Source organism: Lactuca virosa, chromosome 4, assembly GCF_052849685.1.
Source record: "Lactuca virosa cultivar CGN04683 chromosome 4, Lactuca_virosa_CGN04683_v6, whole genome shotgun sequence".
NCBI lineage: Eukaryota > Viridiplantae > Streptophyta > Magnoliopsida > Asterales > Asteraceae > Lactuca > Lactuca virosa.
The window spans coordinates 10,613,197-10,757,375 of NC_136429.1; the positions used below are offsets into that span (position 1 = coordinate 10,613,197).

At 37.3% G+C, this 144,179-nt stretch overlaps 2 protein-coding genes and 1 long non-coding RNA gene across 4 annotated transcripts; 2 read left to right on the forward strand and 1 right to left on the reverse strand.

Annotated features, from left to right (window-relative positions):
• The first annotated feature begins 8,689 nt into the window (after positions 1-8,689).
• On the forward strand, positions 8,690-10,440 carry LOC145168530 (uncharacterized). Of its 2 annotated transcripts, none has more exons than XR_013741915.1 (5): positions 8,690-8,809; positions 9,183-9,258; positions 9,516-9,687; positions 9,966-10,184; positions 10,371-10,440. It is a non-coding gene; the product is annotated as an uncharacterized LOC145168530 (long non-coding RNA). The 2 variants fall into 2 exon arrangements; XR_013741914.1 differs by having other exon boundaries at positions 10,270-10,416.
• Positions 10,441-22,387: 11,947 nt separating this feature from the next.
• Positions 22,388-23,080, forward strand: LOC145104104 (uncharacterized). The gene has a single exon (XM_079041388.1). It carries the CDS (start codon positions 22,388-22,390, stop codon positions 23,078-23,080), a length of 693 nt encoding a protein of 230 aa, XP_078897514.1.
• Positions 23,081-42,764: 19,684 nt separating this feature from the next.
• LOC145169316 (homeobox protein knotted-1-like 6) lies at positions 42,765-49,900 on the reverse strand. Its single transcript, XM_079087895.1, has 5 exons — positions 49,285-49,900; positions 48,851-48,973; positions 48,579-48,690; positions 43,307-43,542; positions 42,765-43,081 (listed from the first exon to the last, which is right to left on the reverse strand). Exons 1-5 carry the CDS (start codon positions 49,648-49,650, stop codon positions 42,923-42,925), a joined length of 996 nt encoding a protein of 331 aa, XP_078944021.1. The 5' UTR covers positions 49,651-49,900; the 3' UTR covers positions 42,765-42,922.
• Between the last annotated feature and the right edge of the window lie 94,279 nt (positions 49,901-144,179).

The following is a 144,179-nucleotide window of genomic DNA, read 5'->3' on the forward strand; positions in this document are numbered from 1 at the left end:
GGTTAGGCACGGAGTGCCAATTTCAGTAGTCTCTGACCGGGATGTCCGATTTACATCTAGATTCTAGAAGAAGTTCCATGAGGAACTGGGCACTCAGTTACATTTCAGTACGACGTACCACCCCCAGACAGATGGCCAGAGTGAGAGCACGATCCATACACTTGAGTATATGCTTCGGGCATGTGTGTTGGATTTTGGAGGGAGTTGGGATACATACCTCCCACCAGCAGAGTTTTCATATAACAATAGTTATCATGCTAGTATCGACCAACCACCGTTCGAGATGTTGTATGGTCGGAGGTGTAGGACCCCGGTTTGTTGGGGCGAGGTTGGACACTGAGTCATGGGGAGCACCGAAGTGGTGCTCAAGACTACCGGGTTGATTCAGCAGGTGCGCGACTGGCTACGATTCGTACAGAGCCGTCAAAAAAGCTATGCTGACCGGCGGCGATCGGATCTTGAGTTCCAGGTGGGGACTTTGTGTTACTAAAAGTGTCGCCATGGAAGGGAGTCATCAGGTTTTGGAAGAGAGGCAAGTTGGGGCCACGATATATTGGCCCGTTCAGGATTACTGCCCGGGTAGGCAAGGTGGCCTATCGCTTGGATCTACTGGACGAGCTTACTCAGGTACACAACACCTTCTATGTGTCTCAGCTTCGGAAGTGTGTCACGGACGAGGCCGCTGTGGTTTCTCTGGACGATATTCAGGTAGACGAGAGCCTGAACTACATTGAGAGGCCGGTTGCAATTCTGGATAGGAAGACCAAGGTTCTTCGAAACAAGGAGGTGAAGTTAGTAAAGGTGCAATGGCAGCACCGAAGGGGCTCCGAATGGACATGGGAGCCGGAGAATGAGATGCGGGATCACTACCCGGACTTATTTGCGTCAGTAGACTTCGAGGACGAAGTCTAGTTCAAGTGGGGGAGATTTGTAACACCTGTTCCAGATATTATTTAATTTCCTAAGTTTTAGGGTTTTGTGCTACGACTCGACGAGTTGGGGAGCTCTAACTCGTTAAGTAGAGATCATTTATGAGGACCCGGGATCTAAGACCTACTCGACGAGTTGGATGGCCCAACTCGACGAGTAGGTGCTGTAAAGGAAAAACTAACAACGTCTATGTTAAACCCTAATTCCCATTTTCTCTCATATTGTGAGCTAGAGTGACTTGTGGAGCTTAAGAAGAAGAAGATAGTGAGAAGAAGGAGAAGATCCAGCAAACAAAGCCCTCACTCTTGAGCTTGATCATCTTGTGGACTGTTGTAAGTCTTCAAGATTCGATTTTTATCTTAGAATATGGCTAGATCTTGAGTTTACTCTTCATTTCCTATCATTCTTGTTGATTGCATGCATGGGGTTCATAAAGTTTGCAACTTTATGAATCTTCAGGGAAAAATGGTCCCAAGGTGGGCTAGATCTAGCTTTTGGTCAAGCAAGGATGCCATGCAAGGGTTTTTAGAGTATATTTACCCTTTTTGGCAATTTTGACTTCAAGACATGCATTGGACATGTATGTCCATAAAGTCTCCATCTTTGGAACATTTTGAGGACTAGAAACTCTTCTGGAAAGGAGGGATTCCAGATCCTTAGGGTCTTGGACCACATGGCTAAGCTTTTGAGCTTTCCAACCTTTGTTAAGGGCCTTAGAGCATTCAGAGTGGTTCTAGAGGATAAAGTTGGAAACTATATCCTTCTAGACACCTTTAGGTTTCAGATCTAAGCCCTAGAGCCCCTGCATTCAATGTATCATCAGAATAAGCAACACAAGGGGGGGACTCGACGAGTTGCTCTGGAAACTCGACGAGTTAGATCGGGTTTCCCCATATGACTGGACATTGAGTGAACTCGTCGAGTCGATGAGACAACTCGGCAAGTTGGCTAGGGTTTGTCTCGGCTTTCTGGACTCTGAAGGAACTTGACGAGTTGCTAGATGCACTCAAAGAGTTGGGGTCAACATGGACTATTGACCTTGACTTTGACCAGAGTTGACTTTGAGGGTATTTATGGTATTTTGGGATTGTGACAAGTTAATCACATGATGCTTATAGGTAGTTGAGTTGGATCTGTGCGTTGGGACTTATTGGATCTTATTTTTTCAGTTCAGCATTCAGGAGAGGTGAGTCTCCTCACCATACCAATGGGTCTAAGGCACTAAGGCCGGCCCATTTTGTGATATGTGGTACACTAGTTGATGTAGAGATATGTGGTATGATAGTTAGCTATATGCTAAGTGGTATGCTAGTCATTTATGAGATACTTGCAGGGAAGACCATGGGGGGAGCCCATGAAACTTGGATGTAAGACCATGTGGGGGAGCCCATGGCTTGTGAGCTAAAGACCATGGGGGAGCCCATGACACTTGGATGAAAGACCATGTGGAGGAGCCCATGACTTGTCAGCTAAAGACCATGGGGGACCCCATGTCACTTCGGTGTAAGACCATGTGGGGGAGCCCATGACATCCTTGTATGTTTGTATGCATGGCTTATGTGGTTATGTAGCTTTTATAGCTAATATGATTATGTGATTATGTGGATTGTGTGGGGTATGCTATGGGGAACTCACTAAGCATTAGCTTACAGTTTGTGGATTTGTTTCAGGTACATCTGATCCCAAGGGCAAGGGCAAGGCTTGATGACGCGGCATGCACTCTGTCTCAGGCATTTTTATGGGTCATTCTGATGATCGGAATAATATTGTTATTGTTATGAACTTGAAAACAATTGTATTTGAGATTTTATGGTTTATGGAAAATGTTTTTGACTATTTAAAAATGAAAATTTTCTTTTGAAAATTGGGTTGTTATAATTAGTACGAGTTAATTATAATTTTTATGTTGTTTTTATTGATTAAATAAGAATAATGTATAAATTAAATAACTTTGGCGTGTAAATAATATTTAAGTTCATATTATGAGAATATAAATAAAGTTATTAAATAATATGAATTTTATTATGGAAATTTAAAATATTTATAAAACGTCAGTATCGGGTTATAAAAACAAAAGTGAATATATATATATATATATATATATATATATATATATATATATATATATATATAACATATTAGCCAAAGTATTGTAAATAAAAGTTGTAATGGACGTAAATACGAGACTGCAAATATAAAGAACGTTGAAAACGAAACTTGTATGAAAAAGTTATGATTTTTCTAAGATATAAATAAAATATAAAGTAAAAATATATTATGATTTAGCTGTTGGGATCTAAAGTAAAGTTGTAGTAGATGAAAATACATAATCGTGGCTATAAAGAATGTCGAAAACGAATTTCGTATGAAAAAAGTTACGGTTATCCGAAGAAAACGAGAAAATAACAGGCAGCTGGCAACACTTGGTTGTCATGCCGCCACGTGGCAGCATAGAGACCACCCAACATACATACTAAGGGACACGTGGCACAATCTGAGAGCGACACATGGACATGAATAATGTTGTGAATAGTGTTAGATTTCACCCATATAAATAGCATTCGACCCCTCCCTTATTCGTTGCTAATTCCTTTTTTTTCAACCCTCAAGATTTCAGTCCCTTGTGATTTGATTTCTTTGTTCTTAAGAATCTCTAGTAAAGTGCCAGAGCGTTGGAATTCATTTTAGAAGAAGTCTAAATGTCGTAGTTACGCTCATTGTTTTTCAAGTTTTTGGGATATAGTGTATACTCATTGTCGTTATTATGAATATTAATTATCAATTCCACTTATATTATTAATTGATCTACTTACAGGAGCGATGTCTAGGATAGACATGTTGGTTTGGTTGTTGGATTTCAGAAAAGTTATATGCTGAAATGATCATGCCTCCCGACTGTCTTGACCGGTTAATCCTCATTTGATAGTCATGAAGTATTATATTGAAATTAATAATAAATTAAACTAAAAGTATTAGGATTATATATAGGAATATATAATTCATCGTAATGATTTTACACATTATAAATACAAATAAATAGTTTAAGCGAGAACTAAACTTAGCACTATATGTATTTAGATCACTTGAAAGGAAAGCAGAAGTGTTAAGACGTAAGACAATGTGCACGAATAAACATCCGCCTTTTTACAGGTTAGCGCATAGTTATTTTCATGACACACATTTATATAAAAAGTATTTTATATCATTTGAATTCTTATATGTGTATTGAATGTCATTACCTAGAATAAGTGTTAAGCGTATTTTTGATAATATTACATGACATGTACTATGCATACCAGATATGGTTATAGATTGTCTAGTTAACATGTTATATTTATTATTCTTATTATCATGCTTAGATTTCATTTAAGCTGGATAATGAGTAGTCTCATACTGAGGGTGTGTATGAGACAGGAAAAGAGAAGAGAGCTCTGTTATGTGGCACTATTACGTGTCGGGGTATTGGTTATGTACCAGAGTATAGAACGTACTAAGTCATTTAACGAAGTAAGTTAACGACCACTAAGTATTCTAGACAGTATTGTGGAACATTATCGGGTATTCATCCCGTAGGTGTTTTTGTATTATATCCCCCATGGTTAACTTTATTAACTTACACCTGCCAAAAAATCCCCAAAGCAGTATAGTTTACTCGTTGCTTACAGTGATCCATCAGGTTAGATCCCATGGGATCATTGTTATAGGATCAGTATGTGAAAATCCTCGGGTTGGGTAACTAATAGTGCATTATCATAGAGATATATCATATATGTATTGTTTGATAATGACTCTTTTTGTAGGATAAATATAATAATATTGTAGGTTGAAAACCCTATGTGTCTCATTAGGTTCACAAATCTGACCCACTCAAACTTTATGTATCATAGGTAGCAGTACTAAGGATGCTGAAATGTAATAAGAGCGTGTTGAATGAATAAGAGACTTGTTATTTTATTATAGCTGGTAATAAGTTATGTTTTGTATTTAGCTTGTAAACTATTATGCTTGTAACATATGTTTGGTATAATGATTATAATATCATTAGAGTTGTATTTTTAAACTTAATTTGATATCTAAAAAATATTTTAGTCTATCTGGGATTTTCCGCAATAGAGTTCTATAAAATACTCTATTATTTTCAAAGCATTAAAGAAAACTTTTTTCAAGCCTAAAATTATGAGATGTCATATATATATATATATATATATATATATATATATATATATATATATATATATATATATATATATATATTGTCAGGATCTTTTACGAACAAATATTTTCCCGCGAATCACTATGAAAATACGAACTTTTTTATGTGATTTGTTTTTCAAAAAAAGTGACATAAAGCACCAAATCAGTCCTATAGAAGCATATTCGCAAAAAAAATAGCATATACGACAGATGTATATGTGCATTTTTTATGAACTTTGTGAATTTCCGACACTTGTGCACACATATACCTGTCATATATGCACATTTTTTGAGATCTTTTTGCGAATATACTTCTATAGGAACAATTTAGTGCTTTATGTCACTGTTTTGAAAAAATATCACACAAAAAAATTCGCATTTTAAGAGTGGTTCGTGGGAAAATATGGGTTCGCAAAAGATTATCGATATATATATATATATATATATATATATATATATATATATATATATATATATATATATATATATATATATATATATATATATATAGGGCTAATTACTAATCTAGCCAAAATAAGGGGGTAATTATCAATTTTTAGCCAAAAATTAGCAAATGACCAAAAATAGCCCACGAAACGAAACCGTAGGTTTCGAGATTCGCCTACTATTTCGCCATTTCATCTATTGTTTCGCGTTTTGTATAATTTTTTTTTCATTTTTGACATTCAAAACCGTAGGTTTTTTAAAACCTACAGTTTCCTCTCGAAACCTACGGTTTCCCAAACCGTAGTCTACGGTTTTCGCAAAAAAAAGCTACGGTTTTTTATTTATTTATTTTTTATTTTTTTTGGGGGGTTTTCGCAAAAACCTATGATTTTTTTTTTCCAAAAAAAAATCATAAGATACATACAAGGGAATACAAATGTTTATTGGCTATTAATTTTTTTTTAATAAAAAAAAACCGGTTTTTTTGTGAAACCTACGGTGTACAAGTGTTTAATGCACAAACTGTGCAGTAAATACTTGTACAGCGTATAAAAAACCTACGGTTTCCCTTTTTGTTTTGTTTTTTTTTTTAAATTTATATCACAACAAAATACATCCAATTCCTATTTTATTGATACCATTTTTTTTAAAAAAAAAAACGAAAAAAAAACGTCCGTACGGTTTCATATGAAACCTACGGTGTACAAGTCGACACTGCACAAACAGTGCATTGGGCACTTGTACACCGTAGGTTTCATATGAAATCTACGGTTTTATATTTTTTTTTTCAATTTTTTTCAAAAAAAAAATTATCCCCATAAACAAAACCTACTCCTAATCAAAAACACGGTAAAATTTTTAAGAAAGTAGACAGACCTGGTTGTTCTTCATGTGTTCCATTGAGAGAAAAACGTAGCCAAACAAAAAAAACAATAGGAAAATGACCTAATCTAAAAAAAAATTAATTATATACTTTGGGCTAATGGGCCACGAAAAAGTAAACGACCCCTTGAAACAGTAGCCCATTAGGGGAAAAGAGTAGTCAACGGGCGTTGACCGTAGTCATCCTCTGTTGACCGTAGTCAAACAAAAGTTGACTACTCTTTTGTGGGTTATTTTTGGCTAAGTGGGTTTTTTTGGCTATTTTTTGATAAGTAATTAGGAAAAATGGCTAGTTTTGTATTTTTTCCCATATATATATATATATATATATATATATATATATATATATATATATATATATATATATATATAGAGAGAGAGAGAGAGAGAGAGAGAGTAAACTTTAAATTTGGTCCCTATGGTTTGCTGATTTATGTGGTTACGGTCTATTGACTTTCATTTTTGTGGTTATGGTCCTTCCGAGCATCTTTCGTAGTTGTTTTGGTCCCTCCCAAAACTGAAATGACTAACTTGCCCTTATACAATTTCTTTTCTCATTTTCTTTCTATTACACATTTAAAAATATACACCCTAACCCTTACTCTTCCCCATACCCGCCCACCAACTCTCTTTCTATCATACTTTGGCTTTTAAGAAAAAAACTTAACCCAATAATGATTTGGCTTTGAAGCAATGTTGACCACAAAGCCACAAATTGTTCCGAAAAATTGCAAATCACCGGAGGTTAAAACTCGTTCATCACTACCCTCAGATTGAACAAACAACAATTTTCCTTGATTTTAACATTTTCATATCAAACACTCTTATTAACCCCACAACATCACAATCTTCCTCCATTCATTGGAGGTGAACTGAAAGCATCATCAAATCATCATCTCTTTCATTCGAATCGTAATCAGTGTCGATTCATTGTTACACTCCTTCCGAATCAATATATTGCCATCAAAGATCTTGCATTGATTCATCATCTCTAATTAATTGTGATTTGATGTCATTGGTTGTTATATTATACAGATTAGTTCACACTTTTAGTACAAACACCTCCGTCAGCAAAAAAAAATAGACGGAGTGTCAATTTCTCTAAAGTTGAAAGATCTGTAAGGTCAGTAAAGAACAAATCAACTGAAAAACTAGGAGAATGTGGTTTTGTTTTTTTCAAAGATGGTTAGTTTAGTGATGTAATTACTTGAACAAACAATCATTAGACTAGGATTTGAAGCCAAAAAATAGAAATTTGTCTAGTTTCCCCATTCTTGATGAACTTGTGGGTACTCGAGTTTTTGTTGAACCTTAAAAAGGGTTCTTGAATCTATGGTGTTCGATCTTGGTAATAGAGGGATGGGATGGAGAGGAGGGAGAGACACATTTATGATTTGGGTATGAACCAGAGTAGTCAGCATGAGAAAAAAAACGAAAGGAGTCGGTGTTTATTGGCGGCAATCGTTGGTCATAAGAGAGGGAGAAATAAAGATAAGGGAAGGTAAAAGGTGAGGAAGATGCGTTCTCAGAGAGAGAGAGAGAGAGAGAGAGAGAGAGAGAGAGAGAGAGAGAGAGAGAGAGAGAGAGAGAGAGAGAGAGAGAGAGAGAGAGAGAGAGAGAGAGAGAGAGAACTATATTTAAATTAATACAACTTTAATTTTAGTAGAATAAATTCTAAAAAAAATATTAAGAAGGGCAAATTTGTATTTTTAGTTTGAAAAGGAACCAAATCTACAATAAAACCTATTGATAAGGACGTTCTATGCAATGTTTATAGTTCAGGGACCCTGTCCACAGAAAATCATAAACTAAAGGGACCAAATTTGTAGTTTACTTATATATATATATATATATATATATATATATATATATATATATATATATATATATATATATATATATATATATATATATATATATATATATATATATATATATATATATATACTACCTTATAAAAGAAATCTCATTATTTCTATAAATAGATTCATTATAATAATATTATTTTTTTAAGACGTTCAAATCTCTATGCATAATGTACAACTAATTGAGAATAAAATAATATTATAAATTCAAACGTTCAAATGATAAAACCCCAAGTACAATTCAATGAATCCGTCAAATACCAAATCCCCTTTAACTTCGGCTAATTAAATTGGTAAAGACCAATGGAATCGGTGAACAAGATTCAAAATTGAAATCAGATTCAAAAGAACTTTGACTTTTGAAAACCTTATAAAACATAACCTCTCATTTCTCTCAAAACATTCTTCCGACTTTTGAAGATCCAAAGTTGACGATGATATAAGAGAAATCGGAGTTAGAGCTTTACTTTTCTGCATTTCTCCCTTGACAGGTTTAGTGTTTTTTTCCAAATCTTTCTTTCTCTATCTCTTTCTCTCGATCTTCATTTTCGTATTAATGGAGATATGCATGAGACAATGGAAGGAGATGTGTTTACTTTGATGTTGTAATTTTAACTTTATACGCTGGTTCTAACCCTAATCAGTCAAAATCCTCCCCCCAAGGTAGCAAATGTTCTTGATGTATGTGATGCATGTTGTGCTCTTTAATCCCTATGCACACACATATCTGCGTTTTTGGTGGTCATAGGTCTCCAACCAAACAATAAATTTACATTCTCTGAAAATGCAGTTTTTAGTTAATTATTTTAAAGGGTTCTTTTCGGTCGATTATCACATAATCACATTCTTCCTGACGGATTGCAGGTGGATTCTACTAATCGCCTTTTCTGTTGCCTGAAGTTTTCTCACTCTTGTTTTTCACTCTCTCCATGCTTTAAAGGTTCAATTTTTACTCTCACTTTCTGGTGTCTCCACTCCATTTCAGGTTCTGATGTTTGTCTACATTTCTCGTATTCATCTGTATATTAGGTTTTAATTCGTTTGTTTATACCACTTTTTTATTTGCCTGTTTCAATTCCGTTTGTCATAGTGATGACGAAAACCCTAATCGATATGTGTTTTTGTTGCATTTGTTGGAGAATTTGTTTCATCTTAAAACCTAAAATTTCTATTTTGGTTTCATAAATATGTGTTTAGGGCCAGCCTGCAAGCCAAATCATTGAAGTTGAAGAAGACGAGGAGTCTGAATTGAAGTTAAAGCCGAAGAAGACGAGGCGTCTGATGCCCTGGGTTGTTCTGAAGAAAACGATTCAAACAAGTATTCGTTGATTGCAAATCTTAATTAAACATACGGTTCTCTCACTTTCAGGTTAAGAAAGTTCTTGATCCTCCTAATTTTCGTCTTTCTGAAATTCAGAACTGCTGAAGTGAAGTTTTCCATCAGTGGTGCCATTACTATTTCGTGTGTTTGTGTTAGGTTTCGACTGATACCAAAAAATTGAAAGATAAGAGATTTTTGTGCCATTTGGTTTGGCGATTTAAGGAATGACTATAGGAATTGAAACTTGCTTTGAGCTTCAATATTTGAATTGGACATCTTATTAGCTTTAGGTGAGCTTAATTTTTGGATTCATTGATGCGACATAGGAAGAAGAATGGTGATGTTTTGGTGTCGGACTAAACAATCACAGCTCAGAGCTTTATCAAATCAGTTCATAGTTCAAACGATGCTACTTTCATATTCATGGGTCCTCTTCAATCATCAGGGGAACTGCAGTTGGTGTTCTCAAGAGTCCAAATTCAGCCTTTAACAGGACTGGATCCGAGTTTGGCAACTGTGTGCGATTCTTTGCTGCACTTGTTCAGGTATTCAATAATAGTGATTTAATCTTTTGACTCAAATAAAAGTCCAAATCAATTGACAACTTTATCAAAACTAACCACAACTTAGACTTTTCTGTTTGTTTATCTATATCATGTGGTGCATGTGGTTGTTTGTTGATTGGGAAATTTGTATTGAAATGGTTTATTATGTCAAACCGAAATATGAAGATAAGGACAAGGGGCGTCCACAAATGAATGAACAAATATCTGCTCAGTATGTTAGAATTGTAACAGATGAAGGTATGTCTACTACTAATTCATGTACTTCATACAACTTTCAGAATGTAAAAAGATTGTATGAAAGTGGACATGTATCTCAATAAGAACGATATTTACAGTTTACTTGAAGATGTTGTGTTCTGTTTAACAATAATTGCTTATGTTAGAATTCATTTTGAAGGTCACACCACTTTACTTTTTTATAGCATTATTATTTATTTTATAATCTTTAATTTGCAGGACATGGTTGTTCACATCCATTATAATATTTTCTGAATTCTACTTTTTATTTTTTATATCTTTGCACAACCTACATATTCTTGAAGGGTTAAATGCAAGAAGTAGCAATTCACTTTTCATATAAGTTTTGGGTTTACAACAAAAGATAGGATTGCATTTTCATTTTATTGTTTATTATAACATCTTATTTTCTTTTATTCGTATGTAGCGTTGTACTTTGAAAAATCTATTCGATTACATTATGATGGTTTTTTTACAACAGATATTGTAGAGTTATCAAGAAAGTACAAGCTCGAGGTTAAGTTCTTCAAATTCACGAGGAGACGTTGACTGAGTAAAGAAAAAAAAAACAAAAGCAAAATAGAAACAAGGACCAGCCTATAATATACTATAATATACTGCAGATTTTTTTAATTGTTTTAAAAATAAGAAGTTTAAAATGCCAAAATAAAAAAAGTTGTAAAAATAATAAGTGAATTGTAAAAAGTTATTCTTTAGCTGTAGAGAACTGAGCTTATGGGGAGGTAGTAGCCACAACTTATGTGTGACTACATAAAATATTCAACACACATACTTGAACTAAAAAAATTACCATGTTTTCATTTGTATATGTTGAATATATAGTTAAGTTAATATGTTAAGTAGATAATATATAACATCAAATAGAATTTCGAACAATAATTAAGTTAAAATGATAAGTAAATAATATATAACATAAAAGTAGAAAGTAAAGGAAGTATCTCGACTTCTATTAAAATAAAAAATGGATTGAACGCAAATTTTGTTATATATTATACAATAAAAGTAACATTTGATATATTTTTAATACTAGAACTTGTACTTTCTATAATGTTTAGGTTTATACGTAAATTAAATAATAACATTGCCCATATATAATCTGTTTGAGTACAATTTAAAAGTTTAAGTTTATAATATAAACTAAGAGGTGACATTTAAAAGATCAAACAATATCACCTCTTCAAATTAAAAATATTATGTTTTTTATATCTTGAAAATTGCTAGGTTGATTTATTAATCTAATCTCTTTCACTGCTAGAAGCGGTGAAGTTCCTATTAAAATACGGATGTAAATTTTCGGTCCAAAAAAACACTTATGGATCAACGACGGAAAACTACAACCTAATTTAGTGACCAGATTGTGATTTATTAGGTATATTTTTTAGATTTTTTTTTTCTTTTGCACTGTGTTCAATCTTTAACGCACCTATCAATTGTATGGAAGAAATCCAAATAACCAATTTGGCCGACTGACTACACTATCCTCATATATCCCAAAAAAACAAAAAAAAAAAAAAAAAAAGATAACATTTTTTTTATTGGTACTAATCATTTCGTAATAACAAATTTTTCATGAATGCATTATTCTTTAGTTTACCATATAATGTGAAGATTTACATGCCTCCTTATTTTTAATATCTTGGACGTATCATCATCCGCCTAACCTGAAAAATACTAGACTAACAACGTTTTAAAGCTAATTTTATCAAAGTTAAGTTCTTCGTCATACATCATGGAGAATGTTGTCTACAAGTCGTATAGAAGATTGCTTATAAATGAATCCATATAAAATAAAAATGATGATTTTTATATAATAAAAATAACCGATTAACGATATATACTTTTTAGATTTACTAAAAGCTAACCTTTAATCATATGCATTTCCTGATTGTAATAATTATACGAGAGAAACCAATGTCTCATTCCATTAAAATTATACCAACTTAATTTATCGGCAGACACCATACTGTCTTAAAGTTTTTCTATAAAAGGTGATGGAGTTGCAACGTGGTGTATAAAAAAGTGTTGCACAATTAATAAAGTATAATCAGTCCTGTGTTATTACATATTTTCATATTTCGTGTATTCTTATATAATTCTATTATTTTTGTTTGAATGGCTTACACATTTTATATTTTGTGCCGTCTTGAACCGTTTATTTGATGCATCATGTAACAAATAACGTCAAAGTTGGATTATGTTGTCTTAGACATATATTTTTTTGGAACATAACATTTTTGTAAAAAAAATATCATTAAAAAAAAACTATTCACCGCCGCCGCTTTGCGCGGGTACACCACTAGTGTATATATATATATATATATATATATATATATATATATATATATATATATATATATATATATATATTCTACTAATAAAAGAGTCTAAATTTTACGGCTTATCTTTTTTTGTAGAGAATCACCAAATTGTTTTCCCGCCCATCGTTTTAGCTCCATTCAGATAAACATCAACTCTTAAAATCAGCAACACATCATCAATTAATATCAACTAAATCTCAAGAAATATGGAGCAAATCAATGAATATCAACCAAATCTATTAAGATCAATCACACCAGACATTTGATTCATGTACTCTGCCACGACATTGAATATGAACCCACTACACCTATGTTATCTCTCACCTTTCTTTTCTGTCTCTTTTATCGATCGAGGGATACCAAGAGGTAGCACTTGATCATCCTATGCCATGGGTAAATCCCCAAACATCTGTTTATTTATGTTTCATCCGAGACAACCATTATCTCTCCTTATTCTTCATCTGATGTTGTTTGCCACTTTTTTGTGAAGGCTTTAAGAATAGGGGTTGGTTTCCAGAGCTTTGGCGAAGTCAACGACAAAGATTTCTAGGGTTCCGATGAGGATCAACCATGATTATGGCAAACAAGGTGCTTGACCTTCTCACTCTCTTCCTCACATTCAAAGAAGAAACAAACCAATTTCTATCTTCCTCACATTCAAAGAAGAAACAAACCCATATCCATATAATCATATATTTCTTTGTTTAATTTTGTAAAATTAAGTTTTTGCAAAATCTGACCGGTCAGGTAGTGATTGTAGCCAATTCATTTCTTACTCGTCAGGTAGTGATTGTAGCCCGTTAATTTTGTATTACAAATTGTTTGTTGTTATTTTTGCTTAAAAACTTTTCATATTTTTCAGGGGCTGAAGCACATGTTTCTCACCATAAGGGTGTTTAAAATGGAAAAGATTGGTAGACAATTAATGTTGAGAGGTTTATTCATCCTATTTTGGTTGATTCTTTTTACATAATTTTTTATTATCTAACGATATCAATGAGTGGTTTTCCTATATTAAGATCAACATAGAGAATTTAAAGAGGCTAACCATCATTCTTCTTATTATTTATGCAACTTTCTCTGAACAATTTTGGGAAATCAGGATGATTAGGATTTCAAGAAATAAGAAGGTTACATCCTGCCCTTTCTTTTTGAAGATTTTAGTTTTTTGGAGTTGTTTTGAAACAAAATTAAAAAGGGAAATTGTTGTTTTTTTGCGGGACCCATGATATATTTTATTTACATGATGCATGTAGCAGTTAGGGATTATTGCTTTGAATAATTTCTCAGTAATTGTATATATTCCCTGAGCCTTAGTGATTGTGATTATAAATTTAGAGAAAGAAAATTTATAAAATAAAAATATTAACAATTCACCAAAGTTATTCCCAAAAGTGATTATTAGACGTCTAAAACCTTTGTTGTTATCAGGCTATTATTTCAATACTAAGGTATTTCCTATCTTGATTAAACCATTAAGCTAATTCTAATCTTTTTAAAAAGGGAAGTGATTCATACACTACATTTTTTATCCGTACACAACATTTTATGCTTAATAGAGTTGTGTAATACAACATTTTAAAGCACAAATTGTTGTGTATGGATAAATGTTGTTGTGTATGAATCAACTCCCTTTTAAAAAGAGTCATTTCATGTCATGATGAGCTGAAACTTGATTATGTAGACAACTCTAGCAGAAGTGTTATCAATTCATATAATCCAATGTTTCCAAATGGTGTTTTACTTTTACAAAATTCTCTCTATTGGGTATTACATTCTAATGTCTTGACCTTTTGATAACAAATTGTTGTTGTTGGTTTCATATTTAAAGTTTTTAAATGATTTAAGAGGTGATTGTTTCATGATATTTTTTTTTATAAATAATCACTATTAGGTATTACGTTTTATTAAGTTTCAATCATTTTTTAGTTTGTCAACCGTGTAATACACGGGTTATAACCGAGTGTGTGTGTATGTATGTATACATATATATATATATATATATATATATATATATATATATGTATGTATGTATGTATGTATATATGGAAAAGTGAATATACCCCACAAAGTATATAAGCTTATATACCCAAACTCACCGTACTACGTTGTTTTTATATCTTATATGCATTATAATCGTTAAAAGTTTTTCAAATTCAACTCCTAACTTGATTTACTTTCAAAATTTTTAGAAATTTCACATTATCTTCCTCTTACGTAATTTTCATTTGCAACTGTAATATATATATATATATATATATATATATATATGTGTGTGTGTGTGTGTGGAGGGTTCATATGAGATGGAGGTGATTTTGCAAGACAACTTTTTCACTTCATTTTCAAATGGATTTATTCTTTTTTGCTGACTCATCATTTTTATCTTCGATACAAATTAGGAAAAAACTTCCACTTATTTTTTGTGATAGAGTCTGGCATTTTACTAGTATAACCCAGGTACTATATTATGGAAACCAAATACAAACATTACTAGTTTAGCTTGTGTTTTCCAAACTTTTTGTATATTCAATCAATAATTGGGTAATATTTTTTATGTTTTCCCATACCACAATCAATTCTCAAATTTACTTTTTTTTTAAAACCCACAAATTTATTTAAGAAGCTAGCTAGAGCCTAGCTAAAACAAAATTAATAATGGATCGGAGTGTTGAATAAGTCCATCCAATTAATCCTATCCTTAGATTTATAAAAAGTAAACTAATGAAAAGAATGTTCAATAATATTATCAAAACCGGATTGTTTCCTATAAACAGACGACCGAAATAAAACAAAATTTCGATACGTCCAAATGACCTATAAAACAAACATAAAAATCAACTCCACAATCGATCGCTCAATTCTACCCATCGGATGAGCATCAACCCAATCTAGAAAATTTGTCACCCCAACAAAGTCTGGAATCTACAATTCTAGCCATATCACTATTCGAATCCATATTTGAAGGGCCAAAGAACACTGAAAGAACATGTGCATATTATTCTCTGGAGTAAGTTGACAACCATGATACATAACCGAATCCAACTCCACTCCCCTGTCCACCAAATTACAAGAAATAGGAAGTCTATTTAACAGAATCTCCATACAAAAATATTAGTCTTTATCGAGGAAAATATATTCCATCTAGTGGTCCTTCCTTCCTCCGAAAAACGATACTCATCAATGATCAATTTATCTCCTATCGGACTTGACTGTAAAAACCCTAGTTGGATCCAAATCTCAACCCCAATTATCTAGGTTGGAATTCAAAACCACTAAACTCAGCAATCGCAACATATTCTCGAGCAGTATAGATTTTGCACCAATCCTAATTTGTCGTCGCCAAAGAAACACCACCCGCTATCCATCCAAAAATCACCAAACATAGCATTCTTCAAAGTAGACAAAGAAAAGAGCCTATTAATGTCTCCCTTTAGAATTAACCCTCGGATGGGTTTAGAGCATAACAACATTTGTATGTGATCATGCAACCCTAATTGCTTTGGATCTAAGTTTTTCTCTAGTTATACATACAAATAGAAATTCCTAAGCAACAACCCTAATACTAGCATACAATTCGAAATATATATGAAAACTAGGGTTAGAAGATTACCTTGCTTGCTATCTAGTAATAACACAAAATCCTTGGTTGATCTTGACTTCTGAAATCTTAGTGCCCCAAGTGTTGCACCTCTAATGGAGTCACAGACACCAATAGCAAAGGATGAATGAGAAGAGAAGGAATAGGGCATAAATTCGGCTAGGGTTTCTCTAAGAAAGCATGGGGCCGAAAATGCTTAGCCAGGGGGTCTTTAAATAGCTGTGGTTGCTAGGGTTTTCGGGTGGAAACCCTAATTTCCTCCTTATTCCCTAAGCAACCCATGGACACTCCTTCTAAAAGGCCTTGGACGAATTCTATAGGGCCTCCTATAGATTTCGTCCACTCCCTTCTAAAGGAATCCATCAGCCCAAATTGTAACTATCAATGATTGCAATACCAGTCCCCGTTCTTTTAATCAGTTCCTTTAATCCCAAAATTAATATCAAATTAATTTCTTATTAAATACTAATTAAATCTTATGATTTCCAATTAATATATTATTCTTATAATATATTAATAAATTATTAATTAACCACTTTCTCCAAAAGTCATCATGTCAAGTTGCTATGGTGAAGGCAACCCAAAAGGACCATGCTACCATCAAATCAAGTACATACCAATTATAGTTATGGGCTTAGACATATAATCCAACAGTCTCCCACTTGGATAAGTGATAGCTTATTTTATTTCCTTATTTTTATTAGTTTATCTTAGATTTTTAGCTCTTTTTATTAGTATTGCATTGTATATTCTTTATTTTCTTTATCATGGATCGTATCGGGGGCTTGTTATGTTGCATGATGAATTTTGCAGGGTTTTGGAGCTTTTTGTGATTGTGGATTAGAGTGAAGACGGCTTAGTGGGCTCCCGAAGCATTATTGGGCTTGGCGGAATCAAAGAAGAAGAATTGGGCTTTGAAAGTTATTGGCTTGGATTATTTGGGCTTGTGAAGATGGATCATAAATTTCTAATTTTGGGCTTGGAGCATCCATTTAGTGGCTAAATGATGATTGGTGGATTCAAATTACATGGACAAGGGGGGGGGGGGGGTGAGGTATTCTTATATTTTTATTTGCATTTAGGTTGTATATAGTTGCATTTAGAGTAACTCATTTAGGTCATTCATAAAAAATTGCATAAAAAATTCCAAAAATATTGCATATTTTATTTCTTTCTTTTCTAATTTTCATGCTTTTTAGATGCATTCTAGTTTAAGTTCATGCATTTTTGTTCTTTCTTGTCTTCTCATCCCTACAGGTACCAGAGCACCGAGTCATGAGTATTGAATCATAGATTGGTCCCGGGTCTTGATATGGAATTCCTTGTGTTTGATAAGTGGGACACGTTTTGAGCCTCACAGACCATTTTAAGACCGCTTGTGTGGGGGTCAGATGCAGGTAGCTTGATTGGGTCTAGGTGCGGAGGGATGTGGTTGGTCATGCCAATGTGTGCGAGCAAAGATTAGCCCGGTAAGGTACATTGAAGATATTGAAGACTCGCATCTTGGTTTTGGGGGGAATACCCCTTAGTACTCCCGAGTCTCGTCCGAGCCTTGCTTAGTTAGATTCTCACCACCTTTTTAAGATAGGTTATTTTTTTTAAAGAGTCTAGAGTAGATAGTTAGATAGATTTTGTTTATCACACCTTGCATTGAGGTGCTTGATGAACTTTGAAGTGGGTCCCCCAATTCACATTTTTTGGGACCAAGTCTTTTCGGTAACACCCATTTTTGAGTCATTCCCCACCCTTTTTAGTTGATCTTGGCACATTGTCAATGATCATTAGGTGTTCATGTTAGCCTCCATCCTATGCTACATGGTGAAATTCCTTAGACCTTCAAAGATGAAAAGAAAAAAAAATGAAGAAGATTAAAGAAAAGCAACAAAATCAAAGAAGAAAAAAAATGAAGAAAAAGAGCAACACAAAAAGAAGAACATGAATCCAAGTTCAAGGCTTTAGATTTATTAAAAAAAAAAGTGGCTGAATATCAAGCAACAAAGAAGCTGAAGACCAAATAACAAAAGTTCAAGATCGAAGACTTAGGTTGTTAGGTTTAGATTTAGGTTAAGTAGAATTTTTATTATTTTATTTTATTTTTGATTTTTGGTGAGAAAAGGCCCCGACGATGAGACGGTAGACTGTAAAGGATAGTACAAGGGAGAAGCCTCTGAAACCGGATGTTTACCTGGAGGCCGCGCTGTAAAACCCTATTTCGTACTATACACTTTAGCCTGACAAATGTAGGAATCATAGTGTATGAAGAGGTGCCTTTCCTTCGTGCACTATGGTCTACATTGGTGATTTAAAGTGTCCCCACTGGGGGCATCTCTGTTTCCTTTGTCTTGCACACCGCAACTACATCCAGCCGTGATCTATTCGCCCATCAAGTGGTTGAGAATGTGGTTTATGGCTCTAAAGCGGGGAACATTTTGAAGATGCGTAGGGTTCATTGAAGGACTAATTCTGACCATGTTGACTGATGTTGACCAAGTTCTATGGTATCTTTCTTTTGCTCTTTTTAGTTTAGCTCATTCCGAGCTCATTTTAGTCTTGTTCTAACTTGAGGACAAGTTAGGTTTAAGCTTGGGGTGATTTGATAGCTTATTTTATTTCCTTATTTTTATTAGTTTATCTTAGATTTTTAGCTCTTTTTATTAGTATTGCATTGTATATTCTTTATTTTCTTTATCATGGATCGTATCGGGGGCTTGTTATGTTGCATGATGAATTTTGCAGGGTTTTGGAGCTTTTTGTGATTGTGGATTAGAGTGAAGACGGCTTAGTGGGCTCCCGAAGCATTATTGGGCTTGGCGGAATCAAAGAAGAAGAATTGGGCTTTGAAAGTTATTGGCTTGGATTATTTGGGCTTGTGAAGATGGATCATAAATTTCTAATTTTGGGCTTGGAGCATCCATTTAGTGGCTAAATGATGATTGGTGGATTCAAATTACATGGACAAGGGGGGGACCAAACGAATCTTTGGTAGTGGAAGGGTGGAGTAGTGGAATGGTGGACCAATGACATTCCAGCAGCATTTGCGCGGGTGGAATTTTGGCTGCGCGGGTACCCGCGCAACTGCCCAGTTTGGGTATTTTGGTCATTTGGCTCACAATAACTCAAGGGGATCAGATCTAGAGGCTCATTCACGAATTTTCCACCATTGGAGACCTGCAAGTGACGATTTGGAGAGCAAAATACTCAATTTCTTTCATCTTTTCAAGTCTTAGGTAGATTCTTGATGCAAATTAATTATTGTTCTTGTTACTTTGTTGCCATGAGTGGCTAATACTCTTATTTGGTTGACTTTGGCTGAAAACCAATGAATGTTTGTGGGTTTTGAAGGATTTATGTTGATTATCAATTTATTCCATGTTTATGATTCTAGTTTACAATTCTTATGCTTATTTGATGCTTTGATCATGAGCTTAGTATTTGATTGAGCAATGGTTGATTTGTTTCATTGATTTTGCATTGGATCATTGAATTTATCTAGAACAAAGGCTTTATGATGGTAGAAATCATCTCTAGCTTATGAATCATAGCTCCTTTATGGATGTGTAAGCATTTGACATCCTCTAGGAATTGGGGATTCCTTCATTCTTAAGGCTAATTGATTTCTTGGGATTAATTGCTTCAATTGACCCTTGATCTTAATTAAGAAGGTGTGTTGTGGGCTTCCCCAACCTCCATACTACCTATGAGGAATCTTGGCATATCATGCTTCATGATTGCTATAACCAATTTGGGATGAAGGATAAGCTTTGTATTAGATCCTAATGATAAACACACAAATGTTCATTGTGTTGAATTGCCTTAGTTAACCAATTATTCCCAACCTTTGAGCATCTCATCAACTTGCTTAATTGCAAGGTTTTTAGTTATTCGAGTATTTTAGTTTTCAAGTAATCAAACAACCCCCCTTTTTAGTTTAATTGTAGTTAGTTAGTTTAATTTCACTAGTTCTATTGAATTGCATTGGTGATTGAATACAACCATTTCCCCGAGGATCGATACCCCTTTTTATCATTATATTACGTTTATTTAGAAATCAAAGGGTGTAATTTGCTTGGTGGACTTGACATTCCCATCAAGTTTTGGCGCCGTTGCCGGGGAAATTGGTTATTGTTATTTGATTGTTTATGCCTAGGTCTACAAGAACCGGTGAACTACTCTACAATCCGGAAATTGAAAAAGAAGCAAAAAGGTTGAAAAAGTTAGCAAAACAAGCAAAGCAACAACAACTCGTTCAAGCTTCTTCCTCTTCTCCACTAATCAACATAGAAGATCAGGTTCATACTTCAAGTGATACCGACACCGAGCCGAATTCTCCAATTGTTGGTCAATCCTTTGAAGACATTCTGTTTGAAAACCACATAGCCATGAATCACACTCCACCTCACAATCCTAACCCAAACCCAAACAATCAAGATGCTAATATCCCACCCCATCAACCAAGACAACAACAACAAGAACCTCTCATTGATATGCCACCTTGGAATCAAGCCCCTCCTCAAAACCAACCCAATTATCAACCACAAAACCAAAACTTCCACCAAAACAACCAACCTCAAAACAATGCTTTTCAAGTTCAACAACAAGTACATTACCCAAATCAACCCAATTACCAACACCCTCCAATATACCAAAACCCAATGTACCCTCAACAACAACCTCCCTACAACCAATACCCTAACTACCAACCTTATCCACCACCAATCTACAATCATCAACCATACCCATATCCACCTTACCAACAACCACCCAATTACTTGCAACAATATCCCAATAACCCCAATCCACCCAATCCCCCTCAAGAGTTGACACTTCAGCAAATGATGGAGACAGATGTTACTCATACACCTCTTGCCATTGTTTATCCCGCAAACCGCCGAGGGATTGAATTGAAGTCAAGTTTCATCCATCAACTAACCAAGTTCCATGGTTTGGATAGAGAAGATCCTCAAAAGCATTTGAAGTCCTTTCATATGATATGTGTTAGCATGTTGCCCGACAATGTGACATTGGATGATTTCAAGTTAACCGCATTCCCGCTCACCTTGGAAGACAAAGCTAGAGAGTGGTTATTCAACTTACCACCGGGATAAATTCACACATGGGAAGAGTTACTCAAGGCCTTCAATAGCAAATTCTATCCCACCTCCCGCATTTCAAGTCAAATAAGTGACATTTTGGGGATTCGTCAAGGGGAAAATGAAACATTTCATGATTTTTGGGAGCGCTTCAACAATTTGTGTACAAGTTATCCTCAACACAATATACCCGAACAACTACTTCTTCAACAATTTTATGAGGGTATGAATGAAAAAGATCGGAGGATGACTGATGCTTCAAGTGGTGGTGACATCTTCAACAAAACCCCTCACGAGATCCGATTACTTTTTGGTACCATTTCTCAAAATCAAAGGAATTTTGGGACTCGAAATGACATGAAGAGAAATTCTACACAAGTGGTTGGTGAAGTTAGCAACACTCAACACTTGGAATCAAAGCTCTTGGATTTGACTAATGTGTTAAGTCAAATGGTGGTGGGAAGTGGTCAACAATTGATGGTATGTGGTATTTGTGCAATGACGGGCCATTATACGGATAAGTGTCCCACACTTGGAAGTGAACCGGAAGATGTGAATGCAATGGGCGGATATCAAAGTCAACCAAGACCCATGGGATTTCAAAACAATTTCAACCCAAATTTGAGGAATAACCAAAACAACCCTTATCCACCAAAGCAAAATCCACCAAATCTTTTGATGAGACCCCAACATCCACAATACCAATCCCAAAAACCTCCATATCCACAAAATTCTTATAACCCTCCAAATTACCAACAACCTCCACAATAAGGCCAATCAAGTGGTAACCATCAAATGAGCCTTCAAGAACTCGTTACTTCTCTTGCTCAAAGCCAAAGCCAATTTCAACAAGAGACCAAGAATACTTTCTCCAACATTCAAGCACAAATTCGAGACTTGACAACCGCTCTCAACAAGATGGAACAAAGGGGTAAACTTCCATCACAAACCGAGAAGAACCCCAATGTGAGTGCCATCACCTTGCGAAGTGGGAAAACACTTGGAGAAAGTCAACCTAAAAGAGTTTCAAGAGAAGACGAAGATGAAGTGATCATTGTGGAACCTCCAAAAGTTGTAGTTCCTCCAAAGGAACCGGTTGTGCCAAATGTTGATCAACCCGATCCTTCCAACAAACCCATCAAACCATTGGTCATACCACCGCCTTTTCCATCCCGGTTGGCTTCCTCAAAGAAACAAGAAGAAGAGAAAGAGTTTCTTGAGACTTTCCGCAAGGTTCAACTCAACATTTCACTATTGGATGCCATTAAGCAAATCCCACGTTACGCCAAATTTCATAAGGATTTGTGCACCAACAAGAGAAAATTCAAGACAAATGAGAAGATTCAAGTCAATGCAAATGTATCCGCGGTCATCCAAAAGAAGCTTCCACCCAAATGCAAAGACCCGGGAATGTTTGCTATACCTTGTACCATTGGTGATTTACATGTTGAAAGTGTCATGCTAGATCTTGGAGCCTCAATCAATATCATGTCATACTCGGTTTTTCAATCTCTCAATGTTGGACCTTTGGAAGAAACCGGAGTCATCATTCAATTAATGGACAAGTCAAGTGTATTTCTAAGAGGCGTGTTAGAGGATGTACTAGTTTAAGTCAATCAACTAGTATTTCCCGCAGATTTCTATGTCATTGACCTTGAAGAAAAGACTCCTTCCAAGTCATCTATGATTCTCCTTGGAAGACCCTTCATGAATACCGCTCACACGATTATTGATGTCCACAATGGGAAGATCACCATGGAGTTTGATGGAGAGACCATTCACTTCAACATCTTTGAAGCAATGAGATATCCTAGCAACATATCTCCATTGTATCGAATTGATGTGATTGAGCCAATCACCCAACAATTATTCGAGTTATCAAGTGGGGATCTTTTGAAGATGGTGCTTAACATGAGTCTTGAAGGTGAAAGTTTGAAGAATACCTTGGATTTGTATACATTGGATTCCAAAGTTGAAGATATTGTGAAGGCTCTCGAAATTACTAATTCCACAAAGAAGGATGTTTTTCAAGTTGCCTTATCTCATTCTCCAATCAAGATGCCACCTTCCATAATCCAACCACCCACACTTGAATTGAAAGTCTTACCTAGCCATTTGAAATATGCTTATCTAGGTCAAGATGAGACTCTGCCGGTGATTATCTCTTCTCAATTGAAAGACTTTGAAGAAAACCAATTGATTGAAGTCTTGAAAGAGCATAAAGAGGCCATGGGGTGGACCATAGCGGACATCAAGGGGATAAGTCCTAATGTATGCACTCACAAGATACTCATGGAAGATGATTGCAAGCCTAGGAGGGAAGCCCAAAGACGATTAAACCCTCCCATGATGGAAGTTGTCAAGAAGGAGATAATCAAGTTACTTGATGCGGATATGATTTACCCAATTTCCGACTCCAAATGGGTTAGTCCGGTGCAAGTGGTTCCCAAGAAAACGGGAATCACGGTTGTTGAGAATAACAAAGGCGTAATGGTACCCACTCGAGTTCAAAATGGATGGAGGGTGTACATTGATTATAGAAAGTTGAATTCAAGCGCACGGAAAGATCACTTCCCTCTTCCTTTCATTGATCAAATGCTCGAGCGATTGGCGGGCAAATCGCATTATTGTTGCCTTGATGGATACTCGGGTTTTCACCAAATACCCTTTGCCCCCGAAGATCAAGACAAAACGACTTTTACATGCCCCTTTGGCACATTTGCCTACAAGCGGATGCCATTTGGATTATGCAATGCCCCCGCCACATTCCAAAGATGCATGGTGAGTATCTTCTCCGAGTATGTTGAAAATATAATCGAAGTGTTCATGGATGATTTCACCGTGTATGGCAATTCGTTTGATGAATGCTTGGGTAACCTTAAGAAGATTTTGAAAAGGTGCATTGAGAAAAAGTTGGTGTTAAACTTTGAGAAATGTCACTTCATGGTCAATCAAGGAATCATTTTGGGACACATCGTCTCCAAAAAGGGCATCGAAGTTGATAAAGCCAAAATTGATGTCATCCAAACCCTTCCTTACCCAACATGTGTTAGAGAAGTGAGATCTTTCTTGGGCCATGCGGGATTCTATAGAAGATTCATCAAAGATTTCTCAAAGATCACGCGACCAATGTGCCTCCTTCTTCAAAAAGATGTCGATTTTGACTTCAATACTGCATGCCAAGAAGCCTTTGACAAACTTAAAGACTTGCTCACCTCCGCCCCAATAATCCAACCTCCAAATTGGGAGCTTCCATTTGAAATAATGTGTGATGCAAGCAATTTTGCTATTGGTGCGGTCTTAGGTCAAAAAGAGGGCAAAGCATCCCATGTCATCTACTATGCCTCCAAAACCTTGGATAATGCTCAAGCCAATTACTCCACCACCGAGAAGGAACTTCTAGCCATTGTATTCGCCTTGGAGAAATTCCGACAATACCTTCTTGGGACAAAAGTAATTGTGTATTCCGACCATGCCGCATTGAAGTATCTCATGACCAAGAAAGATGCCAAGCCACGGTTGATTCGTTGGATTCTTCTTTTACAAGAATTCGATCTTGAGATAAAGGATAAAAGTGGTGCCGAAAACCTAGTTGCGGATCACTTAATTCGGTTGAATATTGGTGATTCTTCTTCTCCTATCCTTGATGAATTCCCGGATGAACACCTCTTATATATGTCAAATTCCATTCCATGGTACGCGGATATTGTGAATTACTTGGCTACTGAAGAAATTCCTCATGCATTTACCAAGTACCAAAAGGCCAAGTTGAAGAGTGATTCCAAATACTACGTGTGGGATGACCCTTATCTTTGGAAACATTGTCCGGATCAACTCATACGGAGGTGTGTTCATCAAAATGAGGTTGAGTCAATTTTGAAGTTTTGCCATGAGTATGCATGCGGAGGACATTTTGGTCAAAACAAAACCATGCGAAAGGTGCTCGAATGCGGACTCTATTGGCCAACAATGTCAAGAGATACCTATCTATTTTGCAAGAGTTGTGATAGATGTCAAAGAACGAGAACCGTATCCATGAGGCATGAGATGATTCAAAGCCCTATCCTTATTTGTGAAATCTTTGATGTGTGGGGAATCGACTTCATGGGCCCCTTCCCCGTTTCTTTTGGTTATACTTATATACTCTTGGCGGTTGATTACGTCTCAAAGTGGGTGGAAGCAAAGGCAACAAGGCATGATGATGCTAAAACGGTAATTGACTTCTTGAAGTCCAACATTTTCGCAAGATATGGTGTACCAAGAGCTTTGGTGAGTGATACGGGCACTCATTTTTGCAATAAAATGATGGAAGCAATGACAAAGAGATATGGTGTCACACACCGGATATCAACCGCTTACCATCCACAAACAAATGGCCAAGCCGAAGTGTCAAATAGAGAAGTCAAACAAATTCTTGAAAAGACCGTCAACACTACCCGAAAAGATTGGAGCTTGAAGTTAGAAGATGCTTTATGGGCGTATCGGACCGCCTACAAAACTCCAATTGGTATGTCTCCATTCCGCCTTGTCTATGGAAAGTCTTGTCATTTACCGGTGGAATTGGAACACAAGGCATACTGGGCGGTTAAAAAGTGCAATTTCAATCTTGAAGAAAGTGGAAATCACCGAAAAATGCAACTTCAAGAAATCGAGGAATTGAGAAACGAGTCTTATGAAAATGCAAGCATCTACAAAGATAAAACAAAAGCGTTTCATGACAAACATATCACTCGTAAGCATTTTATCCCAGGCCAAAAAGTTCTTCTTTATCATTCACGCTTAAAGCTATTTCCGGGAAAATTGCGATCTCGATGGCACGGACCTTTTATTGTTATAAAAGTGTTTGATCACGGTGCGGTTGAAATTAAGAGTTTGGAAACAAATCAAATATTCAAAGTGAATGGGCACCGTTTGAAACCATTTTATGAAGGCTTTGACATGGGAGAATTCGACAACATAACATTGGAAAATCCGAATTACGAAGGTTGACGGAGGCGGAGCTATGTCTTGGCAAAGACGTTAAATAAATGCATTGTAAATAAATAATTTCCACTTGAAGTTTTGGGTGTTTCTAAGCTTGAAGTTGGTCTAAAAATAAGCATATGGAAGTCTTGCAATGATCTTGGTGAAGTTTGAAAAATGCTAAAATTTGAAATTTGCGCGGGTGCCCGCGCAGACTTTGCGCGACCGGCCTCCAGCCGTGCAGATTCCGAGTTCCAAATTACCCCCACATGGGATGCATTCTGATGTATGCGCGCGGCCGGTTCCTCACCCGCGCAAAGTTTGCGAGGGTACCCGCGCAAATATGTCATTTCATAAGAAAATTTCGAGCCATTTCATATGTGTCCTTTGTGCGACCAAGCTTTCATCCATGTGTATTTAGGCGGCCAAGAACTCCATCCAAGCATCATTATGCGACCCATGTGTTGCTTCCATACCGTCCTCGCGGGCCTCCTCCACCTTGATCCCGGTATGATCCTTCCTTACTCTCATCCTAAGCATTGAGGACAATGCTTAATTTTAAGCTTGGGGTGAGGTATTCTTATATTTTTATTTGCATTTAGGTTGTATATAGTTGCATTTAGAGTAACTCATTTAGGTCATTCATAAAAAATTGCATAAAAAATTCCAAAAATATTGCATATTTTATTTCTTTCTTTTCTAATTTTCATGCTTTTTAGATGCATTCTAGTTTAAGTTCATGCATTTTTGTTCTTTCTTGTCTTCTCATCCCTACAGGTACCAGAGCACCGAGTCATGAGTATTGAATCATAGATTGGTCCCGGGTCTTGATATGGAATTCCTTGTGTTTGATAAGTGGGACACGTTTTGAGCCTCACAGACCATTTTAAGACCGCTTGTGTGGGGGTCAGATGCAGGTAGCTTGATTGGGTCTAGGTGCGGAGGGATGTGGTTGGTCATGCCAATGTGTGCGAGCAAAGATTAGCCCGGTAAGGTACATTGAAGATATTGAAGACTCGCATCTTGGTTTTGGGGGGAATACCCCTTAGTACTCCCGAGTCTCGTCCGAGCCTTGCTTAGTTAGATTCTCACCACCTTTTTAAGATAGGTTATTTTTTTTAAAGAGTCTAGAGTAGATAGTTAGATAGATTTTGTTTATCACACCTTGCATTGAGGTGCTTGATGAACTTTGAAGTGGGTCCCCCAATTCACATTTTTTGGGACCAAGTCTTTTCGGTAACACCCATTTTTGAGTCATTCCCCACCCTTTTTAGTTGATCTTGGCACATTGTCAATGATCATTAGGTGTTCATGTTAGCCTCCATCCTATGCTACATGGTGAAATTCCTTAGACCTTCAAAGATGAAAAGAAAAAAAAATGAAGAAGATTAAAGAAAAGCAACAAAATCAAAGAAGAAAAAAAATGAAGAAAAAGAGCAACACAAAAAGAAGAACATGAATCCAAGTTCAAGGCTTTAGATTTATTAAAAAAAAAAGTGGCTGAATATCAAGCAACAAAGAAGCTGAAGACCAAATAACAAAAGTTCAAGATCGAAGACTTAGGTTGTTAGGTTTAGATTTAGGTTAAGTAGAATTTTTATTATTTTATTTTATTTTTGATTTTTGGTGAGAAAAGGCCCCGACGATGAGACGGTAGACTGTAAAGGATAGTACAAGGGAGAAGCCTCTGAAACCGGATGTTTACCTGGAGGCCGCGCTGTAAAACCCTATTTCGTACTATACACTTTAGCCTGACAAATGTAGGAATCATAGTGTATGAAGAGGTGCCTTTCCTTCGTGCACTATGGTCTACATTGGTGATTTAAAGTGTCCCCACTGGTGGCATCTCTGTTTCCTTTGTCTTGCACACCGCAACTACATCCAGCCGTGATCTATTCGCCCATCAAGTGGTTGAGAATGTGGTTTATGGCTCTAAAGCGGGGAACATTTTGAAGATGCGTAGGGTTCATTGAAGGACTAATTCTGACCATGTTGACTGATGTTGACCAAGTTCTATGGTATCTTTCTTTTGCTCTTTTTAGTTTAGCTCATTCCGAGCTCATTTTAGTCTTGTTCTAACTTGAGGACAAGTTAGGTTTAAGCTTGGGGTGATTTGATAGCTTATTTTATTTCCTTATTTTTATTAGTTTATCTTAGATTTTTAGCTCTTTTTATTAGTATTGCATTGTATATTCTTTATTTTCTTTATCATGGATCGTATCGGGGGCTTGTTATGTTGCATGATGAATTTTGCAGGGTTTTGGAGCTTTTTGTGATTGTGGATTAGAGTGAAGACGGCTTAGTGGGCTCCCGAAGCATTATTGGGCTTGGCGGAATCAAAGAAGAAGAATTGGGCTTTGAAAGTTATTGGCTTGGATTATTTGGGCTTGTGAAGATGGATCATAAATTTCTAATTTTGGGCTTGGAGCATCCATTTAGTGGCTAAATGATGATTGGTGGATTCAAATTACATGGACAAGGGGGGGACCAAACGAATCTTTGGTAGTGGAAGGGTGGAGTAGTGGAATGGTGGACCAATGACATTCCAGCAGCATTTGCGCGGGTGGAATTTTGGCTGCGCGGGTACCCGCGCAACTGCCCAGTTTGGGTATTTTGGTCATTTGGCTCACAATAACTCAAGGGGATCAGATCTAGAGGCTCATTCACGAATTTTCCACCATTGGAGACCTGCAAGTGACGATTTGGAGAGCAAAATACTCAATTTCTTTCATCTTTTCAAGTCTTAGGTAGATTCTTGATGCAAATTAATTATTGTTCTTGTTACTTTGTTGCCATGAGTGGCTAATACTCTTATTTGGTTGACTTTGGCTGAAAACCAATGAATGTTTGTGGGTTTTGAAGGATTTATGTTGATTATCAATTTATTCCATGTTTATGATTCTAGTTTACAATTCTTATGCTTATTTGATGCTTTGATCATGAGCTTAGTATTTGATTGAGCAATGGTTGATTTGTTTCATTGATTTTGCATTGGATCATTGAATTTATCTAGAACAAAGGCTTTATGATGGTAGAAATCATCTCTAGCTTATGAATCATAGCTCCTTTATGGATGTGTAAGCATTTGACATCCTCTAGGAATTGGGGATTCCTTCATTCTTAAGGCTAATTGATTTCTTGGGATTAATTGCTTCAATTGACCCTTGATCTTAATTAAGAAGGTGTGTTGTGGGCTTCCCCAACCTCCATACTACCTATGAGGAATCTTGGCATATCATGCTTCATGATTGCTATAACCAATTTGGGATGAAGGATAAGCTTTGTATTAGATCCTAATGATAAACACACAAATGTTCATTGTGTTGAATTGCCTTAGTTAACCAATTATTCCCAACCTTTGAGCATCTCATCAACTTGCTTAATTGCAAGGTTTTTAGTTATTCGAGTATTTTAGTTTTCAAGTAATCAAACAACCCCCCTTTTTAGTTTAATTGTAGTTAGTTAGTTTAATTTCACTAGTTCTATTGAATTGCATTGGTGATTGAATACAACCATTTCCCCGAGGATCGATACCCCTTTTTATCATTATATTACGTTTATTTAGAAATCAAAGGGTGTAATTTGCTTGGTGGACTTGACATTCTCATCAATAAGTCTAATAACTATAACTGCAAGTATGACTTCAGAATCTGATTAGCAATCGTAGCTCTCAAAAGCCGTTGTCGAACTCTGACCTAGTCAATGACGCGTCCTTTAGATAAGGGATCATATAATCCTCCGTTCTGCAAGATATCGTGTGGACAAAGACATGGAACATAATCATTCTTAATGTCCAACATTTTGTTTCCTGGTCTCAGATTTGTTTGACAACGAACTTAATTGAACACATCAATTCAGTCCTGACCGGGCCTGGCACATAAGTCAACACAAGATCATCGAGGGGCCCAAGATATCGCTTTTACCCCTTGAGATAAAAGGAACATATAAACTTTGACTTATATGCTTGTTCAATTTACTCATCAAATCGTACACAACAATACGTTTTATAACATCAAGTTACTGATGCGTTTACGCATTATCAAGGCACAACCAACTCGTAAACAACAACTCATATATCTTGGTTTAAAGATTATACGATATTATCGTCTCATAATTACTCGTGATAAATTCCATGAAATAATTAAAGTGAGTGTGGGTTTAATCCAATACTCAAATCCTATTTCAGGAGTACTCATGAACGTTGCAATAAACCTTTGCAATGTCTAAGCACTTAGACAATCTACAAGCCAATTCATGACAGTCTTCATTCATTATTTACTTCCAAAGTATGATTGATTGTGGATAGTTTGAACAATCCTATTATTCAGGATGTAAAACATGCAAAATGAAACACAAAATAAACAATTGACAAAAGATAGTAAACTTTACCCATAGATAAATCTTCCATTACTTAATCATCAAAGGTCAATTACATTTATATTGTTACAAGTTTCTAACTATCTATCTAATCACTAAAGCTAATGTTGTCCTTCATACCAATGCTCCTTGTATGTTGAATATGCTTAATCCTACTCAGACCCTTTGTGAGGGGATCTGCAGGATTCTCTTCTGACGATACCCTCTTGACGAAGAGGAGTCCTTCTTCTACCCGATGTCTGATGAAGTGGTATTTCCTATCGATTTGTTTGGATCTACCATGATCCCTTGGTTCCTTGGTTAAGGCAACCGCTCCTTCATTATCGCAGAAAATCTCAATGGGCTCCTTTATGGCTGGTACAACTCCAAGGTCTCCAATGAAGTTCTTCAAGCATATAGCCTCCTTTGACGCTTCGCTCGCTGTTATGTACTCTGATTCACACGTTGAATTAGCCACGATCTCATGCTTGTAACTTTTCTAAGTCACCGCTCCTCCATTTAGGGTAAACACCCAGCCCGACTGAGAGCAGAAGTTATCTCTGTCGGTCTGAAAGCTGGCGTCACTATACCCTGTGACTCTTAAGTCATCACTGTCATCAAGTACAAGGACCCAGTCCTTAGTTCTTTGCAGATACTTAAGAATATTCTTAACTGCTGTCCAGTGGGCTTTACCCGGGTTCCCTTGATATCAACTTACCATGCTCAACGCAAAAGCCACACCAGGGCGAGTGATCATAGTGTACATGATCGAGCCAACGGTGGAAGCATATGGTACTCGACTCATTTCCGCTATCTCTGCATCGGTACTCGGACTCTGAGTCTTACTCCATGCTAAAACATTTTAACACTTTGTCCAAGTAAGTACTTTGACTAAGTCCTATTAGTCTATTACTCCTGTTTCTCAAGATCCTTATTCCCAGAATATAGGCAGCATCCCCTAGATCCTTCATAGCGAAACACTTCCCAAGCCAGGACTTAACATTCTGCAAGGTTGGAATGTCGTTTCCTATGAGCAGTATGTCATCGACATACAATACTAGAAAGCTAACTATACTCCCACTAGCTTTTACATATACACAGGACTCATCCTCAATCCTAGAGAAACCAAACTCTTTGACTTTCTCATCGAATCAAATATTCTATCTGCGACACGCTTGCTTTAAACCATAGATGGATTTATCAAGCTTGCACACTCTATTCGGGTATTTAGAATCCACAAAACCCTCTGGCTGGCACATGTAAACATCTTCAGCCATCTTCCCATTAAGGAAAACGGTTTTGACATCTATCTTCCAGATTTCATAATCATGAAACGCAGCAATAGCTAACATAACCCTAATAGACTTGATCTTGGCTACCGGTGAGAAGGTCTCATCATAGTCAACCCCTGGGGTTTGAGTAAAGCCCTCCGCAACCAATCGTGCCTTGAACGTGTGTACCTTACCGTCCATGTCGGTCTTCTTCTTGAAGATCCACTTGCACCTAACTGTCTTACGACCTGGTACATTGTTAACCAAGTTCCAAACTTGATTGTCTTACAGGGACTGGATCTTGCTGTCCATTGCCTCTTTCCATTTGGCAGATTCAAGGTCTGCCATGGCTTCCTTGTAGCTATTAGGTTCATCCAAATTTATCAATGACTATCACTGATAAACATTCCTATGTGATCATGCGACCCTAATTGCTTTGGATCTAAGTTTTTCTCTAATTATACATACAAATAGAAATTCCAAAGCAGCAACCCTAACACTTGCATACAAATCGAAATATATATGAAAACTAGGGTTAGAAGATTACCTTGCTTGCTATCTAGTAATAACAAAGAAGTCCTTGGTTGATCTTGACTTCTGGAAGCTTAGTGCCCCAAGTGTTGCACCTCTAATGGAGTCACAAACACCAATAGCAAAGGATGGGGCCGAAAATGCTTACCCAGGGGGTCCTTAAATAGTTGTGGATGCTAGGGTTTTCAGGTGGAAACCCTAATTACCTCCTTAGGCCATAAGCAACCCATGGACACTCTTTCTAGAAGGCCTTGCACGAATTCTATAGGGCCTCCTATAGATTTCGTCCACTCCCTTCTAAAGGAGTCCATCAGCCCAACATTGCAACTATCAATGATTTGCAATACCAGTCCCCGTTCTTTTAATCAGCTCCTTTAATCCCAAAATTAATAACAAACAAATTTCTGATTAAATACTAATTAAAAAATACGATTTCCAATTAATATATTATTCTTATAATATATTTATAAATCATTAATTAACCTCTTTCTCCAAAAGTCATCCTGTCAAGTTGCTATGGTGAAGGCAACCCAAAAGAACCATGCTACCATCAAATCAAGTACATACCAATTATAGTTATGGGCTTAGACACCTAATCCAACACCCTCTACACCAAAATATGTCCAGAATTTAGTCATAAAACCATTCCCAAGAGCTATAGCAATGAAATTACTAGAAATAACATTAGCTTCATGTAATTGATTAATAGAGCCAGTAATTTTCTTCCAAACCCCCTCCCACTAACTAAAAACTACCCTTCAAACCGCCATCGACCCCATAAAAACATTTAGTAAGTCTAACCCAAAGAGAATTTCCTTTTGAAACTCCATTTATACAGAAGAGCCAAGTTAAAAGCATCCAAATTATCAATATTCAAGCCTCCGCTCTCTTCAGAGTTTAAAGCAACATAACATTTGACCTAATGAATACGTTGTTGATCTTCCTCCATGCACCAAAAAATCAAGATCTACAGGACTCTAGTAAATGACAAACAATGGCAAAAAGTGTAACATCCCAAAAATTCAAATAAAATTTTCACTTTTAAATTCATTTTAGTCAAACGGTAATCATACAAAAACAGTCGGGAGTATATCATAATAACATATCATTACAAAATCCCAAAATCACATGATGCGGAAAATCATAAGTGGATGTGGTGCGATCAGACCGGACCCTTCCCTTTTGAGCTCGAAGTACCTGAAACATAAACTGAAAACCGTAAACACAAAGCTTAGTGAGTTCCCCCAAAATACCCCATATCATACATACATAACAGTCAAGCATATATGGGTGCCCACAACCCCTTCGGTATCTTTCAACCGATATTGGGTATATTTCAAACCATTCGGTCTCTTTAAACCGGTACTGAGTATTTCTCAACCCATTCGGTCTCTTTCAACTGGTAATGGGTATATTTTAACTCCTTCAGTCTCTTTCAACCGGTATCGGGTCTATTTCACCCCCTACCACTACCACATAATATCATAACAAAAGAGTCACAGAGACATCAAGCAAATACAGGCATAAAGGAAAATTGTCACGAAAACAATCAACATACTACAAGCATAAACGAGTGGGCCGACATTGGTGCCTTCCACCCACGAATACAGTGAATGAAACTCACCTCAGACTGAAGATATCAAATTACACTTGGGCTGCTGACTCACGAAATGCACTCACTTGATCACAAGTACAAAATCCTAATTAGAATTTAGGTCGATAATCTATCCCGAGAGTCCAAACCCTAAATCCTAGCTTTAAGGAAAATGGTACTTAATCCTTGCCCTATTGGGCCTAACCCACCAAGGCCCACATACAGTTAGGCCTAAGGCCCAAAAGATGCCAACTCAAAAAAATAGGTCCAAGTCTAAAAGCCCATCACAAAAAAACTCATGGCCCAACAAGGGCCCAAAGTCCTTAAATCCCAAAATGGCCCGAAATAAGCCCAAGCTCCCCCTCTGGTGAGTACCCTCGGCGTACTTCCAGTACACCCAACGTACTCACGGCCTTCGCACCCACGAGACTTCATGAGCGTACGCGTAGCGTACCTCTAGGTACGCCCGGAGTACGCTACAGTTGGCCAAAGTCCATCTTCAAGGTATTAATCAGTTAAGACCTAACGTTAAATTTTAGATCTAAGCTTATTAGAGTGTCTTAAGCCATATAGTTGCAAACTTTATGCTTTTGCATGTCTTAAATGGGTCAAATTTTGAACTAACTTCATGAACCCAACTTCAACCCTTGCATGGTTGAACTTAATCCATCAAGACAACATTTTTATGCTCAAGGGACATCAAATACATTCGGATCTAACATTATTTTCTTCTAGAGTAGTTTATACACTCAAGAACCACCTTAAGGACCATAATATTAAGAATATATCCCTAAACTAAAACTAACACATGGAGTCATCAAGGTAGGAGCTTTTAACCTTTAATAAGCTAGAAATGGTGAGAAACCTCTGGATATACAAGCTCTTGCTGGTCCAATGCTTCTTCACAAATCTCCCTCTTCTTCACTAAGCACCCAAACACACAAAACACCCACACAAACTCAAACTTTAAGGAGAATGAATTAGGGTTTCGATATATGGCTCAAGAGGCAAAGGAGGTTGTTAAGGTAAAGAAGGTGAAGGGCTTAATGTGTTTAAATAAGGTGCAAACCCTAAAAATTAGGGTTTGCCTCTGGATCGCGTACGCCCAACGTACGCAGGGGACACCCCCGATCCGCGCATGCATTGAGTATGTCGTGCGTAACCTGTGTATGCCAACGTACTCTGGTCTAGTCCACGGGTAAAAGAAGTTTAATGCAACAATTTTACTTGGCGAATCCGAACGTTACAAAAAGTCTGAACATGGAGCACAAATAAATACCAAGACTCCCCAAAATGGATTTGGTAAGAGTCAAATGACCACCAATATGCAATAATGTCTCTTTCCAAGATGATAATCTTATCTTGAAACAATCAATAATCACATCCTACCCTTTAACACGCACCATAGACTCACCAACAGGAATTCCAAGATAATAAAAAAGGGAATGAAGTCACAACACAACTAGTGATAGAAGCCAAGGAAGTAACTTCATCATCATGCACCCCAACACCTAAAAGACTAAATTTAAAGAGATTAATCCTTAAAAAAGAGAGCAAATAAAAACACCAAAGAATATGAATGAGATTAACAACATTTCTCTCACTCCACTCACCCATAAAAAGAGCATTATCATCCGTAGAGAAAATGTGAGATATAACTAAGTCTCTTGCACCCAAAGAAACACCACGAACGACAACCTCTACTGCTACATCCTCCATATCCACATGAAGCCCTTCTATGACAATAATAAACATGAAAGGAGAAATCGGGTCACCCTGCCTTATCCCTCAGAATAGTTAGAAGTGATCAATAGGGCTATCATTCAAGAGAACCAAAGATCTAGCATTTTTAAACATACCTCTAACCCTTTCTCTCCAACCATCACCAAAACCCCCAAAAGTCATAATTTGGTCTAAGTTATCCTAACTGATAGAATCATATACCTTTTCAAAGTCAACTTTAAAAATCATCATATTTTGTTTTTTAAAACCGCGATACTAACTTGTTTGCCATTAACAGACCATCTCAGATTTGGTGACCCTTCATAAAAGTTGTCTGCTCAACCCCAATGACATCATGAAACACCAAAGCAAGTCTTTTCGCTAACAATTTAGCAATAACTTTAAATTGTAAATCAATAAGACTAATTGGTCTATAATCCTTTACGAGAATCGAACTATCAACCTTAGGAATGAATGTAATAAAAGGTGAAGTGCATCCGAAAGGAATAACCAGTTTATGGTGAAATTCCTGGACAAAAACTATAACATCCGGACCTAAAATGTTCCAAAAATGCTTGAAAAACCTGAAAGAAAAAACCATCAAGCCTAGACGCCCGATCACCGCCAGAATCCCAAACCGCAGACTTGATTTCGTCATTTGTAAACTCTGCTTCAAGCATATTTATAGCTTTCGCAGTGACTGAAGAATACCTATCACTTTAAGACGCCAACTTAATACCATTGAACGACTGAAATTTAGAAGCATATAGATCAAAGAACTGTTTTTTACCACCATTGGATCTGTAACCTACTCCCGTCTACCGATATACCACGAACCATCAATTGGCTCCTTTTTTTATCAGATAACCATGGGAAAAACTGGAGTTCTCATCACCCTCAACCAACTACACACACAAACATATATATATATATATATATATATATATATATATATATATATATATATATATATATGTGTGTGTGTGTGTGTGTGTGTGTGAGAGAGAGAGAGAAAGAAAGAAAGAAAGAAAGACTGTTTGTGTATGTGTATGTGTGTAGAGGGTTCATTTGAGACAAGCATTTTTTTTTTGCAAAACAACCTTTTAAATTCAATTCCAAATGAAATTATTCTTTTTTCTAACTCTTCGTTTTTATCTTGGATACACATTTGAATAAAGAAAACCACTTATTTTATTTACTAAAGCATGGCATTTTACTAGTAGAACCTAAGTACTATACTATAGAAACCGAATACAAACACTATTAGTTTAGCTTCGTTCTTCCTAAACTTTTTGATGTATTCAATCGTGCTTAGGCTACGTTTTATGATATATTTTATGTACCACGATCCATTCCAAAGTTTACTTTAACCACACACACACACACATATATATATATATATATATATATATATATATATATATATATATATATATATATCTAACAATTTCTCACTATAGAAATATACTTTGTCCCTTCCACCAAATATAATAACCTACTTTGCTTTTTTATATATATATATTCATGTCTGAGTAGTAAATGTTTTGCACCATTTCCCAATACATTTAATAAAATAATATAACACATAGGACATGTTTGACACCATTTCATATATTGTCTCATTTTGCCTAATATTTCAAGATTCTTGTTTGTGTATGTGCTTGAAATGAATTTTGCCTAAACATGGGCCCTTGATCATCAATATACCCAGAATAAGTAAAATTTACTCATCGGATCATTATTTTTCCAAGATTAAATAAAATTTACTCACCGGATTCATGCAATATTTTTCTCAACTTTGAACATTAATAACTTTCTTATATAAACTCGTATTATGATATGATTATTTTGCTAAGTGTTCTTCATTGTTATAGTTACATCTCAAAACCTAGAAGATATTGTTTTGTTTCACTTAAGCCCAAGTTCTATAACCCTAGAGTTAAGTTGTTGGTCATTCAAACCATAAACAACTTGTAACATACATTTTCAAAATGGCATAACTCCTTCATTGAACTCAAAATGGTTTGTTTCGTTTTGACTTGTCTTATTACAGTGTCATATGTACATTGGAACTTTTATATCACAATTATCATGTATTTGTGCCAGGTTTCTAAGGTTCCAATGTGGGGAACTTACCATTTTGTGAAAATTATATACTTAACTTATTTTCTAACATTTACTCTAACATTGCACAACATGCACTCTAAACTTGTTGCTTTTCATTAGTTAGTGTACATACAAAATAATCAAACATATATTTCATTGTAATGACCATTGGAAATCATTTTTGGGATTCTTGACTAAGTTGCTATTTTCATACCATTTAATAAAATCTAACTTCACATAACTAATTTATCAAGTTCAAATATATTTAATTTAATTATTTTAATATGCCAAATATTTTAATTCTAGGATGTTACAAGTAATTTCATAACTAATTACTTATGAAATAAAAAAATTGTTTTAAAAGAGCTTTTCTCACATAAAGATGATGAAACTAGTAAACTGATCATGGAATGTGAACTTTTAGTTTTGCTATTGTAAATACTTATATTTCTTTTAATCTACTTGCTTGTATGATTAAATGATGAAATGGAAGTTAAAAGACCATTGAAAATTCAATGTGTTGATAATGATTTAAGTATTGAACATGCTTGTGATGTAAATTTGTATGAGTAAAGAACCAAATCAAAAAAGAATAAATCTTTCGCTAAGCTTTCAATCAATGTCAATTATCACTATAATCTCCCAATTGTATGTTATCTTGGTGTGGTGCATCTAACATTCTCGAGAATGTGGGAGAATGTGTTGACAATGAATCAGGGAATATACCTTAATGTTGTTGACTTTATTAATCTAAAATCATAGATGAAGTATTTATCTGTAGATCAACCTATATGATGTTATCGGAAATATGAATTGACGTTGACTTAGTAAATATAAAAGCATAGATAAAATCTATCGCATCATTTTTTTGAAAATAATATTGGGTTAATATTATTTAAAACCTTATATGTTGTGCTTTTTTGTTTTTTGTTTTTTCATTTTTTAATAATGAGGGATCATTTATGTTGCAACCTCCCTCAACCATGGATGTTCTCTCTAACCTTATCTCCACCACCGAGATATCTCATTTTCTTTGGCGGTACCCGTTAACCCAAATGTCGTAGTTGATGCCAATTTCTCCTCTCACCACCCTTTATCCCTTGCTCCACTTCTACACCACCACCACAATCTCTTTCCCCTCTTCTACCAAATATCTTTCTAGATGAAACCACCGTCGCTGCCTCACATATCCGAAGAGTCGACACTGCCATCCTTACTGTCATAGCTTGGAAACATATGCCTTTCACCACCAACAACATGTCATCCCTTCACCACCGTTCACGACGTCTAGAGCCCCGACCCTTACTTCCTGACATCTCATGCCTTCACCTTGCTAGAAGAGGTCGCCAACAAAAAGAGACACATACCAATGGCACATTTACTATGCCAATTCAAGACAGACTAACGTCGTCGCCTTCTCCTCCCACCCTACACTCTTCTACTTCTTCTTCTTTGTTGGTGAGTGATTTAGGGTTAGGGTTTTTTTTAAAAGAAATCGTGATTAAGTGTTTGTGGTGATGGTTATTGTGGTGGGATTGGTAGTAGTTGATGATAATGGTGATGGTGATTGGTATTGGTTATAGTGTGGTTGTTAGGCCATCCGGTATCCTTACAATACATATACACGTAAAAAAAAATAGCATCATCGTCATGCACTTTCACAACATACCCACTATACATTTGGGGATGGTGTTCACTAATGAAGAATTAGTGAAGGAGAGAGAGAGAGAGAGAGAGAGAGAGAGAGAGAGAGAGAGAGAGGGAGACAAAGACTTGCATAAACATATGTGATCACCACCACTCCACAACACACCTACTATGCTTTGAGGTGGTGTTCACTAGTGAACCTCCCCTCCACATAGGATTCAAATATGATAGTTACGCGTGAAAAGCCTCCATACTGTATGACCTTAGTGCGTCTGGTGGCAATAATGGTGTGGTTGTGATCAGAGATGTTTGGTGGTCATTGGTTATTTTGATTGGTGGTGGGTCTGAGGTGGTGATGGATTCAATGGCGAAAATCATGGTGGGTGGAGTTAATGGTGGATTCATGGTAGGTGGGTGATGTTATGGTTCTTTTACAGAAATGGTCTTTGTATTATTAAAATATTTCAATAAAATAGAGAAAATAAAAATAAAGACAACTTCGTCATTTAACATCCATTTAATGGAGGATTATCTAAGGACCACTAATACAACAATCGCAAACTACATTCTAGTTTTTTTTCTAGTTGTTTGGTGTCTTTCAAGTCTGTTATGGTTGATTAATAATATTTTTCAATTTTTTTTGCATCACTAAAAAACAAAGCAATTAAATAACTTACAGGTTGCAAAACAAGCTGTAAAGTACACATGAATGTCAACATCAATTCAAATCCATTTGCAGGCCCGACCATGACATGTCGGAGGCATTGTGCGAAAATCAAAATGAGGCCCCATAAATTTTTTTGTAAAGTATTATTAAGTAAAAAAAATTTATCACCAAAATTCAAAACTCAAAGTTACTATCAAACATCTCGTAAATTCATGACCATAACATCATGTATCCACTCAATAAATGTTCTAGTTTCTAGGATCATACATGTTCATTGAAGTATCTTCTTTGTAGTTCAAATTCTTATTCTCTAGGTTTTTCCACAACATCATGAACTTCTTCTTTAGGTTTTTCCACAACTTCATGAACTTCATCCATGTTTTCTAGCACATGTAATTCAACTTTTTCTTCTCTATGTTCTTACGTAACTAATTCCTTATTACGATGGTGTTTCGTCATTTGTTTAACGATGAATCGTTTGATACATCCTCTTTAACTATGAATACATTATTTTTCTTTTTATGTTTAGAACAACCCGACTCAAATTTTCTAGTTAGAGGCAAAAAAATTTAACAAAAAAAATCAATGTTAATAACTTAACAATATATATTTGTAATATATATCAAAAGTTATTGTTTAAAATAGTTAGAGCAACAAACAAAATTCTTGTTTTCTAACATTCTAAGTATTAGACTATATTATATTAATATTAAAAGTCAAAAAATGGAAAGCCCATCGAGGCCCTCTCCCACCCCATCCTAAAATTTGTTAATGATCTATTATAACCCCTCTATACCAAACATTGAAAAGCTAAAGTTATAAAACTAAGTGATAGTGTGATAAATATAATTCACAAGACACTATACTATATGTAATGAAAAACAAGAACATTGTTTTTTACTTTCTCTACTTTATTATTCTTTAACTTCATTATGAATTCATAAATAAATCATTCAAAAAATGAGCATTTAGCCTGGGAGAGAAAAAAGCTAAGCTCCGGTGGGATTTGGAAAATTTAAAGAGAGGCGAGCAACACCGACAATCTATTTGAACTTATACTATAAACATATATGTATTTTTTATATAGATATTTTCCTTAAATTTTTTATAAATATAAAATTTATGATAAATTTTTGATTTTTTAATTTTCTTTCATTTTTTTACAATTAAAATTACTTTAAGATTGCAACCAAATGTTACATTGTGTCTATAGTTAGCTGCTAATTTTCTTTAATAAAAACACATAAAATGTATTTTATGAAAATACCAACACCATTACTATATATTTTCTCTAAATTTGGAGGCCCCTTAAAATCGGAGACCCCATGCAACACACCACTCGCACACCCTCAGGGCCACCACTCTCCATTTGTTTTGAAATATGTACTAAATTTTGTATATTTTTCATAAACTTTATAAACTGTTTAAAAGTATTCTAAAGAGTTTTATTTAAAAAAGTTGTCATGTACTTTCATAGGATATCTAAATAATGATAATTGTGAAGTACACATGAATTTCAAAATCATTTTTAAAATCTTTATTTAAAATATAAACGACAATTTCAATGTTATGCGGGAGAAGGTTCGTTATTAGCTATAATGCTCATCAACCTCTATGGAGCCGTGTCGCAAACCTTTCTCACAACCACACCTAAATGGAGCTACAAAGATTATAACTTGGGTTCAGATCTTCCATAAGCCTTGTCAAAGAAGCCATCTTGATGATTAACCTCTATTTCAACTATGTACCAAATTTAGAACGTTTTTGATCAACCTACATGTGTTTGACGTACAAAACCTTGATAATTTTTCGAGAATATTGTAATTAAACGTTTGGTAACACTACTAAAATAGCTTATAAACTAGTTGTCTTAGATTAAACTTAATTATTTATAGAGGGTTGGCGTGATGACCACACCCCCATCAACCTAAGGCCGTACATAGCATGGGTATTTTGTAATTCGGCATGTTAAACAGTTGCAAAATAGGCGGTCATAAATAAAGATATAAGCCCGATCATTTTGTTAAAGTACATTTTTAAGTGTAGTCATTTTTGTTATAGTTAGATTTTGTAGGATTGTAATAACTATCAATAACTGGATAAACCAGATTATTGTAATTATTCTTAGTTGTATTATTATTACTTTGTCCAGGCTCGAGAAGACAACGTTAATAGATACAAAGCACATTAATTAGGGTATATATGAGACAAAAGTGTGGTGTTTGGCATGTAGGTAAAAGACACATAAAAGGATCACACAGAGGAAAAGACATGCGTAGACAAGATAGAACACAGGCCCAAAAGACCTCACATACAAAAGCATAGATAATTTCTACCAAATTTAGCCCTCCCTATGCCAAGGACCTTAAGGCCACACACTTTTATGACAAGGGTAAAAAAGGCAAGAAAATAAGACAATACAAAGTATTCATGTATATGTGCATTCAAATATATGTACTTATTTCCACAAAATGACATGATTGGTTGGTTGATTACTTGACCCCAATTGTAACCATTGAATTATTATATATTATTGTTAAGTAAATATACACGAGCCCATTTCCATTTCCATTTCCATTTCCATTACCCTTAATAATTTAATCGTCATAATAATCCTGACCAGAAAAACTACCCATCATTGCTAAGTGCATATTTTCAGATGGTTTCCAATGGCGTTTCCTTTGATTTATAAACCAGTTGTTGATTTGTTTCTGATCTAGTCCCGTTGATTCAGCCAACCATATTTTATCAGCCTCCTACATCATCATCGATCAATATTAGTTATTATTATTATTTTTTTTTTTTTATCAAATACGTACCCCTGTAATTACCCTTTATATATATATATATATATATATATATATATATATATATATATATATATATATATATATATATATATATATATATATATATTTTATCTTTCTAAAAGGTGATATATAGAGAAGGGTAATAATTAATAAAAAGTTGTTGATTGTTACCGTGGGGTAAGGCCATTTGTAATGTGAATCCCACCATTCAAGCAAAGTTTGTCTTGCTTCATTTGGGAGCTTTCCTTTCTTTTTCTTTTTGGAGAATTCATGTTTAAGGGAACTTATATGACCTCCGAATTTTCTCAATAACGTATCTTTCAGTTCCTGATCTTCTCGGCTCACTTGTTGTGTGTTTTCTGTCTCCCCTCCACTAAATTCTTCTTCCGACGATACTGCTCCATCATCTGTAAAAATCATCAATATAATCATCCATTTACATCATAAAGCTGCTTATAACAGATTTAACAATAGTTGGTTTTATACAGTTTTTTTGTTTTGCTTATAAATAAATAATTGCTTAGAGTTGATAAATATTTAATGAAAGGAGTATAATGCACGAAGGACAAATTAAAGTCGTTTATGAATAGTGTGGTGTATAGGACAAGTGCTCGTTAGGTCGTTTCAGTGTCAGTAACAACTAAAACTGACTGATTGACGGGGGAGTAGAGTAGAGTAGAGTAGGTGGATACCCCACCATCAAATCAAAGTGTCAGCAAAACACACTCCCCAAAACCAGCAATATCTTTCATGTTGATTTTTTCCTGTTTCCTACGTCGCCACAGACAAAATTTGCAAACTTTACCCACGCAACCCCCGCACGTCTCTCTCTCTCTCTCTCTCTCTCTCTCTCTCTCTCTCTCTCTCTCTCTCTCTCTCTCTCACACACACACACACAGAGAGAGTCGGCCACTAGCCTTACAGCCTTCCATCCCTTATTTCCATCGATTTGTAATTGCCATGAGAATTAAGAAAGCAAAGCATCCCTTATTTCCATCGATTTGTAATTGCCATGAGAATTAAGAAAGCAAAGCATCGTAAGCTGGAAAATATGGAAATGTTCAGGAGTTCATGAGTATATAAATACGTAAAACCCTACAACTACAAGCCAAAAGACTTTAAATCCATAAACAGTACCAGAGTGCAGCAAAAAACCACTAAGCGCATTCAATGTTCGATCCAGAAGAATTTATGATTTTGTTACGTTTAGTCGGGTTTTTTTTTTTTTTTTTTTTTTAATATCTATCAAACATTTACTGTGTATTCTTCAAAAGAAAAAAAAATGATAGTTTTTTTAACAATTAAATAATTACACCTTGTTTATCCGAACTGTTCTATAAAGTTTCTTGTCGCTTTATAAACACGCAATTAAATAAATAAAAATAATACATTTCACATATAACGCCATAAACAAAGATAGCATTATTTCAGAGACTATTAATCAAATTATAATGAAGATTTAAAGGGTTATAATGAGTAATGATTAATGAGTATTATCTGGTTTTAATTGGTAGATCAATTTGTTTAAATGACTAACCTCTAAACAGCTAAACTATACACTTCCTCTCAAACAAGATATGAAGCTTGAACTTGTGGCTGAAAACAAATATCTAATAACCCTTCGTCCTCCCTACCAATCTTTCACTTTCTCTTCATTAATGAAAGTAAAAGATTCCATATATCATTATTTTATATGAATAGGAACAAAATATAAGAAGATATTAATTTTTGTAGATTAATTGTTATCATCAAACTATGCAAGCCATCACGGCCAAGATCTCATAAAACATTGAAAATTATATTATTTTGATTTAAACCTTTTGTTAAACAAATGACACGTCCTCCAGATCGAAGGTCCCACAAAATGACACGTCGGCCAAAGGGCCATATAGACCGTGAGCGAGTTGACAGGTCAACAGATTACCACCACCACCACCCCCCACTAGACAGTGCTTGTGTGAGACTACGAATACGAAGTTTTTCTTTTTAGTGAAAGCTGCAAAAAGCAGGCAGCGAAAACCACGGGAGTCCATGTGATGACTTTTCAACCACACAACCCCATCACATCACATCCCAACCCCCATGCATAAATAATAGTAATAATGTATGTACCCATGCCCATATGCGTTTGCACCCCATCCAATCATTTCTCAACTCAAAAATCAAAACCAAAACAAATTTTTCAATGACAAAATCACCATGGAAAAAGAAACACCTAAACATCATTCTCTACTCGTATCTTTTTCTTTGCCAAAAGAGAATTTTATTTAAGCATTTATGGCGTTGAGGTTGATGTCAGTGTGGATTCCTATCCTCTCAAATTTCTACATCGATGGAATTTTGGAATTTTTACTGTTCCAAACAGAATTGACGACGAAAATTCATCCAAAGACAAAGACAAAGACAAACGAAATTTAAATCACTTCGAGACATTAATTCCACCACTTCTTTATATATGTAGTGCTGACACGGGACACATTGTGGGCAAACGGATTGGGCTAACTCAACTTGACACCAATGCAATTCTTTATATTTTTCATTTCATAAACAATACATATACTTATCAAATTTCATTATTATATGGTGAAATCATTTTTTACAATAATAAAACCTCTAAAAGACCAACTATTTTTACCACATCAAATTTCTAGTAAAGCTAAACAAAACTTTATCATTACAAACATAAGAGTTCCTTTAATTAAAATAAACTAATTTATCCTAATATGTGTTTTAGATATTTTATAGAACCCCTTAAATCCTAATCTTAATTGTCTTTTTCTGTGACCACCTATATATATATATATATATATATATATATATATATATATATATATATATATATATATATATATATAGACTTTTGGCATAATTAGTATCTTTTTAATGAATAATGATATTTTTTTCTACAAAAGAAAAAGTATTCAATAGTAAGAAGATAAGAAATTAAATTGTCTCCTACTTTTTATGCCTACAAATATTCCTACCCACTAATATTATGACACGTGTCACTATTCTATATTTACTTAACTATCAAATTCAGAGTATATTAGGAATATATTAAATAAAATTAAATTGAATGGTGGAATGATGACACGTGTCATAATGTTAGTGATATGAATATTTGTAGTTATAAAAGGTAGGAGGCAATTTAATTTCTCTAAGAAGATTGACAAACATAATTTGATATGTACATATGATTGAGAGGTGTAGTAAAAGTCTAAAACTAATGCTATTAAATATAACATAAAATAACGTAAAAATACATTTAATAAGTAATTCAATTCAAATGCTACTTACTACTAGCACTCCATAAACATAAAGTGATATGACCTACCTCCAGCGTACATGTATGGGTACTGGGGAATGAAATGCAACTATTTCTTTCTCAAGGGAAATTCATTCTTTTGACTAAAAAGGTCCACTAGACTAAGATATTTCAACAATGCAAAAAGATGTCACCTTTCTGAAATCGAACACATAATCACGAATGAACAATTACTGAATGCTAAACAGATAAAAAACCATGTGATAAAAATAAAATTTGCGTCAAGTACCAAAATAGTTTCCATTTACATGCAGGACAATAAGAACATGAGAACAATCTATGCACGTGGTTATATGCCTTGAAAGCAGAAAATATGATTAAAAGGCAACTGAAATGCAATAAAAGAAAGCAAAACACATGAAGCCAGTGAAAAGTTAACTTGTACTTTAGAGTATATATAATAATAGTTACTAAACCATAGAAATCTGAGTGTCCAAAACAAGATCTTTTGTCATAAATATGAATTACTTTCATTAAAATAATGGGTTTAAGCATCAAAGGCTGCTAAAAAGGTTAAGACTTGCATGATCTCCACCACTCCATTTGGAGATGGAGACAAAGAGCCGAATATTTCTGACCAAAACGCATGGCTTGAAGTTAATAAAAATATGGATAGAATGAAGCTATTAAAGAATTCAAAAAGGAAAGTTAAGATCAAAACAACCAGTGTACTTGGTTTAATTAACTATTAACTAACTATATATCTCAGATCAATAGAGAATCCATATGAACAGAAAAGGGGGAAAAGAACAGAAACAACAACTAGAGCATCAAACCTTAACATGGCCTTCTTTTGGAAAATTTTCTCATGATTCAGATAGAGGAGGACCACATGGAGCAAGTATCAACTTAGAAAATAGTATCATTAGAATAGATTATTAATCTATACTTCATATATTAATCTCCATGCATTAATTAACTCTTTATTTAATTATTCATGTTATTTTCACAAATTATCCAATAACTCTGATCGAAATTAAGAAAGCATGAAGTTTCACATTTTTGTAGCATATTGACATCTACACATATTATCAGTTTGTGCATACAAATACTATTAGTATATAACAAAAGACTAACACACCGTTAGATTGCAAATATATAAACCTATTAAAAAAGGCTAACAAAAGACATATTATCATTTTGTCCATATATCCTACTTTTATAGATCCTGCAACTTGTTTGGAAGGTCTTATCTAAAGCATAATTATCACACTTATCAGATTTCAAAAGAATATACATAGTAATATGAGAATTCACAAAGGAAGCTCTTCCTACACAAAGATCTTAGTTGCTTACCAAAAGAAGATGCAAAACAACCAGGTTTTTCTGCCATTCGATCAATTACTATGAAACTATTTAACTAACTCCTGATTTAGTATTTTTATGAAACTATCTGACCAACTCCTGACACAATATTTGTATTTATAATGTCTACTTGAAGTCTTGAACTGTAAAGGAAAACCAAAAGCAAAGAAAAACCTCATGCGTGACAGAAAAACACCGAAAATAAATGCTGTTCCAAGGTCCATGATTGCATGTCTCTCGTAGTTTTAATTTTTATTTTTCTATCAAGAATCAATATATAAGTAGTCGCGTACCAAAACACGCACATATACATTCCTAAGACTTCAGTGTGTGCGCACAGCTGATATAGTAAAATTCGAAACACATCTAGTGAGAAAAAGAGTAACATCCAGACTTTTGATGTAGTTGTACAGGTGTGTGTATATATATATATATATATATATATATATATATATATATATATATATATATATTCCACAATTAAATATTTCCTTTTTTAAAACTTTCATCATGCTTAAGCTTAATCACTTCATCTCGTCTAAACACAAAAACATGGAAAGAATCGTGAACAAGAAATGACAATCTAGCCGATAAAGGGATCTCCTGTTTGTGTCCGTAGTCAGGAGTTGAAGTCTAGACTAGAGAGAGAAAGAGAGCAACTAGGACTCTGAAAGGGGAAGAAGAACAGCGAGGGCAGTAGAAGGCTAATATGAACCAGCTCCTGATGCTAACATACGCCGACTACAACCCTCGCCATACATAAATTTGCTTTTGATTAAAAAAACTGATATCAGAGAGGATATATGAACGAACCTTTACAGAGATTTCCCAGTTGCGTTTCTATGTTGTTGAGGAAAACAGTAGCTTCGTCAAAAGGCCTTGCGAGATCGGACTTGTATTTCCCTAACACTTGGCAGTAAGTTTCCTAAACAACCATATACAGCCACAGGATCAGAAAATGTTTTCATCTGTTCATGTTCATGGTGTTTGATAACAAATACTACATGATTATGGAGATAAAAAAATAAAAAATAATAAAAAGAACTAAGGAGATCAATAGGATGCAAAAGAAGGTCGATACGAACCATGAACTCGTTGAGCTCAGGATCTGCTCCTAAGCACGTAGAGGCGGCAGCGTTCCGCATACAAACGTCATTTTCTCGACGGATTTCGTCTAACAAACATACCATTTCAGGAGGAGCACCTAACTGTAAAATGAAATACGAACCAATTTATTCACATAGTTGGAGTATATAAATACAAAAGGAAAGATACACTTCAAAACTTTGAACCAAAAATTTGCTGGAAAGCGCAAAGGATTTAGTTTCACTTGATGTCTACAGCGCATGTTACGTGTTGATCCTCGTGAAAATAAGCCGATTGTTCAAAACAATATGAAATTCAACAGATCATTACTGGTTTAATGCGACAGTAAGCTCGCGACGATAAACGAACAAACAGCGGAAGAGATGAGTGCGTAAAATTAATACTTATCAGAATTAGGTTTTATTTCAATAACCTTTTGACAATCGATAAAAGCATCAAGCAACTTCGGATACAAAGGATGAGAAGCGATTCTTGCTTTGATGATATCATCACAGGCATCAACATGATGATCATCACTAACGTTCCCGTTTCTATTCTCATCACGTTGTCGACAGCTTCGACGTCTCGGAAGAAGAGTCTGATCAGGCGTTGCTGCGATGGAAACAGCTTCGGTTATGATAGAAGCAGTCGCTGATAATAGATCACCAGATCCGTAAAACGTCCGGTAATGATCAACGGAAGTTGAGTGATCGCCGTGGTAGTCTGACGGCGAAATCAGGTTAGTTTCCGGTGGAATAGTGTAATCGGACATGGAATGGAAACCGTACATCTCTTCCATGATGAATTTAACTGATTTCCAGACTAAATACTAACTAAATAATTGTTCTACCGAAGATGAAAGATTAATCGAGTATGAGTTAAATGATGGTAGTTCCGTCTTCTTGTGTAAGTTGCCAGAAGAACAGTTAGGGTTCTGCTTTGGAGGATGCTTTTGGATTTGGTGGATAGTGTAGTAGAGAGAGAGAGAGAGAGAGAGAGAGGGTTTAAAGGTATAGCTGAAGGAAAGCTTGTTGAGTGTCGTGTACAATTTAAACCATGATGGACGAATACCTTTTTACTTATTCCAAAATAAAACATGGAATCACACCGTTCTCATAATTGGAATAGAGTTTTGCATTTAGTTTTTATGAGAAAAAGTTTTAAAAAGTTAACAGCAATCTTTAATTTTTACGGTTTATAGGTGGGGTTTTTCGGTTTAAACTTCACAAAAAAAAATAAATAAATAAATAAATATTTAAAAGTATTTACGTATCTATAAGAAATGGTTATAAGAAATGGTTCAAATGAAAACACAAAATATTAAAATTCTTAAAAAATCTCGTTTAATAGTTATATATATATATATATATATATATATATATATATATATATATATATATATATATATATATATTTTAAACGAGATTTTTTAGGAATTTTAATATTTTGTGGTTTTCAATTGAATCATTCCCTATATATATATATATATATATATATATATATATATATATATATATATATATATATATATATATATATTATCACCTATATTAAAATCCTAATTTTTGTCTTATGGTAATAAAATGGCAAAATCGTGATTTTTTTAGTCTAATATTTTAATTAATGCGTTCATTCATATTTTAACACAAAACTTATATAAAACACAATTTTATACAGTCCATTTACAGTTTAATACACAAAATTCACAATTTAATACAACCACTTTTACACTAATTCTTAAATTAGAAAAGTCAAATTCAAACTCTATCACCCCCACAACCACCACACTACGCCACTAGGGATGACATCCCCTAATTTCTCGGTCAGAAAAGACCGATTTAATTTATGCTTTTTAAAATAAAATCAGAGAAATCTTTTTAAAAGATGTTGCGGAATTGGTCCCCAAAACAAAATATGATAAAAGTTTGTCAAAACCTTTCTTTAAGAAATATACAATTTCATTTCATATCAATACCTCGGGATGTCATATTCCGATACAGTCAAAAGCATAAACAAGACATTATAAGTCTTTCAACAGTTATTTACAACTACTGGCCTATAATCCAAAATCTCTCATCGTCCTCCGACTATGCTCGGGGTCCACTACCAGTAACATAAAAAGCTGAGTGGGTCAGGCTTGGGAGCCTGGTGAGCACATAGGGTTTTCAACCCACAGTAATAATAAACTTATTAAATTCACCAATCAACAATAACCTTGATTACCCGTTCCCGTTATCCTCACTTTACGTCCCTAAACACTTATCACAAGGGACCTAGCCTAAAAATATCATCGGGATGGACACTACTGCTAAGAGCTTTCCTCAGCCATACATGTCCTAAAGGCAACCATGAGGGGGATGGAGTACAGCGAATGAACACTCTAGTTCATTACACCTACAGGTTGCGGGCCTGCCAGTGTTGCACTGGACTGTCTAGAAAGTCCGTGGTCGTCATCCAAACTCCGCTAGATGAATGGATCTCAAATCACATCGAGGTCTCTCATCACTTTTATTTCATCACACATCACTATCTACCCATGTTTTACCCAACATATTTGTAGATAAAAATACATATACAGTTTAAAACTTGTATAAAATATCAATTCAACAGTCACCTCAATTAAACAATTAATATAATTACACGTAGCACGTATTTTATATAAAATACTTCATATCTAGGTGTAAGATGAAGGTGACTATACACTCACATGATTTGATGATAATCGGGCAGCAATTCGTTTCCTAAAACGTTCGTTTCTAATAAAACCGGGAGTTTTATTCAGAAACCGGGCTCTGCGAGGGTCGGGCTTCGAAACCGAAAAGATAAATTTTTCGGGCTTCTCGGGCTCTTCGTGGCGTATTCCGGGGGTTATAATCGATATCGGGGCTTTGGGGGATGTTAAGATGAAGAAAATATGGAAAAATGGGCTAAATATGCCCTCTTATTTATAGGGTCCGAAGTCGGCTTAAGGAGGAGAGGAGTCAGCATGCGAGGACACGCGGCAGCAGGGCGAAGGCGCGCAGCACATGGCTCGCACGTGCGAGGGTGTCGGTAGCAGCCTCTGATTGGATCGAGGTCTAGTCTGAGGCTTCGGACGTGGCACCCCCCTGCGAGACTCGGACACGAGGAATGGGACACGCGTCGAACTTCTAGTGGACCCCTTCGGATGACTCAGCAGCTCGGATGACTCAGCCATTTTTCGGACACGTGGCATGCTCTAAGCGAAGGTGACGTGACCGAAGCTACCTATGCGAAATTTCTCGGTTTTCGCACCAAAACTTCTAAAATCCATAACTTTCGCATACGAGCTCCGTTTTTGACGTTCTTTATATGAACGCGTAGGTAAATTTACGCTCTACAACTTTCGTTTAGACTTCGTCGGCTAGTTTTGACTTTAATTTTTAAATTATTATTTTTAACAGACCGGGACAGGAAATCCATTAAAAATTCATAACTTCTTCATCCGACGTCCGTTTTCGTCTGTCTTTTTACCGTTGTGCTACTATTGACGAGACCTTCGATTCTCGTTTAGGTCGTGTTGGCTAAAAATTACTCGATCTAAAATTCGAGTTTTTAGCTGTCTACTGCTAAGCTGAAACTTCGAAAAATCATAACTTCCTCATACGAAGTCAGATTTAGGCGTTCTTTTTATACCTACTCTCGGTTTAACGAACACTACGAGTTTCGTTTAGATCACTAAGGCCAAAAAGTAGTTTATCAAAAACTCACTTTTTACGACATTCGGCCCCGTGCCGTTTTGTCGCGAAACTTCGACAGGTCATAACTTCTTCGTTATAACTCGGATTTCGGCATTCTTTATATATCTGTAATCCTTGTCACGCCCACTACAAGTTTCTTAATAGATATCGGCTTTATCTAATATTTAATTTTGACGTTCATTTTTATTCTTAATTAATTAAACCCTAATAATTAAGCATAAAACACATAATTCACATAATATTCACATAATTCCTTTTCATTTCTTCAAAATGAGCTACAAAGGTTAACCTAGACTATAATGTCAATATTAATGCCTAGCCTAGAAACACGAGCATTACAATTCTCTCCCCCTTAGGATGATTCCATCCCCGGAATCACACATCATCAAACAAATGCGGATAGCGACTCATCATGTCACTCTCCGTTTCCCAGGTGATATTTGGCCCATTCGTATGTTTCCAACGCACCAGCACTAAATCGACCATCTTGCATCTCAGCTTCTTAGTCTTACGGTCACCGATTGCCTCAGGTTCTTCAATCAACCTCTTGTTTTCATCCAACCTTAATTAATAAATGGGAATTATGTCGGGCACATCTCCCTTGAACTTTCTTAAATAACACACATGAAATGTGTTATGAATACCCTCCAGTTCTTCCGGTAATTCTAGCTTGTAAGCTTGATTCCCGATCCTCTGAAGAACTTTAAATGGTCCAATAAACCTTGGACTCAACTTTCCTCTTTTACCAAATCTTATAAGTACCTTCCACGGCGAGACTTTAAGTAAAACCGAATCTCCAACTTCGAAGGATATCGGTTGTCTTTTCTTGTCAGCATAACTCTTTTGTCGATCTTGAGCAGCTAACATCCTTTCCCTTATCACTTTCAACTTTTCAGCAGTTTGATGGACTATTTCAGGTCCCATAAACTGCTTCTCCCCAGTTTCCAGCCAACATGACGGCGTTCGACACTTTTCTCCATACAAAGCGTGATAAGGTGCCATCTTGATGCTTGAGTGGAAACTATTATTATAGGAAAATTCTATTAGAGGTAAGTGTTCATCCCAGTTACCTTGGAATTCTAGGGTACATGCTCTCAGCATATCCTCCAATGTTTGAATCGTTCGTTCGCTCTGACCATCAGTTTGCGGATGGTAAGTTGTACTCAAACACAAATTGGTACCCAATTCCTCTTGTAGACTCCTCCAAAACCTTGAGGTAAAACGGCTGTCACGATCGGATACAATCGTTAACGGAACACCGTGTAGCCTCACAATTTCCTTCATATAAGAATTCGCAAGTTTATCCATAGACCATTTCTCGTTAGCGGCTATGAAATGCGCACTCTTAGTGAAGCGATCAACGACCACCCAAATCATGTCGTGACCGTTCCTTGTTCTGGGCAGTTTAGTCACAAAATCCATGGTAATGTCCTCCCATTTACCCATGGGTACAGGTAAAGGTTCTAAACTCCCATATGGTTTCTGATGTTGTGCCTTAACCCTAGCACAAGTTACACACTCGGCCACATACTTAGCAACATCGAGCTTCATCGTCGGCCACCAGTAATAGGGTTTTAGATCCCTATACATTTTCGTACTGCCGGGATGAATCGGGTACATGGTTTTGTGAGCTTCTTCCATCAGAATATCTCTTACTCCTCCCGTCTTAGGTACCCAAATCCTATCTTTGAATACCTTCAATCCCTGACCGTTTATATCAAACACCAACGTTTTACTCAAACGTTCCTCCTTCCGGTCATTTTTCTCTAAAGCTTCCTTCTGAGTTTTCTTTATACTTTCCATAATTGTCGAGACAACTTCAATTCTCAACGCTCTTGGCCTTTTCTTTTCAATATTTACCTTCCGACTGAGAGCATCAGCAACAACATTTGCTTTACCAGGGTGGTAAAGTATCTCACAGTCGTAGTCCTTGAGTAACTCTAGCCAGCGTCGTTGCCTCATGTTCAATTCCTTCTAATTAAAGAGATATTGAAGACTCTTATGATCAGTGAAAAGTTTGCATTTAGTACCATAAAGATAGTGCCTCCATATCTTTAAGGCGAATACTACCGCTGCCAACTCCAGATCATGAGTGGGGTAGTTCTTTTCATGCTCTTTCAATTGCCTCGATGCATATGCTATCACCTTATCCCTTTGGGTCAGAACACATCCTAACCCAACTCCAGAGGCATCACTATAAACTGTGAAGTCATCAACTCCTTCAGGTAACGAAAGAATCGGTGCTTCACACAACTTCTTATTTAACTTCTCAAAGCTTCCTATGCTTCTCATTCCAAGTATAGACAGATCCTTTGTGGGTCAAAGTTGTCAATGGTGTCGCGATCGAAGAAAAGCCTTGGATAAATCAGTGATAATATCCAACTAATCCTAAAAAGCTTCAGATTTCCATAGGACTTTCAATCGTAACCTTCGAGTTACAAAATAAATCCTTATTGAGGACTCCTTCTTTTTCTTGGAATAAGTACTTTCCTTCATTTATTGTAACAGACCGATGGGTCATGTTCTAATGATCTCTCATTGTATACTGCACTACTTAGACTCAGATCTCCTAGGGACAAATTTCAGAACAAACTACACCTTCCTTCATGTTCTAATGTGATACAATCACAGTTCAACATGTATCATTCCTAACTACCAAATTCTTTAACAATGAGTGCGATACTTCTATTGATCGCTTTGATCATCTTTCACTTCAATCTTCTGGCTTAAGTCAAATGCTACATCGAACTTGGTTCTCTGAACCACGTAACATACTCATCTTAGTCGGACTCGATTCGATATGACCTCTAAGGTCGGAATAACAATCATCTTCTTAGTCATTATCGAAACGATGGTAACGACAGACTAGAACAAGACGGAATCAAATAATAGCTCCTTGGTAACCTTGTGACTTTCCCTGATCCAAGTACGAGTCCTGTGCTTCCGGTAGTATAGGCCTCTACTACCATTCGCACCTACTCATACTCGTCCCAAGTATTGTCTCGTAGTTCTCCAAATCGCCATACAAGAATTTCACATAGTCATTCAATTCATCAGATGACAAAACCAGGGTTTATATTATTTCCTTGAAACGATTACACAAAGGTTCAAGTTTACCCTATACTATGCCTCTAATAGGCTAAACCACTTGTTACTATTCACATTACTACTTTATAATTTGATCTTCGGGTATCAAGTCTTTACTTCTACTTCCTAGCGTTGTTATTTGCTTCGTCAAGGATATTCTGAAATTCCCTTGGCGTTGGCGATGTACTTGGCCTTGTTACTTTATTTTTCTTCGGATGACCCTTAGAAATATGGCCTTCTTCCTTACATACGTAACACACCCTCTTGGGAATCGTACACTTATTAGCGTAATGCCCAATTTCTCCACACCTATAGCACTTCACCTTCCTGTCACAATTCCCAGAGTGTTTATTTTTGCACTTCCCACACCATTTTCCTTTACCTCCTCTTTTTCCAGACTTTGAGAATATGTTGCTCTTGTCGGGCCTTGAAGACCCCTCAAATTTCCTCTTTTTATCAACTTCAACCTTGTTGGTGGTCCTGTCATTGATCATTTCTTCAATAGACTTAACAACCCTGATAGTTGCCTCAAGAACAGATGCCTGACGTACTGGCACAGTAAGTTCATCCTTACTTTGTTGAAGTAAACGTTTTGTTTCTTCCATCTGTTGATCCAACATCGTACGCACCATTGCCTGCACCCCAGTCATCGTGATTGGCTCAGGCTGCGGGTTATCGTTTCCGAATTCACTTTGCGTACTCGCCATTTCGATCTATACACCGATCGTAGGTGATCTTAGATCTTTATTTTTGATAGACGTTAAGTCTTCGTTATTACTCCGAAACGTTTATATGTTAGTTCTAATATCGTAGTCATACGTTTAGAATCCTACACACATAAGGTTTCCAGATCCGGTCGGCAACAGACCATAGATCCGAACAATTAATGGCATATATGGCAAACATATAGCATTTATCATATAAAAGCATTTTAGGCATCTTTCCTAAAATAAACTAGTGCTCGTGTCTAAAATATGGTAGACACTCATCTCACAATCATCACTTAGCATTCTAAGTTTAAGTCTAGAAATCCTACAATTTCTAGTTCGCTTAAACTAATGCTCTGATACCAACTGTGACATCCCCTAATTTCTCGGCTAGAAAAGACCGATTTAATTTATGCTTTTTAAAATAAAATCAGAGAAATCTTTTTAAAAGATGTTGCGGAATTGGTCCCCAAAACAAAATATGATAAAAGTTTGTCAAAACCTTTCTTTAAGAAATATATAATTTCATTTCATATCAAAACCTCGGGATGTCATGTTCCGATACAGATCAAAAGCATAAACAAAACATTATAAGTCTTTCAACAGTTATTTACAACTACTGGCCTATAATCCAAAATCTCTCATCGTCCTCCGACTATGCTCGGGGTCCACTACCTGTAACATAAAAAGTTGAGTGGGTCAGGCTTGGGAGCATGGTGAGCATATAGGGTTTTCAACCCACAATAATAATGAACTTATTAAGTTCACCAATCAACAATAACCCTGATTACCCGTTCCCGTTATCCTCACTTTACGTCCCTAAACACTTATCACAACGGACCTAGCCTAAATAATATCATCGGGATGGACACTACTGCTAAGGGTTTTCCTCAGCCATACATGTCCTAAAGGCAACCATGAGGGGGATGGAGTACAGCGAATGAACACTCTAGTTCATTACACCTACAGGTTGCGGGCCTACCAGTGTTCCACTGGACTGTCTAGAAAGTCCGTGGTCGTCATCCAAACTCCGCTAGATGACTGGATCTCAAATCACATCGAGGCCTCTCATCACTTTTATTTCATCACACATCACTATCTACCCATGTTTTACCCAACATATTTGTAGATAAAAATACATATACAGTTTAAAACTTGTATAAAACATCAATTCAACAGTCACCTCAAGTAAATAATTAATATAATTACACGTAGCACGTATTTTATATAAAATACTTCATATCTAGGTGTAAGATGAAGGTGACTATACACTCACATGATTTGATGATAATCGGGCAGCAACTCGTTTCCTAAAACGTTCGTTTCTAATAAAACCGAGAGTTTTATTCAAAAACCGGGCTCTGCGAGGGTCGGGCTTCGAAACCGAAAAGATAAATTTTTCGGGCTTCTCGGGCTCTTCATGGCGTATTCCGGGGGTTATAATCGATATCGGGGCTTTGGGGGATGTTAAGATGAAGAAAATATGGAAAAAGGGGCTAAATATGGCAAAATTCCAAAAGTAACCGAGAAGGCTCGCATGCCCTCTTATTTATAGGGTCCGAAGTCGGATTAAGGAGGAGAGGAGTCAGCATGCGAGGACACGCGGAAGCAGGGCGAAGGTGCGCAGCACATGGCTCGCACGTGCGAGGGTCTCGGTGGCAGCCTTTGATTGGACCGAGGTCTAGTCCGAGGCTTCGGACGTGGCACCCCCCTGCGAGACTCGGACATGAGGAATGGGACACACGTCGAACTTCTAGTGGACCCCTTCGAATGACTCAACAGCTCGGATGACTCAGCCATTTTTCGGACACGTGGCATGCTCTAAGCAAAGGTGACGTGGCCGAAGCCACCTATGCGAAATTTCTCGGTTTTCGCGCCAAAACATCTAAAATCCATAACTTTCGCATACGAGCTCCGTTTTTGACGTTCTTTATATGCACGTGTAGGTAAAATTACGCTCTACAACTTTCGTTTAGACTTCGTCGGCTAATTTTGACTTTAATTTTTAAATTATTATTTTTAACAGACCGGGACAGGAAATCCGTTAAAAATTCATAACTTCTTCATCCGACGTCCGTTTTCGTCTGTCTTTTTACCGTTGTGCTACTATTGATGAGACCTTCGATTCTCGTTTAGGTCGTGTTGGCTAAAAATCATTCGATCTAAAATTCAAGTTTTTAGCTGTCTACTGCTAAGCTGAAACTTCGAAAAATCATAACTTCCTCATACGAAGTCAGATTTGGGCGTTCTTTTTATACCTACTCTCGGTTTAACGAACACTATGAGTTTCGTTTAGATCACTAAGGCCAAAAAGTAGTTTATCGAAAACTCACTTTTTACCACATTCGGCCCCGTGCCGGTTTTGTCGCGAAACTTCGACAGGTCATGACTTCTTCGTTATAACTCGGATTTCGGCATTCTTTATATATCCGTAATCCTTGTCACGCCCACTACAAGTTTCTTAATAGATATCGGCTTTATCTAATATTTAATTTTGACGCTCATTTTTATTCTTAATTAATTAAACCCTAATAATTAAGCATAAAACACATAATTCACATAATATTCACATAATTCCTTTTCATTTCTTCAAAATGAGTTACAAAGGTTAACCTACACTATAATGTTAGTATTAATGTCTAGCCTAGAAACACGGGCATTACATTTATTAAGGACTATCTTTATATCTAATCTAAACTTGTCTTTCTTCTTTTCAGATGTCTTCCAACAATGCTGCTTCTGACTCAAACCCTACCGGTTCCTTCTTTCTCATGAACCTTTGTGGGAGAGTCATCTTTGATGGATCCAACTTTATGGATTGGATCAGGAACATCAGAATGGTCACTCGGTATGAGGACAAGGAATATGTCCTCGACAAGGAGCTTAAATAACTCGAGCCGATTGCTACTCTTGAGGAGGTCGCTGAATATCAGGCCCATGAAAGAGATGCTACCAAAGTGGCATGCATCATGTTGGCCACTATGACAGCCGAGCTCCAAAAGTCCTATGAGGACTACTATCCTTTTGAGATGCACCAGGATTTGATGGACCGTTACCATCAGAGTGCTCGTCAAGAGCGATATGAGATCATCTCCTCCATGATAACAACCAGGATGAAGGATGGTGAACCCATCACGGGACACATGCAGAAAATGCAAAGGTATGTGGACCGTTTGCTGAAACTGAATGTGAACTTCCCAGAGGAGTTAGCAATAGATATCATTTTGCACTCCTTACCTTCGTGTTATGATCAATTCCGCATGACATACCACATAAACAAGGAGGAAGTTACACTCAGAAAACTTCAAGGACTTTTGAAGACAGCGGAAAGTGGTCTTAAAGGTAAGTCGGTTGTTACTCCTAATCCTACCGCGACCCCTGTCTTGGCAATCGGGCAAGGCAAAGGAAAGAAGAGGAAGAGCCCTTCGAAGGGTACCAAGGGAAAGTCTCTTGATGGCTCCTCTTCAAGTGGAATCAAAAAAGGTTTCGTCACTCCTTCTGCTAACCCTAAAGAGGTTGAATGCTTCTATTGTCATGAAAAGTTGCACTGGAAGCGAAACTGCCCAAAGTACCAACAAGATGTTAAGGATGGGAAAGTAAAACCCAATCATGCAGGTATTTACACTATATTGTCTAATAACTCACCCTATTCTAATTCTTGGGTCCTTGATACAGGTTGTGGTATTCACATATGTTGTGATTTGTAGGGACTAAGAAGAAGTGAGAATGTGGAGCATAGGAAGATAAACTTGATCATGGGAAATAAGAAAGTTACACCTGTCACCAAGATTGGAGTTTATTCTTTGTTGCTAAGTAGTGGGTTAACATTAGATTTGAATAAATGTTGTTACTCGCCTGAAATGGCAAGAAATATTATTTCCTTTCATGCTTTGTACAAACAAGGTTTTACCTTTTCATTTGATAATGATAGTGGTGGTATTTATATTTTCTTTAATAATGTTCTTTATTTTAAAGCATTACCTTGTGATGGTGTGTATGAAGTTGTGTCGGTTGTAGACAATCTAAGAAATAATGTGTTGTGTATTGATTCTTCTAATAATAACTTGGATAAAGCGTCATTATGGCATTGTCGTCTTGGACATGTAAGCAAGAAACGCATAGGCCAACTCCAAAAGGATGGAGTCTTGGAGTCATTTGACCTAAAATCAGATGATAGTTGTGAATCTTGTTTTCTTGGGAAAATGACAAAGTCACCCTTTACTGATACATGTGCTAGGGGTGAAGGTTTGTTGGATCTTGTTGTTGGATTAATGTCTAAGTCCATAACTATAATTGGTATATACTTGACCCGACCCGGCATGGTCCATTTGGGTTGCATGGCATCGGAACATTTGGGTAGACCTTTTAATGAGAAGAAGATATTTGTGACATATTAATATATTATAAGTTCTAATATATTAATATGAAATCATATTATTTAATTATTATTGATCAAGAATTAATTTGGAATTAATTTAGTGATCAAAAAGAGACTAATTAAATATATGGGGATTGATTGTGTAAATCATTGATTCTTATATATGTGGGCTTATGATCCATGATTCCTTATGTTGGGTTTAACCCATGTGGTGGCCCATGGATACTCTATGGAGGTTAAAACCCATGGAGCATAAGGAATGTGTAAAGTCATGGGTTACATGGTGTAACCCTAATGTGTACACTATATAAAGACCCCATTGGTTGGTGAAATTAGCACTAGTGCATAATAATGAGAGGGCAAGCTAATTTCTATGAACTCATATCTTCTCTTATGGTTATTCCAAATGTTCATGGTGTTGTGTGAACCATTTGAGGTGTCACATTTGGGGCACTAGGCTCTTGAGCTCCATGGAATCAAGCACCAACAAAGAGGTATGTAATTCTACTAGATTTTATATTACATGTACTTTATATTATGCTAGTTAGAACAATACCTTGGAAAATTGATATTTGCATGTATAATAGAGAAAACATAGATCCAAGGTATTTAGGGTTGCATGTACACCATAAGTGTGTTAGAATGCTCAAAACCCAACAGTGGTATCAGAGCCATGGGTTGTTTTCTATTATATTTGATGCAAATGTATTTTTTTCAAGTTGAAGAAAAAAAAAATATGAAGTTTGTCATATTTTAAGATAATTACTTGATTTTATGAAAAACTAATTATTTTTAAAATTTGAGTCACTTTACTATATGAGTTGAATTAGGTCAAATTTAGTAAAAGATAAAATGATATGATTATTTTATTAGTTTTAAAAGTTTGATCTAAAGAGTTTTTTGAAACCTCCATAAGTTATGGATATGAAAAGGTTTTTAAAAAAATTGATTCAAAGTTTTTTATGGAGTTACAAAACTTGGTCTTAATGTTTTAAAATTCCATAACTTGTTCTTAAGTTATGAAACATGAAAAGTTTTTTTGTGTTACCTTGTTTTATGAGTTAATTTAGATTGATGAAAAATATTATTTGTTAAGTTGCTTTCAATCCATATTAATCTAAAAGAAGTTCATAAAAGGTGTTTTTGTAACTTTTCTTCAAGTCACATAAAAGGTCACATTTATGAATCTTAAAACTCATAAAAGTGTCATAGGTTACACAAAAATGAAGAGTTTTTTTTTCATTAAACTATTTTATGACTCCATAACTTGTCCTCAAGTTATGGATGTTTAAGAGTCACTTCTTTAAAAGTGTTATTAAAGAATAAGAGGTTACATAAAAATGAAGAGTCTTCATTTTAATGAACCATTAAACTCATAAGTTATGAAATGAAAGGTTTTGAATAGTTTCAAAACTTGCCCTCAAGTTTTGGAATTTGTAAAGTCCCACACACATTAATGCTTTAATTCCAAACTCTACAATTTTAAAAGTTAAAATTCAAACTTTATGGACTTCATTAAATTAGTTAAAGTGTTTAATTAAAAGAGTTAATAATTCCATAAAGACATGGTTTAAGTTTAATTAAATTAAGAGTATAGTTTAATTAATAGATTAAACCACCAAGTATTTTAAATGTTTAAAATACACCCTTATACTATTATTATGATTTTAATTATATAGATATGTATAAGATAAAGTCAATCTTACCGTTAGTAGGCCTCATTCACGAAGCCGGTCTATAAGGGGGGGTATAAGGTTACTGCCTATAAAATGGCAGTTTAATGGGTGTCCACTCTCACCCACCGCTTCCTTGACTGGTGGAGGGTCGTTAGCCGAACGGGTAGGAAAGGACTATAATTCTCCCTTCATTAAAAGTATAATGATAAATACTAAGTAACTAAACACTTATACATTCCCAATCTTAGTTACTTAGGAAAATGTGAAAAGGTGCTAACCCATGAAATTACACTTTGTACCTTACCAAGTCATTAGTGGAGCGTGTGTGGTTAACCGGCACACTAATAAGGACTAGTAAGAGTGGCAAAGGGTAACTTGACTTTATTATAGATCGGTGGAGCGTGTGTGGTTAACCGGCACATCGATTAGGTGATAAAGTTAAGGGTACCAAGTCAATTTGCATGGTTATTCACACCTTCTTTGTGATCCTCGACATCCCAGTCACAAACTTGAGAGGGCACAATCGAGATTCAAACATGCCATTGAAAGTTCAATGTATCTCAAAAGATCTAGGAGTTTCAAATCCAATTAAAACTTAATTATATTTCGTTTTTCATGGTGGAAATTGGTAAATCGTCATTTACCTACCTTCAACTATTTTATAACTTGGATTACGACATCCCTCTTCCAGTTATAAATAGGTTGTTGGGTCCTAGCCTTAATATTTCATATTGGGTGTTATATTAAGGACTTTAAATCAACTAACTTGAATTTCTCCCTTATATATGTCTCCTTCAGACAACTATGGTCTTCCCAAATCTTTAGGAACAAGCTATCCTAATGAAGATGATATCCCAAATGGCAATCAAGGTGAAAGATGAATCCTTTTGTTGTGCATTAGTGGGACTGGAAATCATACTTCACTTCGTCCACCTCCTCCAATAAATCTCCCTATCCCACAAGTTTCAAGACTTGATAAGTTCTAAGTCACTCAATCCCTATTGGCAAACAAAGTCTATATGTGCTTAGGTATTGGAGATTAAGTCACATATTGACAAGCTGGGAGAGTCGAGTGTTGAAGTCTCGAGGTAGCTGGCTGTTGACTTGGTTCTTCAGTCACTCCCTGATGACAGATCACGACATGACCCTTTAATGATCTTATCTATTTGCTTGGTGCTGCTGAATCAACAATGATTTGGAACACTGGTAAAACAAATTTGATTAGAAGATCGACTTCCCAAAACTTCATGGACATTGACAATGGTGACACTGGAAATCCAGAAAAACTTTCTCTTCCCAATGGAAAGGGATCGGCCATAGTCAACTCGGTTGGCCAAATGGTAAAGAGAAAGGCTAAGTCTGAGATAGTCTCATGTACCATTCCCAAAGAGTCCATATGTGCCTATTGCCAAAGGAAAGGGGCATTGGTTGCGAAGCTGTCGAATTTACCTGAAACCTCATAAGGATGGTAAAGTCAAAAGTTTGACTCTACTTCAGGTAAAGTCCGTTATCTAACTCTATTAAGTCTATTTTGGAGATTCTTAATACATGATGTAATGTAATTACATTTTGATGTTTTTTGAATAATCAAAGGAAGCTTAAAGAAAAAGTGTGCTGATTCTGATCGCATGGTTCAATGACCAGAATTTTGAGCCACTGCATAAGAGTTATGAGATATTGCTTAGGAATAGATAACAACAAAGTTTTCATATGAATTTGCATTGTAAGGATAAGTTTTTCCGCAAGTTTTAAAATAAAAGAAAAGTTTTGATTTTATTTATTTTAAGTATCCTTACAAAGGCATTTGTGAAAAATTATTGTTTATATGTTTCCATCGATAAGCAATATTGGAAAATGAATTTGATTCTTTCGTTTGTGGTAGTGTCATAATTTATCAAATAAGGAAAGATTCTCATCACCCAAGTTTCAGTTGGATAGAAACTTGGAATCATGCAACTTGTATTGTGTGATGAATGAGATTTTTCATCTTTGGTAAATTAAGACTAATTCCTTGTTCACATTCGCATGTGAGTCAAGCGAAGGACTAAAGGATCGGGTACATTAGGTTGTGCACTAGTCAGGTCCACCACAAAGGTTGATAATATTATTCGTTATGATTTACTAAAGTTTAGTAAATATGGTTATGCTTACAAGTTTAAGTGTACTGCTGAAACATTGGAAAAGTTCCAATATATGGCAGAATGAATAAGAAGAATCAAATAAGGCAGAAAGATAAAAGTTTGTCCAATCTGAAGAGATGGGAGAGTACTTGTGTATCTTGTTTTATGATTATCTTAGTGATTATGGAATCATATCACAATTGATCCTCTAAGGACACGTTAGTGCATTTGTTTGCCTAAGGAGAGGAATCGTGAATTGTTGAAATGGTTAAATCAAAAGATAAATCATACTTCGTTCCAACAACAAATCCTGGAGTTATACTCCAAGATTGTAACTTGAGTGACATAGTCTTTAGAAAGTTTTTAACACTTGTCAAATGTAGAAGTAAGATGTTTCCTGTTCTTGTACATTTGAGATTGGTAAGTTGTGATGTTTTGGATAAGACAAAGACCAACTAAGACCAACTGTGTGAAGTGTTTGTAAAAGAATCCGCACTATCTCCTGAATATTGGGCAAGAGAGTCTTATATGTCAAGAGGACAGTGGGAGTTTAAAAGATCCTGAAATAGTTTCAAGAACTAATCAAGAGTTTTGTTAATCACTAGCCCACGACTTGAGGTTTGTAACCTATCGTGTTGACATATTCTTATTTCTGTGTCTATTCCAGTTAAAAGTTGACTATGCTTGTGAGTTCTATGAGTTCTCAAATGTTTGCATAACAACCTGGAAGCAATGGTAGGCCCTTGTGCTGCCGGGTGGCAAGAAATTAAGATTGAACAAGTTCAGTCCATATGTGTTTGGATTTGCCACTAACCTTGTCTTGTGATTATGGTTATGACAAATTCACATGGATAGGAACACTTACACCATAAAAATCTAAGTGTCATAAGGTTTCTCTTCGATTCATGAAAATGATGGTGAGGAAACGCTTTCACTAAATGGATTTTAAGTAGATAGCAGTTGTGATATTTGCATTCTCATGTCGTTAGTGGAGCGTGTGTGGTTAACCGGCACACTAACTAGTGAGAATGGCAAAAGGTCTAGACAAACATGTGAGCTATCTAAGGAAAGGTGTATGATTTTGATAAAGTCTTATCAAAGCATCTCGTATCAGGAATCTGAACTTTGGTAAGAAAGTTAATAAAGTATTGTTTTTCTAGAAGTCCAGCTGATTTCTGAGTACATGTCAAAGCTAGTGGGAGCATAAGTGTTATGCTAGTAAGATAATAATCATTATGCTAGTGGGAGCATGATGATTATGTTGCAAGTTAGCAATGTTAATTATAGAAAACAATAGTTTCAATTCACTTTGAAAAGTTGTTTTCCTATAATTAAGGGAGAGGATTTTATACTTCATTCCAATTCTACAAGCTTAGATTGAGATTTTAATCAACTTTAGTCAAGGATATATATGAATGTTATGTTGGAATGGTTCAACATAAGGAAATTCTGTATATGTTGCATTCTCAAAATTTTGATTATGATTACGGCATACCTCTTCATAGTTCGAATTGTGAGAACATGGCAAATAAAAATTTTTATAGCATGAATCGTGTCCCATATGCTTAAGATATAGGATCGATTGCATGTGCTATAATATTCATCCATTCTAAATTTTCCTAATGCTTAGGGCATTAAGAGGGGAGAAGGGATTAGAACTGGATATGACTAAAATGATTAAGCAATTGTCGAGGACAATTTGAGGTTTACCAAATATTGGTTACTCATGGACAATTGGAAGTATAGAGTAAGGACCATATTGACATATTTTGAAAAGTGGCAACTCTTGTTCAAAAGTGATGGTCAAAATGGGAATGTGGAATTGTTTCCATAGGTGGAAGTTATTCTTTGAATTTGTGTAAGATTAAAGAACTTAATGCAAAGAAGGATGTTCAAAGGAATGTACTTTGAATTTGAGATCATTTCCATGGGATTGCTTTCCATTGGAATACTCTGTAATGTATGTTGCCAAGTCTTTGTGACTTGTGTGCATATTCATTACAAGAGGATCATTGCATATAAGTTTAGAATCTAACAAGATTACGGTAAATGACAAGAATTTGGTGTTCTTACATTTATTGTAAAGGATTTGGGATTGTGAAATGAGCATCATTGAAATATTGTCAATCGATATGTTTCACAAAGAGAGGACCACATGTAAACATAGTATGCATACTTGGAGTATAGCATAGCTATTGTTTGGACGAACATAGTGTGCATGCTTGGAGCATGGCATGACTATTGTTTCAATTCAAGTATTAAGTTGATTAATCGAAACATGAATAACGAGTAATCAATATGGTGCTTAGATAAAAGGGTTTTTATTTACACTCAAAGTGTTGGGGCCATACATGATTAGTATTATTTTTGTGTTTCACTTTGCATGTTTTGACTTCCAGAATAACTAGGTCATTCTTCCCGAATGACTAAGTTATTCAAACCATCCACAGTCGGTCATATGTTGGAAGTAGATGTGAATCAAGACTGTCATGAATTTGGCTTGTATGATTTGTCTAATGTGGATTAGACATAGCAATAGTTGCTACAACATTCATGAGTGCTCATAAGTTCTGAGTATTGGATTCAACCCACGCTTATTTGAATCACTTCATGGATTTTATCACGAGTGAATCATGAGACGATAATATCTTATATTCTTCAAACCTAGAGATATGAGTTGTTGACTATGAGTTGGTTATACATTGATTGCACGAAAACGCATTGGTAACTAAATGTTATAAAACGTGCCTTTGTGTATGATTCAACAAGTAGTCAGTACAAGCATATGAGTCGAAGTTTATCCATTCCTTTTACCCTCAAAGGGATAAAAGCGATATCTGTGGGCCCCTCGATGATTTAGTGATGACAAAACGTAAGTGCTCGGCCGGGCCTGGACTGATTTGATTTGTTCAATTAGTCAGTCGTCATAAATCAGAAATCGGGAAACAACAAATGGACAGAGAGAATGATTATAATCCATGTCTCAGTCCATATGATATCTAGAATGGAGGAATATATGATCACTTATCTAATGGACGCGTCATTGATTTGTTCAGAGTTTGGCAGCAGCTTTTAAGAGCTACGATTGCTGGTCAGGTTGTGAAGGCGTACTTGCAATAATAGTTATTAGACTTATCCAAGTGGGTGACTGTTGGATTAGTGTCTAAGTCCATAACTATAATTGGTATATACTTGACCCGACCCGGCATGGTGCATTTGGGTTGCATGGCATCGGAACATTTGGGTAGACCTTTTAACGAGAAGAAGATATTTGTGACATATTAATATATTATAAGTTCTAATATATTAATATGAAATCATATTATTTAATTAGTATTGATCAAGAATTAATTTGGAATTAATTTAGTGATCAAAAAGAGACTAATTAAATATATGGGGATTGATTGTGTAAATCATTGATTCTTATATATATGGGCTTATGATCCATGATTCCTTATGTTGGGTTTAACCCATGTGGTGGCCCATGGATACTCCATGGAGCTTAAAACCCATGGAGCATAAGGAATGGGTAAAGTCATGGGTTACATGGTGTAACCCTAATGTGCACACTTTATAAAGACCCCATTGGTTGGTGAAATTGGCACTAGTGCATAATAATGAGAGGGCAAGCTAATTTCTATGAACTCATATCTTCTCTTATGGTTATTCCAAATGTTCATGGTGTTGTGTGAACCATTTGAGGTGTCACATTTGGGGCACTAGGCTCTTGAGCTCCATGGAATCAAGCACCAACAAAGAGGTATGTAATTCTACTAGATTTTATATTACATGTACTTTATATTATGCTAGTTAGAACAATACCTTGGAAAATTGATATTTGCATGTATAATAGAGAAAACATAGATCCAAGGTATTTAGGGTTGCATGTACACCATAGGTGTGTTAGAATGCTCAAAACCCAACACTTGTACACACTGATGTGTGTGGACCCTTTAAAACTGCCACAAGGGATGCTAATCGTTATTATGTTACTTTTACTGATGATTATAGTAGATATGGTTATGTCTACTTAATCAAGCATAAGTCAGAGTCTTTTGAAAGGTTTAAAGAGTTTAAACAGGAAGTAGAGAATCAATTGGGTAGGAACATTAAGATGCTTCGATCCGATCGAGGTGGTGAGTATCTTAGTACAAAGTTCCTTGACTATCTTAAGGAATGTGGGATTATCTCACAGATGACACCTCCCAGGAAACCGCAGTTGAATGGTGTGGCTGAGAGGCGCAATCGAACCTTGTTGGATATGGTTCGTTCCATGATGAGTCGAGCTTCGCTACCAATCTCATTCTGGGGGTATGACTTAGAGACTGCCGCCCATATCCTTAATCTAGTCCCTACAAAGAAGGTTGCCAAAATACCCCATGAGATGTGGACCGGAAAAGTTCCCAATCTGTACCACATCAAGATTTTGGGTTGCGAGGCTTTTGTGAGGCGTGAGTCTCACGATAAGCTCGAACCTCGAAGTGAGAGGTGTATTTTCATCGGCTACCCACAGAGATCGTTCGGTTACCTCTTCTACAGACCCAGTGATAATGTGGTTTTTATAGCAAGGAGAGGAGTCTTTCGAGAGAGAGAATTTATAAGCCAAGGAAACAGTGAGAGGCAAATTGACCTTGAAGAAATTCAAGAGTCAAGTGGTGAAGGAACCTCAAACCCTAGCAATCAACCTGAGGAGGAAACTCTTGTTGATCCGACAGAAGAGTCTGTACCTCTGAGGCGTTCCATGAGAGTTAGGAATGCACCTGAGCATTACTATAGTTTCCATATTACTGCGGAAGGTGATACACTTATCCGTGATAGCACACTGGTGAGTCTGGATGAACCTAACAGCTACACGGAAGCCACGACAGGCCCTGAGGCTGCTAAATGGAAAGAGGCTATGGATAGCGAGATACAATCCATGTATGACAATCAAGTTTGGAACTTGGTTGACAATGTACCAGGTCGCAAGACAGCCGGGTGCAAATGGATCTTCAAGAAGAAGACCGACATGGATGGTAATGTACACACTTATAAGGCGCGACTGGTTGCAAAGGGCTTTTCTCAAACTCCGGGAGTTGATTATGATGAGACCTTTTCACCAGTAGCCAAGATTAAATCTATTAGGGTTATGCTAGCCATTGCTGCATTTCATGACTATGAAATATGGCAAATGGATGTCAAAACCGCTTTCCTTAATGGAAAGTTGGTTGAGGATGTTTACATGAGTCAGCCAGAGGATTTTGTCAGTGCAGAGTACCCTAATAGAGTGTGTTAGCTTGAGAAATCCATCTATGGGTTGAAACAAGCACCTCGCAGATGGAATCTTTGCTTCAATGAGAAAGTCAAAGAGTTTGGATTTTTGAGGAGTGAAGATGAATCTTGTGTATATGTCAAGGCTAGTGGGAGTATAGTCAGTTTTTTGGTACTGTATGTGGATGACATACTACTCATAGGAAATGACATCCCAACTCTGCAGGAAGTAAAGTCCTGGCTTGGGAAGTGTTTCGCTATAAAGGACCTAGGTGAAGCTGCCTATATCCTAGGGATAAGGATTTTGAGAGACATGAGTAAAAGAATAATTGGACTTAGTCAGAGTACCTACTTGGATAAAGTGCTGAATATATTCAGCATGCAGAATTCCAAGAAAGGAGTGTTACCGATCCAGAGTAACGCCAGACTGAGTAAGACTCAGAGCCCGAGTATAGAGGCTGAGATAGCTGAGATGATTCGAGTACCTTATGCTTCCGCTGTAGGCTCGATCATGTATGCTATGACTTGTACTCGTCCTGATGTGGCCTTTGCACTGAGCATGGTCAGAAGATATCAGGGGAACCCTTGCAAGGCTCACTGGACTGCAGTAAAGAACATTCTCAAGTACCTGCGGAGGACTAAGGACTAGGTCCTTACCCTCGGTGGGAGTGATGACTTGAGAGTATTAGGGTATAGTGATGCTAGCTTTCAGACTGATAGGGATAATTTCTGCTCTCATTCAGGCTGGGTCTTTACCTTAAACGGAGGATCAATTTCTTGGAAAAGTTCCAAACAGGAGACAGTGGATGATTCAACTTGCGAATCAGAGTATATAGCGGCAAGCGAGGCAGAAAAGGAGGCTATATGGCTAAAGAACTTCATTGGAGACCTTGGGGTTGTACCAGCTATAAAGGAGCCTATAGAGATTTTTTGTGATAGTGAAAGTGCAGTTGCCTTAGCCAAGGAACCAAGGGATCACGGGAGATCCATACACATCGACAGAAAATATCATTTCATCAGACATCGAATAGAAGAATGACTCCTCGTGGCAAAGAGGGTATAATCGGATGAGAACCCGGAAGATCCCCTCATGAAGGGACTGGGCAGGGCTAAGCATCTCCAACATGCAAGGCGCATAGGGCTGAAGGATGATATTAGTTTTAGTGGTTTGATAGCTTTGAAATGTGTAAAGTGTAATTGACATTTGATGATGAATAAAAGTTGTATTTATTTATGAGTAAAGTGTTGCTATCTTTTGTCAATCGTTTACTATCGTTTCATTTTACATGTTTTGACTTCCAGAATAATTATGTTTGGTATATCATATTATTCGAATTCTCCACAATCGGTCATATGTTGGAAGTAGGTATGAATCAAGACTGTCATGAGTTGGTTGTAGAGGTCTAAGATGTTGGACATGGCTACAACACTCATGAGTGCTCATAAGTTCTGAGTATTGGATTCAACCCACGCTCGCTGGTATCACTTCATGGAATTTATCTCGAGTGATCGTGAGACGGTAATATCATATAAGTCTTCAAGCCTAAAGATATGACTTGTTGCCTATGAGTTGGTTATGCATTGATTGTACGAAAACGCATTGGTAACTCGATGTTATAAAACGTGCCTTTGTGTATGATTCAACAAGTAGTAGAACAAGCATATGAGTCGAAGTTTATCTATTCCATCTTGGAGTAGAAGCGATATCTGGGCCCCTCGATGATTTTGTGTTGACCCATGTACCGGCCCCGGTCAGAACTAAGTTGATGTGTTCAATTAAGTTCTATGTCAAACAAATCGGAAATCGGGAAACAAACTGTTGGACAATAAGTAAGACATTGTTCCATGTATTTGTCCGGATGATATCTAGAACAGAGGATTATATGATCACTTATCTTAAATGGCGTGTCATCATCATCTCAGTTCCGAGAGACCTTGAAAGAGCTACGATTGCTGATCGGTTCCTGAAGTCATTCTTGCAGTTATAGTTATTAGACTTATCCAAGTGGGAGACTGTTGGATTAGTTGTCTAAGTTCATAACTATTTCTGGAATGTACTTGACCCGATTAGCATGGTCAATTTGGGTTGCATGGCATCATGCATTTGGATAGACTAAAATGAGAGAAATAACACTTAAGGTTTATTAATATATTATAAGTTCTAATATATTAATAATGTTATTTAATTAGTATTGATCAAGAATTAATTTGGAATTAATTAAGTGATCAAAAGAAGACTAATTAAATATATGGGTTGATTGTGTAAATCACTCATACTTGTATAGTGGACTAATGCTCCATGGATTATCAAGTTGGGCTAAAACCCATAGGATGCTCCATGGTGTTTATTGAACCCATGGGTCATGGAAATGAAAGGTCATGACAATTAGGGTTTACATGGTGTAACCCTAATTGTAACACACTATATAAGGATCCATATGTTCACCAAAATCGACACTTAAGCAAGAAAGAAGAGGGCTAGCCGATTTGAAGTAGTGTGACATTTCTCTCAAGTTTACCCCAAGTGCATTTGGTGTTGTGTGAGACATTTGAGGCATCACACTTGAGGTGCTAGGCTCACAAGGTTTCAAGGAATCCAAACTACTACAAGGTATGTATTTCCTACTAACTTTTATGTTCAAAAGTTCCCCATGTATGCTAGATAGGATTATGAACCTTGGAAAAATCATTTTGCATGTATCTTAGTCAAACATAGATCCAAGGTTTCTAGGGTTGCATGTACACCTTAGGAGTGTTAGAATGCTCAAAACCCTTCAGTGGTATCAAAGTCTAGGCTTGTTTGTTTGATACACCTTTAGGGTTGCATGTACACCTTTAGGGTTTCATTCTGAGCCTAGTATGCCCAACGTACTAGGTGGCCTCCACGATCAAGCTAAGTGCATGAGTACGCTGCACGTACAAGAAGATATTAGGGTTTCAACATTTTAAAGTTTCTGTTGCTGTTTTTAGCGTTTTTAGAAACTGATTTTTCAATAAAACCCAACAGTCTAGAGGGTTGCCTATGCTGCAGAACATTGATGAAACTTGTTTGCTCAGCTCATCAACTAAGTTGATGGAACCGGAGGCTCTAACAAACAAATTGATTGGAAGCTTTAAGTATCATAAGAAACAATGATATTGTTTTTGTGAACTAGGACACGACACGACATGATACGACAAAGTTTTATGTAACACGAACACGACACAATATGATGTCATGTTTTTTTAAGTAACATGAAAAAAAACCAATTGAAAATCGACAAACACATTATGACACGACAAAGAAAACATACATAACAATAAAACACAACAAACAAAGCTAAATCATGTCAATATTGTGACGAAATTTAAACACGGACACGACACGACATCAAGTTTTTTAAGCCTAATAGGGACACGACACGAAAACAAATTCAAATTTTAGTTTCATCTCAATTTTATTTCGTGTCATGTATTTTTGTTGTGTTGTGTCATCAATTGGCATCCATATTTGTAATAAGCCTTTGCTATTCATTGATTAATATCTGTTATTATTACCGGTTTCTAAAATAATGTAGTCATATCATTTCTCTCTCTCTCTCTCTCTCTCTCTCTCTCTCTCTCTCTATATATATATATATATATATATATATATATATATATATATAACAATGAATTGTAAAACAAAAATACACATTCAATTGTTTTTTGTTTTTTGTTGTGGCATTAGATCACATCCACAAAATGGGGAGGGATATAATGTAAAGAGATACCCTAAATGGGGAGTCGATAACACTTTTAAACATGGCATTTGACTTTTGACGCACAAACCATGACTCAATTTAAGCCACGTTTAAGTGGAAAGTAAAAGAAAATCAAATCTTATCGTCAACTAAGTAGAGAAATATATAAATTCGAAAAGCTGGAATAAAATGTGGTTAATTATTTGATCAATATCTTTTCTTAAATTTTACTTTATTTATCAACTATATAATTACTATTGAAATAGAACGATAGTTTGGGTCTTATTATTCAATGGAAATGACAAACAATTTATAAAAGGGATAATGACTTGAGAGGGTAACGTACTTGATCTTTTTATCATATTTGGTCACTAAACTTTTGAGAGGGTAACGTACTTGATCTTTTTATCATATTTGGTCACTAAACTTTTTTTCGTGATGTATTAACCATTGAACTTGTTGAAACGTTTAAATGTTACCGTTATGATCGCTTTTAGCCGGTTACAACCGGTCGTAAGGGTAAAATGTGAACAATTTCAAATAATTCAGGGGTAAATCAAGCACGAAAAAAAGTTCAGTGACTGAATATGAACAAAGTTGAAAATTCATTACCTTATCAAGTCATTATCCCTTTTTGCAAACATCCGTTAGTTTATTTTACCAGTTGGTAGCAACTACGATTAAGAATTTTGATTTCAGTCACTACAAATTGTTTTGTGTTGTGGTTATACAGAGTATTACAAAATAGAATATGTATCACATAACCATGTTGTAGTTCATGACTTTAATTCTAGTCCATGAGATAAACTTTTAACTAGAGTTTCTTTATTCATCTATAAGTGAAACATCAACCCACAAAGAATAAATTATTAAAAGAGTTTCATAAAGGGAAAAAGAGACATATACGAGCAATTAAACAAAAAATAAGATAAAAAATCAAAAGGAGCATGGCGAGAAGGAACATATAGATCTAACAAACAAATAGAAAAGTTAGATGCAAGTAATAACTAGCAAGAAAAGTATCAAAAACACAAGTTAAAAGTAAAAACAATCAAAATTGGGAAAATGCACAAACAATGTAAAGGAAGTTAGCACCTAGACTACTCATGTACTGCTCCACAACATTGAGTTTATTCATCCACACTCTCTAATTAAAGTTCATGTCCTTGTAAAGAGAATAACCGCATTCAAATCTAACATCGTATTATCTTCACAACGACCGTCTCCATCTTCTGAAGTGAAAACCGTCGCCTATGTCCTAAGTACATGTTATTTATTCCAAGCATGATCTACAATGACCGTCTCCACCTTCTGGAGTGAAAACCGTCGCCTATGTCCTAAGTATATGTCCGAAACCACCATATTTTTTCCCTTCAGTTTCTATGATTGAAGCCTCTCATACTGCATTTATAAGTGTCGTCTCTGGTACCTTATACTATAAAGGTATATCTCACGATTACAACATCTTCACTTTTGTGACCTCCATATTCTGCTTGTGCTAATCCTTAATAACATTTAGAACCATTTATGGGATAATGACTTGAAATGGTAACAAACTTTCAATTTTGTTCACATTTAGTCATTGAACTTTTTTCGTGCTTGATTTATCCTTGAATTATTTAAAATTATTCACATTTTACCCTTATGACCTGTTGTAACCGGCTAAAAGCAGTCATAAGGGTAACATTTACACGTTTCAACAAGTTCAAGAGTTAATACATCACGAAAAAAAGTTTAGTGACAAAATGTGATCAAAAGATAAAGTACGTTACCCTCTCAAGTCATTATCCCTTTATAAAATTACGTGTATTCAAATGTTTGTACAACTTTACATTTCAGCATTATAATACATGATAAATGAACTTTATTTTGATACAAAGAATAATCACATTTTATAGTTTATAACAATATAAAAAACAACTGATTTTGAGACCGAAAATATGTCATGCCTAATATATGTCGGACCAAGACAGATTTATATCGGTAATATATTTATGACCGAGACAAATTTTTATTAAATATAGATGATAAAAGAGTAAAACTTTTGCATCTAACCAATTTTACGTAATCGGTTCCTGTTGAACTAACAACATCCAAATTATCAAACGTTACTCAAACAGATGAAATCAAGAAAAATGCTTCTGCCCTCTTCTTTGTCAAAAGAACTGAGTGAAGATTCCCTTGGTCATCTGATGGCTAAATCAGTGTTTAATTTTATTCATAAAGTATTCTAATGGCCATAAATGGAAGTATGAGGAATGGAAGAGTGCCATTAGTCCTTAATATAATCATTCAAATGGGAACATAGTTCTCTCCATCAACTTTCTTTTTGACTTTGACCCAATATCTAGGTGTAAATTCGAATAAAAGTTAAATACCATGATAAGATATTATAGTTTAAGAAATAGTGGACTTTAATAAATATGAATTGGTCATTTGACTTGTATTTGGTAAGTCTAAGGCTAGACGGTGTGGGTTCGGCAATGTGTTCGGCTGGTTCGGCGCACACCGGGCCGAGTACTCGGCATGCCGAGCTCGGCTCGGCAAGTCGACCACCAAATGCGGATGAGAGAGAAAAGAAAATCAATTGGAAAGTTACATTAAAGGTCCCTATAAATTCTCCTTTGTTTCATTTTCTATCCTAAACTCAACCCGAAAATACTATAATAACTCTTCGAATTTATAAAAATTGTCATTTTAATTTATTCCCTTTCATATTTAATAATCTTTATTATTTCAAGTAAACTAATTCTATATAAGTTAATTGTTATTAATATTTTTTGTGTCCGCATTTTAAATTGTATGATGTTTTTACTTGATGTAATTTTATTATTATTTTTTTATTTTTATTTATTTATTTATTTATTTATTTTGGGTGTGTTTGTTGTATTTTTCATTAAATTTTAATGAAATTTTAGTTTTACATTAAGTTGGTTAAATTGATTATTTTTAATATAAATTAATTAAAAAAAAAGAATGGCAAATGTGGCAACCCACGCCATGAAAATGTGGCAAACACTATGACAAATATGATGTGGCGTTGATGTAGACCGTGGCAAATGTGACACCACACCCACCAACCTAATTGGTCATTTGACTTGTATTTGGTAACTCTAATTTATACAAGAGAAAATTACTCAAATGGTCGTTGTGGTTTGGAGTAACTTGTGTGTTTGGTTTTTAAGTTTTTGTTTTTTAATTCGGAAGGTCCTTATTGTTTTTTTTACACGTTTGGTCTTTGTCCGACCTAAAAAAACTATTATGTCATTGTTATTTTCTTTTTTAATTAATTTTATTATTTATGTATTTCATTTTTAATTTATTATGATAAATTTTCTAATCATTCTAGTAAGTTACATAATACCCTTGATCCTTATTGTTTTCCATCCAAGTTACTCTCTTGCCTTGCGTGGGTAAATTACCACGGGAGTAAAATATCACCGTTGTGACATCCTCAATTTTCACGACCAAATAAAACTTTTTCTTTGTGCGTATTTAAAAAATGTATTTTTTAAAGAATACCTTAGTGCAAAATTGTCTCAAAACACTTTTCTTTTAAGATGAAATAAGTACCAAAACATTTCTAATGAAACGTTTTGTTTTCATTAATATTAAAAACTTCTAGATATCATAATCAATACACAAAACATAAACATAAAGGAGATTTTACATGCCTTACAACTGCTTATTATACTATCAACCATAATCTTCTTAATTCTCCCAACAGGTTACAATCACTATCTCAATGTCGTCGTACCGCTACCTGTGATACTAACAAACTGAGTGGGCCATGCTTGAGAGTCTGGTGAGTACATAGGATTTTCATCCCAGACTAATATATATATATATATATATATATATATATATATATATATATATATATATATATATATATATATATATATCACACCAAATAATTAACCCGCTTACTCAATCCCGTTATTCCCACATACTGATCCTAAAATAACGATCTCAATGGACATGTCCTAATGGATCATTGTAAGCAACAAGTAGACAATACTGCTTTGGTGATTCCATAACAATATAAGTCAATAAAGACAACCATGAGAGGGATATAGTACACGAATAAACACACAATTCATTAACACGTACAGATTGTGAGTCTGGTAGCGTTGCATAAGACTGTCTATAATAGTCAATGGTCGTCATCTGTACTTTGTTATATGACTAGTCGCAATAGTATAATAGGTACAATGTTGGTCATGACCTCATACCGCTATTTTATCTTTCACACCCTTTCACCACCCAATATAAATTAAGTATGAAAATACAATAGAGAATTGTTCCAACCTTTTAATTTAACATAATCCTCACATGCTACTTTATCAAATCACAAATATCATAAGCACATATAATATACACATATAACATTTACGCATTTAAATACTTTTGTATCTATGTGTAAGATGAAAATAACTATGCATTCGCCTTGTTAAAGGTGGATGATTTATGGGAAAGTTAGTCCTTCGCCTATTACTGTAGCTTTCCCTTTTACACGGCCTACATACAATTATTACTAAGACTTAGTATTTGTTTATATTATCCGAGACTATAACTACAATATCTCAGATTCCTCTGTAATTCCAAAGAATACCAAGTTATATCAAATAATTTGGTGACGAGGTAGGTATAAATATATTGTTTGGAAAATCTACTTGAAACACCTCACTAAGATCTTGACTAGACATCACTACCTTAAGTAGATCGACCAATATTACAATTGGAATTACTGATAAATCTTATTTATAAGTTCATAATAATGACTATGAACATAAATATAAGTTACACTTAAAAGCATAGTAAGTAAAACTCACCTTACAAGTTTTCCTAGAAAAAGTTCGGAAAGTTGCAGGAAGAACTTCGACGCTGAATACTTCTTTTCGTCAGGCTTTCCAACGTCGCAATGCCTCGCTAAGATGCTCGAAAAATCAGAATGTTGAGTCTCGGGGTTGTGGGAAAACGTTCAAGAGAGAAATGTGTGAAAATAATGAAGAAGTGAAGCACTATATATAGGGTCTGAGAAGGCGCGCCACCCCCATGCGTCGCTTTTCTGGTGGTCCACTTTGATGCTCGGTTGGTATGAGATATGGGCCAGCTTTTACCACCCGTTTCAGGTACGATTCTATTCATTTAAATTTCATAAATTTATTTTTGGTCTGCCACGGCGTGGTGGAGCGTCACCACGACGTGACATTATTTTCTTGACCGCGGGTTTAATTGACTCGCCACGACGTGGCAGCCGATTTTTGAGAAACCCTAATCCCTGGGCTTTGGGCCCTATATAAAGGACTTTATGGCTAGGGTTTCAGCCTCCATCACCCTCTCAAAACTTGAAATCGTAACCCTAGCCTCCCTTGTGTGATATTAAGCTTTTTATGGTGTTTGGTTGCATTTTGAAGGAAGGGAAAGAAGGTGCTAGCACAAATATCAACCAACAACTCCTCACCATCCTTGGAATCGCTCTCTGGACCATTTGTAAGTCCTGAATGATCCATTTTGATGATTCTTTGGTTGCAGATCTAGATTTATTAACTTATTTTGGTTCATAAGTGATGTTTGGTTAATTTGATGTGATAAAGGTTGCAACTTTATGACTTTCCTGGGTACCATGAGCAATATATATTGTGGATCTATATTTTGGTTGAGATATTTAGCCTTGCATGCGTTTTGGTCACCTTTTTGCTCATTTTGACCTAAAATGGAATCTAGACATGCATTAGACATGCATGTCTATAAAGCACCCAACTTTATGCTAGATCTAGTATTTGAAACCCTTATGGAGTTGGTTTGGCTTTGCACTTTGAGGAAAAGTGCTTAATGGTTAACCATGTCATGAGTTTTGCCGTTATTAGACCTTGGTTTGGAGATATTGTCTTTATGAAGTGTATTAATGGATAAAGTTGGAATCTTTATCCATTAAGGCATTGAGAAGCAGTAGATCTAGATTTTTGAGCCTTTGATTTTGAGTTAAAATTTGCTTAACTTGATAAAGCTAATCAGATTGTTCACCACGTCCTGGGTACTAGTCCGCCATGACGTGGCGAGTAAGGACCAGTCGATTGTATTGTCATCTTATGCCCACGCCATGGCCAATGAATACTACGATGTGGATAATTTGTTAATGGCTCGTTGACTCTTTGAATTGGGTATGGATCGAGTTTAGACCCGTGGACCATGGCGTGGCCAAGGTTAGCCACGACATGGAGGACAACCGTGTTTGACTTCAACTTTGATTTGGGTTGACTTTTGGGCAACCCCTTGGCTTTGGAAGGTGGACTAAGACTTACCTTGTATGACTATCTAGGTGTGGTGTAGCACTTGTCTTGACTAGCAGTGAGAGCAGCAACAATTGATTATCATCTGAGAGGTGAGTTCCTTCACTATACTCGTGGGTCGAAGGCACCAATATCTGTCCATTGGATTCTGTTTGTAGGATGATAGGTGTCTTTGTGACACTTACTGCTATGTCTGTAAGTGCTTGTTGTCTTTGTGATTCTTCCATGTGTATGTATGTTATATATATATATATATATATATATATATATATATATATATATATATATATATATATATATACCCACATACACACATGTATATATATACACACACACACACACATATATATATATATATATATATATATATAAAATTATGGGCGGGGCCCGTTATTCTGTGGGTGGGGCTCGTATACAGTTGGGCGGGGCCCATTTATATTGATGTGGTATGTGCTATTTTGGGGAAACTCACTAAGCTTTGTGTTTATAGCTTTATGTTTATGATTTCAGGTACTTCCAGTTCGAAAGGGAAGGGCCCGACATGATCGCACCGCATCCACCAACATTCCACATTTTATGACATGATTTGTATTCTGATAACTATTTTATACATTATCGCATTCTGATGGGTTTGAAATGAATGAATGATGTTTCTTTTGACTTTTAAAATTAAATTTTCACTTAGTAATTTTTGGGACGTTAGAAGTTGGTATCAGAGCCTTGGTTTGAGGGATTCAAGCACATTCTCGGGCAAACTGAGGAATTTGTAATCTTTAAAAAAGAAAACGGATTTTTAATAAATAGATTTTATAAAGAAAATGGTCCGATGCGTGCAATCAGTCAAGCTTAACTAAGTATTTCCCGAAATACCCATACATGTTTGTAGTTTTCGTATATGCATATGTATATAGCATGCTAGATTAGGGATAAGGATCTGCTCGTAATTGCATAGTAGGATGTTTCTGTATGCCGATTGTATGAACCCTTAGCAATGCATGCTAGTATGGATTTCAAATGATTAGATAGAGTGGCCTGGTTAGGTAGTTCTATGGATTAGAACTCAATACTCGAATGTTGCTTGCTTTGTGCTTTTAGGGACTGCACTAATGTTGGCTAATTATTAGGCGACTACTTTAAACTACATGTTATGGGGATTTGATAATTCTCGAATGTTAGGTTCAACTTTATATCTGAGTCCAACCGTTGTAGAGTGGGACCTAACAGTCGAAAATTATCTAGTGCTAGTAACATATAGTTTTATTCATGAGATAGTGGGAGACACTGTATGGGAGTCTTTTCTGCAGATGATGGCAGAGATTCTTGGGAAAGGAACCCTAAGGAAGATTAAGAATTGTCTTAGCACGTAAGGCGCTCTTTATTACGAGTGAGGTAATTGATAGTAGGGACGCGACTTGGAGGATTTGAGACCGTCCTTGAGGAAGGTATAGATAGCTTTGGAAAGTAGTATTGGGCCCGTACTACTGAAAGCACATGATCTATACCCGAGATGATTTCGAGAGACTTCAGGAGTGTGAACCTCTTCGTGCGTATACTGATTGTTTATGTATTATGTTTCAGCATGGTGATGACACGTGGCGGAACCGGAGGTCCAGGATCTGGATCTGGTTCTGGCTTAGGCACCGAACCAATTGACGAGGGATTGTGCTAGTTCATCGCGTCTGAGGTCACGAGAGGCATCCTTGATGCAACCACAGTGATGTTCGCGTCGACCAAGGAGGGTATCATCAAGTTGATAGGATGTGGGGTGCCAGAGTTCTTTGGGGAGAAGGCCCCCATTGCCGCCAGATGATGGATAACAAACACGGATTGTGCTCAGATGACTAGCTTCTGCTATGAGGGGTCGAAGGTGAGTTTTGCTGTTGGCTGTCTGAGGCAGCGAGCCCGGGATTGGTAGGAGGAGGTTGGATATGCTCTGGGAGTCCCAGGAATTGAGGCCATGACCTGGGAAGATTTTGTGACCCGGTTCCGAGTGGAGTTTGCACCAGTTGTTGAGGTGCAACAGCTGGCGAGGGAGTTCATGGATATGCGGCAGACGACTGAGACCGTGGCGGAGATCACACCCATGTTCCGAGAGAGAGCTTTATTGGTACCCTAGTATGCTGCAGACGAGGAAATGAGGAAGACTCGGTACCATGACATGTTGAGATAAGATATCAGAGAGTTTGTTAGTTTTTCAGTCTGTTCGACATTGGAGGACATGATATCTACGACCCGGGAGCGGGAAATTGATTTAGAGCACATCGAGAAGAGGAAAGAAGAGCATGTGCAGACGATTGAGGTTTCAACAAAGAAACCCAAGGTTTCCGAGTCTAGATTGAGGTGTGTCACACCCCCAAACCAGAAAGGAGGAAAGGTTCGGGGGTGGACGACGTCATGTTTTGAAGGGTCCAGTTAATGGTTTGGTCTAGGCTTTCATTGTAATAGTTTATTATGGGTCTTTAGTGCATTTTTGGTGTTGTTTAGCAGTTTACGGTCCAAGGGTGAGTTTACGGCCGTAAACCTGTTTACGGCCGTAAACCCAGTTTGCGGCCCAAGTCAGATATAAATAGAGGAGTTGTAGGTCTTTGTCTAGTTGTTGATGCCAGAGTGTTTACGGTTTACTGAATCGAGTTGTACCAGACGTTTTACTGCAATAAACGTGTGCAAGCTTGATTAATCTTCTTCTTCTATTCTTATTTTGATTGTTTGATTGCTTGATCATTGGTAAAGATCCGTTTCAGGACCTTACAATTGGTATCAGAGCAAAACCGGTGTCAAAGTTTCATTCAATCGAGTTTTGGGCTGCTTAAACTAACATTATTTATTGTTCGAGATTGGTTTTAGTGTTTTCGTGGTTAAAGGGATTGAATCTACTCCAAAAACGCGTTTTTTAAGAACTTCTGGGAGTTTACTGCCGACCGTAAACTCAGTTTACGGCTGTAAACTCAAGAACCTTAATCAACCGTAAACTGTGAATCTTCATTAACCGTAAACTAAGCTTCAATAACTGTAAACACTTAAACCGTAAACATCCAAACCGTAAACGCAGTTTACGGTCGTAAACACTTCAATCGTAAACGTAGTTTACGGTCGTAAACTCATTAATCGTAAACGCTGTTTACGGTCGTATTCACATCAACCGTAAACTACTTTCTGACATTAATTTGCTTTAATTTCTGATGGAATCTCAAAGTCAAACTCATTTTCACGAACTTGATACTGTCATGGGCACTACTACGCGTATTCCAAGATTAATGTCTGCAGATGGTTTTCCTGAGTGGAAATACAAGATTGAAAAATATATTAAAATGAAGGACTTTAAAGTCTGGAGAAGCATTCTTAGAGGCCCTGTTAGAATCACTATGACAGTTGGAGGTCAAGTGATTGACAAAGCTGTTGAAAACTACACAGATGAAGAGTTTGAGAAGGTGGAAGAACAGGAAAGGGCTTTAGCCACTCTAACCATGGCATTATCTCCTGATATTGCTCAAGGTTTCCGAGAGTATACTTCAGCTAAAGATTTGTGGGAAGCCCTAGTTGAGGTATATGAAGGCAATGAAGATATGAAGGAGAGTCGCATGGACATGTTGCGACAAAAGTTCAATATGTTCAACTACATTCCTGGAGAGACACTTGAGGCACAGCTGCAGCGGTTCACAACTCTCACCACTGATATGAATATATCTGGGATTTTCTTGACCAAGTCATAGATTAACAAGAAGCTTCTGAATGCTCTTCCTATATCATGGGACATGAATGTTGCTGTGATTAAGAAGACCAAGGATCTAAATCACCTCACTCTTGCTGAAATCATGGCGATCATCAAAGCTTGTGATATTGATAACAAACAGAGAGAAATTAACCATGTGAATTCGTACTCTACTACAAATCTTGGAATCTCATCCAACAATGCTCTCTCATCAATCATGTCCTCCTCAGGTCAAGTATTTGCTGCTCAACCATTTCAGATTCAGACCTTCGCTGCTGCATCATCCATTCCTCATTCTCAAAGCCAGCCATTTGTCACTCCACAAGTTGTTCCCCCTCCAAATGTGCCAGTTATAGTCTCTTCCTCAAACACGAAAGACTCTAATGAAAATCTGGCCCTGGCCACTGGGCTTGTTAACTGCTACAATGCTTTTGTAGCTGGAGAGCTTCCACCTCAACTGTCATTTGCTGACCTGGATCAGATTCATCCAGAAGACGTGGAAGAGATGGACATTACATGGCAGATTGTTATGGCTGTTTTCAGGGTCAAGCAGTTTGCTAAAAAAACAGGGAAGAATAACTGGGGCATGAATGCTGACAAGAAGGTGGGATTCAACAAGGGCATGATGCGATGTTTCAACTGCCACGAGTCGGGTCACTTTGCTCGTGAGTGTCCAAAACCAGATCGTAGGACGAACAACAACAGGACAATGGTTGTAGTGGGAAACAATCGTGCAGGTGCTGCGGTTAATGGTGAAACTGCTATGGTCGCTCAGTCCTTTCACTGGGAGGATCAGATTCAGGCGCTGAATTTTTCAAGGCCAGAAAACGCTCACCTAGCTCAAATTGATGATGCTCCTCTGAAGAATGATGTAGCTGATCCTGAAGCAGAAATGATGGAGATGCAGTTTGCTATGATGGTGTCTTCTACTTCCGAGCCCAGGAAAAATGAGGTAAATCTACCTTCTTGTTCTCAGGCATGTAATGAATATGTTAAACTTCTTCATGATGAAATTCAATTATTACGTAGAGAAGTAGAGGACCTTAGATATGAGGGCTATCAACTCAAGAAAGGATAAAAACCCCTTAAGGCCCAGTTAGAGACAAAAATAAAATATTTTAAAAGAATTCAGACAGAATATAGTGAAAAATGTGAACTTTATGATTATATTAAGAGACAAAATGACGAGTTAATTACTGAGCTTGATACATTAAAAAGACAATTTGAAATTGCAAATTTTGATTTTAGAAAATTTGATGGATCAAGCTATTGGGTTTTGAGCATTCTAACACTTCCTAAGTGTACATGCAACCCTAATAAACCTTGGATCTATGTTTGTCTAAAATACATGCAAAATTTATTTTCCAAGGTTTATAACTTATCTAGCATGGCATGGGGAACTTTTAAACATAAAAGAACTAGATGAATTACATACCTTTGATTGTGAATTGATTCCTTAGGAGTTTGAGAGCCAAGCACCAATAGTGTGAATGCCTCAAATGGAAATCACAAATCACCACAAACTTGGAAAACTTATGAGAGAGTATATCTATGCTCTAGAAATCGGCCACCTTTTTTCACACACACTAGGGTGTCATTTCATGCATCACAAGCTTGTTTATATAGTGCACATGATTAGGGTAAACCCTAATAACCCATGTCTTTTCCTTTCCAAGGATCCATGGGTTAAGAGCTCCATGGATCATCCATGGACTCCCATATAAGCTTAGCCCATTACCATAATGAGTGTTAGCCCACACTATATAAATATAATAGCCCATGTTTAATTAGTCACCATTTGATCACTAAATTAATTCATAATTAATTTAAGACGAATACTAATTAAATAATACAATTTCATATTAAGATATTATAACTTATAATATATTAATAAGCCTCAAATATACTCTTCTCATAATGTTATCCATATAAATAGTTCGGGTGAAGTGCAACCCAAATGGACCATGCCGGGTCGGGTCAAGTATATACCAAATAAGTTATGGACTTAGACACCTTATCCAACAGTCTCCCACTTGGATAAGTCTAATAACTATATTTGCCTATATGATTTCAGGAACCAACCGACAATCGTAGCTCTCGAAAACTCTGTTGAACTATGAAGCGCCATTTTAGATAAGTGATCACATAATCCTCTGCTCTCATGATATCAGCCGGACAAATACATGGAACAATGTCTTACTTATTGTCCAGCAGTTTGTTTCCCGATTTCCGATTTTTTTGACAAAGAACTTAATCGAACACATCAATTTAGTTCTGACCGGGCCCGGTACATAGGTCAAAACAAAATCATCGAGGGGCCCAGATATCGCTTCTAATCCTCCAAGGACTAGAAGGAACAGATAAACTTTGACTCATATACTTGTTCCTACTACTTGTTGAATTATACACAAAGGCACGTTTTATAACATCAAGTTACTGATGCGTTTTCGTGCAATCAATGTACAACCAACTCATAGGTAACAACTCATATCTCTAGGTTTGAAGACTTATATGATATTACCGTCTCACGATCACTCGAGATGAATTCCATGAAGTGATGCAAGTGAGCGTGGGTTGAATCCAATACTCATAAATTATGAGCACTCATGAGTGTTGTAGCCATGTCCAACATCTTAGACCTCTACAACCAACTCATGACAGTCTTGATTCATATCTACTTCCAACATATGACCGACTGTGGATGGTTTGAATAACTTAATCATTCGGAAAGAATAACCTAGTTATTATAGAAGTCAAAACATGCAAAGTGAAACACAAGAATAATTGAATCCAATATGGTCTCAGCCCTTATGAATATAAATAAAACACCTTTTATTCATCACCATATTGATTCCACATTATTCTGTTTCGATTTATCAACTTAACACTTGAATTAAAACAATAGTTGTCCAATGCTCCAAGCATGTACACTATGTTTTCTAAACAATAGTCATGCTATACACCAAGTATGCACACTATGTTTGTCTATGATCTTTACTTTGTGAAGTAGATCGATTGAACATGATTCCAATGATGCTCATTTCACAGTCCCAAATCCTTACCGTAAATGAAAGAATACCAAATTCTTTTCATTTACTGTAATCTGTTAGATTCCAAACTTATATGCATTGATCCTCTTGCAATGACTATGCACAAAAGTTACAAAACAAGTCACACCATCTGAGCCACCCTCACTTATCTCACAACCTATTTCTCATGCATGTTCTTCTGAGAAGAGTAAGAGTCTCTGTAAAGAAAATAAATCTGAGAAATGCAGTACAAGTTCAAATAATAAACAGATTTGTTTTAATTGTGGTGTTGGTGGTCATATAGCTAGGAATTGTCAAAATAGGATCTTTGTGAACTATATGTCACCAAGAGGAGAGAACGAATCTCGAGGAAGGTCTTTAATTAGAAAATCCTCAAGAACTCGTTCTCGAAATGACGATTGGAAAGATGATCGAAGCAGAAAAAGGGCTGTTTTTCAAAATAATAAAAAGGTTTTTCATAACAGAGCTCCAAATAGTTTGCCAAAACCGAACAAGGCTCCGCCAAGATCGGTTTCGTCAAAAAGCAGTTCTGGATCTTCAACCACTTCTAGTAGAACATCCAGAGGCTCAGTGCAAACTAATAAGAAACCTATTTCAAAACCACCTGAGAATGTTATAAAACCTAAATATCATTGGATGCCCAAATCAGTTTCTAATCCATCATCATCATCCTCTGAAGTGATTAGAAATGAGGATCTTAAATTGAAAACATTAAAAGATAAATCAGAGAAAGCGAAAAGAAAACCCAGGACAGTGATGACCTGGGTTCCCAAATCTAAATGATCCCGCTCATTTTGCAGGGACAGTTGCGGAGGAATGTCGTCCGTCCTTGGTACGTCGACAGCGGCTGCTCCCGGCATATGACAGGAGACATCTCCCAATTGAGTGACATTCAATCTTTTAATAGGGGGTATGTTTCCTTCGCGGGCGGAGATGGTAGCAAGATCACTCAGAGAGGAACAGTTACAAATGGAGTGCTAAGCTTTGAAAATGTCAACTTTGCTCCCGAGTTAAAGCATAGCTTGTTGAGTGTTTCCCAAATTTGCGACAAAGGCTATTCTACCCATTTTACCGATAAAGAATGCATGATTCTCAAGCCAGGCATTGTCATCCCGGAAGAGTGGATTCTTGTCAAATCTAAGCGGGATGGGAATTCTTACATTATTGACATGAACAGTAACATACCTGAACAAGTCACTTGCCTATTTTCAAAAGTGTCCGAACAAAACGCAATGTTGTGGCACCGACGACTCGGTCATGCTAACGCAAAAAACCTAAATCGCCTTGCTAAGAATGAGATGGTCCGAGGCTTACCTGTCAGAGACTTTATTACATTTGAGAAGTGTGTGTCCTGTGCCCAAGGAAAACATCACAGAAAACCACACTTGCCAAAGCAAGTCAACTCAATCAGTCAAGTGCTCCAATTATTGCATATGGACTTATTTGGTCCGGTCAACGTCCTGAGCATCAATAGAAGTTCGTACTGTCTAGTTGTGATTGATGATTTCTCTCGTTTTACGTGGGTCTTCTTCTTATCCAACAAAGCTGGGGTTGCTGATCTGATAAAGAAGTTCATTGTGATGATTGAGAATCAAACCAACAACCAGGTAAAGGCGCTTCGTACTGACAATAGAACTGAGTTCAAGAATGCGGTTCTTGACCATTTTTGCGCAGAAAATGGGATCGTGCGTCAATAAAGCTCTGCTCACACGCCTCAACAAAACGGTGTTGCTGAAAGGAGAAATAGAACTTTAAAAGACGCTGCAAGGACAATGCTTTGTGATTCTAAATTACCTGTTTTCTTTTGGGCCGAAGCGATTAACACTGCTTGCTACGTGCAGAATCGTGTTCTAATCAACAAAGCTCAGATGAAGACACCGTACGAGATTCTCTATGGACACAAGCCTCCAGTCAGCCATTTCCGTGTATTTGGCTGCCCTTGCACCCTTCTTCACTTGGAATCCAACCCTAAATTCAATGCCAAAGCCGATGATTGTTACATTGTAGGGTATGCTTGTCACACCCCCAGCCATCGGCGGAAACACCGGGTAGTGTAACGTTATTCTTCGTATCACAGTTATATAACATACATTGAACAGTACTAAAGAAAATACATACCTTTATTGATAACTAAAAGTTACATAACTGTTTTTCTAGAACCTATTACATATTATCCGACTATGGCATACTTCTTAATGAACAGAAAGGTAATAGTAAAACTTCTTCTGTTCGAATACATACCAGCTTTTCAAGTTCCTCAAAACACATGCATTTTAAAATACGTCAACATAAAGTTGGCGAGTCCACAGGTTTTGACTCCATAAAATAATACATTTTCCACATTCAAAAGTATAGTTTTTGAAAGTATCATTTTGACTCTCCATCATTTAGTATGTATATTAGGTATAATAGTTTACTTATCAATTAAGTGTTATACCTAAACATTCCTTAATCCTAAGGTATAAGTAGGGGAAACTTATACTTAACATTACTACTTGTATACGACAAAGTATAATGTTTCTAACAATTTGCTACCATGAGCCTGTAACCGCTGCTATGACATAATACCTCTGATAGAACACACTCATGATTTACCATGAGAAACAAACACACTCATGATTTACCATGAGAAACAACACCGTACGCTTCGTCGACGCCGGAACAATAACAAATAAAAGGATAGTTCATCACTTGCTTTTGGTTTACTGTAGCTAACAGTCACAAGTGGGGTGGTCAACCCGTATACTAATTATACACGACTTCCTCGCTCACACGGGATTAACGGTTACAGTTCAGAGGATTTCCACTAAGATCCCCAATCTTAGTTGATGAATACAATTACTCATGTAGACTTTGACGGCTTCCTATAGCTCTAACAACAAAAGCATCTTTATGTCTAAAACCCTAAGTTACTAGACTATGCTTTTAAACATTACTCCTAACTTCATAATATTTAGGCAGTATAACAGCTATATCTTGAAGTAAAACCAGGTTTTATCTTGACCTAAAACCAATAATAACAACATATAATGTTCCTAGTTTTATCTTGACATAAAACTATCAATAACAATACCAAGTTTTATCTTAACATAAAACTAACAATAACAACGTATAACATATCCAATTTTATCTTGCCATAAAACTATTAATAGCAACATACTTTATAACTTAACATATAAATCTTCCGAATATAACTTCGGAACTATATCGCACACAACATATATATAGAATCTTAAATATAACTCAAGATCTACATTAGTAAATTAACATACTGATAAGTTGATAATAGTTGTATATATTCAAAATATTATATTTAGAACAACTATACCCCGGCTATTATAACTATATACTATCATATAGACATAATAATAACATATATATAATATCTAGCATGCGTTTTCCCCCGAAATATTAGAAAGTGGGGCCGTGAAACTCACTCTAGTAGCGTGATTTTATGTTATCTAAGCAAAAACGGTCAGCGTACGAGGTCGTCGGGACTCGGGATGCAAAATGGCCTCCAAAAACGAGATAGAGAGAAGAGTTTAGGTGTGAGAAGTGTTAAGGTCGAATTTGCTATTTATAGGCTGATTTTTGGCCATTCACGACGTGAACCAAGCATGCTCACGTCGTGAGCTCGATCCTGCTCACTTCGTAGACCCGCCATTTGGTCCCTAGCTTCGGATGGTGTCCCTTTGACTCCTCACGTCGTGAAAAACTCCTTGTTCACGTCGTGAGTTTGGATCTTATCCCCTCGCAGCCTCGTCACACCTTCTAGATCCGAAATGTGGCGGTTTGAGTCCTCACATCGTGAGTTTTTATGCTCACGTCGTGAGTTCAGTCAAATTAGGGTTTCTGACAGCGATATCTTCGGAAGGCCATAACTTTTGCATACGAACTACGTTTTTGACGTTCTTTATATCCACGCGTAGGTATTTACGAGTACTACAACTCTATTTTAGACTTAAATAGCTAATTCTAAGTCTATTTTAAATTCCACTTATTATAGAGATTTATAGTGTTCGGTTTATCATAACTTCTTCATGCGAAGTCAGATTCAAACATTCTCTATATTTTTGGGATCGTATGGACGTATACTTTGAGTTGTATTATAAAGAATATTCATATTTGTATTAGAATTTATCATGAACTACATAACACTCTTACCACATTACTAGGTTAACATAATCACATTACATGATTGGCATAATCACATGTGATTGTCTATTGACCTATTTTGACTAGTGTTACATTCTCCCCCCGTTAGAATAATTTCGTCCCGAAATTTATATTATGGATGGGGTTTCGTTAAACAGTTGGGGTTATTTTTCTTTCATCTGATCTTCACGTTCCCAAGTAAATTCAGGTCCTCGCAAAGAGTTCCATCGAACTTTCACTATGGGAATACGACTTTGCTTTAATCGTTTGACTTCTCGATCCATAATATCAACAGGTTCTTCTACAAAGTTGAGTTTCATATTGACTTGTATCTCTTCGAGAGGTATAACAAGAGTGTCATCGGAAAGACATCTTTTGAGATTTGATACGTGAAAAACATCGTGCACATTACTTAGCTCTTGAGGCAACTTAAGTTGGTATGCGACGAAACCAATTCTTGCCAGAATTTCAAAAGGTCCTATATATCGTGGGTTTAGTTTGCCTCGTTTCCCGAATCGAATTACACCTTTCCAAGGAGAGACTTTCAACATTACTTTATCTCCAACTTGGAATTCTAAAGGCTTACGTCTTACGTGAGCATAACTCTTTTGACGATCACGTGCAACCTTTAATCGATCCTTAATTTGCACGATCTTTTCAGTTGTCTCGTTGATTATTTCTGGTCCAGTACGTAAGGTATCGCCTGTACGTTCTCTGGCCATCTGCGTATCTCCAACTTCTGCCCAACACACTGGGGAACGACATTTTCGTCCATAAAGAGCCTCAAATGGTGCAGCCTTGATGCTGGTGTGATGACTATTGTTGTAGGAAAACTCAATTAACGGTAAATGAGTATCCCACGCATTTCCAAAGTCTATTACACAGGCTCGGAGCATATCTTCTAAAGTCTGAATGGTTCTCTCACTCTGACCATCAGTCTGTGGATGGTAAGCGGTACTCATGTCTAGACGTGTTCCTAAGGATTTTTGTAGAGATTGCCAAAATCGTGAAGTGAATCTACTATCTCGGTCAGAAATAATAGAATTTGGAACTCCATGCAATCTGATAATTTCCTTAAGATAAACTCTAGTCAGCTTCTCCATCTTGTCGTTCTCCTTAATTGGTAAGAAATTGGCGGACTTAGTCAACCTATCGACTATCACCCAAATAGTGTCGGAACCACTAGGAGTTTTAGGTAACTTAGTGATGAAGTCCATTGATATCTGCTCCCATTTCCATTCAGGTATTTCCGGTTGTTGAAGTAAACCTGAAGGCTTTTGATGTTCTGCCTTTACTCTAGAACAAGTCAAACATTTGCTCACATAAGTAGTAATTTCAGCCTTCATGTTTGGCCACCAATAATGTACTTTTAAATCTAAGTACATTTTGTCAAAACCTGGATGCACGGAATATCTGGACTCGTGGGCTTCTTCTAAGACCAAGTCCCTGACTCCACCGAACCTAGGCGTCCAAACTCGGTTCATAAAGTATTGTATTCCGTCATCTTTTCATATAAGTTGCTTTTCCATTCCTTGCAAAGCTTCGTTCTTAATGTTTTCTTCTTTTAGAGCCTCAAGCTGAGCTTCTCTAATTTGTGCGGTAAAGTTAGAATGGATAGTTATAGTTAATGCTCGTACTCGTTGGGGTTTAATATATTCTTTCCGGCTCAAGGCATCTGCTACCACGTTTGCCTTTCCGGGATGATAACGAATCTCACATTCGTAATCATTCAACAATTCAACCCATCTTCTTTGTCTCATATTAAGATGTTTTTGGTCGAAGATGTGTTGGAGACTCTTGTGGTCGGTAAAAATAGTACACTCAGTACCGTATAAGTAATGTCTCCAAATTTTTAGTGCAAAAATTACAGCTCCCAATTCAAGATCATGGGTAGTGTAATTATTCTCATGCATCTTAAGTTGTCGTGATGCATAGGCGATAACTTTTCCTCTTTGCATCAACACACATCCCAATCCTTGATTTGACGCGTCGCAGTATACAACAAAATCTTCTGTTCCATCTGGAAGGGATATGATTGGTGCACTACACAACATTTGCTTCAATTTCTGAAAAGCAGCTTCTTGTTTGTCTTCCCAGTTGAACTTCGTATTCTTCTGGGTTAGTGCTGTAAGTGGCTTGGCTATTTTGGAGAAATTCTCTATGAATCTACGGTAATAGCCAGCAAGTGCTAGGAATTGACGCACCTCTGTTGGCGTCTTTGGTGCTTCCCAATTCCTGATTGCTTCAACTTTGGATGGGTCAACATGAATTCCTTCGTTGCTAACTACATGACCTAAAAATTGTACTTCTCTAATCCAAAACTCACATTTGGAGAATTTAGCGTACAAATTTTCTTTTCTTAGTAGTTCCAAGATTATTTGCAGGTGTTGACCATGTTCTTCCTTGGTTCGTGAATGTATCAGTATATCATCGATAAATACAATCACGAATTTATCCAAGTATGGTTTGCAAACACGATTCATGAGATCCATAAACACTGCTGGGGCATTGGTTAATCCAAAAGACATAACTAAGAACTCATAATGACCATAACGTGTTCTAAATGCTGTTTTTGGAATGTCGTCTTCTTGTACTCTGAGTTGGTGGTATCCTGATCTAAGATCTATCTTTGAGTAGTAGCTGGATCCTTGCAGTTGATCGAATAAATCATCAATTCTCGGAAGTGGATAACGATTCTTGATCGTTAGCTTGTTTAGCTCCCGATAATCAATACACATTCGAAAGGATCCGTCCTTCTTCTTGACAAACAAGATTGGTGCTCCCCAAGGTGAAAAACTTGGTCGGATAAAGCCTTTGTCAAGAAGTTCTTGTAGTTGGCTAGACAATTCTTGCATTTCAGATGGAGCCAACCGATAAGGAGATTTCGCTACTGGTGTTGCTCCTGGAATTAAATCGATTCGAAACTCGACTTGTCGGACGGGAGGTATTCCAGGTAGATCTTTAGGAAACACGTCAGGGAAATCACATACTTGAGGTATGTCCTTGATTTCTTTTGTCTTTCTCTTCCTATCTACAATGTGGGCTAAGAATGCACTATATTTCTTATGTAGATATTTCTGGGTCTTAGTACAAGAGATGACTTTGAGGTTCTTCCCAGATTTATCGCCATAGATAATCCGGGCTTCGCCGTTTGGTAAGGGTAGTCGTATGGCTTTCTCATGACATAGAATTTCGGCGCGGTGTGAAGATAACCAATCCATGCCAATTATGACATCAAAACTACCGATAGGCATTGGCATGAGGTTGACGTGAAAAAGGTAGTTATTAAGAGTTAACAGACAGTTTTCTAGGATTTCATGTGTTTTCTCAGTTTGACCGTTAGCGATTTCTACTTCATAGATTTCTTTTAATCTGCTAGACTTATGACTTAACAATTTTCTAAATGTTGGAGTTATAAAACTTCGATCTGCTCCAGAGTCGAAGAGTATAGAAGCATATAAATTATCTATAAGAAATGTACCAGATACGACCGAAGGGTCCTGGATAGCCTCTCTGCTTCCAATCACAAACGCCCTGCCATGTCCTATTCCTCCCTGACTCCTTAACTTTGGACATTCTTTCTTGATATGTCCAACCTCCCCACACTCGTAGCATTTTCTTCCTTCACCACGGCCTGTCCCATTATTGGTTTGTTGATCGACTGTTGCAGGTGTTGTGCTCCTGCAGTAACTAGCAGTATGCCCCTTTTTCTTGCACTTCATGCAGACAAAACAGTCACCTGGATGATGACGGTTGCACTGATTACACCATGAAGATTTTGGTTGTGTAGGTACTTCTGTTGTGGCTGCATAATTAGTTACTACTTCTTGTCTTTTCTCAGATGATTGTTTGGGATTCTTCCTATTAAACTTGCGCTTGTTTGTTCTAGATTTGGGAGACTCAGCCTTTGAGACCACTTCTGTTCCTTGGATCTCTGTGAGGGTTAGCTGATGAGCTATCCTCTTGGTGCTGTCATAAGTTGTAGGCTTTGATGAGATCACCATGCCTTTAATTTGCGATGCTAAACCCCAGATATATCGCTCAATCTTTTTATATTCAGGGGTTACAAGTGTTGGACACATTACAGCAAGATCATTAAATCTAGCGGTATAAGCTTTTATCTCTGAACCCTTCATGGTTAGGGTCCACAGTTCTTGTTCCATTTTATGTATCTCCTCCCTAGGACAATACTCCTCTACTAGCATCATTTTTAGCTCCTCCCATTTCATGGAATTTACAGTATCAATTCCCGTGGTATTCACATGGTTGTTCCACCAGGTGAGTGCTGCATCAACGAAAGTAGATGCTGCAAATCGTACTTTACAATCATCTGGACAGAAGCTTATTTGAACGACGGACTCTGTCTTTTCTATCCACCTCGTCAAATTAACTACCCCTTCATTTCCATGAAAGCTTTTTGGCCTGCAATTCATAAAATCTTTGTAGGTACATGTTCTAGTGGTCCCTACATGGCCTTCATTTCTAACTCCATCTCTTGTGACATTAGATAGAGCCGCATCAATTCTTTGAGCTATGATTTCTTCAAGTTGTACTGTACTTATTGAGGGGTTTATTTTTGGTGGTGGTTGCGGTTGTTGTTGTTGTGGTGCTGATGGTCGGTTAGGGTTTAGCCGATTACTCCTTCTAGGCATTTTGTTTTAGTTCCTATGATAAATAATAAGAATTTTATGAGTTTTGTTAATCATTTAATACACGAGTACTAAATACTCCAGTTATTATTCACAGTGTAAAACGTAATAGACAACACAATGATTACTGTAACATATGCTTCATATTATTACCAGTGGTTACATCAGTTTATTTATGTTATAAGAGAAAAGTTTCTATAAACATTGCAAAATTTGCAAGGTTTTCTACATCCTTGCTATAAACTTTCCTCTTTTCGCCTTAACTAGTCTGATTTTCTCTATTTACATAACCACTAGTTGGAGCTTATCTACCAGAAACCTAAGTGATGACCCAGCACGTCAGTGACATTAACCACTTGCTCTTCAAGTGCTTGAGTTCTCTGTTCAAGACTTCCCGTGCGTTCTTCATTTCTTGAGGTTTGATTGTAGAGCTCTAACTCTGCAATCCTGACATCGTGAGTAATCATGTCATTATAAGCAAAATTTATACGATGATGGACATCCATCACCGATTCCTGATCTCGTGTCCTTTGTCCTTCTAGCCTTCACACTCTTCCAGAGAGATGAGTAGCCCTCCCTTCGACAATTTCCATTTTGTCTTCAATTTTGACACTTTTCTCAAACAATTGGGATAAAGTGTTATCTTCAGAAGAATGTGGGAGATGTGGTCGAGATGATTGACCACTCTCATACATCTTGGCAGCTCTTTCTTCCGCCACCCACCTATCAACGGTTTGTGCGATCCGTGCAGGTTCATCTTGAACTCTATGACTTCCTGAATATGTCGCCTTCTGACTCTTCTTAATCTTTGGCCATATCGGTATGGATTTACGTGCCATACGTTTCATTTTTACTCCTCCTGGAACTTTACGGTAAAGAGTGTTCAGTGGTGGTAAAGATGATGCCACCGATTCTGTCTCCTCCATGGATTCGCTTCCATTGGTTTACTCTCTTCCCATTCGTTGGAGGGTAAAGGTGCTCCATCGTCAGAAGGTATTGGATGAAAGGTGGTTGGATTTATAGGGTAGTAAGGATCGCCTACCATTATGGGGAATGAAATTTCCTCTTCTTCATCCGTATCCTCGATGATTATCCATTCTCGTGAATGTGCTATGTCGAATTCCTATACGTTTTGGATCACCAAGAGTTTTAGTCTATCAAATATTACTCCCAAATTAAATAGTTCATATGATCTGATCATCATAAAATGTAGTTGCGCACCTACACCTAGTTGTGATAGGATATATGCACATATAAACTTTAGTTGGAATATTTGATCTAAATCCTTGAGATCAAAAACATTTCGGGTATTAAGGTGTATTCTCACCGCGGGTCTGAGTCTTTACATATGACTCTATATTCTTATTTATTGTATTCATGCTTTAACTATTGTTTGTTACTTCAGGTCTATCTGATAAGGCTCCGGCCAGTCAGGACAGTCGAAAGGGCAGGATCATTTTAGCATATAGCCGTTCTGAAATCCAGCAACACAAATCGACATGCCTATCCTTGTCACAACTCCCGTAAGTAGTCCTTCAGTAGAATAATTAATAATACTTTTTATTTATAGGTTAAGGGATATACCTAAACCTAATAGAGTAAGCCCTAAACTATAGACGTGCTTTCCTAAGAAAGTACTAGTTCACTATAGTTAATAGCTCTGATACCAATTTCTGTCACACCCCCAGCCATCGGCGGAAACACCGGGTAGTGTAACGTTATTCTTCGTATCACAGTTATATAACATACATTGAACAGTACTAAAGAAAATACATACCTTTATTGATAACTGAAAGTTACATAACTGTTTTTCTAGATCCTATTACATATTATCCGACTATGGCATACTTCTTAATGAACAGAAAGGTAATAGTAAAACTTCTTCTGTTCGAATACATACCAGCTTTTCAAGTTCCTGAAAACACATGCATTTTAAAATACGTCAACATAAGGTTGGCGAGTCCACAGGTTTTGACTCCATAAAATAATACATTTTCCACATTCAAAAGTATAGTTTTTGAAAGTATCATTTTGACTCTCCATCATTTAGTATGTATATTAGGTATAATAGTTTACTTATCAATTAAGTGTTATACCTAAACATTCCTTAATCCTAAGGTATAAGTAGGGGAAACTTATACTTAACATTACTACTTGTATACGACAAAGTATAATGTTTCTAACAATTTGCTACCATGAGCCTGTAACCGCTGCTATGACATAATACCTCTGATAGAACACACTCATGATTTACCATGAGAAACAAACACACTCATGATTTACCATGAGAAACAACACCGTACGCTTCGTCGACGCCGGAACAATAACAAATAAAAGGATAGTTCATCACTTGCTTTTGGTTTACTGTAGCTAACAGTCACAAGTGGGGTGGTCAACCCGTATACTAATTATACACGACTTCCTCGCTCACACGGGATTAACGGTTACAGTTCAGAGGATTTCCACTAAGATCCCCAATCTTAGTTGATGAATACAACTACTCATGTAGACTTTGACGGCTTCTTATAGCTCTAACAACAAAAGCATCTTTATGTCTAAAACCCTAAGTTACTAGACTATGCTTTTAAACATTACTCCTAACTTCATAATATTTAGGCAGTATAACAGCTATATCTTGAAGTAAAACCAGGTTTTATCTTGACCTAAAACCAATAATAACAACGTATAACGTTCCTAGTTTTATCTTGACATAAAACTATCAATAACAATACCAAGTTTTATCTTAACATAAAACTAACAATAACAACTTATAACATATCCAGTTTTATCTTGCCATAAAACTATTAATAGCAACATACTTTATAACTTAACATATAAATCTTCCGAATATAACTTCGGAACTATATCGCACACAACATATATATAGAATCTTAAATATAACTCAAGATCTACATTAGTAAATTAACATACTGATAAGTTGATAATAGTTGTATATATTCAAAATATTATATTTAGAACAACTATACCCCGGCTATTATAACTATATATTATCATATAGACATAATAATAACATATATATAATATCTAGCATGCGTTTTCCCCCGAAATATTAGAAAGTGGGGCCGTGAAACTCACCCTAGTAGCGTGATTTTATGTTATCTAAGCAAAAAGGGTCAGCGTACGAGGTCGTCGGGACTCGGGATGCAAAATGGCCTCCAAAAACGAGATAGAGAGAAGAGTTTAGGTGTGAGAAGTGTTAAGGTCGAATTTGCTATTTATAGGCTGATTCTTGGCCATTCACGACGTGAACCAAGCATGCTCACGTTGTGAGCTCGATCCTGCTCACTTCATAGACCCGCCATTTGGTCCCTAGCTTTGGATGGTGTCCCTTTGACTCCTCACGTCGTGAAAAACTCCTTGTTCACGTCGTGAGTTTGGATCTTATCCCCTTGCAGCCTCGTCACACCTTCTAGATCCGAAATGTGGCGGTTTGAGTCCTCACGTCGTGAGTTTTTATGCTCACGTTGTGAGTTCAGTCAAATTAGGGTTTCTGACAGCGATATCTTCGGAAGGCCATAACTTTTGCATACGAACTCCGTTTTTGACGTTCTTTATATCCACGCGTAGGTATTTACGAGTACTACAACTCTCTTTTAGAATTAAATAGCTAATTCTAGGTCTATTTTAAATTCCTCTTATTATAGAGATTTATAGTGTTCGGTTTATCATAACTTCTTCATGCGAAGTCAGATTCAAACATTCTCTATATTTTTGGGATCGTATGGACGTATACTTTGAGTTGTATTATAAAGAAGATTCATATTTGTATTAGAATTTATCATGAACTACATAACACTCTTACCACCTTACTAGGTTAACATAATCACATTACATGATTGGCATAATCACATGTGATTGTCTATTGACCTATTTTGACTAGTGTTACAATGCTGCGCGCACCGCGTATAGGGTTTACAACAAGAAGACTATGCAGATTGTCGAATCCTATGACGTGTGCTGGTTGGAGGAGAATGAAACAGACGCTTGAGTGGGTCCTGACTGGTTATTTGATTACACATCGCTTTTCAAATCCTTAAATGTGTCTTCAGATGGTTCAAATGGATCCTCTTCTGGTTCGAAGATTGTTTCTGAAGACGAAGACGAAGAAGTTGTTTACAGGCCTCCAACGGTTGAGGGGGAGTCTTCTGCTCCATCTGAGGGGGAGTCATCTGATCGACTTGATAGTCCAGAGTCTAAAGTTCAAAATGGAACTCCTGATGCTGACGCTACACCTCTTACCCCTATTAAAAGAGAGTTCATGTCTAGAGATGCTTCCGCTGTCACTCCAACTTTTATGGATCTACTCTTTCCCGAAGAAATTGCTAATGAGTTTGTAGCAGATTCATCTAATGTGGATCAATCAGCAAATGATGGAGGTTTCAACATCCACACTCTTCCTGTTTCACTTAATGATATCATCCAAGACATACCTTCGAGAATTAAACGCGATCATCCGATTGAAAACGTCATTGGTCAGCTGGGTGATGGAGTTAAAACCAGAAGTCAAAGTGGAGATGTCAATGCATGTCTCTATTCTTGCTTTATATCTCAAATAGAGCCCAAGAACGTTGAAATGGCTTTGAATGAGCCCAGATGGGTAGATGCGATGCATGAAGAGCTAAATTAGTTTGAAAAGCTCGGGGTTTGGAAATTGGTTGAGTTACCAAAGGGCAAAAGGTCTCTTGACACACGCTGGGTCTATCGAAACAAGCAAGATGATTCTGGTGTAATAGTGCGCAATAAAGCAAGGTTGGTGGTTCACGGGTTTCGACAAGTTGAGGGTCTTGATTATACTGAGGTTTATGCTCCCGTGGCTCGCTTGGAGGCTATTCGTATCTTCCTTGCATATGCTTCCTACATGAAATTCACGGTTTACCAAATGGATGTCAAGACTACCTTCTTGTATGGAAAGGTGAAGGAAGAAATCTACGTTGATCAGCTCCCTAGGTTCGTTATCTCAAAGTTTCCTAATCATGTCTACAAGTTGGACAAGGCGTTGTATGGGTTACATCAAGCTCCTCGAGCATGGTATGCGACTCTAACAAAGCACTTGCTCGAGCATGGATACTCTCGCGACACTATTGATCAAACTTTATTCATCAAGCATGTTGGTAAAGATCAGATTCTAGTCCAGATCTACGTTGACGACATTATCTTCGGGTCTACCAGTCCACAGCTATGCAAAGAGTTTGAAGGCGTGATGAAAAAGCGGTTTGAGATGAGTTCACTGGGTGAAATGACCATGTTTTTGGGGCTTCAGGTCAAACAAAATTCAACCGGAATCCTGCTACATCAAGCTAAGTATGTGGACGATATTCTTGAGAAGTTCGGGTTTCAAGACATAAAACCTGCATTGACACCAATGGCTGAAAGACCCCTGCTGAATCTAGATATTGATGGCGAATCCGTAGATCAGACACACTACAGATCGATGATCGGATCGTTGATGTATGTTACTGCAAGCCGTCCCGACATCATATTTGCAGTTTGTCAATGCGCTCGCTATCAGGCTAATCCTAAACTTTCTCATCTTATTGCTGTCAAAAGAATTTTTCGGTATATCAAAGGCAGCCCAAAATTGGGTCTTTGGTATCCGAAGAATTCTGAATTTGATCTATATGCTTTTGCTAACAGCAATTATGGAGGCTGTGAGCTTGACAGGAAATCTACTTCAGGAGGGTGCCAATTCCTTGGAGATAGGCTGGTGTCGTGGCAGTGCAAGAAACAGCATACCGTCTCCACCTCAACAGCAGTAGCGGAATACGTTGCTGCATCTGCTTGCTGTTCTCAAGTTATATGGATCCAACATCAGCTGTTGGACTACGGTTTGAATTATCTAGAAACCCCCATTCATTGTGATAATGAGGCCGCAATTCAAATTACTAAAAATCCTGTCCAACATTCCAAAACCAAGCACATTGATATCCAAATTCATTTTATCAGAGATTGTTATGAGCGCTCGCTCATCCGGCTAGAACAGGTTCCCACTGCGAATAATGTGGCGGATCTATTCACCAAACCATTTAACAAAGCTCGATTCGATGTGCTTGTGGGATTTTTGAAAATAATTCGTTTTGAGGATTAAATTTTTGCTTAGGTTGGTTTAAATTTGCGCATTTTAGTGATTTCATTCTCACCCATGCATAAATTTAGGGGGAGAAATATTCTTAAATATATATATATATATATATATATATATATATATATATATATATATATATATATCTATAAAATAAAAAATTGAAAAAATTGAAAATTGAAAAAATCCAAAAACATTAAAAATTCAGAAAAATCAAAAAATATTGTCGCTAACATTTTTGCTTGTAGATATGGTACTGGGAAGTGATATTATCAAGTGATAATAGGCAATCTGAGTCTGCGTAACGTACCCAAAATTAAATTGTCTATGCTCTGTGTTTGATGCGCTGGTAGGCATGAAAGATTCTAAAATGACTTGACTAGGCAGAGTTGAACTTAAGGAATTCATAGACTTGACAAATCTTGACCTAGTTAGATCCGTTTAGCCTGACAATACGACGCTTGGATAGGTTGAGCAGGGAGATAAATATGGGAATCTACTGGTCACTTTAAAAGAACCTGTATCTGGAACCGTGGATTAACTTTCCTCGATGTGCGGATTCTGTCCTTAATTCCGGTATTGATGGGGTGACTGGTGAATTCCGATAAATTAGGTCTGTAGAAAATTGTTTTCTCTCTATCTGTCTGTTAGTCATATGTTGCTTCCATTGCGTGATCGAGAGATCCGACCTGGACTGTAATATATTCAACTCTATTTCTCCGCATCCTCTATCTATGTAATTCTTTCTATCTGTTAGCCATATACTGTCTCCTTTGCGTGACTCACAATCCGACCTGGTACACAGTATATGCATCATTCTTTCTCTCAATCCCTCTAAAAATTCAGTTAATCATATGTTTCACCCTCTGCGTGATTGGAAGAGATCCGACCTGGGAGTATAGCATATGCATTCTAAATCTATCTTCTTTCTTAATAATTGTCTGCTCACCCGATGTAAGGAGTATTCTGGAAGTCCTTGATTACTAGAGCATATCAGGAAGCGGGAAACATGTTCTAGTACAATTAAAATTGAACACTTACAGATTGTCTATAGATCTCGCTGTTCAATTTAGGTGGACAACAATATCCCTGGTCGTCGTCAGCTGAATGGTCCTTAAGAAATATTATCTAGGAACTTAGGATCACTTTGTCTTGTAACTGATGGTATGTCCTAATTCTGTCACAATTTTTCGTGTTTAAGTAGACCACAATACCAGCGATCGACCAGACAAAGACGTGAAGATAAAGGTACCGACAAGTGGATTAAGGCTGTCTAACACCTTTGATCCCAGTAATACAAAATTATTTTCAGTGACTTTTGAGATAAATTTATGTCTGTATTTATTTTATCTCATTTTTACTTTTATTTTTATTTTTATTTTACTTTTATTTTATTTTTATAATTGTCAAAATTTAATTTTTTAAATTCTTTAATTCTTAAATTTTAGAAATTATTTTATTTTATTTTTAGTTTAATTTTAATTTTACTTTAATTTTAAAATCCTCAAATGGTTTTATTTTTGAAAATTTAATTGGGATTTGGACTGTGCCTTATACAGTGTTGGAGACAGGTAAAATTCAAAGGAGGTATAAAGGTGGAGTTTACTGTTGGAAACCCTTTCCACCTCACTTTTCATCCTTCCACTCTCTCTCATCTTTCCGGCCGCAAATCCTCTCCACTCTCTCTCATCCTCAAAAATTTTTTGTGTGTTTTTGCAAAATCGTTTAGTCCACATCAAAGGTATGCTAAAACCGACTGAGGAAATGTTGTTTGTTCATCGATTCGACTGAAACCGGGGGATTAATCGAGGTTTTTCAGTTCGTCGGCGTTTACGGTTTAGGGAGGGCTTACGACCGTAAACGGTCTGAGCTTACGGTCCAGAAGTTTACGACCGTAAACTCCTTTTGGAGCTTACGACCGTAAACTCAGTTTACGGTCAGAAGATCACTGCAATGGGTTTACGGCCGTAAACCAAATTTGGACCGTAAACCCAATTTTGACCATGTTTGACCGTAAACTCAAAAATCTTGATCAAAATAATTTTTAAGGCCAAAAATGAAATTGATTAATTAAGAGAACTTAAAGCTTTAACTGCTCAAATATTTTGTTTTCTTACTTGGCCTGGTTTAGTGCAGATCAATGGCGAGTTTGAAGTTTGCTGACATGCATAACTTGGCTATTGTACTGGATGATCCTCCTGCTGCTCATGGAGATTTCAGATCGATGACCTACATGCTGAGAGAATGCTGCCTAGCATTTTCCATTACTGTGAACCCAGTCATTTATCAGAAGATTGTCAGGGAGTTCTGGCAGACTGCTAAGATGACAAGAGACAATGGAGTAGTCACCGTTGAAGCTGTGGTTAAAGGATGCAAGATTATGATCACTGAGCAGTACATCAGAGAAACATTGCTGATTAATGATCAATCTGATTTTCCTACTGAAATCGGGATTGAAGATGTGCAAAAGATTCTCAAGAAGATGGGGTATGAAGGCATCTATCCTCCCACAGTGAAAAAGCTTTTGCCACCCTACTGGAGATTCTTCGCTCATGTGTTTGTGAGCTGTATCTCGGGCAGAAGATCAGGTGCTGATGAAATCTCGCTCAGAAACACAGGGGCAATTGTTTCACTGGCTGCTGGTATCAAATTCAACTTCTCAAAGTTCATATTGGATGAGTTCTTCGTAAACATCAATGCTATGAACCGGGAGACCAGAGATTCTTTCTTGATGTATCCTAGGTTCATTCAGCTATTCATTGACACCCAATTTCCGGAAATGGTCAAAGAGGGAGACACATTAGATATGAAGTCGTTGGGCCCCCACACTGTTGGTCTTATTAAGCAGAATCGCAAGGGCAAGGTCATCTTCCAAGGATTACATCCTCTTATGAAATTCGGAAAATTTGCTGAGATAAATGAATCTTCCGAATCTCATGGAACGTCAGACAAAATGTCATCTGAGCTCACTTCTTCTAAGAGAGTCATTTCGGAAGATGATGTTATTACAGTGTCGGATCATGCTGAAGAAGAAGAAACTCCAGCTCCTTATGCTCAAGTAGCTGAGGAACATGAACTGACATCTGTTCAGGTACAAAGTGATTATAATGAGGGGTCTTCAAAAAGCAGAACGACGACTGATTTGTATGAACACCTCGATCTCATAGGGTTTGATAAGGATGAAATTCCTTTAAATTTTGGTAGTAATGAAGACTTCATGACCGGTGAAAACCTCAACACGCTACTTGACAATATCGATGAAATTGCTCATCCAGCAACAGAGATAAGGGACAATGAAGACGTTCTCGAAGCCACGCCTCCTCTTACCAATCCAATGGCGGAAATAGCAATTCCTATGGTGACAGTGTCAGGGACTCCTCCCCTTAATGTTCCACTTACATCTGAGCCATTGGAAAGTGATCGCACAACTACACAGGCCTCTCAACCTCCAATAAAAAAAAAGAAGACTTGACCCTAGACAGGGAATTCCTGATTCGGGTGTATTTCAAAGCTTTACAACTCCACCAACCACTACTCCTGCCATTGTTTCATCTGAACCCGTCAGTGAAGGTCCTAGCACCTTCTATGAAGCTGGTGGCTCTTCCTTCCCCACAGATTTCTCTCCTCCCAGGCCAGACCATGATGCTGCTTCTGTGAGGCTAGCCAGTTTTTTGGCCGAAGAACAATTCACAATGCCTCCCTCACGTGGCAAAGGAATTTCTATTGGGGGTGGCAGCTCAGGAGAAGAGAATCCTTCAATACTTGGACTTCAGAAGGAGATCGATGCTCTGAATCAGAAAAATATTGATTTAGATCAGAAAAATATTGAGCTGGATATCAAAGTTGCAGACCTTCAGACTGAAAATGCAAAGCTCAATATTCAAGTTGCCGAACTTATTGAAGATAAAGCTCTGAAGACGAAACAAATTACTGATCTTCAGATGCATTTTGGCTTATTTACCGCCAGCTACTACGATCTAAAGAAGAAGCTGGAAGAAGATTTTGGCGACAAATTCAAGTCATCTGTCGATGAGCCAAAGATCTATCTTCCTGATCAAGATGCTCCCATAGTTCCACAACCTACAAGAACAACCACCGTTGTGGACCGTTTTGACAAGGAACCGACGCAAGCTCCGAATGTAGTGGCATTGAAACGAGCTAAATTGGCCAAGTCAGCTGAAAATGGTCAATTTTTATTCAAAAGGAGTTCAGATAAGAATGCTCCCTGCGATCAATCAAAGATCACCTTTACGGATCTGGGAGAAAATCGTTTCAGAGACATTTATGGTGACAGGTCAGGAATCATTTCGTGGGGATTCCATGACACTATGAACATGTGGCTCGTGAGAAGAAAGAGTGGCAATACTGAACTATACAAAGATGCTCACGATTTTCACTCTTTGACTAGGATTGACCTTACGGAGTTGTCTAATGCTCCTTTCTCAAATCCATCAAATAATCCCAGGGCGACTCAGTTCAAAACATTTTTGGAAGATCAAGTGGCTAAGGGCTTTCCTTCAATGAAGACTGCCGAGTCTATAATCAAGGTTTACCCGAGTGTCATTGATCCCAAAACAAATCAACCACTTCAGTCAGTGATGTGGCCCGCTACTGCTCAAGTAAAGCAGATTCCCGTCCTTCAAAATCATCCAGATGGATCTCTCGCATCCATGCAATACTGGGTGTTTGATGAAACTACAGCTTCTGCTGTCATCAAGCTTAACGAGGATTGTATCCGTTTGTATGACAAGAGGGATCTGCTTCAATTTGGTAGGTGGGATATACATCAGCTCTCCATTCATCATATCAAGGTGGCTGAAGACCTTTTTGAGTCCGATACAAAGGAGTACACTTCGATGGTTGCTGAGATTATCTAGAAGGAGATATGGAACGGAGCTATGGGAAAATCTGATGTGCTGGTAATTGACAAAAACTGAGTCCAAGCTAGCACCAAACCAAGGGGGAGATTGAAGGGTCCAGTTAATGGTTTGGTCTAGGCTTTCATTGTAATAGTTTATTATGGGTCTTTAGTGCATTTTTGGTGTTGTTTAGCAGTTTACGGTCCAAGGGTGAGTTTACGGCCGTAAACCTGTTTATGGCCGTAAACCCAGTTTGCGGCCGTAAACCCAGTTTGCGGCCGTAAACCCAGTTTGCGGCCCAAGTCAGATATAAATAGAGGAGTTGTAGGTCTTTGTCTAGTTGTTGATGCCAGAGTGTTTACGGTTTACTGAATCGAGTTGTACCAGATGTTTTACTGCAATAAACGTGTGCAAGCTTGATTAATCTTCTTCTTCTATTCTTATTTTGATTATTTGATTGCTTGATCATTGGTAAAGATCCGTTTCAGGACCTTACATGTTTAGTATCACAAGACATGCATCATAGTAATCAAAGTAATAAACAACCATTTCATTAGAATAAAGTGTTTACAAAGTATGTGTTTCACATAAGATAGATTACACAAGTAAATGACAAAACAAGACATGAAGCTACTATGCTCCATCTTCTGAATCCAGCACATGTACCTGTCTACTAATTACTTGAGAATACAAGTTATTTTGAAAGAGTAGATCAGCATTTAAGCTGGTGAGTTCATAAGTATTTAAGTGATGTATTAGTAAGTTGAAAGCTCTTTTAGAAAAGTTCACCTGTTCCTCAGAAGATTCTATACCTTCTGATATGATGAAAGATAAGTATAAATGACTCTACAATCCTTTCTATGAGTACTAAATGAATATAAGTTATATAAAATACAAATCAAACAAACAATCGATTGTGTGAATCTGCCCTAAGCCCACAACCAAACAAGGAACAGGAAATGAGGCGGAAGTCACACATCCTATTGTTTGTTAGATCCTCATTGTATATAACTCTGATGCATCCTTTTGGTACTCACGGAGTTAACTGTAATAGTTCCTTTAGTAAAAATAGTATTATAATAGTTCCATCTATGATCACTTAAGATCCTTTAAGTTGTACAGATTTAATAAAATGGATTAAACCTTTCACTGTTAAGTTTCTAGTTTAGTTTACTGAATGTTCTATCTGAAAGTATGTTTTTGTACTAGAAAACGATGTATTGAATTTGTGTACTATGACCTGACTTAAACTTGGTACTCCTTATGATTACTTGGTGTATATGAAATATATATTTAGTCAAGATCGAATAGATAGTAGATTGAATGTATCTGCTCTAAACCCACAACCAAACAAGGAACAAGGAATGAAGCGGAAAGCACACATTCTACTATCTTTTAGACTCAATTAATATATATCCTTGATGTATCTACCAAGAAATCATAAAGTTAGCATTATAAATCACCTTCTAACTGAATGTTTACTTATGTTTAATGTTCTTCTTGTATCATACTTCGTGTTTGCTAACCCTGGTACGTTGTATTTGTACCTTTGTTATTGAAACGTGGTATGATGTAAGTGTCATTCTTCAAGTTTGCTAACCCTAGTACGTTGTATTTGTACCTATGTTATTGAAACTCGGTATGACGTTGTACCTCGTGTTTGCTAACCCTAGTACGTTGTATTTGTACCGTTGTTTGTGCAAGCCCGGGATAATATGTTATTACTTCATATTTATTAACCTGAGTTTTACATATGTTTATGTGTTTCTTGTATCATACTCCGTGTTTGCTAACCCTGGTACGTTGTATTTGTACCTTTGTTATTGAAACGCGGTATGATGTAAGTGTCATTCTTCAAGTTTGCTAACCCTGGTACGTTGTATTTGTACCTATGTTATTGAAACCCGGTATGAAATTGTACCTCGTGTTATAGTTAGTATGTTCCTTCTGTTATAGTATGTTCCTTTTGTTATAGTATGTTCCTTCTGTTATAGTTGTTCCTTCTGTTATAGTATGTTCCTTCTGTTTTAGTTGTAGTTTGTTCCTTCTGTTATAGTATGTTCCTTCAGTTATAGTTATTGTATGTTCCTACCTGTATTGGTTATAGTATGAACTCTCTGTACTAGTTATAGTATGAACTCTCTGTACTAGTTATCGTATGAACTCTCTGTACTAGTTATAGTATGAACTCTCTGTACTAGTTATAGTATGAACTCTCTGTACTAGTTATAGTATAAACTGAATTCCTAAACTATACCTATTATAGTTTACTAGTATGTTTGTTTGAATTGTTACTACCTTGAAATAATGATTCATTTATCTACTAAGTTATGATTTCACTTTAAAAATGGAGTTTTATAAACCATAAAGTAACATAACTTTTTAAAAGAGTTTTTTGCAATGAATTGATCACTTAATAACATATAAGCAATCCTTATAATGATGTTTATCACAAAACATTTACACAATTATCATTGTGTTCAACTTGTATTCCCCCCCCCCCCCTTAAAAGCATTTAAAACAGTTTAAAAAATTGATTACAGGGGTATGAACTCACCTTAAGTGGGTGATTCAAACGAGTATGCGCGTAAGGATGAGAAGTTCCACGAATGAAGTCATGAGACTTAACGAGTCCTAAATGACATATAATGGCATATACTGACATAAATATAGTGTTTAGAAGCAACCAAATGCAAGGAAACACCTTACGGGACTAGGAAACACTTGGACCAAGTGTTAGAATCACATGTGATTCATGAAAGGGGAGTGTACGGCCACAAAGAGGAGTTTACGGCCAAGGGAGTTTACGGCCAATGAGTTCACGGCCTCAAGAGTTTACGGCCGTAAACTCATGCTACGTTGTGCATATGGGTGTTTTGAAGGGCTTTCAAGCATTGAGGAAGGGTTCTAGGTTCTTGTCCATGCCTTAGGAAGTGTTTAAGGTCAAAAAGCACTACAAACTAGGGTTTACGGCCAAAGGAGGTGGTCTTGGCTGTAAACACCTCATGTTCTTGGGAGAAGCTTGATTTCAAGGCTAGAATTAAGAGTCTTAACTAGTGTAAGGTCCTCAATACAAGGATCTTAACCAGTGATCAATCAAACAATCAAAATAAAGTAAGAAATGAGTAGAAGAAGAAGAATAAGGATCAAGCTTGCACACGTTAATAACTGAAAAACGTCAGGTACAACTTGATGACCGTAAACTCGACTGACTGACCACCTGACAACAACTTCTTGACAGACTCTGACAAGCTATATATATAGGAAGACAGACCATAAACCTGATTACGGTCAGGCAGACCGTAAACAAGTTTACGGTCACAACAAACCGTAAACACAAACTAAGACCTATAACAACCACAAAAGCCCTATAACATCAATACATACAATTGCCTAGCCCAAACCACAAAATAAGACCTTTCAATCTCCCCCTTGGTTTGGGACTAGCTTGACTTAGTCCTTGTCAACAAGAAGAACATCTGATTTGCCCAACGCCCCGTTCCACATCCTTTTGTTATTGATATCAGCAACCATGGAAGTATACTCTTTAGCAGCTGGCTCAAAAATGTCTTCTGCAACCTAATCAAGGTTCAACTGATGAATATCCCATCTTCCAAATTGATACAAATCTCTTTTGTCATACAATCGAATGCATCCATCTTGAAGTTTTATGACAGCAGAGGCTGTAGTTTCATCAAAAACCCAGTAGAGCATGGACTTCAATGATCCATCTGGATAATTCTGAAGCATAGGAATCTGTTTTACTTGACTGGTAGCAGGCCACATCACATTTCGAATAAGAAGTTTAGTTTTGGGATCAAGTACACTTGGGTATAGTTTGATGATTGACTCTGCAGTCTTCATTGAAGGAAAACTCTTTTTCACTTGATCTTCCAAAAAGAGCTTGAATTGTGTTGCCTTGGGATTTTGTGAAGGATTTGCAAAAGGAGCTTTTGATAATTCTGTAAGATCAACCCTGGTCCAGGAATGGAAATCATGAAATCTTTATAGTATTTTGTATTGCCACTTTTGCGTCTCACGAGCCACATGTCTAGCGTATCATGAAGCCCCATGAGACGATTCCTGACCTATCACCATATGTGTCTCTAAAACATTTTTCTTGAAGGTCTATGACGGTGATTTTTGGCTGATCTCCAGGAGCATTTTGATCTGAGCTCTTTTTAAACAAGAGTTGACTTTTCTCAGCTGCTTTGGCCAATTTGGCACGTTTCAGAGCTACGACATTTGGAGCTTGAGCTGGTTCTTTTTCAAAACGATCCACAATTCGAGATGTTTGAACAGGTGGTGGCACAACCGGGGGAGTTTGGGAAGGCAGATGTATCCTTGACTCATCAATAGAGGACTTGAACTTATCTCCAAATTCCTCTTCTAACTTCTTCTTCAGATCAAAGTAGCTGGCAGTGAGGAGACCAAAGTGAGTTTGAAGATCGGAAATTTGCTTTGTCTTCAGTGATTTATCAGCTTCAAGATCATCAATTTGAATAATAAACTGAGTATTGTTGGCATCAAGATCAGCTATTCGAGTAGCGTGTTGGCTGATTACAAGATCTTTTTCAATAATCTTTTGGTTCAGGACACCAATTTCTTTTCTAAGCTCGGGCACAGACGGATCATCATCTCCAGAGTAGCTTTCCTCTAAAGATATACCTTTGCGATGAGAGGAAGGCATTAAACTTAGTTGCTGAGCCATATGCATTGCCAGCCTCTCAGAGGCAGCATCGTGTGAAGGCCTGGTAGGAGATGATCTCTGACCGGCTGATGAACCGCTAACTTCATGAATTGAGCTTGGACCTTCTTGTGATGGAACAGATGATGCAGAGACAAAAGTAGTTGAAAGAGGAATCACAGGTGCTTGAGCTTGTTCAGGAGTGAGCACTCCCGGCCTTGGATCATGTCTTCTTCTTTTTCATGGAGGCTGGGAGGTCAGAGTTGTCAGATGATCACTCACGAGAGGCTCAGTGGTAGGAACAACATTATCAAGGGGAGGAATCCCTGATGATGTATCCATTGGAATTGAAGTATCGACCATCTGGATGGAAGTAGGAGGCGTCGTCTCTCGAACATCTTCTTTCTCCCTTATCTCCGTTGCTTGATGATCAACATCATCGATATTGTCAAAAAAATTGTCGAGTTCATCATTTGGCAAAAGGTTGTCATTGACTCCAAAATTCATAGGAATATCATCTTTGTCAAAACCCGATAAATCAATATTTTCAAGAGAAATATCTTCTCCTGCTTCAGTTTCAGTCAAAACCTCCATTGTTCCTTCACTGTAGTCACTATCAACCCGCACAGATTGTAAATCATGTTCTTCGGCCACAATAGCACTAGGAGTGACTACATTTTCTTCATTATTAGAGACCGGAATCACATCATCTGCCGAAATGACATTTTCTTCAGATGAGACACGCTCTGATGATCCATGAGATTCATAAGCCTCACCAGAGTCAGCGAACATACCAAACTTTTCAAGAGGATACTTTCCTTGAAAGTTGATATTTCCTTTCCTGTTTTGCTTGATAAGACCTACTGTGTTCGGTCCAAGGGACTTCATGTCAAGAGTGTCTCCAGCCTTGATAATCTCCAGAAATTGTTCATCAATAAACGCTTGAACAAATCTTGGATACAACAAGAATTTCTCCTTGACCTTTCCTTTGGCATTAGCAGACATCTCTTCAAATATAAATCTTGAGAAATTAAAGTCAATTCCTGCAGCCAGAGAAATGATGGCTTGAGTGTTACGAGAGGAAATCTCATCAAATCCTGACTTTCTCCCATATATGCAGCTCACAAACACATGAGTCAGAAACCTCCAATAGGGTGGAAGCAGCTTCTTGATTGTTGGTGGAAAGTTGCCTTCATAACCCATCTTGATCAAAAATCTTTCAATCTGGCTGGCTTCAATCTCAGTAGGAAAGGAAGATTGATCATCAATCTTGAGAGCATCCTGGATGAACTGCTCAGTAATTATCACCTTGCACTTTTTGACAGTGGATTGAATAGAAATCACACCATCATCTCCTTTCATCACTTTTGCAGAACTCCAAAATTCTTTTATCAATCCTTGAAAGATGATTGGGTTTACAGTGAGTGCAGTAGCTAGGCAGCAATTCCTTAATCCATGCATCATTGATCTAAACTCTGCATGAGAAGCAGGAGGGTCAGCCAAGATGATAGCCACATTGTGACTGTCTGCGAACTTCATGCTTGCCATATTATCCTTTGAGATACAACGAGCAATTTCACAAAAATCACACAAAAAAATTTCGGAGATAGAGAGAGAAAGAGCAGTTTACGGTTGAAGTTCAGAAAAATGAGAATGAGGAGTTTACAGATGAGACATTTTTCTTTATATGCCTGGCCCAAAGACCAATGGGCCGCAAACCTTAATGTTTAAAAATAGAGTCCAAAATAAAACTAAAGGATATTTAAAAATAATTCATTTTGAGGAATAAAAATTAAAAAAATAAAATTAAAAATAAAATAAAACTAAAATGAATAATCACTAATATTACCATAACTACTGCTAATAAACCTTTTGTGATATTGGGATAAAGTTGTTAGACATCCTTTATCCATTTATCAGTACCTTTAATTTCATGTCGATGTCTGGTCGATTGCCGGTATTGTGGTCCACTTAAACACGAAAGGTTGTGACAAATTTAGGATAAACTATAAGTGACAAGACAACGTGATCCTATGTTCCTAGATAATGTTCCTTAAGGACCATTCAGCTGACGACGACCAAAGATATTGTTGTCTATACACAAATTCACGCTGTCCCTACAAGAGATTCTGGTTAATAGGTCAGGACTTAAAAGTCGTACTTAAATAAGTACACCGTGAAGGGTCTCACAAATTTATTGTTTCAACGAGATTTACGATGTATTATTATTACCCTGTGATTGCTAACTCTGGTACTATGTATTGTACCCTTGGTTAATGCAAACCCGGTATGATGTATTATTACCTCGTGTTTGCTAACTTTGGTACTCTGTATAGTACCTTTGCTAATGCAAACCCGGTATGATGTATTATTACCTCGTGTTTGCTAACTCTGGTACTCTATATAGTACCTTTGTTAATGCAAACCCAGTATGGTGTATTATTACCTCGTGTTTGCTAACTCTGGTACTCTGTATAGTACCTTTGCTAATGCAAACTCGGTATGATGTATTATTACCTCATGTTTGCTAACTCTGGTACTCTATAGTACCTTTGCTAATGCAAACCCGATATGATGTATTATTACCTCGTGTTTGCTAACTCTGGTACTCTGTATAGTACCTTTGTTAATGCAAACCCGGTATGATGTATCTTTACTTCTTTAATATGTTGTTCGTATATTAAAGGTATTATACATATCTTGGTATAGTTGTATGAATTTTGGTAATTTCCTTGGAAAGTATACAGTCGTGAATCATACTTGTATATTTAGTTTTGAATCATAAATTATACCTATTATAATTTATATGTTCTATCTGATTAGCATGATTTCTCATGGATGAACACCTTTGCTCAGCCTGATACAAAGGTAATGATACCAAAAGGAGTAACATTTTATACTCATATATGTATAATATATATATAATTAAGAAGGAAACAACCTTCGGACAAATAACACAACCTTAATTTCACATCCAAACAAGGAAAAGGAAATAAGATAATCCATTAGTTCTAAGCCCTTCAAATCTTATTTATATATTTATACATATATAAACATGATTTTGGCATTTATAATTTGAAATAGTTTATAAAACATTTTTCAAAGAATTTAACGGAGTTTACATGACTTTAAAGATTTAACATGGCTTCAAGTCATTTAAAAAGGTATATTATAGGGGTATGAACTCACTTTGATAAGCGGTGATTCGGACAACGTTTGGTTTCCCGGAAAGAGTTTATTTGACAAGAAACCGGCTCAAATCGGGCAGAGTTTTGACTGGAGAGAGGATAACTTCTTGAGAATTCCCGGGCTCCGGGGCTTGCTTCGGGCTTTAGACACGATACCGGGGCCTTGGGGGGTCATGAGAAAGTCTAGGGGGTGAAATGGTGCAAAATGGAGAATTTAGGGGTGAAAAATCATCCTTAGTCGAGAAGTCTCGCACCCTTTATATAGGGGTGCGAGGGTGCGGTGCGAGGATGACGCAGCAGACAGGTGGCGAGGCGAGGGATGAGTCAGCAGGACACGCGGCAGCTTCTGCGAAGGCGGTGCGGAGTTCGGACCCGGTGCGAGGCACGTGCTTCGGACAGATGGAGGCTTCTAAGTGGACCGAACTTCGGTCCAATGGGGAAGGAGCATGACGACTTCGGACCAATCAGCGGGTGCCACGCGAGGCTGCGGTCCAATCAGAAGATGCCACGTGGAGGCTGGATGCGAAGGATGACGTGTCAGAAGAGTGACTCATGCGAAATTTCCCGGTTTTCAACATTTTCTTGATTTTTGTGCCAAAAACTTGCGAAAATCATAACTTTCGCATACGAGCTCCGTTTTTGGCGTTCTTTATATGCACGCGTAGGTAAAATCATACTCTACGACTTTCGTTTAGACTTCGTCGGCTGATTTTGACATTATTTTTAATATTATTATTTTTAACAGACCGGGACAGGAAATCCATTAAAAATTCATAACTTCTTCATCCGACGTCCGTTTTCGTCAGTCTTTTTACCATTGTGCTACTTTTGACGAGACCTTCGATTCTCGTTTAATTTGTGTCGGCTAAATATCGATCGATTTATATTTCGAATTTTTAGCTGTCTACTGCTAAATCGAAACTTCGAAAAATCATAACTTCCTCATACGAAGTCAGATTTTTGCATTCTATTTATGAACGTTCTCGGTTTAACATATTCTACAACTTTCATTTAGATTGTTAAGGCTAAAAAGCCTTTTATCGAAAATTCGCTTTTTACACTGAACAGTGTTTTGCCGGTTTTATCGCGGATTTTCGATTGGTCATAACTTCTTCGTTATAACTCGGATTTCAGTGTTCTTTATGTTTTTAGAAACCTTGTTACAAACTCTACCACTTGGTTCATCCCAATTACGATTATTGATCAATTTATTTTTGACCAAAATTTGACTGGTGTCACATTATCCCCCCGTTAGAGGGAATTTTGTCCCGAAATAAAGTCTAAAGTGATACTCATGGATCAGGTCTAATCTTTCCTTCCCAAGTGAATTCAGGTCCCTGGTTTGTAATCCAGCGAACCTTCACTAACGGGATAAGACTTTGCTTGATTCTTTAGATTTCCCTATCCATAGTTTTTATTGGTTCTTCTACAGAGTGTAGACTTTTATTTGACTTGATTTCATCGAGTGAAATTACAAGTGTTTTATCGGATAGATACCTCTTTAGATTAGATATGTGAAAGATGGGATGAATGTTATTAAGCTTTTGTGGTGGTTTAAGTTTAAAAGTACAAGACTGATTCTGGTAAGAATCTCAAATGGTCCTATGTACCTTGAATTTTGTATTCCACGCTTTCTCAAGCGTATCTTGTCCTTCCAGGGTGAGACCTTCATATGACAAGGTCATCAATCCTGGAATTCCAAAGGTTTTCTTTTATCGAAGCCGTAGCTTCTTTGATTAACTCTGGAAGCTTTATGTCGCTTTCTGATTCGTATTTTGTTTTTGGTAGTTTGTCGGATGAATTCCAGATCAACGAGGGTGCTGTGTGGAAATTGGATCTCTAGCTAGTTGCATATTACCTAATTTAGTCCAGTGCAGATAGGATCTGCACTTATGACAGCAGAAGGTTTTGAATGGAGCAACTTGAATTCTAGTGTGATAAAGGACTCGACTAATTGGTAAATGGGTATCCCATTCTTTACCATAGTCGATCACATAGGCTCAAGACTACTCTAGTTCCCAGAGATTTTTGAGTGACTGCCTGAACTGGGAGATGATTCTATTATCTCAGTGGAGATAACAGACATTGGAATACCGTGCACTCACACGTTCTAGTTATCTTCTCTACTTACCACATTTTCAGGTTTCAAGGCTTCTAGTTGAGCCTCCTTTCTTTGTGTGGAGAGATTTGAATGGGTTATCATAGTCAATGATTGGCACTATGACCTGGGTACTCTTTCCGACTTAGGGTGTTAGCTACTATATTGGCTTTGTCGAGATGATAACGAATTTCGAATTCGTAGTCATTTAGTAGCTCAACCCATTTTCGTGGTCTCATGTTGAATTCCACCTGGTAGAATACATGATGCTGGTTTTTGCTCCGAAGTTCATGATCAGACTCGTACTTGGCTCATCCACCATTACCTCGTGTATACAATTCGTATATACTTTAGATTTCACAAAACGTTCGGATGGGCGACTCTGCCCCCGGTCCACAACCAAACAAGGAACAGGAGATAGGGCAGAATCACACATCCTTAATCTTGTTAATTCTAACTTATATACCACTCTCGTGTATACACTTAGCAGTGATAGATTAACTTAATGAGTTCTTAGTCTCTATTCTTGAACTTGACCTGCGGTTCAATGATTTTCCTATGAGATCTATTGGGGTACTTCGGTAGTTACTGACTTCTATGACTACTTCGGTGCTTTTCGTTTGAAGTTTCCTGTCTACTGAGTAGGCTAGAATGTTGTGGTACCCTTCGCATGGGTACTTCTAAAGTTTTGAAATAAGAGACAACCTAAGGGTTTTGTGTTATGGATTGGAAGAATTTCATCTTACGGCTGATTAAGGAAAAGTTCTCTTATACAACATAAGAATTTTCACATGGTAAGGGCCAGGCCAAACCATGTCGAATGAGGATGTCAAAATTTTCTCGACGAAATAGATATTAAGTCGTTTTGGGAGGAATGATTACTAGGATGATATCTTATGTACTTAAGTTTTCAACGCTTCTGGTTTTATTTTGTTATTATTGCAACGAACCCCTTTTTGATTCGAAATTGGCGGGTACTACCAATACGAGGGTTCTGATAATTTGAAATTATCAACTTTCGTGAAACGATCCTTACTAGGTCTCTCTATAATCGATTGGTGTATACAAGTCATGTATAATTAAGATTGGTAAGACCTTTGACTGAGCAACCCTGCCCTAAATCCACAACCAAACAAGGAACATGAAATGAGGCGGGATTACTCACTCTAAGTCTACAAATCTTAATTATAAATGACCCTTATGTATACACTAAGTCATCATAGCTTACCTGTTAGGGTTTCAAATTTTATATAATTTGTTGTGATTTAATTTGAACGGGAGAGTAATCATAGTTATAGATAATTATCGGGGTTTGGAAGCGTACCAAAATATAGCAGGGTTCTTTGATGCTTTCCCATGTATTGGGATCAAACTCCTCCTGCTCCCCCGTCGTTCTTCTCTGTTGGACAGTCCCTCTTGTAATGTCCTATTTCACCACAAAAGTGACATATGTGAATGGTTCCAACATCGGTAGTTGAAGTGATGAACTCAACCTGAGTTTTACAGATGCGGGCGGTTTGCCCCTTCAAGTTGCATCTATTGCAATGCAGCTCTCGGCAAACTCCATGATGATGGTAGTTGCGCTTGCTGCAGTGTGGGAGGTTTCCTGAGTACGGCTTGTTCGGTGCTAGAATAACAGGGCAGATGGGGGTATTGACTGCCCCAGTTCGTTGCCCTCTGTTAGGTTCCTGAGTTGAACAACTCCCTTTCTTGTTCTCGAACTTTCGTTTCAGGATATTAGGCTTAAGGTTCAAGGTGTTCTTACAAGTAGGTGCTCGTTGCTGTACTTGGCCATCACCACGATCGGGGTTACCGATAGCATTACTACTAACATTTGCATTGTTAGTATTAAGGTGTGCCATGACAGCTGCTACAGCTGCTGTGACCGCAACTTGAAACGTAGCCGCATCTATCTGAAGGATTGGTGTTTCGCTGGTGGGTTGGTTACATTTCTTTGGAGGCATGATTCTGTTACATGATAAGAAAATGAGCTCATGAGCGACGATAGTTGTCTCTAGATGTATTCTAACCATTTGTATCTATGTATAAATCTTTCGTTTTGTTATATTGTTCTCAATGATTCGACCTGCATCCTATGATGCAGTCCTGGTAAGGAACATAATTAAGTTTCTAGAATGGTTATGAACCGAGTATCATCCGAACTAAGTTACCTTCGTTTGGTGAATATCGTTTCCCAATTTTCGAAAATATTCGAAAATAATTCATAACAGTGTCTACATAAAATAGACTTATAAATTTGGGAAGTAATCACTATGAATTAAGATTTCGTGATCTGATTTATTGTTATTAGCCGTGACAGGAAAAGTGGATAAGCTCAAAACCTAATGTGAGTAATGAAATCACTAACTCACTAGGTTGAATCGATTTGCTAGTTATTACCTAGATGAAATGGTGCTCAAACACTTCATATGAATCATGCATGGTTTTCCTTTGTTCTCTGTTCTATTCTGGGTGGTAATGATTTGTTCTCTCCTGGTATCTATAGGGTGTCCTTCTCCTCTGTATATATATTGAATTCCCGGGCTGTCTTACTTCCGATTCTGACACTGATCCCCATTACTTCGTAATGAAGATTTTGAATCTTGGAAGTTCATGCGAATCTCTCATTGGTGTCCTTAATAGAGTAAGGGCACTAAATGATTTCTATAGTTTATTTACTTCTCATATGTTTCTTTCTTGGAATTCTCCTAATGAAATTCTGTTGGATCCTCCTTGACTCTTCTGTTGATTGCTAGAGTAACTATGTTTATCTAATGGGTTTATACGAGAATGGGAATGTCTAAAGAATCTATGAGAAAATTTGAATTTTTACGAAGGTGATCATTCCTGGTCCTCCTATAATCACATGGTGTGTACCGATTATATATAACCCAGATCAAATAGACCTTTGAATAAGTAATCCTACTCTAAAACCACATCCAAACAAGGAAATGGAAGTAGAGTGAAAATCACATATTCTAAGTCTATAAAATCTCGACTATATATAACCTTAACGTATCCACTTAGTAATTATAGACTTATCAGAAAAGATCTTGTTGAAACATGAAGTGACGCTCTTAACTTAGCCTACCGCAGCCCACAAGCATCCGCAGTCAAGCTCCCATCAGCAGCCTCATCCGAAGTCATCTAGCCAACCGCAGTCTTCTTACTTTAATTAGTTTATTTTTATCTATATTTTTGTAATACTCTCTATTGTCCAGTATGCCTTGCATGGCTACTCTTAGAGAGTGAATCAAATGTATTTCTTTGAGTCTCTATAAATAGAGCTCATTCTCACTTATTCTATACAACTCTTGAAGCTATCTTTTCTATCTCTCTATCTGATTACACATCTCTCCTTACTCTCAAACTTTACTAGAATATAACTGATTACAATCTCTCTTCGGAGCAAGTCTCTTGTGACTTAATCACTAAGATTGATCTCACTTATTAACTTGGTTTGAATGCATTCCTCGTTATGAATCAACTTAAGTGTATACTTGATATAACAATTGTTGTCATTTCCATTTCGTTACTTTTCCGCAACTAACTCTCTAACTATCTAACTCTAACTTATTAATATTATTGTTGAGCTTTTAGATCCTTCGAGATTAACTAAATTCCGCAACTATACTTGTTCTAACGTTTGTTCAAGTGTGTCTCAAAGTTTTTCTCTCAACAATTGGTATCAGAGCCATAGTGGTTGCTTTTTGAAAAACGGAACTCTGATTTTCAAAGGGCCTTCTATACCACTGAAGCTCATTTCTTAAAAAAAAACAAAAAAAAAAACAAGGAAGAATGGCATAATCGTTATCTCTGAATGTCTCCAACAGTGTTGGTGGTTCTAATCGAGCCCCAATATTGGTGGCAAATGAATATCATCACTGGTCTCAAAGAATAGAAAGATACTTAAGGAGACTTGGTAGAGATGTATGGCGATCCGTAGAAGAAGGACCACATGTCCCAGCTCTTACACCAGTCCAAACTGATGGCGCTACTGCCAGACTAGGAGGAGGTCAACCAGTCATGAACCGTCCCACCAAGGATGATCTCGATAAAATGGAAAATGATGCTGTTGCTTTTTATGAAATCTCTTGTGGAGTTGCTCCTGACAACTTCGATATTATCATAAATTGCAAATCGGCAAAAGAGATCTGGGAAGTTCTCAAAAACCTGTATGAAGGCTCAGAACAAGCTCAAGACAAGAAGCTCACAACTGCACTCAATGAATTCAACAATTTTAAAGCTCATACTGGCGAAAGTTTGGAAGACTCCTTCAAAAGGTTCAACCTGATAGTCACCAAGTTATCCAATGCGGGCACCATCCGCAGTAACCATGAAACAAATCTTCAGTTTCTTAATGGTTTGGGAAGACACTGGACTACGGCTAAGATGATAGTTCAAGGGGATAGAAAGATTCACTCTTTGTCTCTCTATAAGCTCTACGGAGAACTGCAAGCACAAGAATCCACCGTACTCAAAGACTGTGCTGACTTTGGAGGACCACTTGCTCTCATAGCACAAGCTCCACATAATCAATCCTACTCTCCCTCGTATGACACTCCTACGCAGTCATACGAAGCTGACTCAGAGTATGATGATGAAGAAGAATTTCAGAAGGCTATTGCTCTGGTTAGCCAACAGTTCAATCGACTACCACCTCCTTCCTTTCGCAAGAATTAGCAGTTCAACAAACCTCCATTCAACCGTAATTTCAATCCACAGAATAACCATCCTCGTTACCCCAAAAGTTCTCATCCACCACCGCAATCTCAAAATACTCAACCAAAGGATGCACCGTAGTCTACTCAAACCACTGACTCCGCTACTCCCTCAGAAGACAAAACTGATGTTGTGATTTGTCACAAGTGGAAGAAAGAGAATCATTTTGCAAGAGATTGTAAGGCCAATGTAGTGAAAGACAGAGCATTCTACCTTAGAATGGCTCAAGAATTGGAAGATAAGGAAAAGGCAAGGGCATACGTAGCCCATGTCAAAAGAGACCACCAAGTTTGGTCATCCGGAGATGAAGATGAAGCCATCAGCAGTATCAAAGGAAAAGGCAAAATCTGCATGCTGGCAAATGCGGAAGACGATAGCTCTTCAAAGCTGGAAAAGAATTACTGCTACATGGCTAAGGATGGAACTCTAAGCATTGTCGAACAGGTAAAACTCATGATCCAAACTCTAAACTATAACCCTTCATAGATAATCTTAATGACACATGTGTTGCCGTCCTTACAGACTATAACAAAGCCTTAGATGAGAAGAACATTGCGTCCCAAGAGATGTTCCATGTGAGAGGACGACTGGATAACAAAAGACTCAAAGTGGCTATGTTAGAAAAGGACTTAGAGTTAGAAAAAGATGCAAGAATGTTGAGTGAAACACAATTAGAGATAGCTTTGAACCAAAGAGATTTAGCTCAGAGTGGAATTGTACGCTTAAATCTTTTAATAGAAAAATTGTTCAATGAAAGTGAAGCTATTGAAAATTTGGTAAATAATGGAACCGTGGACAATACATACAACTAGGGTTGGTCAAATGGATATCCTACCGCAACGGATTCCTCACCCCGGTTTAACAAAGATCGACTGTATGTCCCTCCTGACCGAGAATTTCATTTCCCAGTCAATGACAAGACTTTTCCCGAAGATATCAGAACACACTTCGGTAGACTTCATGATCTAAGTAATAATTGTGTCATTGAGGAAATTGTGCCTGAGGTTTCGGATCACACAAGTGATCTGACTCCTATCTGTGGCACAATCCATTCAGATTCTCAGACCTCATCCGTAGTTGATGAAGAAATTGTCATTGAGGGCCCCGAAGTCTCGAAAGACTTCCCATCTCTGCCCTCAGACCGCATTGTCTCACACTGTAGTCAAAAGTCCCACAAAAGTCCCACTGAAGTCCCAACTCAGACTTACTCTGCGGTAGTCAAGTCATCTTTACCGCAGTCCTCAATAAAAAACTCTGTGACTCTCCAACCAATTCATCATAAATTACCCATAGAGAACTTTGAAGTAGGTCGATTCTCTCAAAACCCTGAATCTTCAAGTTCGGATGAGTCAAGCCCTCGTCCTCAAAAATTTTCTAAGAATTCCAGGAAACCGCATCTAAACACAAATGACTGCGGTTCTCCAAAAACCTTAGCAAAAAAGGCTTTCAAAAAGGAAATTCGATCTCGAGGCACAAATCGCAAAACTTTTCTAAAAACAAAAGGCATATCAGATTTCCAAAATCTAAGAGTCCAGAAAAGTTTGTTTTCTCACATTACATTTCAAAAAACTCTCCAATCCAAAAAGCATGCAAAAAGGAATGTACAGTTTCATCAGTCATTCCAAAGTCATCTAACACAACTCAAAAGAAAGAAAGGTCTTTTCGAAGCAATGGTTTTCAAATCTATTCCTCAGATGATCCGAAATGGAAGGGTATCTTGCCCACCCCAACACTTTTAAAGTCACATCAAAATTTAAACAAGGCGAAGGGTATTTTACCAAATCCAACAAAAAGGTCCAAAAGATCTACACGTGCTCACTCTTTTTCAAAACAAACTTTTTCAAAATCCAACAACACCAATGTCAGACCTCACCAACCTCGGACCAGTCACAAGCCTACTCCATCGTTTAGACCGCTGACCAAACAAAGAGTCAGAACAAAAGACAAAATTTCAGCATGTCAATGTCAGTGTAGATGTCAAAATCGTTCATATTACGTCAAATCTAGTTCGATTCAGAAACCTCGTAACTTTTCTAAAAATCGCAACACTCCAAAAACTCACAAACACCCAGGATTAGGATTAAAAGTTGACACAAAACCAGTCCATGCATCACTCAGAAACTCATCTATTGTCCCAGGATCCAAACTAGTTTGGATGCCTAAACTAACCGTGTAATTCTCAGGCTTTGTGCAAGGGGGAACAAGAAGAAGAATGGTTAATCGACAGTGCATGCTCCTTGCACATGACCGGAAGGTTAGAATACCTTCGGGATTTCAGGCCAATTTGCAACGGTGGAGATGTTACATTCGGCAACAATGCGAATGGGATAATCCGAGGTTATGGTGTTCTTACTACGGGAAACTTCTCCATTCAAAAGGTTGCTTATGTAGAAAGCCTTAAACACAATCTCATCAGTGTTGGCCAACTATGTAAGGCAGGCCATTGAGTTGAATTTGATGATCAATTTTTCTATGTAATGACAAGTGATAGGAACACATGTTTGATCAAGTCTCGATCCGAATGTACTATGTATCCTCTGGATGTCTCTCTGATCTTAGGCAAACCGCAGTTATGCTTCCTATCCAAAGCAGTATCCGAAGTCCGCTGGCTATGGCACCGCAAGCTAGCTTATCTCAACTTCAGATACATCAACAATTTGGTCACTGGAGAACTAGTCAGAGGACTCCCTATTCTTAAGTTCAGAAATGACACTCTCTGTCCTGTATGTGAATGTGGAAAGCAATCCAAAGCAAGTCACATCATGGTGATTGACTCGTCAATATCTGAACCACTAGAGCTCCTGCACATTGATCTCTGCGGTTCATCTACCGTAGCCAGTCTCCACCACAAGAAATACGTACTGGTTATAGTAGATGATTACACACGCTTCACATGGGTCTTCTTTCTTCGACTCAAGTCAGAAACACCGCAGATTCTCATCAATTTCATCAAAGAGATAGAACTCCAGATCAAGTTGCCAGTTCGACGCATCCGAAGTGATAATGGAACCGAGTTTACTAATCATCTCCTAAATGGTTTCTTGGTTTCCAAGGGTATCACTCACAACTTCTCCGCTCCCTACACACCGCAACAAAATGGGGTAGTAGAGAGAAGGAACCGCACCCTAGTAGAAGCAGCCAGATCCATGCTCAACTTCGCACACCTTTCTCTCTACTTCTGGGCTGAAGCAGTGGCCACCGTATGCTTTGTACACAAAGCATTGTATGTAAGCGACTCAGCAAAACACCGTATGAGGGCCTTAACAACCGCAAGCCAAATGTTCGCTTCTTTCATATCTTTGGGTGTAGATGTTTTGTGATCAACAACAGAGATCATCTTAACAAGTTTGGACCGAAGTCTGATGAAGGCATCTTCCTTGGCTATTCCACAAACAAAATTGATTACAGGGTTCTCATTAGACGAACAAGGCTAATCATTGAAAGCTTCGATGTGACATTTGATGACTATCACATCCGCAACACCGCTCCATCGACTGAAACCACAACAATCCTAGAAAGTGATATCCCTGCTTCTTCGGGTCCATTAAACCTAGTTGAAGTCAACTATGACGATCTCTTCGATCCTGTAGAAATAGCCAAATTATCCGAAGTTCTTGTGTCTCAGGAAGCTCAACAGCAGCACGCAGATGTATCTGGTCTATCACTATCCGAAGTAGCTTCTCTCAATACTTCCACCTCGCCGGTTGAGGGGGAAAGCTCTACTCCGGATCAAGCAACAACCATCGAGGTTCCAGTACTTGATGTAGCTCAAGTTCCTATCCATAGAGAATCATTACCATCAAACGTCTCTTCGGACTCGGATGATGAAAACATAGAGAACATTGGCACAAGAACAAACTCAAGGATTATCACTCTCTCATCCGCAATCCAGGGGGAACCTTCTCAGGTTCCAGGGGAACTCCCATCAGCAATCCAAGGGGAACCTCTCCCAACTGCTCAAGAAAATTCCATTCTCGCTCCAACAATCCAAGATGACTCAGCAGGATGTTCTCAAGTCCAGGGGGAACTGCCATCTCCAACCGCAGAGTCTTCTGATATCGAAGACATTCCCTCTACTGTAGCTGCTGATCATCTGCAACCCCGTCTACACGTTTGGACGAAGGACCACCCACCAGGACAAATCATTGGCAACCCATCCGCAGGTATCCAAACTCGATCTTCCAAGGACTTATCTGATCACTGTCACTACGCAACATTTATGTCCTCGGTCGAGCCCTGAACGATCAAAGAAGCATTACTAGAACCTGACTGGATATCCGCAATGCAAGAAGAGCTAGAAGAATTCAAAAGAAACAAAGTATGGCAGCTCATCCCGAAGCCGCAAGGTCATACAATTGTTGGTACTAGATGGGTATTCAAAAACAAACTGGATGAATCTAGTGCGGTTGTCAGAAACAAGGCAAGGCTAGTTGCAAAGGGCTATAGTCAACTTGAAGGTATTAACTATGATGAAACGTATGCTCCGGTGGCACGAATAGAAGCCATCCGAATCTTCTTAGCATACGCAGCCCACAAAAACATCAAGGTACACCAAATGGATGTAAAGAGTGCCTTTCTCAATGGGGAATTAAAAGAAGAGGTTTATCTTCAGCAACCTCCAGGCTTTGAAAGCATTGAATTCCCAGACTACTGCTACAAACTTGAAAAAGCAGTCTACGGTCTGAAGCAAGCCCCAAGAGCGTGGTACGAGACTCTCTCTGAATTTCTTGTCTCGTCCGGATACAAAAGAGGAGTGATTGATACCACTTTATTTCGAAAAGAAAATGGTAATCACCTCATGGTTGTACAAATATATGTGGATGATATCATCTTCGGATCAACTGATGAAAAGATGGTGAATGAATTCGCAAAGCTCATGACCAACAAGTTCCAAATGAGCATGAATAGAGAGATCAACTTCTTTCTAGGACTTCAAGTGAAACAAGTTCCGCAAGGAATATTCATTCATCAGGAGAAATACACCACTGAACTGTTAAAGAAATATTCTATAGACAACTGCTCTTCGGCGAAGGTCCCCATGGCCTTCGGATATAAGATATGTGCTGATCCCTCTGGCGAATCAGTGGATCACAAGACTTATAGAGGTATCATTGGTTCATTAATGTACCTCACCGGAAGCCGACCAGACATTGCCTTTGCAACAGGTGTATGCGCAAGGTATCAGGCTGATCCAAAAGTGTCACACATGACCGCAACCAAACAAATACTAAGATACCTGAAAGGAAGCAAGTCTCTTGGATTATGGTACCCCGCAGGCAATGACTTCAGTCTTCAAGCATTCACAGACGCAGATCATGCCGGATGCAGAATAGATCGAAAAAGCACCTCAGGTGGATGTCAATTTCTGGGTGGAAGACTCGTCAGCTGGTCATCAAGGAAACAAAGTTGTGTATCATTGTCTACCGCAGAAGCTGAATATGTGGTCGCAGCCAGCTGTTGTTCACAAGTACTGTGGATGAAGACACAACTTATGGACTACGGTTACAGAATGTTGCGGATACCAATTTATTGTGACTCTGAAAGTGCTATTGCTATTTCACACAATCCAATTCAGCACTCCAAGACAAAGCATATTGAACTACGGTATCACTTCATCAAAGACCACATCCTGAAAGGTAACATTGAACTCATCTTTGTCCATACTCATGAAGAGATTGCTGATGTGTTCATAAAGGCACTTGACTCTACAAAACTCAACAGTTTCTTACAAATGTTAGGAATGATGAATCCGGACCCACAATTCTTCTTGAATTGATAGGTAGCGCAGACCATCCTTGGTCTCTGTTGCGGTCCTCACTGAAGTTACTTATGATATATGGTTTTGGTATATCCTGTGTACCGTAGTCTATGTACCGCAACCATATATCATATTTATCCTTCACTGGTCCTTATTGTTTGTTGTTACTAACTTCATGTACAAGTGCTCTCCTCAGTTCTTCTACTGCAGTCATACATCCGTCCATCCGCAATGACAAAGGATCCATCCGCAATGAAGTCTCAATCCGCAACCACCTTGATAGTTTCTCAATTGTTTCATTAACCTTTGAATCATGGTGTGCTGTTTAATGATCCTTCATTAAATAAGAAAAACATTAAATAAAAACATTCCTTGAGAAACTGTCCCATCTCCCTTTTGAATAAACCTTATGTCAGACCTATTTTAGGAATGATGAAAAAAAGAACGTTTTTCCATAAATAAATCCCTTAATATGTCCCTTCCTCTTACCCAACACGTCTAATCCGTTACAACGTCCTTTTTGCACAACGGATTAAAACCTCCCTCAACACACGATCACAGACGTGATGTTTCACGTCTGACATTTCATTAATTGCAAAACTCCTTTTGGTAAATCTCAAAAAATAATTTAAACCTTTTTCATTATCTGTTGGTGATATTTCACCTCCCAAATCAAAAGAACCCCCAAACGTCCTTTTTACCTTATCCTTTTCACTTAGGGTAAAATTAATTACTGTTCTAATCCATCCCTATAAAACCTTTCCTTCTTCCCCAAGAACAGTTTACGCTCTCTGAACTTTGAATCCTTTCTCCATTCTCGCAGTCTGTTTCTGCACTTCTTCTCACTCTACAATGGCGAAATCAGGCATCTCTAAGAAAATCTCCAAAGCTTCTGCCTCTGCAAATCCAACTGGGTCTGATTCTGAAACAAGAAATCAAATGCCTTCAATTGCTTCAAGCAATTTTAGGGCTGTGTTCGAAGATCATTCATCCTACAATGCTCCTATCAAGCTAATGATCAAGTTCTTGACCAATCACCCTCTTTTTGGCCCCTTCGATGCATTTACAGACGTTGTTCCCCTTTCAACCTTGTTCAAATGTGGATTTTCTGCTTACAGACCCCTCGAGAATCTTCAAGAGGTGCATCTGCACTTGGTAAACGATTATTTGGTTATTCTGAACAAAGAAAAGTTTCTCAATGCCATTAATCTACTGATTCATCCTTCAACCAAGATCTTTTCTCCAAGTATGGCTGACATCCTCTTACCTCTCTACCAAATAGGTTACTAGAAAAAGATAAAAGGAATTGGCGAATTCAAGAAGAACCAACTGCCTGCGGTGTGGCAATTTGTTTGCCACTTCGTCATCCGCAGTCTATCAGGCCGAACCGGAGGCACTGACAACATGGGTCTCAAGCTTTTGGAACTGGTATGGAGCATTTTCACTGGCCACGACGTCAACTACGGTCAGATATTGTGGGATAATTTCCTGCAGTACATTCCCAAGGAGAGCCCAAGAGAAAACCCTACCGAACTCACATTTGCAAGATTCTGGTCACTTTGCATCTCAGATCTCCATGCGGATGCAAGGATTAGCATGGGCAACGACACCGATCTCTTCATCACCAAAGATCTCAAAAGGTACAATCCCTCCAAAGATCAATCTAACTTCGGTCCTATAAGACGACTACCAGTCCACATCTTGACATCACTTGGACTTGAAACCCCTGATGTCACAGACCATATGGAGGCTACGGAAGGTATTAGCCCATACCTTTCTACCCCGCCTCTACAAGACACATCCGCACTCATCACCTCCGGAGGTACCGCAGTCCCTTCTTCCAATACTCTCTCCAATCTTTCTCAAAGGAGAAAGAAATTAGTCTCAGTCCATCAAGGCCCCCACAACGTCTCCAAGAAACAAAGAACCCCAAAGAAAGATGCTCCCAAACCAACCGAACCTTCGATGAAACGCAAAATCACCCAAACCGCACTCTCAAATGATAGTGATTCTGATGAGGATGAACAACCCATAGCTATCCTCAAGAAGAAGAAAACCAATCCCACTGGCCAAATGCGTAACCGGACTGATACCTCAGCCTCTCTAAAGGCTCCGGTAGTCCTTGGGGGTGGCCGCAGACCCATTCAACACCACCATCGAATTCCACTCAGACTCAGAAAGTGAGTCTGTTTCACCGTATCGTGGAGACTCACCCCCAGTTCACTCCCAAGAGGATGACACTGGTTCTCGCCCTAAGGTCTCCAGGGCTTCCCGACTGTATTTCTTTTCTCCTGAGGAGTTGAACTCCATTCTCTTGAATGTAACCCAAACACTTCAAACACCTTCCCAACCGCAGGGCACTTCTTCCGCCCTTTCCAGAACTGAGCCGAGGCCAGACTTGACTACGGGTCAAGGAGACCGAGGAAGCTCAGGAAATCCTACTCTGCTTACATCTGTAACAGGTGGTTTAGGCACGGTGAGCACCAATGTGCAAGGATCCGTGAACCCGAAGGACACTTCAGTGCGATATCAAGGATTTGACAGAGAAGAATCAAATGACTCGTGGTTACACTACACTCCGGTGTCCGAGGCCGATATCCAAAAATATGCCGCTTTCCGTAGGGCATTTCAAGCAAGAAAGGATCAGCAAATCAAACAACTGCAACAAAAGGAACATGAAATTCAATCAGTGGCAAAGTATTGGGCAGACGCAATCAATAATGCCAATACCGTAGCCACCATCCTGAAAGTTCAAGATTGGATGACTGCAATGGCTGAGACGATCCACAAGGCTCAGTCCACTCATGGTGGTGAAGGTACATCCAAGGTCCCTCCAGTTCAAACTCCAACTCCAACTGTTCATGAATCACAAGAAGAAGGAACCGCAATCGAAGTCAGCTCAGCTCCCACATTCGGCTTCGATGACCTCGATATGAATGATGTAAATCAACCCCCTCCCTCTGATGACGATTTGATGATTTTCGATGAAGATGACGAATCGAGTGGTTCTCAACACTCAACTTCCAAGCCAAAAGCAAAGAAGAAGAAGAAGAAGAATGCGGTGACCAGGAAGGAATTTTTAAGCCTGCAAGTTAAGGTCGATCAGATTCTAGCTGCGGTCAAGCCAACTCAACCGCAACCAGAAGACATTCCTTGACCGCAGTCCTTGATCGAAAGGGTAGAAAGACTGGAAACCCGTGAAAGATTGGTTGCTGAGCGCATCTCCCTGAAGGTTGAAATGGGAATCCGATCCCTGAACACAAGTCGCCAAGCTGATCACAAGCAATTCATGGCTGCTGCTGAGCGCCTCATCTCTGAGGTGACCGCAATCAAGAAAGACCTACAAGCAGCCATTGCGGACCAGTCTAATCAATCTCAAAAGCTGATAGCTGAGACTCACACTGCATATGAGTCCACTATCTCAGTCCTTCAAGCTACAATCAACAGACTGCAACGATCCTTATCATCAAACTTCCATGGTCCCAAAATTCTTCAATTCACTAAGGAAATTCACAGGCTGCTCTTCAACCCCGCCATCCCCAACAATCAACAACTGGCAGATGCTCTTAAAGCCCAGTTCCAGGAAGTTTATGCCAAGGTCGATGGTCTCAGACAATGGCTTGAGGATGCTCCGGTGTTGCATTCCTCAAGAGGGGGAAGTGAGGAAGAAGACCATCACTCCAATCATTCCAACAACATCTCACACCATCAAAGTCCCCCCATCATTACTGAAAGAGTTCCTTCACCGCAACCATCTCATCAGACTCCACCGCAACCATCTCATCAGACTCCACCGCAAAAGGAGATCACTCCTGAGCGACCAGAGACTCCCCCTCACTTTAAGAACCTGGTGGATCACATGTCTTCTCCAAGCTCAAATGACTCCCCTGTCACCAAACAGAAGAAAGCTGACTGGAAAGCAGCTAAATTTGCTGAGATCATATGGAGAGAATGTGGTTTCGACACTGTTATGGATGAATCCTTGATAAACTCTTGGATCAATCCCCACCGCATACTGCTGGATGACGACTACAAACCATATCTTACCTATGCGGAACCTCCCTCTGATGGTTATTGGGATGTTCCAATCTCTCCCAATGCCAAGTACTTTACTGTTTTTGAGCCCCTTGACCGCAACCTGCCCGACCACAAGAGACTGCCTATGGAATTCGAAAGACTGAATCGGTTCTATGCCAAACATGCGTCTTCCATAGAGAAAATCTGGTCTAACGATAGACCATCCGCAGTAAAAAACTACAAGCCCCGATAGTTCATGAAGGCTGACTTCATCCAATACACTCTCACAAGAAGGGATCACGACTATGTCCGCACCCAAGCTGACTTCCCATGCATGAACCCTGAAGAAGTTTTTCTTATAGCAAAGGTGTTCCAGTACAAGTCGGAGAAGCATCCGAAGATGAAGACAGCACTTGAGAAGGCAAGTACGTTCTTGAAGGAAACTGTCTGCGACTTTGCCAAAATTGATGCAGACATTCATCCTATCCTGGCCACAAAATTTGATCTTCCACCACTTAACCCCGCACCGATGATTACTGAAGGATTCCAAGAAAGATCCTTAGGTGCAACAAACTTCCCAGAGCTCGGAGTCATCTTTAAACGGAAACTCAACGATACAAAATACTTCATTCCGTTGACTGCCATGAACCGCCTTACAAAGAAGCAACTTGAAATCTGTCGAACCGCAGTAGAAAAATCGAAACATACAACTACCGAAGTCAAGTTCGAGATTTTAAGGAGGATCACTTGGTTGGAAAATATCAGGAAGTTTTGGTGGATTCTGATCAAGTTTCTTAAACTTGATAAGTGAAGAAAAAGTTAGAGGTTACTTAGGGGGAAATTGTTGAAACATGAAGTGACCCTCTTAACTTAGCCTACCGCAGCCCACAAGCATCCACAGTCAAGCTCCCATCAGCAGCCTCATCCAAAGTCATCTAGCCAACCACAGTCTTCTTACTTTACTTAGTTTATTTTTATCTATATTTCTGTAATACTCTCTATTGTCCAGTATGCCTTGCATGGCTACTCTTAGAGAGTGAATCAAATGTATTTCTTTGAGTCTCTATAAATAGAGCTCATTCTCACTTATTCTATACAACTCTTGAAGCTATCTTTTCTATCTCTCTATCTGATTACGCATCTCTCCTTACTCTCAAACGTTACTAGAATATAACTGATTACAATCTCTCTTCGGAGCAAGTCTCTTGTGACTTAATCACTAAGATTGATCTCACTTATTAACTTGGTTTGAATGCATTCCTCGTTATGAATCAACTTAAGTGTATACTTGATATAACAATTGTTGTCATTTCCATTTCTTTACTTTTCCGCAACTAACTCTCTAACTATCTAACTCTAACTTATTAATATTATTGTTGAGCTTTTAGATCCTTCGAGATTAACTAAATTCCGCAACTATACTTGTTCTAACGTTTGTTCAAGTGTGTCTCAAAGGTTTTCTCTCAACAGATCTTTTTAACATTTCCCCAAAGGTATGTAAAATACCTCCATGTTATTTTAGTTATGAGTTTGATTCTTGGACTTCTAGATATAAGAACTTGACAAGTTTTCAGTTTTCTTGTTTTAGCATCTTAAAATACTCCCATAGTATTTTAATCTTTATGTTTGGTTCTAGAATTCTTCTGGTACTTAGGTAAGTTTTAGACCAGTTGCAACACTACAATCACTCCCCAAACACATGTTGGTCATATCTCTAATGAATATAGTTGATGAGGCTATATTGATCCCAAATATGATTACGTCACTGTCTAGATTTAACAGCAATGTCCAACATCCAAATACTTTAGTTTTGTTCTTCTTGTGATACTCATTCTGGTATATATACTTTGCATGTACTTATACTTTTATAAAATATTGATATATTTTTAAAGTATAACTCTTGGTCAGAGTGTTTTTATCCCAATGGGTTTATAGTTGTATATCTTTTATGACTGATATACTGAGTTCACTATAAACACTGCTCGGATACCAATCTGTCACACCCCCAAACCAGAACGGCGGAAACGTTCGGGGGCGGAGGACTTTAGGTAAGTATCACAACACACGCAATATAGTAATCAAAGTACAAACAAACATTGTATTAATAAGTATAAGTTTTACATAAGTGTTTAAACATTACATATTCAAACACTAAAGTAGGTACAGTAGAAGACAAGAGTTGCGGTACGGTACTAGGTAGTCTTCTCAAAAGCTTCGGGAGTGTACCTGTCTACTGGATTCCTGAGAATACAAGTTATTTGGAAAGAGTAGATCAGCATTTAAGCTGGTGAGTTCATAAGTATTTTAGTTCTGTTAAGTATACCCTAAGCTCTTTGGATAAGTTCACTGGTTTCTCCAGGAAATCCTACATTTTCCTGAGGTGATTAACTGATAATCTCAATAGTTTCCCTCTGTAATTACTTAGTTTATACTGATTATATATAACCCAATATCGAATGGACAGTTAAATGGGTGTATCTGCCCTAAGCCCACAACCAAACAAAGAACAGGAAGTAAGGCGGAAGTCACACATTTCACAGTCAATCGGATATTACTTATGTATAACTAGGATGTAATAACTAAGGAATTATAGAATTAACCACTAAAGGTCTTTTATGTTATACTAGTTTACAAAGATTGAATGACTAAGTTTCATTTGATAAGTGGTTTAATCCCATAAACCGTTTCCTTTGTATAAGTGGTTTAATCCCATAAACCGTTTCATTTGTAAAAGTGGTTTAATCCCATAAACCGTTTCTTTTGAAAGTGTATTCTTACTTATATCAGTTCTATAGTAAAAACCTTAGTATTAATCCTGGAAAATATTGTATTATCCATAATACTGTCTTGTGGTTTTAAATGTTCAAAACCAGAAGTACAATACTTGATTTCATGATACGTAGCTTTTACTGTAAGTAAAAACTACAGAAGGTATTTTTGGTCGGAAATGTAATTATCTTTTCTTACTGTTTTAAGAAAAGTATATTACTTGGTAATTCACTCGTTGTTTTATTCATGTGAGTTCTATTAACCATACGAATATGACTGATATGCCTGCGGCGACGTTCTTCAGGCGTCAGAATGGTATGATATTTGACACCCTAGGCCTGCTGGCCATACTGTAGCGAACAGTAGAGGTGCGGGATTGTCAGTCCCATATAGATCTATACACAAATTCACGCTCTCCCTACAAGAGATTCTGGTTAATAGGTCAGGACTTAAAAGTCGTACTTAAATAAGTACACCGTGAAGGGTCTCACAAATTTATTGTTTCAACGAGATTTACGATGTATTATTATTACCCTGTGATTGCTAACTCTGGTACTTTGTATTGTACCCTTGGTTAATGAAAACCCGGTATGATGTATTATTACCTCGTGTTTGCTAACTCTGGTACTCTGTATAGTACCTTTGCTAATGCGAACCCGGTATGATGTATTATTACCTCGTGTTTGCTAACTCTGTTACTCTCTATAGTACCTTTGTTAATGCAAACCTGGTATGATGTATTATTACCTCGTGTTTGCTAACTCTGGTACTCTGTATAGTACCTTTGCTAATGCAAACCCGGTATGATGTATTATTACCTCGTGTTTGCTAACTCTGGTACTCTGTATAGTACCTTTGCTAATGCAAAACCGGTATGATGTATTATTACCTCGTGTTTGCTAACTCTGGTACTCTGTATAGTACCTTTGTTAATGCAAACCCGGTATGATGTATCTTTACTTCTTTAATATGTTGTTCGTATATTAAAGGTATTATACATATCTTGGTATAGTTGAATGAATTTTGGTAATTTCCTTGGAAAGTATACAGTCGTGAATCATACTTGTATATTTAGTTTTGAATCATAAATTATACCTATTATAATTTATATGTTCTATCTGATTAGCATGATTTCTCATGGATGAACACCTTTGCTCAACCTGATACAAAGGTAATGATACCAAAAGTAGTAACCTTTTATACTCATATATATATATATATATATATATATATATATATATATATATATATATATATATATATATATATATATATATATAATGAAGAAGGAAACGACCTTCAGACAAATAACACAACCTTAATTCCACATCCAAACAAGGAAAAGGAAATAAGATAATTCATTAGTCCTAAGACCTTCAAGTCTTATTTATATATTTATACATATATAAACATGATTCTGGCATTTATAATTTGAAATAGTTTATAAAACATTTTTCAAAGAATTTAACGGAGTTTACATGACTTTAAAGATTTAACATGACTTCAATTCATTTTGAAAGTATTTGGTAATTCTTAAAAGCATACGGAAACACTTTGTGTGATTATTATCACATACAGTTATTAACACAATTTATTATTGTGTTAAACTTTTATTCCCCCCCCCCCCTAAAAAGCATATAAAACCATATAAAAAGGTATATTATAGGGGTATGAACTCACTTTGATAAGCGGTGATTCGGGCAGCGTTTCGTTTCTCGGAAAGAATTTATTTGACGAGAAACCGGCTCAAATCGGGCAGAGTTTCGACTGGAGAGAGGATAACTTTCGCATACAAGCTCTGTTTTTGGCGTTCTTTATATGAACGCGTAGGTAAAATCATACTCTACGACTTTCGTTTAAACTTCGTCGACTGATTTTGACATTATTTTTAATATTATTATTTTTAACAGACCGGGACAGGAAATCCGTTAAAAATTCATAACTTCTTCATCCGACGTCCGATTTCGTCAATCTTTTTACCGTTGTGCTACTTTTGACGAGACTTTAGATTCTCATTTAAGTTGCGTCGGTTAAATATCGATTGATTTATATTTCGAATTTTTAGCTGTCTACTGCTAAACCGAAACTTCGAAAAATCATAACTTCCTCATACGAAGTCAGATTTTTGCGTTCTTTTTATGAACGTTCTCGGTTTAACATATTCTACAACTTTCATTTAGATTGTTAAGGCTAAAAAGCCTTTTATCGAAAATTCGCTTTTTACACTGAACAGTGTTTTGCCGGTTTTATCGCGGATTTTCGATTGGTCATAACTTCTTCGTTATAACTCGTATTTCAGTGTTCTTTATGTTTTTGGAAACCTTGTTACAAACTCTACCACTTGGTTCATCCCAATTACGATTATTGATCAATTTATTTTTGACCAAAATTTAACTGGTGTCACACTGCTCAACCTACCCGAGCGACATATTGTCAGACAAAATGGAACTATCTAGGTCAAGATTTGTCAAGTCATTTGATTCCTTAAGTTCATATATGCCTAGTCAAGTCCATAAAAATCTTTCGTGCCTACCAGCGCATCGAACACAGAGCCTAAGATAATTCAGCTTTGGTACCTTACATAGATTCAGATTGTCTATTATCACTTAATTGATATCACTTCCCAAAACATCACCTACAGATCTGCCACATTATTAACAGTGGGAACCTGTTCTAGCCGAATGAGCAATCGCTCATAACAATCTCTGATAAAATGAATTTTGATGTCAATGTGCTTGGTTTTTGAATGTTGGACTGGATTTTTAGTAATTTGGATCGTAGCCTCATTTTCACAAAAAATAGGGGTTTCTTGATAATTCAAACCGTAATCCGAGAGCTGATGTTGGATCCATATGACTTGAGAGCAACAAGCAGATGCAACAACATATTCCGCCTCTGCTGTTGAGGTTGAGACAGTGTGTTGTTTCTTGCACTGCCATGACACCAGCCGGTCACCAAGGAATTGACACCCTCCTGAAGTTGATTTCCTGTCAAGCTCACAGCCTCCATAATTACTATCAGCAAAAGCATATAAATCAAATTCAGAATTTTTCGGATACCAAGGACCCAATTTTGGGCTGCCTTTAAGATACCGAAAAATTCTTTTGACAGCAATAAGATGTGAAAGTTTAGGATTAGCCTGATAACACGCGCATTGACAAACTGCAAACATAATGTCTGGTCGACTTGCAGTTAAATACATCAACGAATCGATCATCGATCTGTAGTGAGTTTGATCTATGGATTCGCCATCAGTATCTGGAGTCAGCAGGGGTCTCTCTGCCATCGGTGTCAGGGTAGGTTTTGCATCTCTAAATCCAAACTTCTCAAGCATATCATCCACATACTTTTCTTGATGAAGCAGGATCCCAGTTGATCTTTGTTGGACCTGAAGCCCCATAAACATGGTCATCTCTCCCAACGAACTCATCTCAAACCTCTTCTTCATAACGCCTTCAAACTCTTTGCACAACTGCGGACACGTAGACCCGAAGATGATGTCGTCAACATAGATTTGCACCAAGATTTGATCCGCACCAACATGCTTTATGAACAAGGTTTGGTCGATTGTTCCTCGCGAGTAGCCATGTTCGAGCAAATGCTTTGTGAGAGTCGCATACCATGCTCTAGGAGATTGATGCAATCCATACAAAGCTTTGTCTAACTTGTAGACATGGTTGGGAAACTTTGAGTTAACGAACCCTGAGGGTTGATCAACATAGATTTCTTCCTTCACCTTGCCATACAGGAAAGCAGTCTTGACGTCCATCTGATATACTGTGAAGTTCATGTAGGAAGCATAAGCAAGGAAGATACGGATAGCCTCCAAGCGAGCTACCGGAGCATAGACTTCAATGTAAAGCAAGGATATAGACATGTATTGACATCTGCACTCTGACTTCTTGTTTTCACACCATCGCCCAGCTAGCCAATGACATTTTTGATCGGATGATCGCATTGAATACGAGAGGGGATCTCCTGGCTGATATCATTGAGTGAAACGGGAAGATTATGAATGTTGATAGCTCCATCATTTGGTGAGGAATCCACTGCAGATGAATCAGTCTCATTAGTTGGATTTGCCACAAACTCATCAGCAATTTGTTCAGGAAAGAGTAGTTCCATAAGTGTTTGAGTAACAGCAGAAGCATCTCTGGTCATGAACTCTCTTTCAACAGAAGTGAGAGGTGTAGCATCAGCATCTGGAGCAATTTGTTGACTTGAAGATTCTGGAGAAGCAATTGGAACAGATGACTCCACCGAAGGATTAATAGAAGAAACCATTGGCGGTCTATAAACAACCTCTTCATCTTCGTCTTCAATTACATTCTTCGAGCCAGAAGTAGAACCAGTTAGGTCATCAGATGACACACAAAAAGATTTGAATAATGATGTGTAATCGGACAACCAATCAGGACCCACTCTAGCATCCGTTTCATTCTCCTCCAACCAGCGCACATCAAAGGATTCCACAATTTGCTTTGTCTTCTTGTTGTAGACCCTATATGTAGTGCGAGAAGCATACCCCACGAAATAACAGTCATCAGCTTTGGCATTAAATTTAGGGTTGGACTCCAGGTGAAGAAGGGTGCAAGGACAACAAAATACGCGGAAGTGGCTGACTGATGGCTTGTGTCCATATAAAATTTCATACGGAGTCTTCATCTGGGCTTTCTTGATCAAGACACGATTTTGAACATAGCATGCAGTGTTGATCGCCTCAGCCCAAAAGAAGACAGGAAGCTTGGAATCACAGAGCATTGTCCTTGCAGCGTCTTGCAACGTTCGATTTCTCCGCTCAGCAACACCATTTTGTTGGGGTGTGCGAACGGAACTATATTGACGAACAATTCCCTTATCTGTGCAGAAGTGATCAAGAACTGCATTCTTGAATTATGTTCCATTATCAGTTCGTAGCGCCTTCACCCCAGTGGTTTGTTTGATTCTCAATCATCACGATGAATTTCTTGATCAGATCAGATACCCCAGCTTTGTTGTTCAAGAAGAAAACCCACGTGAAATGAGAGAAGTCATCAATCACAACTAGACAGTATGAGTTTCTATTGATGCTTAGGACATTGACTGGACCAAACAAATCCATATGCAACAATTGGAGCACCTGGCTGATTGAGTTAACCTGTTTTGGCAGATGTGGTTTTCGATGATGTTTACCCTGAGCACATGACACACATTTCTCAAAAGTTATGAAGTCTCTGACTGGAAGACCACGGACCATTTCGTTTTTCGCAAGACGATTCAGGTTCTTTGCATTGGCATGCCCGAGTCTTCGATGCCATAGCATAGCATTTTGTTCGGAGACCTTTGAAAAGAGACAAGTGACTTGATCATGGATGTTGCTATTCATGTAAATTATATAGGCATTTCCATCTCGCTTTGATTTAACAAGAATCCATTCTTCCGGGATGACAATGCCAGGCTTTAAGATCAAACATTCCTTATCAGTGAAGTGGGTTGAATAACCTTTGTCGCATATCTGAGAAACGCTCAACAAGCTATGTTTTAACTCGGGAGCATAGTTGACGTTCTCGAAACTAAGCACTCCATTAGACACGGTTCCTTTTTGAGTGATTTTACCACCTTCTCCGCCCGCAAAGGAAACAAACCCCCATTAAAAGTCTGAATGTTGTTCAATTGGGAGATGTCTCTTGTCATATGCCGGGAAGAACCGCTGTCGACATACCAAGGTCTGACGACATTCCTCCGCAACTGTCCCTGCAAAATGAGCGGAATTATTGAGATTTGGGGACCCAGGTCATTACAACCCTGGGTTTACCCTTGACAATCACAGATTTATCTTTTGAGACTTTTGTTTTTGAATTTTCACTTAAGACACTTTTAGAGGTTGATGATGATTGGCTGGAAACAGATTTGGGAACCCATTGGCATTTAGGTTTCGTAACATTCATGGGTGATTTTGAAACACATTCCTTTTTAGTTTGCTTTGAGCATTTGGATTTTCTACCAGAAGTGGTTGAAAATTCATATTCACTCTTTGACGAAACCGACCTTGGCTTAGCCGAGTTCGATTTTGGCAAACTGTTTGTGTCTTTTTTATTGAAAACCTGTTTGTTCTTTTGAAAAACTGCATTTTTCTGGTTTTGATTAGCCTTCCAATCATCATTTCGAGAACGATATCTCGAGGACTTTCTAGTTAAAGATCTTCCTCGAGACTCATTCTTTCCTCGTTTAGACGAAAAATGCACAAATGCCCTATTAGGGCAATTCCTAGCGATGTGACCGACAGTACCACAGTTAAAACAAATCTGCTTATTATTATTGTAACTGGTACTGCCTTTGTCTGATTTGCTCTTTTTATTGACACTCTTACTTGAATCACAAGAACATGTGCAAGTATCAGATTGTGTGATAGGTGAGGGTGAATCCAGTTGTGTGATTGGTGAAGTGGATGTGGTTGAAACAGGAACACCAGAGTTATCAAACAAATCATCAAATATGTCAAAGAAATTTAAATCAACATGATTCGATGCAGAAGTATCACAAGATATATCATGGACATTAACATCAGAAACAAAAGAGTCATTTTTTGAAACGAAAACATCAGGTTCAGAAACATATTTATTTTCAGAAACAGATCCTGCAGCTTCTTGCTTTGAATGAATTAACAATTGATCTGCATGGGAAGTGAAAAGATTAGTATTTTCAACATTCATGATACCACTTGACACAAAACCATACTTGAGAAATGGCTCTCTGTCTATTTCTGTTTTTGACAAAGGAACATTAGTGTAGGTATGATTAAAAGGAGGAGGCACCTTATCATATCCTAACCCCTTGGACTGATTTTCCTTGAATTTCAAATTGTTTTCAATCATTGATGCAACAACTTCGCTTGACAAATCAAAATTTCTAAATGTAAAATCTGCATTTTCAAATTTGTTTTTTAATTTGTCAAGCTCTGCAGTTACCTCAGTGAGTTGTTCAGTCACATATCTATAATGTGTGCTTTTAATGCTATATTCCTCCTGAAGTTTTCTAAAATCTTTCGTTTTAGCTTCTAATTCAGATCTCAGGGGTTTTTGTCCCTTTCTAAGTTCATACTTTTCATATTTCAAGTCCTCGTTCTCTCTACTTAATATATCCATACGCTCAAGAAGATTTTTAAATTTATCAATGCAAGTTTGAGAACAACATGACTGACTTACCTCATTCTTTTCAGGTTCTGACTTGGAGGATAGCATGAAAGCAAACTGCAAGTCCATCATTTCTTCTTCAGGATCAACTTCAGCTTCTTCCATAGGAGTATCATTGATTTGAGCCAAGTGAGCATTTTCAGGTCCTGAAATATTCAGTGCCTGAATCTGGTCCTCCCAGTCAAAAGACTGAGCAACCACTGCTAAGTTAGCAGTCTCACTGTTGACGGCAACATTTCCACAACCGTTTCCCACTGGAACCAATGTTCGATCACTGTTTACTCTTCTATCTGGTTTGGGACACTCACGAGCAAAATGACCCGGCTCGTGACAGTTGTAGCAGCGCAACTTTCCCTTGTTAAACCCTACTTTCTTATCCGCATTCATTCCCCAGTTATTCTTTCCTGTTTTATTAGCAAATTGCTTAGCCGTGAACACAGCCATAGCAATTTGCCAAGTGATGTCCATTTCCTCCACATCCTATGGATGAATTTGATCCAAGTCAGCAAGTGAGAGTTGAGGTGGGAGCTCTCCAGCTACAAAGGCATTGTAACAATTTATGAGTCCAGTAGCAAGAGCTAAGTTCTCATCATTTTCTTTGGAATGGGGAGCTGGAGCCATAGCTGATGCACTTGAGAAAGAAACATTTTGAGGAACAACAGAAGATTGACTTTGTTGATGAGAAACAGATGATGAAGCAACATGTGGATGGGAGACAGATGCTGAGGTGACTTATGGTGTAACTGATGGAGTGATAAATGTTTAATTTTGAGGCTGTTGAACAGCAAAAGCTTGACTGGATGAAGAGATATAGGATGAAAAAGCATTGTTTGAGGAAATTCCAAGGTTCGCAGTTGAGTAAGAATTCACATGGTTCATCTCTCGTTGCTTGTCATCAAGATCACATGCTTTGATGATTGCCATTGTTTCAGCAAGACTAAGACGATTTAAATATTTTGTCTTTTTGATAACAGCCATATTCATGTCCCATGATTTTGGAAGTGAGTTCAGCAATTTCTTGTTTATCTCTGACCTAATCAAGTAAATGCCAGCTGTACTCATCTCAGTAGTAAGAGCAGTAAATCTTTGCAACTGAGCTTCCAGTGTTTCTCCAACTACATAATTGAACATGTTGAACTTTTGCCTTAACATATCCTGAAGGCTTTCTTTCATACCCTCATTTCCCTCGTAAACCTCTATCAATGCTTCCCACAGTGCTTTTGCTGAAGTGTATTCTCTGAAACCTTGTGCAATGTCGGGCGATAGAGCCATGGTCAAGGTGGCCAATGCTCTTTCTTGTTCTTCAACCTTTTTGAAGTCATCTTCGGTGTAATCAGTGTATGGCTTGTCAATTACTTGTCCAGTTGGAAGATTTGTAGTTATTCTGATTGGTCCTTTTAGAATGCTTCTCCAAAACTTGAAGTCTTTCATTTTGATGTATTTTTCGATTCTGTACTTCCATTCTGGGAACCTTTCTGTAGACAACAATCGGGGAATGCGAGTAGTTGTTCCCATAATAGAATCCAACTCATGATGAAGTGTTTGACTTTGAGAATCCATTTTAATGACTTGAAAAATGACTTGGAAAACTAACTAAAATGCCAAAAGAAATACTTTGAGATCAAATGATTATGACCGTAAACACGAGTTTACGGTCAACTTTCACAGCTTGGAGTTTACGGTTGGAGGTTAACGGTTGAGTTTACGGTTGAAGTTCACGGTTGAAGAAGATTAACTGTTTACGGTTTCTGAAGATTTGTTGTATACGGTTTCTGAAGATCTTGAGATTACGGTTGAAGTAGAGTTCACGGTTGTAACTAATTTGACCGTAAACACCCAGATTTCGACAAAAGCACATATTTTAAAGCTGAATTGATTCCCCACGCTATGAAAACAATAAACCAAGCTTCAAATGCAGACGAACACAAACCTATTGAGATCGTAATCGTGAAAAGAAGTGAGTTAACACTGGTTTGTGATCTGATACCAATTGTAAGGTCCTCAATACAAGGATCTTAACCAGTGATCAATCAAACAATCAAAATAAAGTAAGAAATGAGTAGAAGAAGAAGAATAAGGATCAAGCTTGCATACGTTAATAACTGAAAAACGTCAGTTACAACTTGATGACCGTAAACTCGACTGACTGACAACCTGACAACAACGTCCTAACAGACTCTGACAAGCTATATATATAGGAGGACAGACCGTAAACCTGATTACGGTCAGGCAGACCGTAAACAGGTTTATGGTCACAACAAACCGTAAACACAAACTAAGACCTATAACAACCACAAAAGCCCTATAACATCAATACATACAATTGCCTAGCCCAAACCACAAAATAAGACCTTTCAACTAGATAGTAAGTATAGAAGAGGGTACTTACAATTTAGAAGGTAAAGGAGGGTGTTTTCGGCCAAAATGGCACACTTATAGGGGTTTACGGCCACGGGAGATTGCTTAGCCGTAAACTCCTTTTGTTCTTGCATTCTTGATGTTCTTGAGGGTCTTGAAGATATATGTGAAGATCTAGATGAAGAAATCGATGATACTTGAGAGAGTTTGAAGAGATTTCGGCCAAGGAAAGGAAAGAATGAGAAAAATGGCTAAGTGTTTCATATATAGGGGTGAGTTTACGGCCGTAAACTCCATGTTTACAGCCGTAAACTCCACATGATGGAGTTTATGGCTTTGTTTGATGGTTTGAACTTCAGTAGCTATATCCTAACACTCCTTCCTTGAATGAACTAGACTTAAAACGCTCAAACAGACTCTAAACAATGCTAAAAGATAGCAAAAACGAGTCTGACATTCAGTTGAATTGTATGGCTGGACTTTACAAAGCAAAAATTTTCGGGTTGTCACAAGGTGCCAGCAGGGCCAGGGCTGTTGTGGCAAGTGCGGAAGGATGCATGACAGGGTTTGCAGGGCGGGTGGTTCGGGTTGCTCTAAGTGCGCCAAGACAGGGCACCTAAACAGGGATTGCACTGCCACCACCACCACCCATGTTTCAGGTCTGATATGTTTTCATTGCAGTCTGAGGGGCCACAAGAAGGCCGATTGCCCGATTTTAGATGGAGGAGCGATTGAAGCACCCGCTTTGACGACGTTGAGGGTCACTGATGGCCGGGAGGGCAAGCAGGCGGCCCCTATAGTGAGGAGCAGAGATTTTCAACTGACGGTCGAGGAGGCGCGTGCGACTCTTGACGTGGTTACAGGTATGTTTTTCATTCATTTATGCGCTTTCATTATTGTTATTGCTTATATTTCATGTTGTGATGTTTATGGACGTTTTCAGTGAATGGATTTCCAGCTCTGGTTCTTTTTGATTCGGGTGCTACCCGATCTTTTGTATCTCTTGCATTCATCAAGAGGTTTTGTGATGATCCTGGGGAGCATGATTACCCTTTGGAGGTAAAGATCACCGATGATCGTTC

What these genes read in the sequence shown, in the direction of transcription:
- LOC145169316 (XM_079087895.1), bottom strand. Translation starts at nt 49,650, where the DNA reads ATGGAAGAGATGTACGGTTTCCATTCCATGTCCGATTACACTATTCCA. An exon ending in CTTTTATCGATTGTCAAAAG is followed by an intron (nt 48,974 to 49,284) that starts GTTATTGAAATA and finishes TTCATTTTACAG; the next exon opens with TTAGGTGCTCCTCCTGAAAT. An exon ending in CTGAGCTCAACGAGTTCATG is followed by an intron (nt 48,691 to 48,850) that starts GTTCGTATCGAC and finishes ATGGTTGTTTAG; the next exon opens with GAAACTTACTGCCAAGTGTT.
- LOC145104104 (XM_079041388.1), top strand. Translation starts at nt 22,388, where the DNA reads ATGGAACAAAGGGGTAAACTTCCATCACAAACCGAGAAGAACCCCAAT.